Source organism: Leptodactylus fuscus, chromosome 3 (genome assembly GCF_031893055.1).
Source record: "Leptodactylus fuscus isolate aLepFus1 chromosome 3, aLepFus1.hap2, whole genome shotgun sequence".
Taxonomy (NCBI): domain Eukaryota; kingdom Metazoa; phylum Chordata; class Amphibia; order Anura; family Leptodactylidae; genus Leptodactylus; species Leptodactylus fuscus.
The window spans coordinates 7042364-7186542 of NC_134267.1; the positions used below are offsets into that span (position 1 = coordinate 7042364).

A 144179-nucleotide genomic window follows, 5' to 3' on the forward strand; every position below is an offset into this window, starting at 1 on the left:
GCTCCTAGGAACCTATCTATAATACATAGTGTATTACACTGTCAGGACTCCTAGGAACCTATCTATAAAACATAGTGTATGATACTGTCAGGGCTCCTAGGAACCTATCTTTAATATATAGTGTATGACACTGTCAGGGCTCCTAGGAACCTATCTATAATACATAGTGTATAACACTGTGAGGACTCCTAGGAACCTATCTATAAAACATAGTGTATAACACTGTCAGGATTCCTAGGAACCTATCTATAATACATAGTGTATAACACTGTCAGGACTCCTAGGAACCTATCTATAAAACATAGTGTATAACACTGTCAGGGGTCCTAGGAACCTATCTATAAAACATATTAAATAACACTGTCGGGGCTCCTAGGAACCTATCTATAAAACATAGTGTATGACACTACTCAGGGCTCCTAGGAACCTATCTATAATACATAGTGTATGACACTGTCAGGGCTCCTAGGAACCTATCTATAAAACATAGTGTATAATACTGTCAGGGCTCCTAGGAACCTATCTATAAAACATAGTGTATAACACTGTCAGGGCTCCTAGGATCCTATCTATAAAACATAGTGTATGACACTGTCAGGGCTGCTAGGAACCTATATATAAAACATAGTGTATGACACTACTCAGGGCTCCTAGGAACCTATCTATAAAACATAGTGTATGACACTGTCAGGGCTCCTAGGAACCTATCTATAAAACATAGTGTATAATACTGTCAGGGCTCCTAGGAACCTATCTATAAAACATAGTGTATAACACTGTCAGGGCTCCTAGGATCCTATCTATAAAACATAGTGTATGACACTGTCAGGGCTCTAGGAACCTATCTATAATACATAGTGTATTACACTGTCAGGACTCCTAGGAACCTATCTATAAAACATAGTGTATGATACTGTCAGGGCTCCTAGGAACCTATCTATAATACATAGCGTATGACACTGTCAGGGCTCCTAGGAACCTATCTATAAAACATAGTGTATGACACTGTCAGGGCTCCTAGGAACCTATCTATAAAACATAGTGTATGACACTGTCAGGGCTCCTAGGAACCTACCTATAAAACATAGTGTATGATACTGTCAGGGCTCCTAGGAACCTATCTATAATACATAGCGTATGACACTGTCAGGGCTCCTAGGATCCTATCTATAAAACATAGCGTATGACACTGTCAGGGCTCCTAGGAACCTATCTATAAAACATAGTGTATGACACTGTCAGGGCTCCTAGGAACCTATCTATAAAACGTAGTGTATAACACTGTCAGGGCTCCGAGGAACCTATCTATAAAACAGTGTATGACACTGTCAGGGCTCCTAGGAACCTATCTATAAAACATAGTGTATAACACTGTCAGGGCTCCTAGGAACCTATCTATAAAACATAGTGTAGAACACTGTCAGGGCTCCTAGGAACTTATCTATAATACATAGTGTATAACACTGTCAGGGCTCCTAGGAACCTATCTATAAAACATAGTGTATGACACTGTCAGGGCTTCTAGGAACCTATCTATAAAACAGTGTATGATACTGTCAGGGCTCCTAGGAACCTATCTATAATACATAGTGTATAACACTGTCAGGGCTCCTAGGAACCTATTTATAAAACATAGTGTAGAACACTGTCAGGGCTCCTAGGAACTTATCTGTAAAACATAGTGTATGACATTGTCAGGGCTCCTAGGAACCTATCTATAATACATAGTGTAGAACATTGTCAGGACTCCTAGGAACCTATCTATAAAACATAGTGTATAACACTGTCAGGACTCCTAGAAACCTATCTATAAAACATAGTGTATGACACTGTCAGGGCTCCTAGGAAACTATCTATAAAATATAGTGTATGACACTGTCAGGGCTCCTAGGAACCTATCTATAATACATAGTGTATGACACTGTCAGGGCTCCTAGGAACCTATCTATAATACATAGTGTATGACACTGTCAGGGCTCCTAGGAACCTATATATAAAACATAGTGTATAACACTGTCAGGGGTCCTAGGAACCTATCTATAAAACATATTAAATAACACTGTCGGGGCTCCTAGGAACCTATCTATAAAACATAGTGTATATTACTGTCAGGGCTCCTAGGAACCTATCTATAAAACATAGTGTATAACACTGTCAGGGCTCCTAGGATCCTATCTATAAAACATAGTGTATGACACTGTCAGGGCTCTAGGAACCTATCTATAATACATAGTGTATTACACTACTCAGGGCTCCTAGGAACCTATCTATAAAACATAGTGTATGACACTGTCAGGGCTCCTAGGAACCTATCTATAAAACATAGTGTATAATACTGTCAGGGCTCCTAGGAACCTATCTATAAAACATAGTGTATAACACTGTCAGGGCTCCTAGGATCCTATCTATAAAACATAGTGTATGACACTGTCAGGGCTCTAGGAACCTATCTATAATACATAGTGTATTACACTGTCAGGACTCCTAGGAACCTATCTATAAAACATAGTGTATGATACTGTCAGGGCTCCTAGGAACCTATCTATAATACATAGCGTATGACACTGTCAGGGCTCCTAGGAACCTATCTATAAAACATAGTGTATGACACTGTCAGGGCTCCTAGGAACCTATCTATAAAACATAGTGTATGACACTGTCAGGGCTCCTAGGAACCTACCTATAAAACATAGTGTATGATACTGTCAGGGCTCCTAGGAACCTATCTATAATACATAGCGTATGACACTGTCAGGGCTCCTAGGATCCTATCTATAAAACATAGCGTATGACACTGTCAGGGCTCCTAGGAACCTATCTATAAAACATAGTGTATGACACTGTCAGGGCTCCTAGGAACCTATCTATAAAACGTAGTGTATAACACTGTCAGGGCTCCTAGGGACCTATCTATAAAACATAGTGTATAACACTGTCAGGGCTCCTAGGAACCTATCTATAAAACATAGTGTATAACACTGTCAGGGCTCCTAGGAACCTATCTATAAAACATAGTGTATAACACTGTCAGGGCTCCTAGGAACCTATCTATAAAACATAGTGTATAACACTGTCAGGGCTCCTAGGAACCTATCTATAAAACATAGTGTATAACACTGTCAGGGCTCCTAGGAACCTATCTATAAAACGTAGTGTATAACACTGTCAGGGCTCCTAGGAACCTATCTATAAAACATAGTGTAGAACACTGTCAGGGCTCCTAGGAACTTATCTATAATACATAGTGTATAACACTGTCAGGGCTCCTAGGAACCTATCTATAAAACATAGTGTATGACACTGTCAGGGCTTCTAGGAACCTATCTATAAAACAGTGTATGATACTGTCAGGGCTCCTAGGAACCTATCTATAATACATAGTGTATAACACTGTCAGGGCTCCTAGGAACCTATTTATAAAACATAGTGTAGAACACTGTCAGGGCTCCTAGGAACTTATCTGTAAAACATAGTGTATGACATTGTCAGGGCTCCTAGGAACCTATCTATAATACATAGTGTAGAACATTGTCAGGACTCCTAGGAACCTATCTATAAAACATAGTGTATAACACTGTCAGGACTCCTAGAAACCTATCTATAAAACATAGTGTATGACACTGTCAGGGCTCCTAGGAAACTATCTATAAAACATAGTGTATGACACTGTCAGGGCTCCTAGGAACCTATCTATAATACATAGTGTATGACACTGTCAGGGCTCCTAGGAACCTATCTATAATACATAGTGTATGACACTGTCAGGGCTCCTAGGAACCTATATATAAAACATAGTGTATAACACTGTCAGGGGTCCTAGGAACCTATCTATAAAACATATTAAATAACACTGTCAGGGCTCCTAGGAACCTATCTATAAAACATAGTGTATATTACTGTCAGGGCTCCTAGGAACCTATCTATAATACATAGTGTATGACACTGTCAGGGCTCCTAGGAACCTATCTATAAAACATAGTGTATGACACTACTCAGGGCTCCTAGGAACCTATCTATAATACATAGTGTATGACACTGTCAGGGCTCCTAGGAACCTATATATAAAACGTAGTGTATAATACTGTCAGGGCTCCTAGGAACCTATCTATAAAACATAGTGTATAACATTGTCAGGGCTCCTAGGATCCTATCTATAAAACATAGTGTATGACACTGTCAGGGCTGCTAGGAACCTATCTATAATACATAGTGTATGACACTGTCAGGGCTCCTAGGATCCTATCTATAAAACATAGTGTATGACACTGTCAGGGCTGCTAGGAACCTATCTATAAAACTTAGTGTATGAGACTGTCAGGGCTCCTAGGATCCTATCTATAAAACATAGTGTATGACACTGTCAGGGCTCCTAGGAACCTATCTATAATACATAGTGTATGACACTGTCAGGGCTCACAGGAACCTATCTATAATACATAGTGTATGACACTGTCAGGGCTCCTAGGAACCTATCTATAATACATAGTGTATGACACTGTCAGGGCTCCTAGGAACCTATCTATAATACATAGTGTATGACACGGTCAGGGCTCCTAGGAACCTATCTATAATACATAGTGTATGACACTGTCAGGGCTCCTAGGAACTTATCTATAAAACATAGTGTATGACACTGTCAGGGCTCCTAGGAACCTATCTATAATACATAGTGTAGAACATTGTCAGGACTCCTAGGAACCTATCTATAAAACATAGTGTATAACGCTGTCAGGACTCCTAGAAACCTATCTATAATACATAGTGTATAACACTGTCAGGGCTCCTAGGAACCTATCTATAAAACATAGTGTATAACACTGTCAGGACTCCTAGGAACCTATCTATAATACATAGTGTATAACACTGTCAGGACTCCTAGAAACCTATCTATAAAACATAGTGTATAACACTGTCAGGAGTCCTTGGAACCTATCTATAATACATAGTGTAGAACACTGTCAGGGCTCCTAGGAACCTATCTATAAAACATAGTGTAGAACACTGTCAGGGCTCCTAGGAACCTATCTATAAAACATAGTGTATGACACTGTCAGGGCTCCTAGGAATCTATCTATAATACATAGTGTATGACACTGTCAGGGCTCCTAGGAACCTATCTATAATACATAGTGTATGACACTGTCAGGGCTCCTAGGAACCTATCTATAATACATAGTGTATGACACTGTCAGGGCTCCTAGGAACCTATCTATAATACATAGTGTATGACACTGTCAGGGCTCCTAGGAACCTATCTGTAATACATAGTGTATGACACTGTCAGGGCTCCTAGGAACCTATCCCATTTCTAGCTCTCTAAGGCAAACCCAGCTGAATTTATGTGAACGTGTATAGGTGAGCGCTGGTGTGCGCCTTCTGCCTGTCTGTAGGGAAACCGTTTTTTTTTTTAGTCAGTGTCCTTTTATGTGCAGAGTGCCTGGGCATACAGATATAGACTCCAATAAAGGCATCGTGTCCTTATTCACATGAAGATCAGAAACAGCCTCTTTTATAACACAGGACATTTTTAGGACTGTATGTTTTATTAGACATACCCTATTGTTGTCCGTTTTCATGGACTGAAATCTTTGGTTGACCCTTGGAAACGGATGTAAAAAGGCTGTGAAAAAAAATTGATCATTTGTAAATAGAACCGCCTATACTGTTGCCAGACAGATTAAACTATCGAGGCCCCACGTTGCAGCTATTTTTGTTGCAGATTTTGCTGCATTTTTTTGAGCCAAATCCGGGAGCACAACCTAGAGTCTCCTATATATTTCACATTCGTTTTGTAGCCATTCTTGGCTCAAAAAAACCCAAATGGGCGACCAGATTTGCGCCACATGTGGCTTCAGCCTTTAAGATGGAAATCTATTTGTCAGTTTTACAAAGACTCCTTCATTTCACCAGAAACTTCTAGACCTATTTTCCCTTGAATTTCCCATTAAATAGTTCTATTTATGCCACAGATTACAGCAGCCTGAAAGACGAAGAAAAAAAAAAAAAAAAAAAAAGAAGCGAAATATTTGTAGCGAATAGCCAGTGTCGGGGAACAGAAATGTGTATAGGCGGTATTTTTTTTTCTTTATTATTATTTTTTTTATCATGAATATTTGTCAGCAGGAAACATCCGCTTCAGTGATGCCGCTGATTGACGGGCACAGCAGCAGTTCAGCTACTGGCTCTAGTTTAATATTCATGTTAATGGCAAGTTGTCATTGAGAATGCATATTCTAATTGATAAATGGGGCTGCTATAGTATTATTGTCATAATGGATAATTCACTGCCTCATTTTGTGGAGTTATTCTAATGGCTCGGGATAATATCTACATATCAAGAAAAACAAGTCAATTGTGCATTTTAATTCAATGACATATACTCAGAATCTAGTTAAAGCCGGCCGTGAACAGTCAACTGGAAAAAAAAATTTCTCCCGGGGAGGGGGGGGGGGCGGGTTGGAGAGCGGACCACGGGGGTGGTTGGAAACATAACTTTAATTATTAAAAATCAATACTCAATTTACAGCGCACCTTGTCGTAACGTTGCATTGACAGTGGATAATGTTACCATCTCAGGAAAGATGACAAGGATTCGTTGTTACTTACAGGGCGCTCATAGTGACGGCGAGAATTGCTGTAGGGCGGTGGTAGAATCGTGTCGTAAGAACGCGCTGTACGTGGACTGTATAGGATAGTATCATTGATACTTATAGAACGTCATGTATATTTCTTAAAGGGATATTCCCATGAACACAAGGAGGTGTAAGTTTGTAGACAATCAAAGGGAGTCTATCATTGGAAAAATGTCTGTAGACTAAGTCTATTCTTCTCCTATAGAGATGAGCGCGTAGTATTCGATTGAATGCCTCCCCTGCATAGTTATTGGTGTAAAAAAGTGCCACGGAAGGTGGGAGGGGCATCGAATTTTTACCGCGTGGTATTTGACCGATTACACCAATAGCTATGCAGGGGAGGTATTGGATTGAATACTACTCGCTCATCTCTATTCTCCTACCTTTATTTTCTCGGTCCGCGTTGCCTTTTTTGAGATTTTTCTTCTGTATTCAAATTAATTTTCACAAAGCTTAGGGCTCGCCTCTCTCCTCTTGTACTGACGCCTCTCCACATCTTCTTCAGGATCCAAATCCCGCACATGCTCAGTCAGCTCTGCCATTTTACATAGCACGTCCTGTCGACCATTATTTGGTAACAGAAAACTTACACTTGTCAGTAATAAACTTGGTGCACTGTAGGACCAAAAATATGTCCTCTACGTCAAAGAAGTTAGTAAATGAGAGACAATATTTACGATTTAAAGCGAATGTCTGATGTATTTTATTCTACTTTCATTACAGCTCACCTCCAATCATAAAAAAAACTTTATCATAAATGAACAGTACAGGTGACTATAAGAAACTTTGTAATATATCTTGCTAAAGAAAAAATTTTCCTTCCCTGCTTATCAGGATGAGCTACTTTTACATAGAAGTCTATAGAGAGGGGAGAGAGGAGGAGAAGGCTGCTGGAAAAGACACATAAATGGCTGCTGTTCTCTGCTGTTCTGGGAGTCAGGGAGATATTGTGACAATGGTGAATCTTCAAGATATAACTTTACCACTGCAGCAGCTTCCTCCTCACCCCTCCCTTCTCCATAGACTTCTGTATGTGAGGGTATTAAAAATTCAAATCACTCCCCTTTCCCTAGAACACATATAAAAGTAAGATAAGATAAGATAATCCTTTACTAGCCCCACCATGGGAATATTCAGTGTGTTACAGCAGCATGGATGGATACATGGATAAAGTTAAACACATACACATTAGGTATCTCCGTGTCAAAAAAACAAAGGGTCTACAAATTTTTAAAAACATTTTTCCCATAGGGTGAACGCCATAGCGGGAACAAAAAATGAAATAATCCGAAAGCTATTTTTTTTTACTGTTCCACCTTTCATAAAAATTTGCTCAAAACGTCAAGCAGTCCCCCAAAAATTACAGGTGTCAGAATATGGCGGCTCCAAGAAATTTTTTATTTTTTGCAAAGTTTTGGATTTCGTTTAAGGTGTTAATTAGGGTTGAACCGATCTTGAGATTTCAGGATAGCTTTTAAAATCCGATTTTCGATCATTTTACAGCCGATCCCGATCATGAAATTTGCTCGATCAACAATCGGGATCTGATCTTTTCCGATCACGATCACTCAACCCTATTGGCCAGCAGCCAAGCATTGTGGGAACTAACATGAGACCTCAATCCCACTGAAACAGATCGGGATCGGAATTCCAATCGCGATCGTGAAATTTACTTGATCGCCTATTGGAATCCGATCTTTTCCGATCCTGATCGCTCAACCCTAGTGTTAATACATAAAGTTGGTATCCCTGCAATTGTACCGACCCACGGAATACAGGTGACATGTTATTTTGGCTGTACATCGAACACCATAAAAATGAAGCCCATAACAAAGTTACACGAATGCAGTTTTTCTCCAATTGCACTCCATTCTGAATTTCTTTCCAGCTTCCCAGTACAAGGTATGGAATATTACACAGAACCGTTACGAAGTACAAAGTGTCCCACAAAAACTAAGCACTCATACATCTCTATGAACTGAAAAATAAAAATAAGTTATGAATTTTGGAAGCAGAGGGGAGTAAAAACCAGAAATCATTACATACATAACAACTAGAGATGAGCGAACAGTGTTCTATCGAACTCATGTTCGATCGGATATTAGGCTGTTCGGCATGTTCGAATCGAATCGAACACCGCGTGGTAAAGTGCGCCATTACTCGATTCCCCTCCCACCTTCCCTGGCGCCTTTTTTGCTCCAATAACAGCGCAGGGTAGGTGGGACAGGAACTACGACACCGGTGACGTTGAAAAAAGTAGGCAAAACCCATTGGCTGCCGAAAACATGTGACCTCTAATTTAAAAGAACAGCGACGCCCAGGTTCGCGTCATTCTGAGCTTGCAATTCACCGAGGACGGAGGTTTCCGTCCAGCTAGCTAGGGCTTAGATTCTGGGTAGGCAGGGACAGGCTAGGATAGGAAGGAGAAGACAACCACAACAGCTCTTGTAAGAGCTAAATTCCAGGGAGAAGCTTGTCAGTGTAACGTGGCACTGACGGGCTCAATCGCCGCAACCCAGCTTTCCCAGGATCCTGAATGAAATACACTGTCAGTGTATTCCCGTATACCCGATATATACCCCCGATACCCGTTCCAACGGTGTGCCCCCCCACCTTCACCCCAGAAATACCCTGCAAGTCCCCTAGCAATAGGATTGGGGCTATATACACCCACTATTTTTGCTACTGCCATATAGTGCCATTGTCTCACTGGGAATTCAAAGAATATATTGGGCTTACATATAACTTCAATTCCAGGGAGAAGCTTGTCAGTGTAACGTGGCACTGACGGGCTCAATCGCCGCAACCCAGCTTTCCCAGGATCCTGAATGGAACACACTGACAGTGTATTCCCGTATACCCCATATATACACCCCAAATCCCCGTTCCAACGGTGTGCCCCCCCACCTTCACCTCAGAAATACCCTGCAAGTCCCCTAGCAATAGAATTGGGGCTATATACACCCACAATTTTTACTACTGGTATATAGTGCCATTGTCTGACTGGGAATTCAAAGAATATATGGGGGTTATGTGCACCCACAATTTTTAATACTGGTATACAGTGCCATTGTCTGACTGGGAATTCAAAGAATATATTGGGGTTATGTGCACCCACAATTTTTACTACTGGTATACAGTGCCATTGTCTGACTGGGAATTCAAAGAATATATGGGGGTTATGTGCACCCACAATTTTTACTACTGGTATACAGTGCCATTGTCTCACTGGGAATTCAAAGAATATATGGGGGTTATGTGCACCCACAATTTTTACTACTGGTATATAGTGCCATTGTCTGACTGGGAATTCAAAGAATATATGGGGGTTACGTGCACCCACAATTTTTGCTACTGCTATACAGTGCCATTGTCTCACTGGGAATTCAAAGAATATATTGGGGTTACGTGCATCCACAATTTTTACTACTGGTATATAGTGCCATTGTCTGACTGGGAATTCAAAGAATATATGGGGGTTATGTGCACCCACAATTTTTGCTACTGCTATACAGTTCCATTGTCTCACTGGGAATTCAAAGAATATATGGGGGTTATGTGCACCCACAATTTTTACTACTGGTATATAGTGCCATTGTCTGACTGGGAATTCAAAGAATATATGGGGGTTATGTGCACCCACAATTTTTACTACTGGTATACAGTGCCATTGTCTGACTGGGAATTCAAAGAATATATGGGGGTTATGTGCACCCACAATTTTTAATACTGGTATACAGTGCCATTGTCTCACTGGGAATTCCACAAATAATTTGGGGATTCATTCACCCTACATCTCAGGCTCTTGCCATATTCACCCAGGTTGTCAGTGCTGCACCAGCTCGTTCCCAGACAGCTCGGCCCGAAAAACACGTTACCTATATAGAGGATTTGGACAATGAAGACAACATGTTCTAAATCTAATGTCTGCACCTTCTCCAGAATTAAAATAAAGGCAGCGTTTAACTTTCAAATAGCACTGCACAAAGGAAGAGCTTATCAGCTTGTCTCATGACATGCTACTGAAAAGTTTCATTTGTGTATCTTAATGTAAATATAGTTGTATAAGCTTTTTGGGTTTTAGGCACTGCCAAGTTATTTATTACCACCCACTCCCTTATAATGATGATGACGCCAAAGTCACTGTGGGTGTTCAGAGCTCACAGCTTTGGGTGACATTTGTCTTGCTCTCTGTCGATACCAGCTGTCTTTTTGGATACCGTAAAGTTATGTTGACTTTATTAACAGCTATAGAAGCTTTAGCCAGGTTGTGACGGTGTGTAACCCTAACAACACTAAGTGGGATACACATTAATAGTCAGTCTATGTACGCTAAACGTATCACTGAAGTAATTTTTTTTCCCTCTCCCCTAATATAAGAAAGGAACAGACATTAGACCTAGACCGGGGTTCGAGGCTTGAAAAAATCCAGTATTATTTGTTCTTCATGATGTGAAATATGTGTTGAAAAGCAACCCAAGATGAAGTCAGCCATGTGTGCCAGTGTGTTACTTGGCATGCCTTTGCTGGCCCCAACTGTAAGGGTCACTCTCCATTTCCTCCATTTTCCACTCCCCTTCACACCATTTGTGGTGAAGCAATGGGATGCACTGAAGTGCACCCTCTAGCCTCGTGTGGGACAGGGACATCAGATGCCACTCCAACCCCCTCGTCTTCCTCCGCCAGCCAACGGTGCGAAGATGAGAGGAGTGTGCTCTGAATGTTTTCTGCCTAGCAGAGGCTAGTTCTCACTTACGAAAATGGCCCCACTTTGACCTGTATATCAGGCACAATGGTGTAGGTTTCAAAGAAACATGGCACCAACAAGTTGGAAAACGTGGGCCATGCGTGGACCGTGTTTGAGTCTGGCAAGCTCCAGATCTGCTACCAGGTTCCAGCCATTATCACAGGCGCAAAAATGCCAGGCCCCAGGTGTAGCAGGGAAAAAAAAATGCCATCTCAGCCAGGATGGCATCCCTGACCTCGGAGGCACTGTGCTGTCTGTCCCCCAAGCTGATCAGTTTCAGCACGGCCTGCTGACATCTCCCCATGCCAGTGTTACAGTGTTTTCCGCTAGTAGCTGGGGTGGAGGTTGCAGCTTCGTAGGGTTTCAGTCTACTCCTGCCATGAATTTTGGCCTGGGAGAGGAGATAGGCCACCCCAGTTTGCACCCGGGGAACAGACTCCACCACATTCACCCTGCCTGTCATTAAAGATAAGCACTGCAGCATCCCTGACCACAGGCGCTTGTCCATGTGTCGGTGGTCAAGTGGACCTTGCAGCAAAGCGCAGAGCTCTGGGCCCGACTGATGTTATGGGACACATGCAGGCGCAAGGCAGAGACAGCACACCAAGAGAAGTAGTAACGGCTAGGCCCAGCATAGGGAGGTGCCCCAGCTGCCATCTGCTGACGGAAGGCCTGGGTCTCCAGAAGCATAAACAAACACCAACATCTCCAGGGCCAGCAGTTTATCGATGAGGCTGTTACAGGCTTGGGCATGGGGGTGGGTTGTATTGTACTTCTGCCTGCAATGAAAAGCTTGGGAAATGTGGAGTGGCTGGGAAGAGGCGCATGATGGTGCAGGCCAAAAGGGCGCATGAGGGTGAACTCCCCAATGTGTCAGAGATAGGTGTGTAGGTGTCCTTCCATCATATACTTGCACCATATTTGGCTTTGGAAGTTAATTTTGTGCCAAAAAGTGGTTAAGACAGCGATCCCTCAGCTACTCCCGTTACACTGTCTATTGAAGTTACCATCTGTGGAAGTGGACCACCATTTCTAAGATCCCAAAGGAAGCAGGCAAGAGATGTGCAGTTCAGAAACAAAGATGAGAAAATAAGTTTAGGCTGTAGAGCACAGAGGGATCGGAGAGGACAGAGCTGGTGTCGGCCAGGTATTCCCACAACATGCGCCTATACTTGTCCCTCCTGGTGACACTAGGCCCCTGAGTGGCAGTAATTTGTCCAGGGGGGCCATTAACGTGTTCCAGACCTAGGAATAAGTCTTCCAACAGGGTAGAGTTTTGCATGCCTTTGCTTCTACCCACTGTTTTTGCTGCTTAGCTTCCCTCCACATCTACTCTGCTTTCACCCCTAAACATCACCCCAGTTTATGCCTTTGCTTCTACCCAGGTTTTTTGTTGATTTAGCTTCCCTCTACATCTACACTGCTTTAGCCCCTAGACATCACCCCTGTCCATGTGGGGTCGGTGGCCTCGTCATCCACCAACTCCTCTTCCAATTGCGCACTGGCCCCTTACTGCAAACCGCACATGACCACAGCTTGCCTTGATGGCAACTGTGTCTCATGATCCCCACTTAGGTCCAGACAAGTCGGTGGCGGGTCCAAAACCCCAAAATTGGAAGGAAATGGCAGATGCTGCAGTATTTCTAACACCTGTTCCTGGTGCTCGGGCCTGGTCTGTGTTGTACCCTGCACCCTGCTTAACGCATCTGCCATATCCGAAGTTGTGCTGAGCGCATGCTAATGTTTCGTGTCCAGTGCAATGGATGGGATGGGATTTCACATAAGTCTGCCACCCATGGCCACTCATGGTTGAGCAACTGAGGGAGTTGACTTTGACGAACCCGAGGGTTTTGGAGTTGGAACTACATCAAAGGTCTGTGCTGCTCACACACTCTGCTCAACACATGATATGTTTAGTGCCAGCAGTGTGGAGACGTCGCACAACAGCCGTTGTTCCAGCAGGTACAGGCGTTGTAGGAGTGCATAGAGGCTAGCAGCGGCAACTATACACTTTAAAAACTATCCGCACAAGCGCCGCACTTTCACCAGTAGCTCAGGAACATTGGGGTACCTTTTTCAAAAGATTAGCAGCAATGAGTTAAAAACGTGGCCCAGGCATGGAATATGTTGCAGGCTGCCAAGCTACAGAGCCAATCCCAGGTTACGGCCATTATCACACATGACAACATGCCTGGGCCCAGGTGCAGTGGCAAAAACCACATTGCCGTCTCATCGAGGATGGCATGACTCACTTTGTAGGCAGTGTGCTGTCTGGCCTCCAAGCTGATGAGCTTCAGCACGGCCCGCTGACGTCTCCCCACACCAGTGTTGCAGCGTTTCCAGCTCGTAGCTGGGGTCAATTTAACAGCGGAGGAGGGTGGTGTTTCAGCCCTCCTCCCAGGAATGTTGTGTGGGGAGACAAGTCAGGCCACCACATTTTGCGACCCGGTCCACGCCTCAACTACATTCAACCACTGTGCCCAAATTGAAAGGTAGCGTCCCTGTCCGCATGCACTTGTCCATTCGTAACTGGTCACATGGAACTTTAGGGCTAAGCGCTGAATTTAGGGACCGCCTCATGTTTGGGGGAAAGTGCTGGTGTGGACGGCACAGTGCGGTGGCGCAGTAGACACTCTGCCCAAAAAGGGCAGAGTGTCCCCCAGCCGGGATTCCAACATCTCCTGGGCCAGATTTCTTGAGATGAGGCCATTGAAGCCTTGGGCATGTGGGTGGGTTGCGCTGTACTTTAGCATGAAATGAAAGGCTTGGGAGATGGGGAGTTGCTGGGAAGAGGCGCATGATGGCGCGGGCAAAAGGAGAAATGGCAGGAAAAGGTGAGGATAAGGGTGAACTCCCCAAAGTGTCAGAGGCAGATGTGGAGGTGTCCTGGCTCCTGGTCTGGACTGCAGCGCCAGCCCTGTCAACAGTGGAAGAGGCAGTGGCCGCCAGGCCAAACGACGATTATCCTGCGCTTGCTCTCACCCACTGATCCCAGGGCTTGCCTTCCAAATGATGGCACCCGCAAGAGGTGGTGAGATTCCTCTCCGCAGATCTCCAAACCATCTTGGACTTGCAAATTGCACTAAATTTGTCATGTAACTGACATGTATATGATGAGTCTATCCATTGTCTGTTCATTTTGGTGAAAGTCAGCCTGTCAGCTGACAGACAGCTGTGCTTGTCAGTGATGATGTCACCGGCTGCTTGTACCCCCAGTTTTTGCTGCTTAGCTTGCCTCCACATCCACACTGCTTTTGCCCCTACACATCACCCCTATCCATGCCTGTGCCTCTAGCCATAAGTCTGCCACCCATGGAAACTCATGGTGCAGAAAGTGAGGGAGCTGACTCTGAGGAACCCTTGGGTTTTGTAGCTGGTACTCCATCAAAGGTCTCTGCTGCTCACACACCCTGCTGAACATACGGTATCTAGGGTTAGAGCGTGTGGTGACCTCGCACAACAGTAGGTGCTTCAGGCAGATGTAGGCCTTGCTGGAGTGTATTGCGGCTAGCTCCAGGTACTGTAGACTTGGGAAAGTGGGTGTCCAAGTGCCGCACTTTCACCCTTAGCTCAGCTAATTTGGGGTATGTTTTTAAAAATCATTGCACCACTACATTGAACATGTGGGCCAGGCATGGAACGTGTTGGAGGCTGGCAAGCTCCAGAGCCCTCCAACAAGCTAAAAAACCTGGCCCCAGGGGCAGCGGGGATAAACAAATTGCCATCTCATCCAGGATGGCATCCCTGACCTCAGAGGCAGTGTGCTGTCCGTCTCCCAAGCTGATGAGCTTCAGCCCAGCCTGCTGACGTCTCCCCACACCAGTGTTGCAGCGTTTTCAGCTCGTAGCTGGGGTCAATCTAACAGCGGAGGAGGAGGAGGGTGGTGTTTCAGCCCTCCTCCCAGGAATGTTTTGTGGGGAAACAAGTCAGGAAAATTCTTGAAACGGGAGAGTTTTGCATCTTTGCCCTTGCTGCCTATGGACATCCCTTTGCCTCTAGCCACCATTTTCCCTGCTTTGCTTGCCTCCACATCCACACTGCTTTTGCCCCTAGACATCACCCCAGTCCATGCCTTAGCTTGTACCCCCAGTTTTTCCTGCTTAGCTTGCCTCCACATCCACACTGCTTTTGCCCCTAGACATCACCCCAGTCCATGCCTTAGCTTGTACCCCCAGTTTTTCCTGCTTAGCTTGCCTCCACATCCACACTGCTTTTGCCCCTAGACATCATCCCTATCCATGCCTCTTCCCCTAGCCATAACTCTGCCACCCCTGGAAACTCATGGTGCAGAAACTTTGGTTGCTGACTTTGAGGAACCCTTGGGTTTTGTAGATGGAACTCCATCAAAGGTCTGTGCAGCTCACACACCCTGCTCAAGATATGGTATTGTAGGGTTTCAGCGTGTGTGAATGACGGACAACAGCCTGTGTTTGGACAGATGTAGGCCTTGCTAGAGTGTTTTTAGGCTAGCAGCGACTCCTGTGCACTTGCAAAAGTGGGCGCACAAGCGCCGCATTTTCAACAGTAGCTTCGGTACATTTGGGTATGTTTTTAAAAAACTTTGCACCACTAGGTTAGACGTGGGCCAAACATGGAACGTGTTGGAGGCTGGCAAGCTCCAGAGCCGCTACCAGGTTCCAGCCATTATCACAGGCGTAAAAATGCCAGGCCCCAGGTGTAGCAGGGAAAAAAAAATGCCATCTCAGCCAGGATGGCATCCCTGACCTCGGAGGCACTGTGCTGTCTGTCCCCCAAGCTGATGAGCTTCAGCACCGCCTGCTGACGTCTCCCCACACCAGTGTTTTAGCGTTTGCCGCTAGTAGCTGTGGTGGAGGTTGCAGCGTCGTAGGGTTTCAGTCTACTCCTGCCATGAATTTTGGCCTGGGAGAGGAGATAGGCCACCCCAGTTTGCACCCGGGGAACAGACTCCACCACATTCACCCTGCCTGTCATTAAAGATAAGCACTGCAGCATCCCTGACCACAGGCGCTTGTCCAAGTGTCGGTGGTCAAGTGGACCTTGCAGCAAAGCGCGGAACTAAGGGCCCACCTGATGTTGAGTGACACGTGCTGGTGCAAGGCGGGGACGCCACACCGGGAGAAGTTGAGACGGCTAGGGACGGCATAGTGAGGTGCCACAGTTGCCATCAGGTCCGGGAAGGCGGGAGTTTCAACAAGCCGGAACGCCAACCTCTCCTGGGCCAGCAGTTTAGCGATGTTGGCGTTCTAGGCTTGCGTGGGTGGTTAGCGGTGTATTTCTGCCGGCGCTCCAATGTCTGAGAGATGGTGGGTTGTTGTAAAGAAGCGCCTGATGGTGCCTTTGATGGTGCAGGAGAAGGAGATAAGACAGAAACAGGGGAGGATGAGGGAGAAGTCAACAAAGTGGCGGAGGCAGATGAAGTGATGTCCTGGCTCGTCCTCTGGAGTGCATCGCCAGCACTGTGAGCAGAGGCAGTGGCATGAACGGCGGGCGACGTTTGTCCTGCCGTTGCTGCCTGCCACTGATTCCATTGCTTGGATTCCAAATGACGGTGCATTGAAGTGGTGGACAGGTTGCTCTTCTCAGGGCCCCTACTCGATTTCGAGAGGCAAATTGTGTAGACGACACTATATCTGTCCTCGGCGCATTCCTTGAAAAAACTCTACACCTTCAAGAAACGTGCCCTCGATGGGGGAGTTTTTCTGGGCTGGGTACAAAAGGGAACATCTTCGGACATTCCGGGTCTGGCCTGGCTTCGGCAAAGCAGCTGACCTCTGCCTCTGGACATGTCTCTGCCTCTAGCTACCCTTTTTGGTGCTGCACCTGCCTCAACATCCACACTACTTTCCCAGCTTGACATCTGCCTTGTCCAGGTGGGGTCGGTGTCCTCGTCGTCCACCACCTCCTCTTCCAACTCCTGTCTCGCCTCCTCCTCCTGCACAATGCGCATGTCAACTGGCTGCCCTGACAGCAACTGCGTCTCATCGTCGTCGATGAGGGTGGGTTGCTGGTCATCCGCCACCAAATCGACCGGAGATGGAATGGAGGAGACTCTAGTGTTTGAGCATCTGGACACAGATACTCGTCTGTTAGGTCCGTGGAATCGCGAAATGGAGGGGCAGGTTGCGGTACAGTCAAAGGAAGGGAGAACAGCTCTGGGGAGCAGGGACAGTTGGGGTTATTGTTCTGGGAAGATTGGGAATTTTGGGTGGAAGGAGGACAAGACTGTTGGGTAAGAGGAGGTAGAGGCTGACTGGCTGGTGGACAATGTGCTTTAAGCGTTATCCGACAGCCATTGCAAGACCTGTTCCTGGTTCTCGGGCCTACTAATCTTTGTACCATTCAGCCTAGTTAATGTGGAACTTTTGTGCAAAGCGCAGAACTTAGGGCCCGCCTGATGTTAAGGGACACACGCTGGTACAAGGCTCAACTCACCCTAAGTGCCAAAAACACTGCTGGTGCAAGGCTCTACTCATGCCAAGGGCCTCAATCTCTGCTGGTAGCTCAGCTTAAGGTCATGTAACTTTGTTTGGAAGGGCTCATGTTAAGGGCTAGAAAAGTGAATTTTGGAAGGTCTTACCACATCTCACACACACACACACACACACACACTCAAAATGACAGTTAAGGGTGAGGGCTTTTGGAATTCCCATTGCCTATTCCATTTGTGGTTGTCATGGGGAACGTGATTTAAAGGGGTGGTTGTTACTGTTTGTTGAGCTTAAATTGGGGTTTGTGTCCATCCATTTGGGGAGTAAAGAAGGTTTCCAGGTATTTTCCCACTTTGATAGAGGTTTTTTTGAATGTGGAAAGTGTGTAGTTGTTAGGCAGTGATGTTGGGGTAATAGAGGGTCTTTGGTGTGTTAGATGCCCCCAGACATGCGCCCCCTGCTGTCCCAGTGTCATTCCAGAGGTGTTGGCATCATTTCCTGGGGTGTCATAGTGGACTTGGTGACCCTCCAGACACGGATTTGGGTTTCCCCCTTAACGAGTATCTGTTCCCCATAGACTATAATGGGGTTCGAAACCCGTTCGAACACACGAACATTGAGCGGCTGTTCGAATCGAATTTCGAACCTCGAACATTTTAGTGTTCGCTCATCTCTAATAACAACATGACTTCAGTTTCACATCACCAATTCCTGGAAATAATCCTTAAATTTAGTTAAAAAATTGATCACTTTATTTTGTCTCCCATTTTAGTGCAGAATGAAATGATCACAAAAAAGTAATATTAGAAATAAAATGAGAAGTGTAACATCATACGTTTCATGAGCATAAACATAAAAGCCGGACATTGATAAGACCAGAGGGGAAATAATAAAAGCTGTGTATGAGCCGCGGCGTGGTAACATAGATCTGCAGATTCCCTTTGAGGTATCTGGCTGGCATGTAAAAAGGAATCCACAGTCCAGATCCCAGGGGGCACAATATACATATATATTACATAATGGCAGGAATCTGCAAAAATCTTATTTGTTGGAGTCAGTCTTTGTAACAGAACAGAATGTCTGAAAATCTGCTGCAAGTGACATGTTGTAAAGTGCAGAAACACCGCGGCTTTATGTAAGAGGAACACCATGTAAATGAGCAGGTCCAGAGAAGAAAGAAGGTGCCCAAGACTTGATGTTACTCTGTAGGATAGATTGGGTTGGGATAGGAAGAGGAAATAAGTAATACTGGCCCATGACTATCGTTTCAGCCGTATACCCCATGCACACAACAGAGTTTGCATCCAATGTGGGGCCAAGTTTGCAGCGGAATGTATTCAGATGATACTCGGAGCGACATACCAGTGTATTCCATAATGTAGTCATGTCCATGGGGGCTTCTGATGCATTCTGTTCCATTAACATGAAGCAGGTTAGGACTTTCTCTATAATCATCCATGTCATCAGAACAGAATGAATGCAAAGCTCCCCCTGAATGCATCATGGAATGAACTTGGAATGAACATGGAATGAACTTGGATGCCACTCCAATGCCATCGAGGAGTATTCTGCTACAAGCTTGGACCCACATCATATGCACACTCAGTCATGTGCACGGGGCTTTAGGATGGTGCAGTCCAAGCATCGACGATAACTTTCGCATCTTATGAGCCATCCCTTCCCTATTGTATATCCAATATCTTTTCATATTATTATTTATTTTTAGAGCACTCTTACTTCCATGTTGTTGTATATACATCATGCAAAAACAAGTGCAATAAACTAACTTAGTAGCCAACTGGTATAACAGCAGAGAGGTCCCTTCCGGGCTTACGATTTACAAGGGAAGGAGACAGAAGGTGAAGGTACAAGCTGTGGAGATGATGTAAAATCAAAGACGTAAAACATATACAATTGATTTATCCCTAGAATATGATGGAACATATGTGACTACGAGTCTTTACCTCCTATATAATCTCTCTGCAGACATGGAGGTGTCCGGGGATCCGCTGCCGCTTTGTGATGATGACTAGAGATGAGCAAACAGTGAAATATTTGAGATTCGTTTCGAGTAGAGCCTCAATATTCGACTACTCAATCGAATATCGAATCCCATTATAGTCTATGGGAAAAAATGCTCGTTTCAGGGGAAACCACTATTTGACTATAGGAGAGTCACCAAGTCCTTGAGTATCAGGAGGAGAGTGTTTAGGAGGAGCGCTGTGCAGTTAAAGCGCACGGACCCCATTATAGTCTATGGGGTCCGTGTGCTTTAACTGCACAGTGCTTACAGTTGCGCTGATAAAAAGTAAACTCCCTCGTAACCGCAAGCTGCCAGCTCTCCTGACTAGCAAGGATGAGCCTGCTGCAAATCAATGCTGGTTCTGCAGCAGGCTCGTCCTTACTAGTCGGGAGAGCTGGTAGTTTGCTGTGATGAGGGAGCTTACCTTTTCTCATAGGAATGCACTGACCAGCATTGATTGGCCAGTGTACAGCATTCGGCCAATCAACGCTGTTTCTGCTGAAGGCTCGTCTGTGAGTAGGCGGAGTTTAAGATCACAATGGAGACTGCTGTGGTCTGATCTTAGTCTCCGCCTCCTCACAGACGAGTCTCCGGCAGAACCAGTGTTGATTGGCCGAATGCTGTACACTGGCCAATCAATGCTGGTCAATGCATTCCTATGAGAAAAAGTAAGTTCCCTCCTAACAGCAAGCTGCCAGCTCTCCCGACTAGCAAGGACGAGCCTGCTGCAGAACCAGCGTTGATTTGTCGAATGCTATACACTGTATACTACCTACACTGTATAGCATTTGGCCAATCAATGCTGGCTCTGAATCGAATAGTTACTGCGAATAGCTAGTAGTGTTCAATCGAGTACAAGTATTTCGAATACCGTAGTATCATCTCTAATGATGACTATAGTTATTGTATGATGTAGAGAACAGGGAGAAGTGAAGTCTTCTATTTTTCATATTCTTAACCATGTGGAAAAAATATATATATATACAGTGTGCTGTTTACATTACCATACATTTAGGGCTGAACAGAATCTGTCCACTTTGCAGTTTGCTATAATGGCACTTTGAGCATATAAATCTCCTTTTTTGTAATCTGCTTTAGTAGACAGAAAAAGGTCAGCCTGCGAGTGAGAAAGCGATGGATAAATCCAATCCACCGCCGCTCTCATTGAACGAGCCACTGATTAATACCGCCGTTAAGCGTGCATACACTAGCGTGGACACTTACCACGTATCCCAAACACTTCTCTGATAAATGAATGTCAAATTGATATAAAAGCAGATAGATTTGAAAGTCTAAATAGAGGCTTTAGTACAAATGAATATTTTATTAAATGTGCAGCACCATTTAGCAGCATTTATGGCTTGCGGAATAACAGGAAAGGGCATCGCCATGAATCACATCCCTAGCCATCTTCTAACTATTGTCTGTAATTCCTGAAAATTGCAGATCAAGGAACTCTGTGAGGCCGGAGCCATCAATCCCAGCTAGTAAATGACTGCAGGAGAGCAATGGCGGAATACTATATACTATATACTAGATATTCTGTCTGTTATCCTAAGCTGGGTGACAAACTTCTGCTACTGTATGTTTACCCTGTGAAATAGCATCTATCTATCTATCTATCTATCTATCTATCTATCTATCTATCTATCTCCTATCTATCTATCTATCTATCTATCTCCTATCTATCTATCTATCTATCTATCTATCTATCGATCGATCTATCTATCTATCTATCTATCTATCTATCTATCTATCTATCTATCTATCTATCATTCTATCTATCTCCTATAGTCTATGGGGTCCATGTGCTTTCACTGCTCACCATTTGCCAATGTGTTCGGTAGTCCATTCGGATTACCGAACACAGATGTAAACCAGGTATAATTCTGCTATTGATCATCTAAGGGGTTAATCTGCTGGAATCAGACCTCAAACTCCGACACAGTGTGACAGATCACAACCATTTAATATGGCCTTGTATGTGGCAATGTTGTAGCAGGTTCTAGTTTTGTGCCGACCACATCGCAGCGTCATAGTCTTCTGGCACTGAGTGTTAACTATCCACTCAGCGCAACGGAATAGGACAGTGTTGGGCAGGAAGGGGTTAAGATGCCACTTGACAAGAACAGGCATCAACTAACCCAGTAATTCTTATCTGTCATGGCAGAATACATCGTAACAATAAGCCTGAAAAGAAGATTTATCGAGTTTATCCTATTTTCCAAGAATGTTGATGCAGAGCAAGGCAAAAACTCCCAAGAGATAGGAGAGAACTTTCCTCATCTTAGAGAAGATATTCCTTCCCGACTGCAAATGTGACAATCAGAAGAAATCCCTGGATCAACGATCCATCTCCAGAAATCTTGTAAAGATCACTTCTGTCAGTTTAATGCCAAATGAAATCACTCGATGCCACAATTTTTTTTTTTTCCAGTTACTACCAAAACATATGGAAATTTGCAGACAATTAAGAGTTAAATATTTTTGCAATTGAATGGGGAATCCTACTAATATTATAAATGTGATAGTGTGTGCGTTTGGATGTTTGTTGTTTTGTGTGTTTGGATGTTTGTGGGTTTGGATGTTTGTTCCTCAATCACAGCCAAACCGCTGAACGGATTTCACTGACATTTGACACATAGCTAGAATGTCACCCGGAATTGAACATAGGTGCCTTACTATCCCCGCGTATTACCGGGCTTGGCAACTGCAAGCACCAAAATAACGTTTGGTGTAGGCTGAAGGACCTGAGATGGCGTCATTTCAGGCCGTTCAGCCCTTACCCAACTGGCTCACGCGATGGAGGGGAAGGGGCTATGGACGCTGCAGCCAGGCGCAGAGCAAGGTCAAGAACATGGCGCCGCATGTGCGGGCAGCCGAGTGCCGAACATGCCGCCAGCGTTTTGGCCCGCGCGCGGTGTGGAGTGGTGAGTACGCAGTGTGCACAGGGGTGGGGCGCCGAGGGCGCGATAGTGGTGGTGGGGGGCCGCAGGCTCCGGGGGTGGGGGGGCTGGGGCCACGATGCTGGGCAGGGGGCCGCAAGGAAAGAGGCAGGGTGGGACACTGGGAGCAGCACTTCAGGTGAGTCACGCAGGTAGGGAGGGCCGCGGACAAAGTCACGGGAAATGCTAGTATATAAGAAGTTTTTATATTTCTACCATCTGCTCGTTCCACTCCTAGCTTTGGCTGAAAAAAACCCCTGCAACATGTAAAGTTTCTACAACGTGAGGCTTAAAGGCCCAACAGCAAACCCTGGCTCCTGTGGAGAGACCATAAATGTCTTTCATGGGAAACCTCTTTAAGCGGCGACATTATATTATTATACCTTATTTTGCTTATGTAGGGATGCAAGAATAGAAAATAGGATTGCACATTGAATTTTCTCTCTTTAGTGCCATCTTATCTTCGGCGCTTCTTTTACCTCTTGGATCCATAGGGTGTGGATAATGAGAATCCTAAGAGGAGTCGCTGTTGATGGAGTTTGTTATTCATCTATTACAAGTCACTTGCTGCGGCTGGATTTCAGAACTGTGCCATAAAAGAGAAGAGCAACAGGTAGGTAAGACTGTGCACATGGGCCATACAGTGACCGCGAATGCTTTATGGAGACCCTTCTACTCCGGACCCTCCTACACTGGCTAAGCACTGGTCATGACCTTATTACTAGAGGAAAAGGAGGAGGTAGACGTCAGCCCCGGCGCGGTCCATGCACAAGTTCTCCTATTCCCAGCACTGGGCCCGGCCACAGAGCTCCAACCATAAGAGGTTTACAACATGGGCCAGCAGCCTGGAAAGCATTACATATACTTAGTAAGGGCTTGGACCTTGCTGACACCGGGAGAGGTGAGTAAGCCATCAGCCCACCTGGGTAATAAGCCCCTTCTTCACCCTATTCCACCAGGAAATAATATTTATATATCTTAAACGACTGGATATATAATTACCAATTTGGAAGTTGATCAACTATGTAAGGTTTAAAGAGGAGCTTTTACCACTTTAGCATCTTTCAATAGTTGCCACTCCACTGATTCCAGCATTGTTGGATTTTTTTCTCTAGCCCCCACCATTCCTGAGCAACAAGTACAACAATGCAGATGTACCATTTATCTGTGTAATGTGAGAAGGGCGGTGTCAGGCAGGGGTGCGTCATTCAGAGATCCAATCAGAGGCAGCCAGTGTCAGAATCACACCCCCTTGTCTGCTCCTGCCTGACACCACCCACCTGAGACTAAATAGTTTATCAGGCACCAAAACTAACAGCACTGACTGCTCAGGAATGGCGGGAGCTAGAGAAAAAAATCCAACTGTGCTGGAATCAGTGGAGCAGCAACTATTAACAGATGCTAATGGAATTGGCGTAAGTGGTGAAAGGTTTTCTTTAATACCTTTGGAGACTTTGAGGCAGGATTTTGTTAGCCCTTTTTGAGGCTGACATTGCCCAAACTTGCCTTGTGTTGTCAACAATGAACTGTCCCGGTAAATTCAGGGTAGCTATGCAGATATTCCATTTTAATCCTAGATCACTAAGTATTACGATATAAACTGCTCTTGTACTGCAGACCACCAGACCTAGTGCTATTAACCATTTCACTCCCTTAGGAAACTTTTAAAGGGGTTTTCCATGATAATATTGATCACCTGTCCTTAGAATAGGTAATTAATGTCAAACCGGAGGGGGTCTGACCCCAGAACCCAACAGATCAGCTGATTAAAGTGGCTAGATCATTTGGACAAGTGCTGCGGCCTTTTCACTGGTTACTGAGCACAGCGCTGCACCTTGCATAGTGGCTGTACTTGGTATTACAGCTCAGCCCCATAATGTCATTGGCATGAAAAAAGGAATTGGACATCTCCTAAAATACTGGCCTAAGAAGAGGAAGTGGAGCTTTACAAAACACCGCAAGCTCTTCAATGGCTGATCGGCAGCGGTCCCAAGGTGTTGAATTTTACTGAAATTTACTGACATAATATCAATGCTATAAAGCTAAATCATCATCTCTGTTGTGTATTATATTTTATAGTCCATAAAATCTTTCCCTCAAGCCTCGGATAATCCTGAATCTCTCCTAATCTGGCCCTTTGGCTGGATTTTTGGAATTTCACTTCTCTTTCTTGCTTTCTTTCTCTTCTATATCTGATTTTCATTTCTATTTCCAGGCCTGAAGCTTTTCTAAATAAACTACTTTCTGATCATTTATGCGTTTAGGGTTATATCAGGATTTGCCAGATGAAATCTATAGCTTTTTATTGTTTTCTCATTATAGCTGGGAGAATTCCGGTCACACTAATCATGAAAAATTGTCTTTGCGGGTCGCCTGGATGGGCCGGCTTACACTCCATGTTGATTTCTATTATATCACGTTTGGTGCATAGGTCTGAAAATAATTCCTAGAGCTGAGATCTCCGCTTGTCAAGAGGCAGAAATAATACTGCTGCGCCTTGTAACACAGAGGCATTGTGGCAGTGCTAATGCTGCGGAACCTCGCCGTTATTATCTTTACTTTCAGCTGCAGTCTACTCTTTTATGCTTCGGGATTGTGGGAAATTGCCCAGAACTGAATTTGTTTATGTGCATTTATTATAAGGAATGGATCAGCCATGTTTCTATAGTTAGACTTTTTTGTCTCTTTTTTAGCTATCTTGTAATTAAAAATAACACATTGTAGCAGCATCTAATAACCTTCTAGGGTCCCCCGGGGAAAGATTGCAAATTTTTAGCATTGATGTTTGCCAACATGTATTGCAGAACCTGTGGCTTAAAGTTAGTCCCAACCGTGTCGTTATTTCCAGACTTCTAGACAAAGATTTTTATTTAAAAAAAAAAACATTGTAACGGGCAACACGGTGGCTCAGTGGTTAGCACTGCAGCCTTGCAGTGCTGGAGTCCTGGGTTCAAATCCTGCCAAGGACAACATCTGCAAGGAGTTTGTATGTTCTCCCCATGTTTGCATGGGTTTCCTCTGGGTACTCCGGTTTCCTCCCACACTCCAAAGACATCCTGATAGGGACTGTAGATTGTGAGCCCTATATGGGACAGTGACTGTCAATGTCTGTGAAGCGCTGCGGAATATGATGGCGCTATACAAGAAAGCATAACAAATAAATAATACATTATGACTACTGTAGTTTAGTATTATGGACACTGTGGTTTAGTATTATGGGGCACTGTGGTTTTGTATTATGGGGCACTGTGGTTTAGTATTATGGGCACTGTGGTTTAGTATTATGGGCACTGTGGTTTAGTATTATGGGGCACTGTGGTTTAGTATTATGGACACTGTGGTTTAGTATTATGGACACTGTGGTTTAGTATTATGGACACTGTGGTTTAGTATTATGGACACTGTGGTTTAGTATTATGGGGCACTGTGGTTTAGTATTATGGACACTGTGGTTTAGTATTATGGGGCACTGTGGTTTAGTATTATGGGACACTGTGGTTTAGTATTATGGGGCACTGTGGTTTAGTATTATGGACACTGTGGTTTAGTATTATGGGGCACTGTGGTTTAGTATTATGGGACACTGTGGTTTAGTATTATGGACACTGTGGTTTAGTATTATGGACACTGTGGTTTAGTATTATGGGGCACTGTGGTTTAGTATTATGGGGTAGTGTGGTTTAGTATTATGGGCACTGTGGTTTAGTATTATGGGGCACTGTGGTTTAGTATTATGGACACTGTGGTTTAGTATTATGGACACTGTGGTTTAGTATTATGGGGCACTGTGGTTTAGTATTATGGGCACTGTGGTTTAGTATTATGGGGCACTGTGGTTTTGTATTATGGGGCACTGTGGTTTAGTATTATGGGCACTGTGGTTTAGTATTATGGACACTGTGGTTTAGTATTATGGACACTGTGGTTTAGTATTATGGACACTGTGGTTTAGTATTATGGGGCACTGTGGTTTAGTATTATGGGCACTGTGGTTTAGTATTATGGGGCACTGTGGTTTTGTATTATGGGGCACTGTGGTTTAGTGTTATGGGCACTGTGGTTTAGTATTATGGGCACTGTGGTTTAGTATTATGGGACACTGTGGTTTAGTATTATGGACACTGTGGTTTAGTATTATGGGGCACTGTGGTTTAGTATTATGGACACTGTGGTTTAGTATTATGGGGTAGTGTGGTTTAGTATTATGGGCACTGTGGTTTAGTATTATGGGGCACTGTGGTTTAGTATTATGGACACTGTGGTTTAGTATTATGGGGCACTGTGGTTTAGTATTATGGGGCACTGTGGTTTAGTATTATGGACACTGTGGTTTAGTATTATGGGGTAGTGTGGTTTAGTATTATGGGCACTGTGGTTTAGTATTATGGGGCACTGTGGTTTTGTATATTGGGGCACTGTGGTTTAGTATTATGGGGCACTGTGGTTTTGTATTATGGGCACTGTGGTTTAGTATTATGGGGCACTGTGGTTTAGTATTATGGACACTGTGGTTTAGTATTATGGACACTGTGGTTTAGTATTATGGACACTGTGGTTTAGTATTATGGGCACTGTGGTTTAGTATTATGGGCACTGTGGTTTAGTATTATGGGGCACTGTGGTTTAGTATTATGGGCACTGTGGTTTAGTATTATGGGCACTATGGTTTAGTATTATGGGGCACTGTGGTTTAGTATTATGGGACACTGTGGTTTAGTATTATGGACACTGTGGTTTAGTATTATGGACACTGTGGTTTAGTATTATGGGGCACTGTGGTTTAGTATTATGGGCACTGTGGTTTAGTATTATGGGCACTATGGTTTAGTATTATGGGGCACTGTGATTTAGTATTATGGGCACTGTGGTTTAGTATTATGGGCACTGTGGTTTAGTATTATGGGGCACTGTGGTTTAGTATTATAGACACTGTGGTTTAGTATTATGGACACTGTGGTTTAGTATTATGGGCACTGTGGTTTAGTATTATGGGCACTGTGGTTTAGTATTATGGGGCACTGTGGTTTAGTATTATGGGCACTGTGGTTTAGTATTATGGGCACTATGGTTTAGTATTATGGGGCACTGTGGTTTAGTATTATGGGACACTGTGGTTTAGTATTATGGACACTGTGGTTTAGTATTATGGGCACTATGGTTTAGTATTATGGGGCACTGTGGTTTAGTATTATGGGGCACTGTGGTTTAGTATTATGGGGCACTGTGGTTTAGTATTATGGGTAACTGTGGTTTAGTATTATGGGGCACTGTGGTTTAGTATTATGGGGCACTGTGGTTTAGTATTATGGGGCACTGTGGTTTAGTATTATGGGCACTGTGGTTTAGTATTATGGACACTGTGGTTTAGTATTATGGGGCACTGTGGTTTAGTATTATGGGGCACTGTGGTTTAGTATTATGGGACACTGTGGTTTAGTATTATGGGCACTATGGTTTAGTATTATGGGGCACTGTGGTTTAGTATTATGGGACACTGTGGTTTAGTATTATGGGACACTGTGGTTTAGTATTATGGGCACTATGGTTTAGTATTATGGGGCACTGTGGTTTAGTATTATGGGGCACTGTGGTTTAGTATTATGGGGCACTGTGGTTTAGTATTATGGGTAACTGTGGTTTAGTATTATGGGGCACTGTGGTTTAGTATTATGGGGCACTGTGGTTTAGTATTATGGGGCACTGTGGTTTAGTATTATGGGCACTGTGGTTTAGTATTATGGACACTGTGGTTTAGTATTATGGGGCACTGTGGTTTAGTATTATGGGGCACTGTGGTTTAGTATTATGGGACACTGTGGTTTAGTATTATGGGCACTATGGTTTAGTATTATGGGGCACTGTGGTTTAGTATTATGGGACACTGTGGTTTAGTATTATGGGACACTGTGGTTTAGTATTATGGGCACTATGGTTTAGTATTATGGGGCACTGTGGTTTAGTATTATGGGGCACTGTGGTTTAGTATTATGGGGCACTGTGGTTTAGTATTATGGGTAACTGTGGTTTAGTATTATGGGGCACTGTGGTTTAGTATTATGGGGCACTGTGGTTTAGTATTATGGGGCACTGTGGTTTAGTATTATGGGCACTGTGGTTTAGTATTATGGACACTGTGGTTTAGTATTATGGGGCACTGTGGTTTAGTATTATGGGGCACTGTGGTTTAGTATTATGGGGCACTGTGGTTTAGTATTATGGGGCACTGTGGTTTAGTATTATGGGGCACTGTGGTTTAGTATTATGGGGCACTGTGGTTTAGTATTATGGACACTGTGGTTTAGTATTATGGGGCACTGTGGTTTAGTATTATGGGCACTGTGGTTTAGTATTATGGGACACTGTGGTTTAGTATTATGGGCACTGTGGTTTAGTATTATGGGGCACTGTGGTTTAGTATTATGGGCACTGTGGTTTAGTATTATGGACACTGTGGTTTAGTATTATGGGCACTGTGGTTTAGTATTATGGGACACTGTGGTTTAGTATTATGGGGCACTGTGGTTTAGTATTATGGGGCACTGTGGTTTAGTATTATGGGGCACTGTGGTTTAGTATTATGGGCACTGTGGTTTAGTATTATGGACACTGTGGTTTAGTATTATGGGCACTGTGGTTTAGTATTATGGGGCACTGTGGTTTAGTATTATGGGCACTGTGGTTTAGTATTATGGACACTGTGGTTTAGTATTATGGGCACTGTGGTTTAGTATTATGGACACTGTGGTTTAGTATTATGGGGCACTGTGGTTTAGTATTATGGGCACTGTGGTTTAGTATTATGGACACTGTGGTTTAGTATTATGGGGCACTGTGGTTTAGTATTATGGGGCACTGTGGTTTAGTATTATGGGGCACTGTGGTTTAGTATTATGGGCACTGTGGTTTAGTATTATGGACACTGTGGTTTAGTATTATGGACACTGTGGTTTAGTATTATGGACACTGTGGTTTAGTATTATGGGGCACTGTGGTTTAGTATTATGGGGCACTGTGGTTTAGTATTATGGGGCACTGTGGTTTAGTATTATGGGGCACTGTGGTTTAGTATTATGGGGCACTGTGGTTTAGTATTATGGGATACTTTGGTTATTGGGCTCTGGTCTAACCTCTGTTGAAAAAAAATAAGAAAATCAGACCCCATAAATCCGTCTCTCATCTCCAAACCTTGTCAGACTTTGAAGACTGTAAAAGACGCGCGTCCTCCAGCACTAGATCGCCATCACTTCCCCGGAAACACTCGAGACTTCCATCTCCTATCACAGGCCATTCAACCTGCTATAATTTCTTGTTTTACACGATTTCCCATTTATCCTGTGAGGAAATTGAACGCTGGTTAACACCCCTATCTCCTGCTAATGAGGGAAATAATATGCGGCTTATGAAAGTCTCTCCCGCCCACTCACTTATCCGAGCGCCGGGCTAATTTCGATGTAACAAAGCCTGGTTATTACCGCATTGTTCATGCCAATCACTTATTGTTTGCTTGATAAAGTGCCTGTTCTTACTTTGATAGCTTTTTTTTTCACTAACCATCTAACATACACTTGATAAGGCGAGAGTGTGAATACTAAATACGTCGAGAGCGTTCCCCAGGCACATCGGTCTCCAAGCAAAATTAAGCTGACAAGAAAGTATGTACTTCAGATTCCAATTTCCCTCGATCAGTTTGTCAGGCGCCTCTTACTGTAGCCGCGCGAACGGTGAAGAAAGAAAATCTCGCTCGTCTTGTAGAACTTGCAGCAGAAAAATACAGATGCTTTGTGCGTATGTCTAAATATTGGAAAACACAATATGGGCCATATGTGAGATAGGCGGAAGGCTTTACAGGCGATAATCTGACACTGACTGCAAACACGGGGGACACAGCGTTGCGGTAGAGTCATATGTCAGGGGAATATTAACCCCTTAAGGGCGCAGGCTAGTTTGCACGTTCATACTAGGCCGAAGACTCTTTTCAAATTTTCCTTCCCCGTCTTCCAAGAGTCATAACTTTTTTATTTTTCTGCTATGGGAGGGCTTATTCTTTGCATGATGAGTTATACTTTATTTTGCCACCGTTTTGGGGAACACATAATGTTTTGATTAGCTTTTATTTACGTTTTTTCAGGGTTCAAGTGAAATAACGCACAATTGTATCAATTTTTTGCATTTTTTTTTATGGAATTCACTTTGCATTATAAACGACATGGTAGCTTTGTCCAATGTGTCGCTGCGATTACGGCGATACCAGATTTATTGTTTTTTTATTACATTTTACCGCTTTTACACTTTTTGAAAATGAGCGATTTATCTGGGGTCACCGTCAGGGGTGAATCTACCTTTTTTGTGCCCCCCCCCCTTCCCCCAGGAGGAGGGGGTGGAGCAGAGTAGAGGGGGCGGAGCGAAGGGGGTGGGTGGAGCGAAGGGGGCGGGGTGGAGCGAAGGGGGGCGTGGCGGAGCGGCATTAGCAGGCAGAGAGCAGGCAGGGAGAGGACCTGCTCTCTGCCTGAGCGTGAGAGGAGGCCGCTGGAGCAGCGCTGCATCCACAGGGCCTCCCTAATCCACCACTCGCTTCCCATGCCGGGCTGCTGAGACATCGACGCTAAGCCAGTCCAGGACAGCTTGTCCTGGACTGGCTTAGGTAAGCAAACATGGCACCCCCCCACCCCTGGAGCCCTGGCATAGCGCCGCCTGAAGCAGTCGCTTCAGGTCGCCTCATGAGAGGTGCGGCACTGGTCACCGTATCCTGACGCCTATAACTTTTCTACCGTACTGTTGATGGAGATATGTCAGGGCTTTTTATTCGTGGGACAAGTTGTACTTTCTATTTCGGAGGTGGAAGGGGGTCCTTGTTACTTAGACAGTATGGGGCATACCTTTATTGAGGGGGCACAGTCAGGACATTAACAAGGGTATTCTTAAATTGGGGGCTATGTTTCTTTGTACAGTAGTTGATTTTGATACTTTATTATTAGGAGGTTGGTTTTGGCATGGGTATGATATGACCCTGCCCATGTTTCTTATGACCTCTAAGGGGCGTAAGCAGCAGATTCTGCACAGGGTTTCACACGTTTTTAGGCCATCCCTAACAATATGTCTTTATAACCACTAGCATAGCCCGGCAGTATAATAGCTGTTATGAGGTCAATGAGCTCCTGGGGCCCACTCCCCCAGTAAAAGGAACCTTGGAGTTGACGACAAATTTCTGAACTGGGTTAAGGAAATAGGCCTTGAAAAGTAGAGTGGTTAGAAGCCAAAGAAGAGCAGAAAGTTCATAACGGACCATAGAAAGATCCCAATAATCATAACCTTTCCATTTTTTTGGACCCACTACTGATGCTGGACATGATAGCCTGTGCCCATTACATTTCTGAAGATGCCCATTTGGAGGCACCTATGGCTGTTTGCCTTGTGTCACTTCAGAAAGAAGCTAGTAGTCTGGCCCCATGGTCGGGGTATTTGAGGATGACTTTTTGCACTCTTGCCACCTCTACCCAGATGTGATTTTTTTTTAAAAATAAGCAAGTCTATGGTTCAGCCAAATTTTGCAAAAATCCACAAAAAGTATTATCTCTTCCCAAACTGAAGAACGGGTTGGCACCAGTATATGACGAATAGGCTCTTTTTCCTGAGGCCACAGAAACAGACTGTCTGCGGCTGTGAACAGACACAAAGGATTTATTTCCTAGTTCCCTAGAGCAAATTACTCCTGGTCTTTAATGAAGGTGTCTGGAGCCGGCACAGAACAATATTTCCAAATTGACAGATTTTAACCGACTTTCTTCTTCCGAACCTGTGCATTTGCTAAAACAAAGATCCTCGTAAAAATTATTTAAATGTCTCCTACCGAAAATATATGAGGGCTGAGGAAAGTCTAATGATTCTGCTAAATGAGTTCCAATTGTAGAATATGAGCGGATATCCTCTTAGCTAAACAGCTGCTAATATAGGACACGATAGAGTCATCACATGGGGTGACTTTTTCTTCCCGTTCCCATGTGTAATTCCCCATTATTCCCTAGAGGAGGATAGTGGTGGGAACACAAATGGCAGACTCGTGGTGGGTTAACCGCTGTGAAATTGGTGGTGGATAACCTGCCGCAATGTAAAATAGCAGGGCCAATGGATGAGCGATCACATCCACATACTGCAGAATAAAAAATGAAAGTCTTACAAATCCGGATGTGAACACATAATGTGTCGATTATTGCTACGTGTTTGGCCATAGGTCAAAAAGTTAGGACCAGCCGTCAAGGAACCACGGCTAAAAGCTGCAGTGAAAATCAGATCATTTCAACTGGTTTTTGTCGTTGGTGGCCTGCTGCATGACCAGTGCCTAAAGCGGAAACCACATTCTGTGTAAAAGTTGTATTATTTGTTACAGATTTTGCTGCAATTTTTTCGAGCCAAAGTCAAGAGTAGAGATGGACCAACCTTTCAGGATTCATTTTGTTTCAGGTTATGGTGGCTTAGATCCCAGATTCTTTTTGGGTCAATTTTGGTAAGAAACACACTTCAAATTGGCTTAAACCATAGTGTATGACACTGTCAGGGCTCCATGAACCTATCTATAATACATAGTGTATGACACTGTCAGGGCTCCTAGGAACCTATCTATAAAATATAGCATATAACACTGTCAGGGCTCCTAGGAACCTATCTATAATACATAGTGTATGACACTGTCAGGGCTCCTAGGAACCTATCTATAATACATAGTGTATGACACTGTCAGGGCTCCTAGGAACCTATCTATAATACATAGTGTATAACACTGTCAGGTCTCCTAGGAACCTATCTATAATACATAGTGTATGACACTGTCAGGGCTCCTAGGAACCTATCTATAATGCATAGTGTATAACACTGTCAGGTCTCCTAGGAACCTCTCTATAAAACATAGTGTAGAACACTGTCAGGGCTCCTAGGAACCTATCTATAATACATAGCATATAACACTGTCAGGGCTCCTAGGAACCTATCTATAATACATAGTGTATGACACTGTCAGGTCTCCTAGGAACCTATCTATAATACATAGTGTATGACACTGTCAGGGCTCCTAGGAACCTATCTATAATACATAGTGTATGACACTGTCAGGGCTCCTAGGAACCTATCTATAATACATAGTGTATAACACTGTCAGGTCTCCTAGGAACCTCTCTATAAAACATAGTGTAGAACACTGTCAGGGCTCCTAGGAACCTATCTATAATACATAGTGTATAACACTGTCAGGGCTCCTAGGAACCTATCTATAATACATAGCATATAACACTGTCAGGGCTCCTAGGAACCTATCTATAATACATAGTGTATGACACTGTCAGGTCTCCTAGGAACCTCTCTATAAAACATAGTGTAGAACACTGTAAGGGCTCCTAGGAACCTATCTATAATACATAGTGTATAACACTGTCAGGACTCCTAGGACCTTATCTATAAAACATAGTGTAGAACACTGTCAGGGCTCCTAGGAACCTATCTATAAAACATAGTGTATGACACTGTCAGGACTCCTAGGAACCTATCTATAATACATAGTGTATAACACTGTCAGGACTCCTAGGACCTTATCTATAATACATAGTGTATGACACTGTCAGGGCTCCTAGGAACCTATCTATAATACATAGTGTATGACACTGTCAGGGCTCCTAGGATCCTATCTATAATACATAGTGTATGACACTGTCAGGGCTCCTAGGAACCTATCTATAATACATAGTGTATGACACTGTCAGGGCTCCTAGGAACCTATCTATAATACATAGTGTATGACACTGTCAGGTCTCCTAGGAACCTCTCTATAAAACATAGTGTAGAACACTGTCAGGGCTCCTAGGAACCTATCTATAATACATAGTGTATAACACTGTCAGGACTCCTAGGAACCTATCTATAATACATAGTGTATGACACTGTCAGGGCTCCTAGGAACCTATCTATAATACATAGTGTATGACACTGTCAGGGCTCCTAGGATCCTATCTATAATACATAGTGTATGACACTGTCAGGGCTCCTAGGAACCTATCTATAATACATAGTGTATGACACTGTCAGGGCTCCTAGGAACCTATCTATAATACATAGTGTATGACACTGTCAGGGCTCCTAGGAACCTATCTATAATACATAGTGTATGACACTGTCAGGGCTCCTAGGAACCTATCTATAATACATAGTGTATGACACTGTCAGGTCTCCTAGGAACCTCTCTATAAAACATAGTGTAGAACACTGTCAGGGCTCCTAGGAACCTATCTATAATACATAGTGTATAACACTGTCAGGACTCCTAGGAACCTATCTATAATACATAGTGTATGACACTGTCAGGGCTCCTAGGAACCTATCTATAATACATAGTGTATGACACTGTCAGGGCTCCTAGGAACCTATCTATAATACATAGTGTATGACACTGTCAGGGCTCCTAGGAACCTATCTATAATACATAGTATATGACACTGTCAGGGCTCCTAGGAACCTATCTATAATACATAGTGTATGACACTGTCAGGGCTCCTAGGATCCTATCTATAAAACATAGCATATAACACTGTCAGGGCTCCTAGGAACCTATCTATAATACATAGTGTATGACACTGTCAGGGCTCCTAGGAACCTATCTATAATACATAGTGTATAACACTGTCAGGACTCCTAGGACCTTATCTATAATACATAGTGTATGACACTGTCAGGGCTCCTAGGAACCTATCTATAATACATAGTGTATGACACTGTCAGGGCTCCTAGGATCCTATCTATAAAACATAGCATATAACACTGTCAGGGCTCCTAGGAACCTATCTATAATACATAGTGTATGACACTGTCAGGTCTCCTAGGAACCTCTCTATAAAACATAGTGTATAACACTGTCAGGGCTCCTAGGAACCTATCTATAATACATAGTGTATGACACTGTCAGGGCTCCTAGGAACCTATCTATAATACATAGTGTATGACACCCCAAGTAGCGTAGCAGGTCTTCACAGTTTTGGAAATCACAGCATGTCATTTATACCTATGGAAATGTTGGTGGTTTCGCTATAGGTATAATGGAAGCAGAAAGTGAAAAGCGCTGCAGGAAAGTTGGAATTGCAGCGTTTCCGCTATGTGTATTTTTCTGCAATGTGTGGACAGGGTTCGCTAGAAGTAGGGACGTCACCGGTAACATATATGAGTTACTTCTGCCGGGAGCAAGCCCCTGGACACCACTGGACCGGACAGCAGCCTGCAACTCCAACGCAGAGCGCCGGGAACATGTGAGTATGTGTTTTCTGTCTTTTTTCTCCACCTTCCCGGGTTTCCAGCCAGAGATGTGTAATTCCTGAACAACCCCTTTAAGAAACCTTGTACAAAAGTATAGTATATTGTGGCAGCTAAATATGCTAAAGTGAGGAAGATGTTCCTCATCTCACATTTACATATGGGGCACTGAGCACTTCAACTTTGATCTTTTTTTTTTAATAATTGGCGCGCCATACAAAAAAGTTTGCCAACCCCTACCTTGGAGTTTTTTGCATCTTTGTCCCAGGCCTGACTCATCCCCTGGTAGTTTTAATCTGCAATAAAATAATATATGACATCTTCCTTCCAATCATGAAGCTGTACAAGGTATTTATCCGCTCGCAGTCACCGCCGCCTGTACGGGGAACGACATATTGTTACAGTAAATGACAGTAAATTAAAATAGACTTCACCCTCCGGGAAGGAAGATCTGCACATGATGCGATTTCCTCCGTGAGAGTGGGCACAATTTTTTATTTCTGCTAATTTGTCACAGCGGACTGTATGTGAAATTTTGATGGTCTTATTTGTTGCATTTGACTTAAGCCCAGAGGTTATAAGCACCTGCGAGGCGCAGAAGCCGCGCGCTTGACGATTTTATCTACCTGTCACAATACCGCTCTTCCCCGCTAATGAGTCACACCTGCTGCTACTAATTGCCGCAAGAACAGGAAAGGACATTTTTAGAATTCCAGTAAAATTAGCGGAAGGCGTCGATTCTACGCGCCTGCACTTAAAAATGCACAAACACATACACAATACAGGGAGTCACAAATAACACATTGCTTATAAGGAAAGGTAACGATGAGATAGTGATATGGGAAGAAACATGAGGTGAGAGAATCTTATCAGCATAAGTATGGGGTACTCGGCTTATTCAGATAATTTGTGGCATTCCAGTGATATTGGGTGCGACATTTGTATTATCATATGGATACATTCTGTATAATGTGCCTTCAGCTAAGCTGGGCTAAGAATAGGGCTCTTGCTACAACCCATGACGTAGGAACGTCTAGTGAGGGAGGGGGACGAGACAGACTCTACCTCCGAGTATTAGAAGGAGGTAGTGGAGAGGAGGCCCACGGTCCTTAGGGCCCATTCACACGAAGTAATGTATTTTAGGATGCCTAATGTGTACGTTTCACAGCAATTGTTTCGTTTTATATACATTTTACGGAAAGGGGTGATTTAAACTTTTAGTTATTTTTTATTTCTTTCAACTTTTTTTTTTCTTACTATTTGATTAGCCTCCCAGGGTGGCTTTAAGCTGCAATTGTTTGATTGCAAGTCCCATAGACTGCAATACAACTGAATTGCAGTCCATTGATTTTCATTATGTTTGTTATTATTGTAAAGTAATATCCCTATTGCAAACCTGAAAGCCTTCATAAGTCTTGTGGCTGCCATGAGAACACGTCGGCTCCTGTGACCTCACCATGTGGAAGCCGGCCTGCAACGAGAAAGGTATTGGGGCCAGCAGGAACAGAACTTTGGGAGAATCCTGACCTGCAATGCCCTTGATCAGAGTGGTGGCTATGGCGGCCGCCATCTTTAAAGACTTGGCATCCTCCATACTATTATGGCAGATGTTGGCAAGGGGAGAAGCTGTGTTCAGGTTCTTTCATGCAGTTTTTGAAACCAAAACCTATAATGGGAGAAAACCTATAAAGCGCAGCTGCTGCGCCTCCTCTTTTCCAATAGATGCCACAAACATAACTAGAAAATACAAGTTTTTTATTCACATGACCATTCCATTCTTGGCCTTATTCATACGACCACTTTAAAACACGAGAACGTCCATGAATGAACTCACAAGTCTATCAAAACAGACAAAGCTAGCGCCCGTCCATGTGAACAGACCCATTCACTCGTCTGGTTTTCAGAATGGCCGTCATACAGTCAGTTTTTCACTGTCATGTGAATAAGGTCTAACTGGAACCCAGATACTTGCAAGAAAGAGAGAAGAACCAGAGGCAAATTCTAAATTATTTTTTTATTATTTTTTTTTTTTTGTTTTAATTCTTTGTTCTTAGTTTTATTGATAAAGAGGTTAAACCAACGAATCACCGAAAACAACGAGCTGCGGCATATTTGTGTAGTTAAACGTAAATCGTAAGAACATTCTACTTCGGGTATGTTAGAATGAAAGTCAATGGAAATATTCAGTTACAAAGAATAAAATACATCTCTGATTCTTTACATCTGTACATGTAAGACAATCGTGAATATCTGCTGTATAACCTCCATAGGCTGAGCATGCTGGGAGTTGTAGTTCAATGTATAGAGGACCTCAGCTTGTCACTTTCTGTTATTTGGGTTTCCATCTTTTTTCATTGTGTTCTGCAGCCTCTGGTCTTGTCCATGTCTTCTCCGTCGGTGGGGATACGCTTCCTATCAATCTCCACCTGTATGAACAAGTAACACAATGAATAAGTGCAGGGCCGTCTCTGTAGGGTGCGGTCACTTTAGGATATGGCCCAACATGAAGATAAATGATCACCCGGTGACCTCCAATGAAGGAGAAACAGAACAATGCGAAACAAATATCATAGATAATATCATAGACTAATACCACGTGTGTGTCCCCGAGCTCCAGGATTTCTGCTGATATCACAATTCACAAGGAGAGATACTTATAAGTTAGGGCATCTAGAAGTAGTTCAGCGGCTCCAGCAGGTCCAGGAACATGGTTGTCAGCAGCTCACTGTCACCTCCAACTAACACAGGAACATTTCCATGCGGACAGAAAAGGTGCAAAACCTGCCCTCACATACTGACCACTGACAGGATAGAGATACCAAACTCTAACAGGGAATATCAAATACCAGGTACGTTCACCTGTAACACACCCAATGTAGTGTATGTAATAATATGCACCAAATGTCCCACTGAAAATCTGTATGTTGGAGAGACCGGACAGCAGCTTAGAATGCGGATGAATTCACTTCACCATACAATTAGAGAACGAAGACTGGACCTTCCTGTATCAAAACATTTCTGCAATGAGGATCATAATATCACCGATCACATGAAAATTTAAGTATAAACTTATGACCCTGCTTCAAACACTGGAGAAGGGGTTAAATCTGTCACATGGGTTTATGGCATCTTACAGAAATCACTGACCTGAGACCCTGAGAACTGATAAGAACCTGGAATTGTTTACATTGTTTCTACCAATGACTAATAACCCCCCTCCCCCCTTCCTCCTAGAATTCTATCCCTATGTGTCCTTTTGTACATAAATCTGCTCCTTCAGAAATGGTTTTTAAATTTACTTTAGAAAGGAGCCGAGAGTTCCAAAACGTTGTAATCTGTCATCTTTATTAGTCAGCCATTAATAAGGTATCAACCACTGAAGACTAGCAAGTTTTTTGTTTTTTTTTTATATATTTCCTACCCACTGGCTAACACGGTACGAGAACAAACATTTTCCTTTCCTTCCTTCCGTCTTCTTTCCCTTCCTTCCTTCCTTCCTTCCTTCCTTTCCTTCCTTCCGTTCCTTCCTTCTTCTTCCCTTCCTTCCTTCTTCTTCCCTTCCTTCCTTCCTTCCTTCTTCTTCCCTTCCTTCCTTCCTTCCGTTCCTTCCTTCCTTCCGTTCCTTCCTTCCTTTCCTTCCTTCCATTCCTTCCTTCTTCTTCCCTTCCTTCCTTCTTCTTCCCTTCCTTCCTTCCTTCCTTCCTTCTTCTTCCCTTCCTTCCTTCCTTCCGTTCCTTCCTTCCTTCCGTTCCTTCCTTCCTTCTTCTTTCCCTTCCTTCCTATTTCTCTATCACATCGTCTATCTCTCAGTCTCATACTTACCTGTATATTATAAATATTAGATTTTTTTTCATCTTTCATCTCTCGTCAATATCTTGTATAGTAAAATACCGCCCCATCCTGCTCCACTGTAGATAGCGGAGATAAAACTTTCTTTTTGGTAAGAGACCAAAGGGTTAAGTATTAACATTTCATCCCATTTTAGGTCACCATTAAGAAGCGTGGTCTGAATACTCCCAACGCCAGCAGTTTTGCCGAATGATATCATCTTTCAAAAGTGATGATTCAAGCGATTTCTGGCGACTGTTTCATTAGGTGAGCCGCGTTTCCGTCCTCTCCCACTGTTACATTGTGTCTGGCTGCGCATTCTCTCCTACCAGTCACAAGAGCTTCTATTAATACAATGTCTTAACCTCACCTTACATGACTTTTGTTACCTTATCCAGGGAATGGTCTAAACTATACGATATCTGTATCAATAGCAACAAGCGCAGGGACAACAGAGGAGACGTAGCAGTGGTAGGAGGCGGCAATTCGACAGAGAGCAAAAACACTGAAACTTGTGGCAATGTGTCGCCAGTGTGGGCATGTTAGGCGCTCTCTCTATTTTTGCCAACTTATGGTTTCCGTGCAAGTCTCGCAGCGTGTACTACAGTGCTTTAACCCTTGTAGGACTGCGTTTCTCAACCCTTTCAAGCCCGGTACCCTCTTATGGAAAAATGTCCAACAAATGGACATTGTGGTGCCTTGTCCTGTGACAGATCCTGCTCCTGATCTCATGCGACAAATAAAAACAGGCACACATAGTGAGCCACACAAATCCTCTTGCTTGTGGGTTACCTATGGCAGACACGCTAAAAATTCGGAAGGGTATTTTAGCTTCCAACCAGCTTTTTATGCATCAGATCATAGATTGGAAGCTATTTGTCTATGCAGCACAGACAACCCCCCGCTGTAGGGCAGACCCAACCCCATAACCCTGAGCAAACTTCTTCGGATTCCTGCCTGTGCTTGGCGGCCACTGTGGGGGGTTTGGGTAGCACTAACACCCCAGGAGCCCAGAACTTGAGTACTCCCTAAATATTCCACTTCCACAGCACTGGTTCTCAGCTATGATGTGTGCCCACTGAAACTATGCCATGTACCCCCACATTACTTTTCTCTATTTCAACATATTGTTTCCATATTACTTCTATATATCTTTTCTATGCAGTTTACATATTACTTTTATAAACTTCTGCATTTGGTTAAACTGCTGCAGCGAGATATCTTATGACAGAAGACAACAAATAACTAGAGATGAGCGAGTACTATTCGAAACTCACGTTACGAATAGCACGCACCCATAGGAATGAATGGACGCAGCCAGCACGCAGGGGGTTAAGTGGCCGTCAAAGTCTGCGTGCCAGCCGCTTCCATTCATTCCTATGGGTGTGTGCTATTCGAAACGGCCGTTTCGAATAGTACTCGCTCATCTCTACAAATAACCAATGAAAAAGTCATTGAAAAATGTTTTTATAATGACTGTTCATTTGTTGCCTTCTGTGATAGAAGGTTAAGGCGTCATGCACACAATGCTGTGTTTTTGACAACTAGCACACTGACCCAATCATTTCTGAGGGCCTTGGGCTAAACTCAGGACATGTCCTATTCCTCTCCGTATTGTGGCCCGTGTTCGCTGACTTCAGTGAATGGGGCCCTGAAAGCAGAGGTTGCATAAAGAGGTCATCCGTGTGCCATCTGTGCCCAGCTGCATGTACACATTTACACATGTACATTTGAATGATTGGCACACGGATAGTTTGTAACCTCGATTATCACATCGGCTACTTTTTGTCCTGGTAAATGACATGGCTTCACGACTGTTATAAATTTATCTATATTAAACTGTTCTTACCTGCAAGACAATCTCAGCTAATTGCACTAAAGCCCTGTCTGTTATCTCTCTATGTAAACACAGAGATACCACTGAGTCCATTCTGTACAAGCATCTGCATATTATCTGGTCTGCATAAGTGTTCTGTGTCCTGTTCAGCCAGAAGAGGTAGGAAAACAAATACACTCTAGGCCAGACCAGGGCAAAGCACGGCCCACGGGCCATATCCGGCCCTCTGACTGATTCAGTCCAGCCCGCACAGCTTGACTAGGGGGCGTGTCTAGGGAGGCGTGTCTTAGTGCCGGCAGGACAGTGCAAGAAGATGGAGACATGTGGTGTGTGTCCTAAGGTACTGAGAGGGGAATGTGAGATGTAGGGTGGAGAGTGTGTTTGTGTGTCTGTGTGTGTCTATGTGTTTCTGTCTGTGTCTGTCTGTGTGTGTCTCAGTAACCTAGGGGAAGAGATGGAAGGGGACTGTTATACTAGGGCAGAGATGGCAGACAGAGGGGGGGCATGAAACTGGGGCAGATGAAGGGGGATATGAAACTGAGGGAGAAATGGAGTGGGGACATGAAACTGGGGGTAGATGAAGGGGGCACTTAAACTGGGGGGACATTAAACTGGGGACAACTGGAGGGGACATTAAACCATGGAGGTAGATGGAGAGGGAGCTGTCTGCCTCTAGTTACCCCCAGTTTAATGTCACCCTCCAGCTACCCCTACTGTTTAATGTCTGCTTCCAGCTGCCCGATTTTAATGTCCCCCTCTAGTTGCCCCCAATTTCATGTCCCACTCCAGCTGTCATTCATTTATTGCCCCCCCTCCAACTACCCCCACTGTTTAATGTCCCCCTCCAGCTGCTCCAGTTTCATGTCCCCTCTAGTTTCCACCAGTTTATACTGGGGCACCAGGAGAGGGACCTAATACTGTGGGACAGTTGGAAATGCGGGGGCATATAATGTACGGGTGACCGTAGGAGGATTATACTTTGTGGGGTCACATGGAAAGATGATTGGGAATGGGCGGAGTCAACGTAGAAGTGGGTGGAGCTAAATTTGCTGCGGCACGGCCCTCTAGCATAGTTTATTTATTATGCGGCCCCATGGGAAAATTAATTGCCCACCCCTGCTCTAGGCAGTGTGCTGACATACTGAGATGGGAAAACCCCTTTAATCCAAATTGTCAATTTCCCAATTTTACACATGTTGGGAAAAAGAAAATCTAATATTTCGCAAAATTCTCAAAAAACGAGAGCTATGAAGGAATCCAGAAGTCAACACATTTCTCAAGCGGAGCTGAGGAGGATTGAGCAAGCTAGGAGTCAAGCGGCCTTTAGAGCAGCCGGAACGCCAGACCAAGTGGATCATTGGCGCCAACAACACGACCATTATATGACTTCCCAGCGAGCTGCTGAGATGCTGGAACAATCACAGGCACAGCGTGAGGAACAAGTTCAGCGGCAGGACAGCTTAAGAGCTGCCGAAATGCCGTGGCAGACGAATCATCGACAACAGCAATTTGCTGAATATAGGCGGATTATCGACGCCAACGCGAGCAGAAGCTAGTTATATATATTTCTTACATTATTCACATATCACTTTTATATATTTTTGACATGTTGTTTTTTTACACATTTATTGAACCGTTTAAGCGACAAGAACCCTGTGATAAAACGCCGGCCATACGTTGGTAAGATTGACCGTCCCAGTTGATGCTACGCAATGTTTTTATGTCTCGGTAACGTCTTGAGATCGCCGGTTGGCGCTTTCCTGCATACATTAGGTTGATGAGCACATTACAGATGACAGCCTTGTGAGGTTTCCGCGCATTTGCTGAACTATATGTCACTGAATCCCAGATTGATCTGAAAACCCCACAAGCAATAAAGTCCTGGCTGTCCGAATCTAATCAGAATGTCTAATGTTCCATCAGGTCTTCTTATGTCCTCCAATAACAATTTATACGTAATGTAAACCATTCAAACCGAATGTGGAAATCAATAATACCTGGATGTTGTAGCAAGTCTTCTGGGTGACGTGTTTATGGGGCTGGAGATCATTCTCGACGCCCATTGATTTCACCTCTGCACCAGATACACATGTAAACGGCATCATAAACTGCACATTTGCCATCGGATTCCAGTTGCGAGGTATCTCCTGGTCAGAGCCCAGCTCGAGCTTACAGGATAAACTGTGCGGCTGGTCAGGACCTTAAAAAAGAGCAATGGAGAAGGCGTTAAAAGAGATGTGATAGTGGTTGGGAATCTGAGATGTGTCTTTGGTTCATGGGTGTATAAAAATAAGGTTGTACATAATGGGGCATGCTCACTAAAACCTGCAGTGTTGGGTAGGAAATAATGGGGGGGATTCCAGCGTAGGATGCACTTAATCCATAATAAGGCTGTGCCCCATGATGAATTAGGCGATCCTCCTGGAGCAAATCTACAACAACCCCAAGTTGCGGCCTTGCAATAGTTATTGGCCCACATACAATATTTGTCAAATTGGAAAAATAACAATATAAATTGGGTAAGGCCCGATATCTTGAGCAGATCTTGAGATTTCAGGATCGTTCTTAAATTCCGATTTTCGATCATTTTTCAGCCGATCCCGATCATGAAATTTGCTCGATCACCGATTGGAATCCGATCTTTTCCGATCCCAATCGCTCAACCTTAGTTAGAAACTGTGCTGAAGTCTTAAGACAACACGTGGATATAATACAATATGTAGCATATGGGTACCCAATGGGACCATGTCAACTATGAGATGAGTCAGAGGTAATAGGGGTCATATACATGTCTCGTTTCAATCACTGTACAGCTCTCTGACAATGTACCTTTTGTGAAATGCAGCTTTAATAGTGGAACCTCAATAGTACTGGGGCAAACAATGGCAAATGCACCTCCAACAAGATGCAATGTTATCATAAAGAGACAAAAGGCAATTGGTTCAGTCCCAATGACCAGTGAATGAGGCCACGATTCCCCTGCTATAGATTGACATGCTAAAGGGGTCCTTGACCATGGACTGGTTCAGCCCACACGACATGATCTGGCCATACAAGAGTACATCTAATACTATTGTGTACTAAATAGAGTTGAGCCATCGGGAAAGATCGGATCCCAATCGGCGATCGAGTAAATTTCACAATCGGGATCGGCTGGAAAATCATCAGAAATCGGACTCTGAAATCTCAAGATCGGCTCAACCCCAAAAGTGACTCTTCCCATAGAGAAGCCTTGACTAGGGTTGAGCGATCGGGATCGGGAAAGATTGGATCCCGATCGGCGATTGAGTAAATTTCACGATCGGGATCGGCTGCAAAATGATCGGAAATCGGATTTTGAAATCGATCCTGAAATCTCAAAATCAGCTCAACCCTAGTACTAAACTATCACTATGCTCCTAAAGACACGTATAGGGCATATTGCAGGATGACTAGATAGTCTATGGGAAGAATATGCAAATCTGTCTCCCAAGATGTAAACAGGGAGACGTTATCCCCACAATCTAGATAGTCTCTGTAATATTCTTACGGTGGTTGTTCATAAATAAAGCCCAATGATAACCGTGACGTTACACGTGGTCCATTTTGGTTTCCAGTAGAAGAAGAGCACAAGAACCCTTCAATGCACTAAACACTGCACATTCAACAATGTAAAAATAGATATTTACTAGAATTTTTATCGGGAAGCCGGTCAATCTTCCACACCACAGCTTTGTATGCATTCTCGTATTTTGCAGTCCCGGTGGTTACTTGTATTACTGGTTCAGATTCGATCTCATACCCTGTACTAAGACAAGCCCTTCTATTCATCTTCGTCTTCAGAGACCTCTGCCGCTGTAGACTAACAGTCCAAAGTGCTTTCACCCATTCTGCAGGAACTGGGAAGTAGATACTAATATTCTCACAGTATTTCACCTGTGAAGGACCCGTCATACTACTGGACATGTTTAAGAAAACTTGGAGCTCCACGTAGGCTCCTTGTACCACGGCCAAGCTTCTTAGTGAAAACGGAAGCTCTTGTACATCACAAGGAACCTTAAAGCGCATGAGCTCAAACCGGCAGGCGTCCATCGGCGTGAACTTCACTAGCCGGGTCTTTTCAAACTCAGGTTGCTTAACACATTTGTGGAAATGATGTTCCGAAATTTCGATCAACTTCTTCTCCGTCTTCTTATCGAAGTAGTTCAGCTTTTGTAGTTCAACGTCATTCAAGGTTAAGAAACACTCCATGCCGCTGTTAATAAAACTAAGACAATACAACTGGCAGACCAGCACTTTGTCTCGTAGCTTCCCTTCCTTCGAGACTCGGCCCCAAAAATTGTCCACGATCTCCACCAGCATGTCAGGCTCTTCGTAAGTTCTCTTCTGTTTCGACACCGGCGAGAGCAACAAGAGGACCTCCTCCACGGTGGTGATAAAATCTGTCAAATCAGAATACTCTGTGGTTCCCAATTTTAACATTTGCTCAATTTCTGCCTCGTGAACCACTTCGGGTTTCGGATGATATTTCCTTTTTTCCACATAAGTTACATTTTCTATCTTAACAGTGTGTATTTTATCTGAAACTCCTAAGTTTTCGAGTTTTGGTTCTGAAAGTCTGCAGTATTGATGAAGCTGAAATTCTTTGAACGGTTTTTCAAGGCCCTTTTCATAATACATTTGCAGAATTCCACCAGATACAACTTTCAGGTAAATAGGTCCCCATTGCCTGGAAGACATCATGTTCTTTTTTTCTGGTATCCTTAACATGAAAGGCCACCCATCTTTCCTCTGACTTCTAAAGAGACTTTGTGGAATAAATGATGGGCTTTCACTTTCAGCGCAGACAGGCTGATGCTTCAAGTTGTCAGGCGGGTCAATCTTTAAGTGCTGGAGCCGTTCGCAGACATAACTGAAGGAACACTGGTTAAGACTTTTCTGGTTATTAGATGTTTCTTTTTCGGATATGTTAGATTCCTGTTTTGCAGGCGTTTTTTCTCTCGCTGTAGTGCATAAATCCTTTGTAGGACTGGTGGCATCGGTGTTCCAAAATGGGCTCGAGAAGGCGCAATCGTTTTGGAAGTGATCTAAATGGAAAACTGAAAAATGTCCCAAACTGTTATTACTTTTGTACGGAGAAGGATTCTGATGGGTGTCATTTGTGTCTAGGGGCGATGAAGTCGTTGGCGTCAGATTGGTGGATCCTTCAAACGATGAGCAATGGTGGTTGTGAGGCCTCTCAGTGATAGGGTACAAGTTAAAGGAGCCTTGTTTCGGAGTGCACGGCGTAGATGGGTTGTCCTTAATCGGAGTGCAAAGAGGGGAATTGCTTGGAGGACCGGGACTCATGAAGAAGTCAATAATTGGAGATGTGTGAGGGGTGGTGGAGTTGGAGGAAGAAACGCTAGTCGTCCGCTCATGAGACAGGCTTAGTCTAAGTTCGCTTGGTTTAGGGCTGTGTGCATTGTCATGAGGAAATAGCTGGGATTTCGGTGGAGACTGGAATGGATTTTCATCTTCAAAAGTTACCCAGTTATCAGGATTCGCTGAACACATTCTCCTCTAATTTTGTTGGCCTGCAAAACACAAAAAAAAAATATATACTGTTATTGTTTCACTCTATCACCGATACTCACAACTTGACTTAAAGGGGTTGTCTGGGATTTAGGGAAAAATCAGGGGTGGCCTGAGTGGATTTTAAAGGGGACCTTTCAACCCCTCCACCAATTCTAGTTCTTAGTATCTGTTAATAGTCTTCACTCATTCCAGCACAATTGGAATTTTCTGAGCCTTCACCATTCCCGAATTAGTTTTGGTGCCTGATATACTATTTGAGCTCTGTAATGTCAGGTGGGCGGTGTTAGGCAGGGGGCGTGATTCAGAGCTCCAATCAGAGGCGGCCAGTGTCAGAGCTCAGAATCATACCCCTCGTCCGCTCCTACCTGACACTGCCCACCTAACTGTACAAAGACTAAATAGTATACCAGGCACCAAAACTAACTGCATTGATTGCTCAGGAATGGCGGAGGCTAGAGGAAAAATTCCAACTGTGCCAGAATCAGTGGAGCTGATCCTATTAACAGATGCTAAGAACTAGTTATGGTGGAGGTGATGAAAGGTCTCACCTATTCCTACGTCTAGTCTAGGTCCCCGTTCCCTCCAGTGCCAGGACTCGTCACACTGGAAACAGAGAGGCTCCCATGTCTCCGTGACCAATCACTGGTCTCAGCAGTCACTGCAGAAGGGCTATGATGTCAGCTACATAACACTTGTTTCTTACCAATGACCACTATGGTCACTGATTGGTTTCAGGGGTCATTTGAGCTTCTCTGCAGCATGTCACCAAATGGGAGGGAAAGGGGACTCGAATTTGACAACGGAGCACCGGGGATAGTTACCTATGACTTTGTTGTTGTTTTTTTACAGCCACCCCTGATTTTATTCTAAATCCTGGACAACCCCTTAAAAAATCTGTTACTCTGCACATGTTCTAATTAAAGGGGAAGCCCATTAAGCGGGGCGCATTACGTTTTGGTCTTAATAATGTGAGCCCTGGCGGCTGATGTGTTGAAATTTTTAAGAGTTTCTGGTCGGGGACTGGCATAGACTTCAGGGATAACTCTCAGCAGTCTTCTCTGTGATCCCCACCCCCGGCCATGATGGCAGCCATCTTGGTTATCACCCAGCTTTTCAAGAAACCTATAGAGTATGGAACTGGTCCGGGACTGAAGAACATTTCTACCAGCTCAGCAGAAGGTGACAGCTCAGACTGATGTTTACTGGTGATGTATTCATTTTCCGAGCAATGCTCTTTAACGCTGCATTTTTCTAATCTTGTATTACTTGCAGCCCTGAATTCCAGCGCCTCGGGCCGTTTCCTCGGTCTGTCTTATTACAGTCTTGCTGCTCAGGCAGAATGACTATAGCTGCTAATTTCATGCCATACAATTTAGGGCAAAGTATTTCTTTGAGCTTTATTGTTAATGAACAATACATTTTTCCGGGAAGCCAGCACAAATTCTACGTATCGAGTAAACCGTATAGAGAAAGTTTCCTTCTGTATTCAGTTCTAAGCCCACATATAATTCTCATGTAATTATATGCCATGCCTATAGCATTTAAAGGGATATTATATTTTCTCACTGAGATTGCTACATAGAAATCCCAATCTATTTCAGATACTGAATTTCAAGGGAATCATTTCTAACCCTGCTGGAGAGCGTGTTTATATGTAAACAGGAACGGGAGGGGGAAGGGGAAAAAATCCATTTATAAAAACCTGTTTATCAGTTCTTTATAATGGAAAAGGAACAGACACGATAATGAAATGCCCCGGACACCCCGACATCAGAAACAGCCATATGCATAAATATTAACGCAGCTAATGTGGCGCCATTAATGGCCTGAAAGCTGATTTTCGTGAGCTATAATATATAAGACCAAAGGGTGTCATTACTTTCACGTACATAAAGTTGTGATGCATGAGCAGAGAAGCCAGACTCCATGATGGAATTTTTTTTTTTCGCTGTTGCAAAGTACAGCTTTCTGCTTAGGATTCCTGCTTTTACTTTATATATGAAAATTCTCCCCCGTCAATAATTTAGAGGCGAGTCTCTTGTAAATGAAACAGTGACAGAATGAGCGAAGAGACGGCGCCGGATCCTGCCGCACAGGAAAACCTCACTGCTCTAAAAATTTGGGATTTTTTTTTTCCTCTAAGCCTTATACACATGACATTGAAAAGCAGCACACAATGAAAGTGAATGGGCCTATTCACAGGTCAGTTTTTTTCAATATTAGAAACTTGTTTTGGAATATTTTACTATTGCTCGTGCAAATTTATTTGTAACTAAATAAGGCATTGCAAGCAGGACTTTCCCTATGCCATTCTGCAACTTTGTAGGTAATGTAAAATGCAACTTTTCTGGAGTGCAGGGCCCCGGTCTTAGGGTGTTGTTGTAACGGAGTCATGTAAAGATTTCCTTGTTGTACTGAAGTACTGAGATATCAACATACCTCCCAACTTTTGAAGAACTGAAAGAGGGACAAAATGTGTGGCGCGTGTAGCCCCTCCATCTCTGCCCCCAGATTCATGTCCCTCCATCTCTGCCCCCAGATTCATATCCCCTCCATCTCCGCCCCCAGATTCATATCCCCTCCATCTCCGCCTCCAGATTCATGTCCTCTCCATCTCCACCCCCAGTTTCATGTCCCCCATCTCTGCCCCCAGATTCATGTCCCCCCTCCATCTATCTCCCCAGTTTCATGTCCCCCATCTCTGCCCCCAGATTCATATCACCTCCATCTCCGCCTCCAGATTCATGTCCCCACATCTCCGCCCCCAGATTCATGTCCTCTCCATCTCCACCCCCAGTTTCATGTCCCCCATCTCTGTCCCCAGATTCATGTCCCCTCCATCTCTGCCCCCAGATTCATGTCCCCTCCATCTCTGCCCCCAGATTCATGTCCCCTCCATCTCTGCCCCCAGATTCATGTCTCCACATCATATATCTTATTTCTCCATGAACCCCCACAAGAGCACACCATGAGGACAGTATACAGCTGCATCCATCAGGATATAGATAAAGATGCGGTGTATCATTCAACTCTGATGTCATCAGCGTGAGGACAGAGGCCAAGGTGCAGGTGGTGGATGACAATGGCGTGAGTGAATAATGCCGCACTATGCTGTACGCCGCTATTACAGGTCCAGGGGAATAGTCACGTCATCTGAATTTAATTCATAGTATAGAAGCCTCAAAGGAAACAAAAGGCTACCGTGACAACAACCACACGAAATACAGATAACAAAACCTCCCCGTAATAATAGAGAGGGTTACTCAGGCTGCCATCAAGTATGGTAATGGAGGAAAGACACGGAATAGAGAAAATTATATAGATTTCATGGTATCAATGGTTTGTCTGTGCGTCAGAATAGATGTATACACACTATACATCCTACACTGAAGCAAGGCCAGCAACATTTCATTTCTGGGGCACAGGACACATCAAAGGCAGGACTGAATCACTCACTACCAGGCCTCCATATATGAACATGGCCGTCGCCTGGTCCCAAACAGAACCTGGATTAGTCACTAAAGACGATACAGTTCCAGATCATTGCAGTCCAGATTTTCTCTGCAGTAAGCCTGCACTTAGACACAGCAAAGTTATATACGCATACCTCCCAACTGTCCCGATTTCCGCGGGACATTCACGATTTCGGTGATGTGTCCCGCGGTCCCGGTTGGAGGGAGGACGCAGATCTGAGTTGAATACATACGCGACTAAAGCAAGGAGCTGTCACAGCTCAGCTCCTTGCTTTGCCGCTGCACTCCGGCTAGTGGCTGTGTAGGCGCGATGTGATGATGTCATGTCGCACCTACAACTGTGTTAGCGAGACTGCGGAGAGAGCGGCGGGGGAGCGAGGAAAAGGTGAGTTTAAGTGGTTTTTGTGTGTAGACATTGAGGTGGAACATGAAACAGGGGGCAGATGAAGGAGAGGACGGCATGACACTGGGGGCAGAGATGGGGAACATGAATCTGGGGGCAGAGATGGGGGAAGATTAATCTGGGGAAGAGATGTGGGGAGATGAATCTGGGGGAAGAGATGGGGGACATGAATCTGGGGGCAGAGATGGAGAGGACATGAATCTGGGGGCAGAGATGGGGGAACATTAATCTGGGGGGAAGAAATGGGGGGACATTAATCTGGGGGAAGAGATGGGGGGACATGAATCTGGGGGCAGAGATGGGGGAACATTAATCTGGGGGGAAGAAATGGGGGGACATTAATCTGGGGGCAGAGATGGAGGAGACATGAATCTGGGGGCAGAGATGGAGGGGACATGAATCTGGGGCAGAGATGGAGGGGACATGAATCTGGGGGCAGAGATGGGGGACATGAATCTGGGGGCAGAGATGGAGGGGACATGAATCTGGGGCAGAGATGGAGGGGACATGAATCTGGGGGCAGAGATGGAGGGGACATGAATCTGGGGGCAGAGATGGAGGAACATGAATCTGGGGGCAGAGATGGAGGGGACATGAATCTGGGGGCAGAGATGGAGGGGACATGAAACTGGGGGAGAGATAGAGTTGGGACATATCATTTACGGGTGACTGTAGGAGGATTATACTGTGTGGGGGCACATGAAAAATTAATGAGAATGGGTGGAGTCAACATAAAAGCGTGCGCCGCCCATTTTCTCCCTCTTTCGGTTCTTCAAAAGTTGGGAGGTATGTATTCTCCATATTACTGACCCCCCAGCACAGAATATATGCGGTGTAGCAGAGATTTTGCTGGTTAGACGACTTCATTCCGTCAGTATATATTTGATATTCTTTTCGTACACAGCGATTTGTTTTCCGCCGCTGAAATGCCCTTCGCAGAGTTGCCCTTTTTGTCCGCCGCGCGTTATTTTCCATTCCGTAAGATGTTCTGAAAGAATGAACTCCGATATAACAAATAACACCGCTTTTCTCCAAATTGGCATTAGTATGCACGATCCGCCGTGGTTTAATTGTAAGCCATCAGTGCAGTATAAGAATAAAGTAATAATAAGAAGAATAATTAAATCTAAATATAAAGCCCTAAAATGCACAGCAGATGTTATGACTTTGAAAACTTTGCATACAGCAACTAAAATTACAGCTCAGTGATCTTAAAGACACAACGCGCAGATGGGCCTGTACTGTAAGGCAGGTCTCTAGAAGACAGAAGGAGCAAGGCGCAGGATTATAGACTGAACTAGGAATGTATGTATGGAAAATACAACAGGCTCTAGAAAACTCCTCCTATTGTGCCACTTATTTATTTTGCTAACTTGTATGGCGCCATCATATTCCGCAGCGCATTACAAATATTGTCACTTATAGGGCTCAAAATCTACATTTCCTATCAGTAGGTCTTGGGAGTGTAGAGGGAAACCGGAGAGCCTGAAGGAAACCCACCCAAATACATGGAGAAGATACCAACTCCTTGCAGATACTCGGCTGGATACAAAACTAGGACTTCAGCGCTGTATTGACCACTGAGCCACTTGGTTGCCACAGCCTAGTCCCCTTGGTGCGCCATTACTGTCCCCTTGTATGTCACCTGTCCCTGTATGCAGTGGCACCAACTTGCGAGACCACTTTAGGCCAAGGACTCACGTTGCAAACGTCACAATAAAAAATGCTGCGTACACATCTGCAAAGTAGATGAGATTCTGGCTAATTCCATCCACACAGTGCAGAAAAAAAACCTGCAGTGGTTAGGGACGGGTTCACACCAGCGCCCAATCTCCATTTTGCAGGTTTCCGTTTTCTGTCGGCAGAAGATGGAAACCCGGCATTCAGTGTCCGCCGGTGAGCGCCCGTGAGCGTCTTCTGCTCTCTGTGGTGAAACCAGTTTTTTTAACTGGACACAAAGTCCTGCCTTTCCAACTATAAAAAAAACTAAAAAACGGATTCGCTGCGGAGAGCAGAAGACGCTCACGGGCGGACACTTGAAATGAATGGGTTTGAAAACCGCCTGCCGGTTTCTGTCTCCTGTCCAGTTTCTCGGGCAAGAAACGGAAACCTGCAAAACGGAGACTGGGCGCAGGTGTGAACCCGCCCTTATCCTGTGATTTCAGAAAACGTTTATGTTTTTGTAAAAAATAACGTGAAAAAAAAACGTGATGCGTTTCTGCATTTTTTGGCTACGGCCTACTACGTGGGGCCTTAGCCTTAGGCTCTATTCACACGGAGTAACGCCAGGCGTTTTTTTGTGTGTATTTTGTGTGTATTTTTACAGCTGTAAAAAGCAGCCTCCATTGAGTTCTATAGTAAAATACGCCTGTATTTTTACGTCCGTAATTTTACGGACGTAAAATTACGGATGTAAAATTACGGACGTAAAAAAACGCCAGCATTTTACTATAGAACTCAATGGAGACTGCTTTTTACAGCTGTAAAAATACACACAAAATACACACAAAAAACGCCTGGCGTTACTCCGTGTGAATGGAGCCTTAGAGGATACATCCAGCAGCAGCACAGTCCTAGATTTTGGAGTCAACCTTTAGCTAATAACCCCCCTCACCTATCCTAGACTATGAAGAAAGGAGGCCGCAGACCACCATTGTTAACCCCTTCACTTCACTACCCTTTAGTTTTTTAGTTATTAATATTATATTATAAATATTCTTTTCCTATTCTTCTTAAAGCTCGGTGTATTCTATAGTCTGAAAAATATGGCGTCAACTAGGCCTCAGTTATCAAAACCACCATCGCCCACAGCAACCAATCAGAGCTTGGCTATTATTTCTTAACCTCCTCTGGTAAAATGAAAGCTGTGCTGTGATTGGTTGCTATAGGCAGCACACAGTCTCTCTCTCAGTACAGTTAGGACTCCATTCACATCCCGTTTTTACATCCATTTGATTGATGTCTATGTAAACCAATGGCCGCTCACTTGTGTCTGGTTATAGATCCCAGTTTTTTTGCATGTATTAAACGGATGTGAAGAACGTGATGTCAATGGACACTAGGTTCACGTTAGCATTCGGCTTTCCGTTCTTCGGGTCCACTTGGGGACATGACACAAATATAACAGGAAATCCAAAGTCTGAAAGTTTTGTTCCACTTTTAGGGTGCATGCACACTGAGTAACGCCGGGCGTGTATGAGAGCCGTACACGCCGGCATTACAGCAGACTGCCGAACACTTCCCATTCACTTCAATGGGAGCGCTCGTAACAGCGGTGTTTACGAGCGCTCCCATTGAAGTGAATAGGAAGTGTTCGGCAGCCCTGCTGTAACGCCGGCGTGTACGGCTCTCATACACGCCCGGCGTTACGTAGTGTGCATGCACCCTAAGGGTGAGTTCACACTGAGTATACCCCAGCTTATTCTGAACGTAAAACACGTTCAGAATAAGCGGCGTATAAAGCAGTTCCATTCATTTCTATGGGAGCCGGCATACGAGCACTGCCCATAGAAATGAATGGGCTGCTTCTTTCACTACGAGCGCTCCCATTGAAGTGAATGGAAAGTGCTCGCGTGTATGGCTTGGCATGAGCAGAGCTAGCCGTATTTGTTTCAATGGGTTTTTAAAGCAAACCTCCAGTGTCCATATGTAGCCTCTCTGCCATGAAACCGTTTTTTGTTTGGTTTTTTCGCATGAACACAAAGTCGACCATGCAGGACTTTGTGCTTGTGCATAAAAACTGGTTTCAAGGCGGAGAGGCTGCAAATGGACACCGGAGGTTTGCTTTAAAAACCCATAGAAATAAATGAATTTAAGAACATCCTCAATGCATTACTTACAGTAGCAAAGGTGATACAAAAAGAAAATCACCATATAAGTTCACTGCAGTTACCTAAAGAAGTGGGGTGTTTCCCATGACACAAAATGGCATATACTGTAGAGGAAAGGCGTGCACGGGTGTCGTCCATGAAGGAAGACTCTCCTAAAGCCAATGCACAAGAAAGCCTACCTACAATTTGCCAGGACTCATGCTGAAAAAGATGAAGTCTACTGGAACTCTATAATCTAAAGCGATGAGACCAAGAGAAATGTTTTAGAACTGATGGCTTCCCAAAGGTGAGACGTACAAAGAATAATGCCTAATGGTGGTGGCTGTGTCCTTATGTGGGGCTACATGAACGCCGCTGGTGTCAGGGAGCTGAGTGTTACTGAAGGTATTGTGAATTCACAGATGCCACCATCACTCCATGCCATTGGTTTTCCAGCATGACAATGATCCAAAATCCAAATCTGAGTCCACTATTGAATTTCTAAAAAAGAACAGGGTGCAAGTGACTTAGTGGCCAAGTATGTCTCCTGATCTGAACCCAATCGAACACCTCGGAGCAATTCTGAAGAGACAAGATGAGCATCACTCTCCATCCAGTATCTAGACTCTAAACGAGGTCGTTCTTGAAGAATAGGAAAACTTAGATGTTGCAACGTGTTCATTCCATGCCTAGAAGACTAACTGCTCTCCACAAAAATCATGGCGGTCATACTAAATACTAGTTGTCAACGAATTTGAGTAAAATATGTTCTATGAAACCCAGTCTTGTCCAAATTTTGGAAATAATTCTTGTGTTCGGTGACACATTGTATATTGTTTCTGGAATTATTTTGTGCAAAACCACACATTGCACAAGAAAATTGAAATGTCTAAAAATCTGCACCGCTTTTGCATTTTCCCATAAAATTGAGCTCACTAGATTTACTATCTGATGTAAATGATTGGGTAAATGCACGCCAGCTCCAGCCTGTTATGTCAGTCCAGGTAGCTGCAACGGGGCTAAGGGATTGCAGTAGGGAATCTCGCCCTGCACTACTCCCACTAGCTATCCCGGTCCCTGCCTCACGGGTGTAGGTCGGCTGTTCTCAGGCTAAACCTGACCCCGACAGCTCCTCTCTCACTGACACCGTAGGCCTAGAGGGAAGTGGGAGAAGGAATGCCCTATAAGATCTCTAGGGACTGGAGACTAAAGGGGGTCACCCCTAACGAACAAGTGAAGCTGCTACTGACAGGGACTGACAAGGGTGTGCGCTGACTAACAACACAAGCAGCACACAGGAAACATGTAGGAAAGGAATTCCCCAAACCAATATGGGAAGGAACCGTACACTAGGAAACAAACACAGGGAAACTGAGTAGAAATCAAAGGATAAGGCAATTCACTCACACAGTCAATTATACACGGAGGGAGGATTGGTGAACACAGAAGGGAAAACACACAAACCAACTTGTTCACCCAAAACCTCCCAAAAACCAACCACGGAACTTCCTCTATCCAAGATAACCACCTACTCCTCCTGCTAAGGCCTAGCTCTGTAAAAGCGACACTCAGCACAGAACCATGGGAGGCATGGGTTTATATACAGAGTAGAGACCACTCCTCCCAGGTGCAAATGGGAGGACAGACTAATGAACCAGGAAATCAAGCTGCCTACCAACAGTGCGCACGTGCAAGTCAGAAGGTGTGCACCAATACCCACGACACAAAATACTCCTAACAGGATCCTCCCCTCAAGGAGAAGACTCCGGATTCTCTAGGAGCATCCTTCTTCGGGAACTCCTTGTGGAATTTCTCCACGAGTCTGGGGGCTGACATATCCGACTCCAGAACCCAAGAATTATCTTCAGGACCGTATCCCTTCCATGCCACCAGATACCGTAGCTTCCCCCGAACATATTTGCTATCCAGAACTCGGGATATCTCATACTCCCCGGACTCAGAAACTGGTGGAACTTTAACTGGAGACGTTCCCTTCTTGGCCTTCTTTAACAAGGAGACATGAAACACCCGGTTTATCTTCCACCTTTTAGGTAGTTGCAGCTGCGCCGCCACTTCATTTACCATCTTGATGATCTTAAAAGGACCCACAAACCTGGGACCCAGCTTCTTGCTAGGAACCTTCAACCTGATATTCTTGGTGGACAACCAAACCATCTCACCAGGGAAGAACTGCAACTCTCCTCTCTTCCTATCCGCCTGGACCTTAGCCTGGTGCGACGCCCGCACCAGATTCTCTCGGATACGGGACCATACCCCTTGCAGCTTTTTAGAAAATAGCTCCTCCTCCAGAACTGGGGACGAAATGGAAGAAAATACTCCGAAAACAGGATGTCTACCACCGGAGCAAAAAAAAGGTGTGGTACTTGTGGCGTTGGAATCATGGTTGTTTAAGGAAAATTCTGCCAGGGGAAGAAAGTCAGCCCAATTATTCTGATTCTCTCGAACAAAACACCTCAAAAACTGTTCCACATCCTGATTCTTCCTCTCTGTTTGCCCGTTAGACTCCGGGTGAAACCCGGAGGAAAACGACAGTGTAACTCCCAACCTGCTGCAAAAAGCCCGCCAGAATTTAGCCACAAATTGCGGACCCCTGTCCGAAACGATCTCCTCAGGAAGACCATGCAACCTTACAATTTCTTTAATAAATGACCCTGATAGTGTCTTGGCACATGGCAGCCTGGAAAACGGGATCAAATGGCACATTTTCGTGAAGCGGTCAACGACTACCCAAATGACCGTGAAACCCTTAGACACTGGAAGGCCCGTGATGAAATCCATAGACAGATGAGTCCAAGGTGCCTTAGGAGGTTCTAACGGATGTAGAAGACCGTGGGGACGGGTATGCGACGCCTTGGCTCTTGCGCAGACCGAACAATTTTGAACAAACTGCAAGACATCCTTACTCCACCCTGGCCACCAAAAATTCCTAGACACCAATCTCATGGTCTCTGAAACCCCCGGGTGACCAGCAAGAACCGACTCGTGACACTCCCTCAGTAGACTTTGTCGGAGAGTAGTTGGGACAAACAGCTTGTTTCTAGGTATCTTGGAAGGTGCAGCGTGTTGCGCTTCGATCAAGGCTTTCTCCAATTTCGTGCCCAATACTGCTACCACCACTCCATCCCCAAGAATAGTGGCCGGCGCCTCTCGTTCCTCCTCAGTCGACATATACCGGGATAAAGCATCAGCCTTAACATTCTTTGAACCCGGCACATAAGTCACGGTAAAATGGAACCGCGCAAAAAATAGAGCCCATCTGGCCTGCCGTGCATTTAATCTCTTCGCCGACCCAAGATAAACCAAATTCTTGTGATCGGTAAATACCTGGACTGGCCTTCTGGCCCCCTCCAGGAAATGACGCCAATGTTCGAACGCTAGTTTTATTGCCAGTAGTTCTCTATCTCCGATGTCATAATTCCGTTCAGAGGCAGAGAATTTCTTAGAAAAGAAGGCACAGGGATGCTTACCCTCCTCGAACTCCTGAGAAAGTACTGCACCCACCCCCACCGAGGAGGCATCCACCTCCACTCGGAAGGCCAACCTCTCATCCGGCTGTCTCAAAATGGGAGCGGAGGAGAATCGCTTCTTCAATTCTTCAAACGCGGCTAGCGCCTCTGGCGACCACTTAGCACAGTCAGCCCCCTTCTTAGTCAAGTCCGAGATGGGTTTCACAACCTCAGAAAATCCCTTAATAAACTGGCGATAATAGTTGGAGAACCCCAAGAACCGTTGGACCGCCTTTAGGTTCTCGGGTCGCGGCCACTCCAAGACTGCCCTGACCTTCTCAGGGTCCATCTCGAACCCCTTGTCCGATAGGATATAGCCAAGGAAACATAATTTATTGACCGCGAACACACATTTCTCCAGCTTAGCACTTAATTGGTTAACCCTCAGGAGATTTAAAACCTCTCTCACTCTCTCCCAATGAGTCTCCAAATCCGGGGTGTAAATGAGTATATCGTCCAGATAGACCACAACCCCCCTCCCTATGACGGCACTTAGTACATCATTAATAAAATTCTGAAAAAATGCGGGCGCATTGGTTAGACCAAAAGGCATCACCAGATTCTCAAAGTGTCCTAGGGGTGTGTTAAACGCTGTTTTCCACTCATCCCCCTTCTTGATTCTCAGCAAGTTATACGCCCCACGTAAATCTATTTTACTAAACCAGCGAGCTCCTGTAATCTGGCTGAAAAGATCCGAGATCAACGGGATGGGATAGGGATTCCGCACCGTGATTTTATTAATCTCCCTAAAATCCAAACAAGGGCGCAACCCTCCATCTTTCTTCTTTACAAAGAAAAACCCCACTGCTACTGGGGACTTAGATGGGCGAATATGCCCCACCTCTAGACTCCCCTCAATATACTCTTTGAGCGCCTCCCTCTCCGGAATAGTGAGATTGTACAACCTTGTCTTGGGTAACACTGCATTAGGTATAAATTTAATTGAGCAATCATAGGTGCGATGTGGTGGTAATGTCTTGGCTGCCCTTTCCTCAAAGACCTCCCTGAACTCACATATCTCTTGAGGCAAATTGTCTATAGACAAAGACATCACGGATATGGGCAGACATCGACCATTACACCCCTGCCCCCAAGAAACTACTGTCTCGGTCTCCCAGTTGATAATAGGGTTATGCTGCTTCAGCCAGGGCCACCCCAACACTACTTGTGCTGGTAATTTAGACAACAAGAACAAGTCAATCTCTTCCCTGTGGCCACCCACAATAAACTCCAGACCCTCCACCTGTTTGGAGATGACAGATTGCTGTAGAGGGGTCTTATCAATAGCCCACACCGGTATCTGAGACTTCAAGACCAAAGGACTCACCCTTAGTTGCTCGCAAAACTCTGAGTCAATAAGGTTGACTGCCGAACCACAATCAACCAAAATCCGGCACTTCTGCCCATTTACCCATCCATCAAGGGTCAACCCGGCAGTCTGAGTACAGGAAATATGCACACCTCCCTCCTTAGTAGGTTTTCTCCCCTTACTCTCAATAGACCTGGGGTTATTACCCTCCTTGGCGAACCATTCTCTGGAGGGGCATACCCTTGCTAAATGTCCCATTCCTCCACACACAAAACAGCGTACTGTGCGGGACCCTTCACTCTTGGGTCTAGCACTTCGCACAGTGGCCCCAATCTGCATGGGTTGGTCCCCCGGGTCCTCTCCAAAAACAGAGAATTGAGGAGGGCTAACCCCCCCAGGACTCTTGTCTCCACGCTCCCGGAGGCGCCGTCCAACTCTAATTGCCAGCTGCATGGCCTCATCTAGATCTCCAGGAACAGGGTGAGAAACTAGATGATCTTTAACCTGGTCTGAGAGCCCTGTCTCAAACTGACTAAGTAGAGCGGGGTCATTCCAGTGTACTTCTGCTGCCCACCTACGAAACTCTGTGCAATATTTCTCTATAGCGTGATCCCCTTGCACCACACGTCGTAGGTTATACTCAGCCGTGCGTACCCTGTTTGGGTCGTCATACAGTAACCCCATTGTGGAGAAAAACGCCTCTACAGTTAGTAAGCAAGCTGAGTCGGCTGGTAACGAATGTGCCCAGATGAGGGGATCATCTCTCAATAAAGTAATAATAATCCCAACTCTCTGTACCTCAGAACCGGAGGAAAACGGCCGTAGCCGGAAATACAAAAGACAGTCCTTTTGAAATCGGAAAAAATCTGACCTCTTACCTCGGAAGGGTTCAGGTAAGCTGACTTTTGGCTCCAGAGGCCGACCCACAGGGGCGCTACTCACCTGCCTCTGTATGCCCTCCACCTGAGAGGCTGTGTGTTGAGCCAACTGCTGTACTTGAGATACGCCAGAAGCTTGGATGGCATCCATTCGTAGCTTGATCCCCTCCATCTCAGTGGAGATCTGCTGCACCGCCTGGTACAACTGTTTCAGGTCCGTCATAATGCAAACGAACCCTTTTTTTTTTTTTTTTTTTTTTTTTTTTTTTTTTACCGGCTGAGTGTACTGTTATGTCAGTCCAGGTAGCTGCAACGGGGCTAAGGAATAGCAGTAGGGAATCTCGCCCTGCACTACTCCCACTAGCTAACCCGGTCCCTGCCTCACGGGTGTAGGTCGGCTGTTCTCAGGCTAAACCTGACCCCGACAGCTCCTCTCTCACTGACACCGTAGGCCTAGAGGGAAGTGGGAGAAGGAATGCCCTATAAGACCTCTAGGGACTGGAGACTAAAGGGGGTCACCCCTAACGAACAAGTGAAGCTGCTACTGACAGGGACTGACAAGGGTGTGCGCTGACTAACACCACAAGCAGCACACAGGAAACATGTAGGAAAGGAATTCCCCAAACCAATATGGGAAGGAACCTTACACTAGGAAACAAACACAGGGAAACTGAGTAGAAATCAAAGGATAAGGCAATTCACTCACACAGTCAATTATACACGGAGGGAGGATTGGTGAACACAGAAGGGAAAACACACAAACCAACTTGTTCACCCAAAACCTCCCAAAAACCAACCACGGAACTTCCTCTATCCAAGATAACCACCTACTCCTCCTGCTAAGGCCTAGCTCTGTAAAAGCGACACTCAGCACAGAACCATGGGAGGCATGGGTTTATATACAGAGTAGAGACCACTCCTCCCAGGTGCAAATGGGAGGACAGACTAATGAACCAGGAAATCAAGCTGCCTACCAACAGTGCGTGCGAGCAAGTCAGAAGGTGTGCACCAATACCCACGACACAAAATACTCCTAACACAGCCTAGTGGAGGGTGCACTTCATTTATGGGGAGGCGCCTTGTCATACATGAGGCACAGCCTGTGTCCGCTCTGGGGCCATACTCACTAGCGATGCGTATTCTCCTGCAATGTTTTTTTTGCTGTAGCCGCTACGTGGGGCGTTACCCTAACCGTGACCCTTTGTACATACGGACCATAATACTGAATTTGAATAGAGGCCCAGCAACTTTCCATTAGGTCTCTGCTACTGACATTAAATGACATTATCGATATCGGGGGCACCATGCACCCCTTACCACGTGCTATTATACTGGTGTCTGCATTTATTTCCTACATGGTCATGACATTCCTATAACATTTACAATCCCAGCCATGTTAGTAACCTTAAAAAATAGCCAGAAATTTGTATCATCTACATCAACAAGTTACCACATCCTTAAATCTCATCCTAAATTCAGAGTACAGTATCTTCAGTATGCAGTCATGGATTCACTTCATCTCATTCTGCTTCTTTTATTCTGGTTCTGTTTTTTTAGAGATGTTTTTTTCCCAGTGAATTTAATGTAGCACTCTACTGCCAGCTAGTGGCCAGAAGATGAACGACAATGGTGATTATGACCGTTGTTATATAGAAGTGATGGTGAAGATGAGGTTGCACTGTCTGTCACTCGGCTTTGCATGTGGGTGGTGTGGGGAATCGCTCAGGTAGATGCTTGTAGCAGTGCAGGAAACAGGGACCGTACACTGAATTGCACACAAGTTCAGGCTTTATTCACATGTAACGCATACACTGCTTTTGCAAAGCCACAGACTAAACAAAACCCTTCTCGGCTGAGAAACTAACTTAAACGGAAGGAAACTTTTCCCTGACTATACAGAAGACTGGCTACCAGTCTCCCACCTTGGCAACAACAACGGGTGGCACAGTACCTGCTTTGGAGGTCCAGTCTGGACAGGTCAGCTCTGTCTGTGCGGTGCCACCCTGCTAGTCTTCACACTCAGACTGTTATTAGGGCCTGACCTCCCTGGTGTGGGTCTCTTCACACACCCCTTAGGTACCTGGCTGGAATATACTTGTCTTCCCAGACTACACCCTTCACTCTCTCACAGTCTGTAGAACTATAAGTCAAAGCAAACGTAGAATATCCTGAATATTGCAGTTCGGTACATAGGGGTCATTGAAAGCTGTGACCTCAGTTTACCAAGGTTTCACAAGCATTATAACTAGAATTCATCACCCCCCAGACAGTACTAAGACTAGATTCACATCTGCGCCTGACACTGCTCTGCCGCTTTCCGTTTTATGATGATGGACACTCGACAGACCCTGTTATAGTCAATGGGGTCCGTCAGATTTAGTGTTTCAACAATTCTCATATAATCTCATATAATCCCTTGCACTACTCAACCGAAGACAAAGGGTAGCAGACGAACTGCCATGAGCTCCAGTTGTATTGTTAAAGGGGTTCTCCAAGAACCACAACATATTACCTATTTATAGGTCAGGTGATCGCTGACAGATCCCATCACTGGATCCTCCACCAAGCAAGAAAAGCAGGACCCAGTGTCCCCCATGCTAATGAAGTGGAGGTACATGGGGGAAGCTTTATCATGCCTTGTATGACACTTGTCTGGTGTGAAAGGCATGAAAATTCCCAATATTTTGCACAAGTTGAATTTCTGCGCAAAATATTCTGACTTAAAAGGGGGCATAGTGAGGATGAGGCATGGAAAGCGCCATTGGCCCCATCAGATTTATTATCATATATTCCAGAAAACGGGTGCAAAGGGTGCATTTAATTTATGAGGAGGAGCGCCCCTTAATATAGCTGTAGCTATAGGGGGTATAGAAGTAGCAATTGTTATCGGGCTGTGGAACCTGAGGGCCCCAAGACCCCCTTATAACATAAGACGACACCAATATTAGAGATCGCACATGGTAAGCAGAGATTTTACACTGGGGCCCCCACAACTTCAGTTTATGCCTTGGTATAAGGCCTTGAAAACTCAGAGTGAATATATCTAGGACTACTGCTGCATCTGAATGGGGAACAGAGAAACCCTATTTCTGGGGCTCCAAGCAATAACTTGAGGGTGCAGTTACACCTGGGCCCAGGAGCCTTGGGGGCCCATACTATGTCTCTTCCCATTGATGTGGAACCAAAATAATATTGTTCCTCCTTGTGGTGGGCACCATGGAGGCGTTGGTGGCCCTAGGGCCATAGATTATCTTTTTCCTGTTAGTATTTGTATAGCTTTTCAGAAAATTCCCAGAAGAGCTTGTGTGGTCATAACCATATTGAAATGTGTAGGCAATACAAGGTTAAAACTTTTTGCAAATATAAATAAATAAAAATTTTGCACAATTTTAAAGATTTCCTGGTGACAGTCTGTTGTCTGAATTGGTTATCAACGCATACGACCATAAATGCAAGAACTTTGTATGCTCCTTGTTGGGGTTGGGTTATCTTCTGGTTGGGGTTGAGCTGATCTTGAGATTTCAGGTTCATTTTCCAGCTGATCCCGATCATGAAATTTGCTCAATCGCCGATCGGGATCCGATCTTTCCCGATCCTGATCCCTCAACCCTAGTCCTTGCTTCTCTATGGGAAAAGTCACTTTTAGGGTTGAGCCGATCTTGATATTTCAGGTTCATTTTCCAGCCGATCCCAATCGTGAAATTTGCTCGATCGCTGATTCCGATCCCGATCGCTCAACCTTATTTCTGGTACATGTAGTGGCCCTGCCTGGATGAGTTTCTGACCAGTCCCAGACCATAGAAAGTTCCTGTATTCCTGGTCTTATCCATTGGCAATCCATAGTTAATCAATGTCCATTAAGTATGGATGGTGGACATCCCCTTTAAGAATACAAAATACAAAAGTAAGGCAACTAACACAACACCAAATGGTTCCTAATCACATGTGATCCACCATAAGCATGCAGGAACCTGTGCATGTAAACACGTCCTCATTTCATCCATATTGGAACGGTTTATAAAAAATTTTTTTTTATTATTTCACTTTTTTAATAGACGGAATATAGTTTGCAAAATGATAGCGTAGGATTTGGTTGTGCCCTTGTTCGGTGGCCATGTTTTATGGAAGCCGAGGTAGTGAGAAGGATTTCAATTAAGACTTTCTCTACAGATTGGTAAACTTAATGTGACCCATTGCCGCGACATCATTCTTATTATACATATTCATTAGTCTTTATAATTAATTCCCTCTGTTTGCTCGGCTTCTTCGCTTTCAGATCACTTTAATAATTGAAATGTTTCGGAATCGTCTTTATTTCCAGGTAATTGCGTAAAAAAAAAAAAGAAAGGCAAAGAAAAAAAAAACCCGCCTGACGTACCGTCCATTACACTTCCATTTCTGGGAGATTTACATCTGGGGTCTGGTCTTTAGGCCGAAATCTTCTCTGTGTTCCTGTTTAACCATCTAATCGCAAACATGTGTGGTATTTGGTTGAGAAATGCGACAGGAAATACCATTTATACTGCGCGAAAAAAAAATCTGAAGACAAAATCTGCACTTGGAAGGAACGATTTCCCAGAATAATCCCAGATCCTATTTATAGGAATAGAAACATCAGGAAGACGGAGATTTCACAGGATTACCAGTCTCTCAATTTGTACAACTAGAATATTCAGATATTTATACAGTGTCTGTAAAAAGAGTCTGTCACCAGACCCAGCATATCACTCCAGCCCTGCAGATAGATAGGTTACTGCCACCAGACCCAGCATATCACCCCAGTCCTGCAGATAGATAGGTTACTGCCACCAGACCCAGCATATCACCCCAGCCCTGCAGATAGATAGGTTACTGCCACCAGACCCAGCATATCACCCCAGCCCTGCAGATAGATAGGTTACTGCCACCAGAACCAGCATATCACCCCAGCCCTGCAGATAGATAGGTTACTGCCACCAGACCCAGCATATCACCCCAGTCCTGCAGATAGATAGGTTACTGCCACCAGACCCAGCATATCACCCCAGCCCTGCAGATAGATAGGTTACTGTCACCAGAACCAGCATATCACCCCAGCCCTGCAGATAGATAGGTTAGTGTCACCAGACCCAGCATATCACCCCAGCCCTGCAGATAGATAGGTTACTGTCACCAGACCCAGCATATCACCCCAGTCCTGCAGATAGATAGGTTACTGCCACCAGACCCAGCATATCACCCCAGTCCTGCAGATAGATAGGTTACTGCCACCAGACCCAGCATATCACCCCAGTCCTGCAGATAGATAGGTTACTGCCACCAGACCCAGCATATCACCCCAGCCCTGCAGATAGATAGGTTAGTGTCACCAGACCCAGCATATCACCCCAGCCCTGCAGATAGATAGGTTACTGTCACCAGACCCAGCATATCACCCCAGCCCTGCAGATAGATAGGTTACTGTCACCAGACCCAGCATATCACCCCAGTCCTGCAGATAGATAGGTTACTGCCACCAGACCCAGCATATCACCCCAGTCCTGCAGATAGATAGGTTACTGCCACCAGACCCAGCATATCACCCCAGCCCTGCAGATAGATAGGTTACTGTCACCAGAACCAGCATATCACCCCAGCCCTGCAGATAGATAGGTTAGTGTCACCAGACCCAGCATATCACCCCAGCCCTGCAGATAGATAGGTTACTGTCACCAGACCCAGCATATCACCCCAGCCCTGCAGATAGATAGGTTACTGTCACCAGAACCAGCATATCACCCCAGCCCTGCAGATAGATAGGTTACTGTCACCAGACCCAGCATATCACCCCAGCCCTGCAGATAGATAGGTTACTGTCACCAGAACCAGTATATCACCCCAGCCCTGCAGATAGATAGGTTACTGTCACCAGAACCAGCATATCACCCCAGCCCTGCAGATAGATAGGTTACTGTCACCAGACCCAGCATATCACCCCAGCCCTGCAGATAGATAGGTTACTGTCACCAGACCCAGCATATCACCCCAGCCCTGCAGATAGATAGGTTACTGTCACCAGACCCAGCATATCATCCCAGCCCTGCAGATAGATAGGTTACTGTCACCAGAACCAGCATATCACCCCAGCCCTGCAGATAGATAGGTTATTGTCACCAGACCCAGTATATCACTCCAGCCCTGCAGATAGATAGGTTACTGTCACCAGACCCAGCATATCACCCCAGTCCTGCAGATAGATAGGTTACTGTCACCAGAACCAGCATATCACCCCAGCCCTGCAGATAGATAGGTTACTGTCACCAGAACCAGCATATCACCCCAGTCCTGCAGATAGATAGGTTACTGTCACCAGACCCAGCATATCACCCCAGCCCTGCAGATAGATAGGTTACTGTCACCAGAACCAGTATATCACCCCAGCCCTGCAGATAGATAGGTTACTGTCACCAGAACCAGTATATCACCCCAGCCCTGCAGATAGATAGGTTACTGTCACCAGACCCAGCATATCACCCCAGCCCTGCAGATAGGTTACTGCCACCAGACCCAGCATATCACCCCAGTCCTGCAGATAGGTTACTGTCACCAGACCAGCATATCACCCCAGCCCTGCAGATAGGTTAGTGTCACCAGAACCAGCATATCCAGTAATTGTCCCCCTCCCCACTGCATACAGTTCTACAAATCTTTTTCAGACCAGAGGTCTAATGATCCTCACTTAGAGATCCCTATAAGGCAATCGGAGCTGTTATAATATGGAGTATGGACATATTATAGCCATGTGAATCCAGCTTAAGTGTTCAAGTTCCCTGCAGCGCCACCCCAGGGGAATAAAGCATTCCACATTACAGGATCTATTCATATGAAAGTATTGTCAGGACAGGTCCTTCAGGATCCAGACATTCTTTGTAACAGATCTCCACTTCGGGGAACATATGTGGATCCTGTACAACTCAGAATTCCTTACTTGGGTATATCATTGGTTTTCTAAACTAGACTATCCCTTTAAGTTCCATCCTGTTCTATAGAGATTCTCTTGTTTTGGCTTTTGAGCAATTATTTTTCTATAGATAAATGAAGCGGTAGTTTACTCCATGGTTGTGTTTACACAGACAGGCGGGGGTATTACAGATTTAGTCTTTCTGTTATATTTAGCCCGGTGACATATGAACTAAATTACATGCAGTTTCCAAAGTTAAAGACAGCAAAGATGCCAAATACAACATCGTAGACCGGGAAGTGAATCATCTGTCCCCAGCCTAGAAAACTACCACAAGTGATTCATACAGTCAGTCCTGCAGAATCAAGGCAAGTATGTCAAATAGTCAAGTGAAAGGGATGAGCTGCACTACTAGACCCTGCCGCTCCTCATGTGCCCTAGTGCAAGATCTGTAATAGCCCCCCTCCTTACCTTATGCAATTTAGGATAACCCATTAGTGACTGCATCTGCTGTACCCCCTATAGCTATGTCCCTGCTGCCAATTATATAAGTGAACCATAAAGAGGATGCAGAGCTTGTGTTTGCTCCATCGCGTCTACATTGTGCTGGTTGGGGTTGTTAATGCAATAGAGAGAAATGCAGATTAAGTCCGATGCTGGAACTACATTGGAGCTTTCTATCACAACCAAAGCACTTACTCAAATCAGTATATGTCAGTATTTCTTTATATATGTCCTGCATGGTCCGCAGAGGATTCTTATGAGTAACAGAGAGAAAGTTAAATAAAGCAGATTCTCCTCCACCCCAGCCCTGCAGATAGATAGGTTACTGTCACCAGACCCAGTATATCACCCCAGCACTGCAGATAGATAGGTTACTGTCACCAGAACCAGCATATCACCCCAGTCCTGCAGATAGATAGGTTACTGTCACCAGACCCAGTATATCACCCCAGCACTGCAGATAGATAGGTTACTGTCACCACAACCAGCATATCACCCCAGTCCTGCAGATAGATAGATTACTGTCACCAGAACCAGCATATCACCCCAGCTCTGCAGATAGATAGGTTACTGACACCAGAACCAGCATATCACCCCAGCCCTGCAGATAGATACGTTACTGTCACCAGAACCAGCATATCACCCCAGCCCTGCAGATAGATAGGTTACTGTCACCAGAACCAACATATCACCCAGCCCTGCAGATAGATACGTTACTGTCACCAGAACCAACATATCACCCAGCCCTGCAGATAGATAGGTTACTGTCACCAGAACCAACATATCACCCAGCCCTGCAGATAGATAGGTTACTGTCTCCAGACCCAGTATATCACCCCAGCCCTGCAGATAGATAGGTTACTGTCACCAGAACCAGCATATCACCCCAGTCCTGCAGATAGATAGGTTACTGTCACCAGAACCAGCATATCACCCCAGCCCTGCAGATAGATAGGTTACTGTCACCAGAACCAGCATATCACCCCAGTCCTGCAGATAGATAGGTTACTGTCACCAGAACCAGCATATCACCCCAGCCCTGCAGATAGATAGGTTACTGTCACCAGAACCAGCATATCACCCCAGCCCTGCAGATAGATAGGTTACTGTCACCAGAACCAGCATATCACCCCAGCCCTGCAGATAGATAGGTTACTGTCACCAGAACCAGCATATCACCCCAGCCCTGCAGATAGATAGGTTACTGTCTCCAGACCCAGTATATCACCCCAGCCCTGCAGATAGATAGGTTACTGTCACCAGAACCAGCATATCACCCCAGCCCTGCAGATAGATAGGTTACTGTCACCAGAACCAGCATATCACCCCAGCCCTGCAGATAGATAGGTTACTGTCACCAGAACCACAGCATATCACCCCAGCCCTGCAGATAGATAGGTTACTGTCACCAGAACCACAGCATATCACCCCAGCCCTGCAGATAGATAGGTTACTGTCACCACAACCAGCATATCACCCCAGTCCTGCAGATAGATAGGTTACTGACACCAGAACCAGCATATCACCCCAGCCCTGCAGATAGATAGGTTACTGTCACCAGAACCAGCATATCACCCAGCCCTGCAGATAGATACGTTACTGTCACCAGAACCAACATATCACCCAGCTCTGCAGATAGATAGGTTACTGTCACCAGAACCAACATATCACCCAGCCCTGCAGATAGATAGGTTACTGTCTCCAGACCCAGTATATCACCCCAGCCCTGCAGATAGATAGGTTACTGTCACCAGAACCAGCATATCACCCCAGTCCTGCAGATAGATAGGTTACTGTCACCAGAACCAGCATATCACCCCAGCCCTGCAGATAGATAGGTTACTGTCACCAGAACCAGCATATCACCCCAGCCCTGCAGATAGATAGGTTACTGTCTCCAGACCCAGTATATCACCCCAGCCCTGCAGATAGATAGGTTACTGTCACCAGAACCAGCATATCACCCCAGCCCTGCAGATAGATAGGTTAGTGTCATCAGACCCAGCATATCACCCCAGCCCTGCAGATAGATAGGTTACTGTCACCAGAACCAGCGTAACACCCCAGTCCTGCAGATAGATAGGTTACTGTCACCACAACCAGCATATCACCCCAGCCCTGCAGATAGATAGGTTACTGACACCAGAACCAGCATATCACCCCAGCCCTGCAGATAGATAGGTTACTGTCACCAGAACCAGCATATCACCCCAGCCCTGCAGATAGATACGTTACTGTCACCAGAACCAGCATATCACCCCAGCCCTGCAGATAGATAGGTTACTGTCACCAGAACCAACATATCACCCAGCCCTGCAGAAAGATACGTTACTGTCACCAGAACCAACATATCACCCAGCTCTGCAGATAGATAGGTTGCTGTCACCAGAACCAACATATCACCCAGCCCTGCAGATAGATAGGTTACTGTCACCAGAGCCGGCATATCACCCCAGCCCTGCAGATAGATAGGTTAGTGTCATCAGACCCAGCATATCACCCCAGCCCTGCAGATAGATAGGTTACTGTCACCAGAACCAGCGTAACACCCCAGTCCTGCAGATAGATAGGTTACTGTCACCACAACCAGCATATCACCCCAGCCCTGCAGATAGATAGGTTACTGACACCAGAACCAGCATATCACCCCAGCCCTGCAGATAGATAGGTTACTGTCACCAGAACCAGCATATCACCCCAGCCCTGCAGATAGATACGTTACTGTCACCAGAACCAGCATATCACCCCAGCCCTGCAGATAGATAGGTTACTGTCACCAGAACCAACATATCACCCAGCCCTGCAGATAGATACGTTACTGTCACCAGAACCAACATATCACCCAGCTCTGCAGATAGATAGGTTACTGTCACCAGAACCAACATATCACCCAGCCCTGCAGATAGATAGGTTACTGTCACCAGAACCAGCATATCACCCCAGTCCTGCAGATAGATAGGTTACTGTCACCAGAACCAGCATATCACCCCAGCCCTGCAGATAGATAGGTTACTGTCACCAGAACCAGCATATCACCCCAGCCCTGCAGATAGATAGGTTACTGTCTCCAGACCCAGTATATCACCCCAGCCTTGCAGATAGATAGGTTACTGTCACCAGAACCAGCATATCACCTCAGCCCTGCAGATAGATAGGTTACTGTCACCAGAACCAGCATATCACCCCAGCCCTGCAGATAGATAGGTTACTGTCACCAGAACCCAACATATCCCCCCAGCCCTGCAGATAGATAGGTTAGTGTCACCAGAACCAGCATATCACCCCAGTCCTGCAGATAGATAGGTTAGTGTCACCAGAACCAACATATCACCCCAGCACTGCAGATAGATAGGTTACTGTCACCAGAGCCGGCATATCACCCCAGCCCTGCAGATAGATAGGTTAGTGTCATCAGACCCAGCATATCACCCCAGCCCTGCAGATAGATAGGTTACTGTAACCAGAACCAACATATCACCCAGTCCTGCAGATAGATAGGTTACTGTCACCAGAACCAGCATATCACCCCAGACCTGCAGATAGATAGGTTACTGTCACCAGAACCAGCATATCACCCCAGCCCTGCAGATAGATAGGTTAGTGTCACCAGAACCAGCATATAACCCCAGCCCTGCAGATAGATAGGTTACTGTCACCAGAACCAGCATATCACCCCAGCCCTGCAGATAGATAGGTTACTGTCACCAGAACCAGTATATCACCCCAGCCCTGCGGATAGATAGGTTACTGTCACCAGAACCAGCATATCATCCCAGTCCTGCAGATAGATAGGTTACTGTCACCAGAACCAGCATATCATCCCAGTCCTGCAGATAGATAGGTTACTGTCACCAGAACCAGCATATAACCCCAGCCCTGCAGATAGATAGGTTACTGTCACCAGAACCAGCATATCACCCCAGCCCTGCAGATAGATAGGTTACTGTCACCAGAACCAGTATATCACCCCAGCCCTGCGGATAGATAGGTTACTGTCACCAGAACCAGCATATCACCCCAGACCTGCAGATAGATAGGTTACTGTCACCAGAAACAGCATATCACCCCAGCCCTGCAGATAGATAGGTTAGTGTCACCAGAACCAGCATATAACCCCAGCCCTGCAGATAGATAGGTTACTGTCACCAGAACCAGCATATCACCCCAGCCCTGCAGATAGATAGGTTACTGTCACCAGAACCAGCATATCACCCCAGCCCTGCAGATAGGTTAGGGTCATCTTATTCAAACAATGATTCCCCTTCTGAATCGCTATCTCATTTACTAAGATTATGTCTTTTTTTATGCAAATAACCTGTTTGGAGCAATGAGATCTATGTATAAGACTGGGATGTGCGGGGCATCACTTTTCCTCTTTATGGATTTCCCTTATTGTATTATTATAGTGTTATTTTCCCATGTTACATTACACATACAGTATAAGAAGGAGTCTGGTCCTATAACATCATTACAGTAAGAATATAACCTAGTAATAATATAATAATAGTAATACAGATACTAGCAGCTAAAATTAGTGTAAAGTCGATGCAATACGTTGGGGCCACATAGTGCTAGATAATGTGAAAAGAACCATAGAAGGATAAATATCAGCCGCTTTACTAATCCATTTAGAGTCCATTTATTTCCCTAGAACAAAGTCCAATTATTTTACCATTGTACTCGCTGCATTTCTCAAAATGGTGCCATGTTAATTGGCTATAAAATGACTTAAGCTCGGCTAGGACATTTTGTGGAATCAGTAGGAGTGAAACAAGGAAAGTTTCCATGGTGTTTTGCAGGGTAATTAATGTATGACTGCCTTTGTTTCCCTAGACACAAGTACCAGCAAAGCCGAACATTCATTCAGATCCCACACAGTGCAAACATTTCTAAATCCACTTCTGTATACAAGCCATGTCGCCAATTAGCTGTGTCAGCTCAAGTGCTAAACTTCACTGTACATACAATATAATGAATACAATTAGGGGATAAACTCCGTGGCCAAAAATATGTGGAGACCCCTCGTAACCCACCATAGTAATTGCTATTAGGGGCATGAAATCAGCCATCCAACCATATCATCTCCATAGGCAAACGTTAGGATTAGAATTGGTCATAGTGAGGAGCAGCCAATTTCATCAACAGCTATGATGCCAAACTAGGAACTCTAGGGTGTGAAGAACATATGCCGAAGTTCTGTCTATAGTCGTAGCACTTACTACCAAGTTGTAGATTTATGGAGGGCTGTTGAGGTCTGTGATGGACCACAGTGGTCAGATGGGTAGTCGGTAGAGATGAGCGAGTACTGTTGGGATCAGCCGATCCGAACAGCACGCTCGCATGGAAATGAATGGACATAGCCGGCACACGGGGGGTTAAGCGGCCGGCAGCCGTCAAAGCGGAAGTACCAGGTGCATCCATTCATTTCTATGGAGCGTGCTGTTCGGATCGGCTGATCCAAACAGTACTCGCTCATCTCTAGTAGTCGGGAAGTCAATTTTTTTTAACATTTTATACCATTCCTTCCATTGGGCACAATTTTTTGTGACTCAGGAATACAACAAAATCTGCTTTTCCACAACGTGGGGCCTTAGCCTTAAAGGGGCTATCCAGGATTAAGGTTTGTATGGCCTAGCCTTAGGATAGGCCATGAATACCTGATGGGACCAACAATGAAAGTGGCTTCAATGAGTGCTGAGCTGCAGTTATGGCACCCATCTGCTATACAAGTGGTGAAGCATATGGCTGATCAGTCCAGGGGCCAACTATTGCCGCCCCAATGATCAGGTTTTTCTGGCTAATCCTAATGTAAGGCCTTAAAAAGCTTAATCCTGGACAGCACCTTTAAGGAAGACCCCTTTCACTATTAACATTACCATACGCCATTCAGTAATTTTGGCTTGCGAAGAAGGCCCTGACCTCAACACCATTCCACCATTTTAGGTTGAATTGTTACCCAATATTCATGTCCAACCTAGTTAGAAAAGGTTGGTTACCTTCACTATACAGTAATATGATGTAACAAGAACGAGCTTTTCCATTACCTTTTTGGAACCCAGCTATGGTTTTGAGGTTCTGAGGGCCCCTTCACACGGCGTAAGCGCTCGGCTCATTCCGAGCCATACATGTGAGCGCTTCTAAACACTTCCCATTCACTTCAATGGGAGTGCTCGTAAAGCCGGCTTTACACGCGCTCCCATTGAAGTGAATGGGAAGTGTTTAGAAGCGCTCACATGTACGGCTCAGAATGAGCCGAGCGCTTACGCCGTGTGAAGGGGCCCTCACTGTCAATTAACATGTTTGATTGTTTCCAATGATCATTAAGTCCCATGTACATGGGGGAATCCAGGCCTAAAAAATGTGGTCTGTACATTGGCTGGATGTCCCAGCCCAAGCCCATGCCAATGCTGAGAGCCCCTGCCTCCTTGTATATACATACAGTAACATATATAGTAGATGAGGTTGGATGAAGACATCAGTCCATCAAGTCCAACCTATAACCCTACAATCCCCTACAGTGTTGATCCAGGGGAAGGCAAAAACCCCCATGAGGCTCATGCCAATTACCCCATTTCAGGGCAAAAAATTCCTTCCCGACTCCAATCTGGTGGTCAGTATAAAAACCTGGATCAACAGTGAAGCCATGCATCATAGATCATAGGTTGAGATATCCGGTCCATGTATGGACCTGATTTTTGTCCCCGAATTCCCTGTGTACATAGGCATGTACATAGGCATCAGACGTATAATAAAGGGTGTACACGAAGACCAGTGCACAATAACACAGACAACGTGGCTGCTGCAACAGATGTAGCCCACATTCCCATGCTGTCGCCAATGGATGCACATTTTTGAAGGTGGTAGCTTAGTCTTCCCCACAATATCATGGAGTCATTGGCTTACACTGGTGTACAGGGTTTTCACTATATATAGTCGAAAGCAGTGGCATATAGGAGAGCAGATCTTCCGGATCTGGTATAACACCAGCCTTACCTAACATGTTATGTAGATTATATACTAATCTAATGTGAACTCTACCAATAGATTTAACATAAAACACTCTCGTTTATGTATCTATCTAAGCCTGAACAGCAATACATTGTTAATGGTTTCCACAAGTACATAACATTTCAGGCTATATCGCCATTCCTTGTATTGATTATTCCTCTGCTTTTCTCCATTTATTTCCCTATTGAATTAACCTTGGCTGAATTAAGAAATTGAGTCAGAAAACACATTTAAAATCAATTATTTCTTTCAATCCAGGTGACTTCAGCTGGGTAACAAGTGCGGAGAGCCGAGCAGCGGAGGACTTCAGGTCAACACAGTTATATGGGCAAACATACAAGAACACGTGTGACTGCTCAGACCGTGAGGGCTCGGTAACAATCCATACACATATCACATATACAAACATTATGGGAACCACTTAATGAATGAGCAGGAAGTGTTAATGACTCCCTTAAAGGGAAACATCACCAGGGTGAAGCTTATTAACCCACCACCATAGTTAGATCAGGCTCACATGAATTTTACGCCTTAATCCCCATGAAAAGTTGTTACTCCATTGCTGAGATATTCATATATTTCACAATATGCACATGAGAAAACTGGAGCAACAAGGCTCCAAACTGCTACACCCCACACTGTTCTATTATACCGTCCAACACCCCTCCCTTCTTTGAAATATGCCGAAATCTCTCCTGGCCTGTGTTTTTTTGCATTTGCATTGGTGTAGCAGAACAGTGTGGAACATAGCAATTGGGTGCAATGGAGCCGCCCTCGGTGCTCCACACTGCTTATTTGCATATTGTGAAATAAATGAATATTTCAGCAACAGAGGCAGGAACTTTCATGGGAATAGAAGCATTACATTCATGTGAGTCTGACTTATATACCTGTGTTACTCTATGAAGTTTATAATCATGTAATGTATGAAAAACATTGTTATCCTTAAAAGCTGAATGCTAGATATAGCTGCTTATGCTTGAAACTGGTATAATGTTATATCATAAGATGGCGCCTGCATCCAGGATGGGTGCAAGAAAAACAAATGCTTGGCTTGCTGCCAGAAGAAGCTCCCCAAGGTTACCACGCAGGACCGGGAGTAGCTGGCTATATATGGCACTGCTTAAACTTCTTCTGTTGTTTGAGATGGATCATACCAATCAGCAATAAATATGAAAACTTACGTTGTTGTTGTATCACTTACTTTCTCTGCTACTATTTAACCCCTGTGCTTTTATTAAAGAATGTGTCAGCATACATTTCTTTGCTGAGAGAGGAATGAATACCAATACATAGAGTGGTGTGACTTCTTTACCGCCTGGCACTCGGCCTAATTAATAAGGACGACGACAGTTACCCGGGATTATAGGTCAATTAGTCATAAACACGGGTTTGACCTTATCAACTCTAGTAATATACTGGGTTACTTCCAGTAGTTGCATTATGCTGCCAACAACAGCACACGATAATGGCTGTATGGGCAGTTTTAGAAATAGGCACCTCCATGTGTAAATTAAAGTTTTTAATCTAGAAGTGATCTACTTCAATAGAGCAGGAAGAGTCTTAAATTACTGCAACCCATTACTCTCTCTCTCTGCTGAAACAGTGACCATGACCGGGCTGCAGGTGGACTGCCGCCATAACATGATAATAATGGATCTTGTTAGTGAATAAGGAAGTAGGAGAGATGAGCGGAGCTTTGAAGGTGGAGACATCACATGATACTTTAGCTAAGGATCTAAGTGCAGAGGGAAGGATATTTTATTTTTCAGTGGGGGTATGCTTTAATTTTGTAGATTTTGGTACAAACATAGGAATATCTGAGACCACGGTTGGGCTAAGTTCACATCCGCGCCAGAGTCTCCATTGGAGACTGTGCTGCAGAAACCACCAAACATTGGCAAAGAGAAAAGACCTGCACGGAGGATTTATTTTCTCCACCATTATCAGTATGAAAACAGCGGACATCCAGCAGACCCCTTTATAGTCAAAGGGGCTGCTGGTGTTCGCAGGTAACCACTGTTTTAGTGGCCCAGCTCTCCATCATTAGGGACCCGAACAATGGAGAACCCGATGCAGATGTAAACCTAGCCTTATATCTTAATTGTTCCCTATAGGATATTGCAAACAATAATCCAGTGTAAAGTTTCCGTGCAATCCCCGCACCAAAGAGCATCACATGAAAGTCCCAAAGATTTTTATCATCAACCTGCACTGTTCTCTATGTGTGGTCCACGCCAATTCTTCACTGGAGCCCTCAGTTGCCTATGGAAGTGAGCCTATAGTTATACACATTCTTAGCCTGATTCAAGGATGTTAAGCCAGACTTACACATATGTGACACTTATAGGTTTATTATAAGTAGAAAGCAGGTCAGCTTCTCCTACAAGCCCTGTAATAACAATCCATACCGATCATCACGCATTGTCTGTTTTTGTAAATTCAGACTCTATGCAAAGGGATGGACGTTCATTTTTATCCATTTTTGCATCCGTTAAACGGATCTGCTACAAACATGATGTGAATTGTCCCGATATAAAATTGCAAGAGACATTCTGTATTTGTAGGTGATTTTGTTCTCTTTAAGGGCACCGTATTAATAGCTTATTTTGCTCACATCTGCATATAAATGGTTTTCATTTAGAAACTCTTAATGCAACGTTGATCGTGAACCCGGTTATTAGGCAACCACAACAAACAAGCTGTCAGTCAGCACATTCCTCATTGTCTGGAAGAGAGCTGGAAACGTGCTATTGTGGGAATGTTCCAACCATCGCTTGTTTAATAGATCGCCAGCCAACTTGTATAAGCTATGGAAATCAGATCCTGACCTTATTAATCATCCCCTATCTCGCATTAACATAACATTTGCATTGAAATATAAATGTGCGACAAATGACACGACACAGTATGTATATACAGGACCGGCTCCAGCACTGCACTCATAGGATTTATATCCATGAACGGACACACAATGATGAGAAACGGTAGATGAAATTCCTACAGTTCTACATAAATGTCACTGGTTACACAGAAGGGAACAGGGCACTTTCTCCTGCTACATCAGCACACTCTTATTCTGCAGCTATCATCATTCACATACTGATTTATTATAGATGGTTCTGTAATTTGTACCTGTGCACTTTGATCTTCCTATCATGTACAGCCCTGTCCTAACAAGATGTGAACAGGTCACTTTCTGATACCAGATCAACACACTCTTATCCTGCTGCCTTCATCATTCACATATTGACTTGTTACAGATTGTTCTTTACCTGCCCACTTTGACCTTCCTCTCACATACAGCCCTGTTATCGGCAAGATATTTAGAAACAAGGACAGGTCACTTTCTCATATTGGATCAACACATTCATATCCTGCTGCCTTCATCATTCACATATTGACTTGTTACAGATTGTTCTTTACCTGACCTCTTTGACATCCTTGTCACATACAGCCCTGTTAATTGGCAAGATATTTAGAAACAAGGACAGGTCACTTTCTCATATTGGATCAACACATTCTTATCCTGCTGCCTTCATCATTCATATATTGACTTGTTACAGATTGTTCTTTACCTGCCCACTTTGACCTTCTTGTCATATACAGCCCTGTTATTGGCAAGATATTTAGAAACAAGGACAGGTCACTTTCTCATACTGGATCAACACACTCCTATCCTGCTGCCTTCAACATTAACATATTGACTTGTTACAGATTGTTCTTTACCTGCCCACTTTGACATCCTTGTCACATACAGCCTTGTTATTGCCAATATATTTAGAAACAAGAACAGGTCACTTTCTCACACAAGATCAACACACTTACATCCCGCTGTCATTGAAATATTCTGACTTTTTATAGCTTCACTATTCCCTTCCTAGATTATTCCCAGCATTCTCTTTACAGATATGGTCACGTAACTGGACAGTCACTGCCTCCCACAAAATCAACACAGTCCTCTGCTGCTGTTATATTAGATTTATAGACAAGTAGATATTATATTTCTTTTTATAACCAAGGAATTCCTTAAATGATAAAAGATAAGAACACCACACTGACCTTTCTGTCACCCCATCTTGAAATCTTAATTAAATCGGCTGCAGCTTAACCCTATGTGTGTTGTTTTACCATATGTTTGCCCTGGACCTTATAGCACCCCATCATTTATGAGAACTCCAGCAGGTGTGTTTCAGACCTCAGAAATAATAATACTAATTAACCAATATTAATTAATAGTCACTAGGTCACTCATTCTAAAGGTCGTTAATTCCATTACAGCTACGAGGTGTCAATAATTAACAGAGAATCGAACAACTGCTAAGGCCAACATGTCGTAACCCATCGCTGGGCAGGACATCATCTCTTTTCTAATTACAAGAGTTTTAATTGCTCTGTGCGTATCATAAAGAAAGCGGATAATATCTACTAAAAATAAATTGCTTTTATCTTTAAAGGGATCCTATCAATTAAACTCAATTTTTTGTCCCTAACATGTAGGAATAGCCTTAAGAAAGTCTATTCTTCTCCTACCTTTAGATGTCTTCTCCGCGCCCCCGGTTTTCGTTGGTATGCAAATCAGTTCTCTTGCAGCACTGGGGGCGGACCCCAGCACTCAAACAGCACTGGGGGTGTCCCCAATGCTACGAGAGAACTCTCCAGCGCCGCCTCCATCTTCTTCAGGAAAAGGCTCTCCTTGCGTCTTCTTCCAGTGGTGGCTCCAAACTTTTAGGCCTTGGGCAGCCGACTGCGCATGCCCACTGGCCACAAGTAAATGACCACTTACAATACTGTGTAAGCAGCCATTTTCTTGTGGCCGGTGGGCATGCGCAGTGGGCTTTGCCCTAGCCCTGAGGCCTAGAAGTTTGATGCCACCACCAAAAGAAGACCCGTTCCTGAAGAAGATGGAGGCGGCGCTGGAGAGTTCTCTCGCAGCATTGGGGACGCCCCCAGTGCTGCGAGAGAACTGATTTGCATACCAACGAAAACCGGGATTTCTACCGTACGGCGACGCGGAGAAGAAATCTAATAGTAGGAGAAGAACAGCCTTTCTTAAGGCTATTCCTACGTGTTAAGGACAAAAAATTGAGTTTTAATGATAGGATCCCTTTAAGACACCTCTTCTTATCTATAAAGGAACATGTCTAAAGTAACCATGCGCTGTCTCTCTTTGTAAATGTGGTGGATTCCTAGGGAGTATATACATGACCTTATTACCAACATTGCACCCCTATATGGTTTCGGCCCCAAACTGTACCACTGGGTGCCTCCTACTTTATGCAGTATTTTTGCATTCTTTCATGGATTCCTCCAGAATGTGGGAGGACAAAAAAAATCATGAAAAAAAATCATCCGAGAACCAGTTGTCATGTGTAGTAGACCAGAAGAAAAAGATTTTTCCACCACCAAGAAAGCAGCTGCGACAACATGAAAGCGCCTCCGTCACGTAATCTCTGTATATTTGGATTTACACTCCTGTGCTACCAAATTGGAGAAAAAAATACCTTTTTTTAGCCAAAATCCAACAACAAAAGACTTTTCTAACCACCAGTAAAACCGTCAGGGCCAATTTCCTAAACAAACTGTAATTCCTAAGTGGATTTCAAAGCCATCTGTTTAGCGAACCGGCTAAAAAAAAAGTGTTTTTCCAAATAATTTATACTACAGTCTCCGATAACATCGTCCCTTTAACTTCTTCCAGGTATATTATTATAGTCTACTCATAACAGATGTAACCTTGAGTCGGAGGCAGATGTAGCAGAGCTGAATTTGTTGCGTAGCTATAATAATAAACTATGTACAAAGCATATACAGACACGTGAGGGCTCCTGTACATACACAAGGTGCGGGTCCCGTCCACCGCACCTTGATATTGACATCTTCTCCTACATAAAGGGAATCGGAAAAGTTGAAAAGCTGAAATATTTGCAGGGTCTTGCTGGGCAATCTGTTTTCTGCCTGTATGTCTATCAGTTTTTCTGCTGCTAATAGCTCCATTTAAAAGAATTGACCCCATAATAGACAATGGGGTCCACCAGGCGCCTCTGATGGACCAGAACAACAGACATAAAACAGCAGATGTGAACATAAAGTAAGTTGTCTGACAAGTTAGTGACCATTTCATATTATTTGAGGCTAGATTGGCCTGGACTGCTAAAACGGTTATCTGCGGACACAGAGGTGAGGCGGTGCCTCAGGCGGCACTATGGAGGGGGCGGAAGCCGCTTCAACTTGATTTTTTTTTATTTATTTGTTTTAAACTAGCGCAGGACAGGGCCGCCTTGAAAAAAAAACCGAGCGGCCCTCTACTCAGCTGGTTTAGACCTCTTATTGTCGGGTGAAAGGAGGAGCGGCGGCAGCAGGAGCAGCGGCAAGCTAGGTAAGTAACATACTTAATAGGCTGCTACCTGCTGGAGTATCCACAGCAGATAGCGGCCTATTTACCTTCCTCCTCTTTTCAGTCCACCGAGTATAATAATTGGAGACCCAGGGGAGGTGAGAGAACATAATAAACAGTGTTACTCACCTCTCTGGGGTCTGATGTTAATCCTAGCAGGCTTCAGGCCTGTATGGTAATGTCCCAGACATCACGTACGGACATTACCATACAGGCCCAAACCTGTGCTAGCAGTACCATGCAGGCCCAAAGCCTGTGCTAGCAGTACCATACAGGCCCGAAGCCTGTGCTAGCAGTAACAAGTTGTTACTGCTATCACAAGCTTCGGGCCTGTATGGTACTGCTAGCACAGGCTTTGGGCTTGTATGGTAATGTCCCAGACCACGTGACATCTAGGACATTACCATACAGGCCCACAGCCTGCTAGGATTAACATCGGATCCCAGAGAGGTGAGTAACACTGTTTATTATGTTCCATCACCTCCCCTGGGTCTCCAATTATTATACTCGGGGTCTGAAAAGACACCCGAGAATAATAATAGTTCATGGGTGGCCCACTATGGGGCACAAGAGTTGGGTGGGCAACTGTAGGGCATAATAAAGGTTGCAGGGTTCAATGTGGCCCCTGCAACCTCTCTTATGCCACAGAGTGGCCCCCTGCAACCTCTATTATGCCCCACAGTCTATTGTGCCACTGTGGGGCATAATATAGGCTTCAGGGCCACTGTGGAACATAAGATAGATAGATAGATAGATAGATAGATAGATAGATAGATAGATAGAGGTTGGGTGCTGGAGAAGTGAGGAGTCAAAGATGTCTGTGATGCAAACTTTACAGAGTCAAGTCATATTTGGAAGAAGTGGTCATGGCGGACCAAAGGGAAGAGACGGGAAATGTGGGAAGACGTCTCCTGTAAGTATTACTGCACAAAATATTACTGCATTGTAGTCACTGTGATGTCACCACTAGCACCCTCTCTGCTGCCTGAGGCGGACGATCAAAAGATGAACACCGCACCCTTCCTTTTGATTGTCCGCCTTAGGCAACAGAGAGGCTAGGCTCACCACTGTGTGGACCCCTGCAGACCCCATAGACTATTACGGGATATGCCGGTGGCCATCGGGTTTCCGACACTTTTATACTGAAACTGGCAGAGAGAAAAGTCTTCTGTGCAGGACTTTTCTCTCTGATGATTTTTGGCGTTTTTTGCTGCGGAGTTTCTGGCATAGATATGAACTTAGCCTTATCTGCAAAACAGATGGATAAAGAGAGCAACCCTGGTAATCAAGGGGTTTACAGTCCATCTGTTTTGGTCTATGGAGGTGAAGGGGTTAATAAGAGAATCCCTATTAGGCAGCCTCACAGTCTGTCGTGTGAATCTAACCTAAGTCTCTCCCTGGCTAGAACAACCGTATTAGCTTGACTTTTGGATATGGGACGTCCCTCCTTCCTAAAACCACCCAAACTACGGTAAACATTGACTTTGGAATAAATGCACAAAAAAACTTTAGGCCCCATGTTGCAAAAATGCAGCTTTTTTGTTGCAGATTTTTGCTGCGTTTTTTTTTTTTTTTTTTTTTTTTGAGGCAAGATCAAGAATGGCTACTTCTGACTATGGCTCAAAAAAAATGCAGCAAAATCTGCAACGAAAAAATGCTGCGTTTCTGCAACATGAGGCTTTAGCCTAAAATGACCTCTGTGCACGATGACAATCTCAACTCTGCTGCACAACACAAACTCAGCCCTGCTATGCCTGGAATTATACAGTACGCTGATCGGGTTTAGGCCTGAAAAACAGGAATAGATGAGAAAATCCTTAACTTCGAAGCATTTAACAAATCCAAACAAATCTGAACATCTGTTATAAACAAGAGCGGGTAAGAAAGAAAAAAAGGGAGGGGGGAATAAAGGGAAAAAACTAAAAAAAAACGAGTGCCTTCGAACTTACACAAGCATTTAATTTGCATGCACTCTTTTCCAGTAAAAATGTTCAGCCCCGTGGATACGAGAGTTCGCCAGCTGTGACCATGAATCACATAAACAGCGCGGCTTCATAAAATGGCAAAAGGAACAGGAGTTTTATCAGCGAGCTAAATCAGGCAGAAAGGCCGCACCAGTGGGAAGGTCAGCGCGGGCCCCGGGGCTATAAAGCACTGCCAGGCTTTGTGGCGAGCGTCACATTACCCACTATGCATGGATTAATACATCCCTCTCGTTTGCAAGCCACGGACGCTCCCAGTAGATACACACTTCATTAAATCCCTCACTTCTCCAATCCTTCATATTTATAGTGTTTTCAATACTCACAATCTGATACCCACAAAAATTACAGAACTCCGGAGGTTCTTTCAGGTTCTTCTCCACGGCCTCAATTCATTCAATGCTTTTTTTTTTTTTGCAGCCTGACGACGCTTTCTGTCTAAGGCCGTTTTAGGAATTAAATTTTTATTGACTTTAAATGGAATTGTAAACCCCCCCCCCTAAACTTTACAACAATACATCAGGTTTACCGCCATGGCATTTTAAATGGACATGTCGGGTTTGCAGCTAATGGTGATGCATATTAATGTCCTTGTGGGATGTATAAATAAGCATTGCATTATAGTTAAAGGGATGGACCGATGCCGCACGAGTTCCTAGGTGGACTGTGGTATTGCAGGTCAGTGGAGGTGGATTAGGAGACACAATCCATGCATAGGGTTGTAGGTGGATTTCTAATGCTAAGCAATCTCATTCAGGCTGGGGCGAAAATGCAACGGCAAAAAAATGTTGCATTTTACATTACCTGCAAAGTGGATAGGATTGCAGCTAATCCCATATACGCCTTGCAATATCAGCGCGCCTAAGGCTGCATGCACTCGGAGTTACGCCGGGCTTGTAAAAATACTCATTCACAGCCGTACACGCGAGCGCTGTGGACGGCTCCCGAACACTTCCCATTCACTTCAATGGGAGCGCTCATAATGCTGCTGGAGTTTTGGGGACCTAAATCTGTTGACCTCAAGTCCTGTACGTACTTATTAATTCAATTGGAGATCAGTGGGGGTTGCGACACCTGGGGACTATGACATTCATTGGTCACTGGTCTGTTCTCTTCAAGTGAATGGGCTGAGCTGCAACACCAAGCATAGTCGCTGTGCAAATGGGCAGTGTTGCAAAAAGATACCCAAACGTTGCAAATTCTTCAAACAGTTGATGGGCAGGATGCCGATTCTCCACTGATCTGAGTTTGATCACCTATCCTAGGGTTACGTATCAATTATTAAAAGGGGTAGAGCAGGACTTCAAAAATATGGCTTCTTCTCAGGAAGTGACATCATGTCGTTGGTTGGTCACATGGCCAGGCTACAGCACAGTCCAATTCATTTTAATGGAGCAGAGATGTGGCACTGCCATGTGACCAATGAATGGGAAGTCAATTCCAGAGAAGAAAGCAGCCGTGTTTTTGAAGTCCTGCACAACTCCTTTAAGGGTTCACCTCTTCTAGGCTATGAAGCCATCCTGCACTTGTGCGGGGAGTCGCTGAAGAATAGTTCAAGATTTATTTCCAGCAGATTAACATTAAAAAATCTCAGAAATCACAAGACAGACAGACCGAGGTCAACAGATTGGAGACCCCAAACCTCAGTACAAGCAGCCGGTTAAAGGGCCCCGAGCCGAGCCTAGTGATAGGAGCCTTGTACAGTAGACACAGTGGCTTCGGGATGGATGACGAGCACGAGTCAGATCTGTAAACTCCACACAATAAGGAAAGAAGAAAAACAAAACTTATGAAAAAAAAATAACGTTGTGGTCAATATTAAGCAGTTATTGGGGCGCATTTATGGTTCATTTTACAGCAGATATCTGGCATAATAAAAAAGTTGCAAACGTTGTGACTTTTATACTGTCCCCAAACAGCAGCTCTGCGGGGTCTGGACTATCAGGACTCTCGCAGATGTAATATTGACAATCTATCAATAGTTCATAGGTCACTCAATAACCTCTACAATAGTCTCCTTGCTGGTTTCCACATCTTCAGCCCAGCGTGCTCCTGCACATGACATCCTGACATTGTCTGGACATAACATGCAGCAGCAACTGAAAGTAGAGCCAGGGCTGATGGGAGAGGCCATTGTGGGGACCACGAGGAGCGCAGTATATTGTGTGTGGAGGGAGTAAGGGGAGCATTATACTGTGTTACACTAAGGGGATATTATACTATATGTATGGGCACTAATAGGACAGTATACTGTGCGGAGGCAGCAAGGGAGGTATTATACTGTGTCTAGGGGTATCAAGAGGACAGTATACTGTGTGCAGAGGGAGTAAGTAGAGTATTATACTCTGTGTAGGGGCAACAAGAGGACAGTATACTGTGTGCAGAGGCAGTAAGGGAGGTATTATACTCTGTCTAGGGGTAGTAGTATACTGTGTTACACAAGTGATATTATACTATATGTAGGGGCACTAAGGGGACAGTATACTGTGTGTGGAGGCAGTAAGGGGAGCATTATACTGTGTTGCACTAAGGAGGTATTATACTGTGTTTATGGCACCAAAAGGACAGTATTCTATGGAAGTAAGGGAGTATTATACTGTGTGTATGGATACCAAGGGGACAGTATACTGTGTGCAGAAGCAGTAAGGGTGCTATTGTACTGTGTGTAGGGACACTAAGGGGACAATATACTATGTGGGGGGGGGGCACTAAGGAGGTAGTACTAGGGGGGCCCCAGACTAAGTTTTGCTAGACGCCCCATAAATGGCAGTTCCACCCTTACAAACACAGTGCATATAGAGTGTCAATGGGAAATTTTACAGAACATCTTGAATAGATACCATTATACACATATACCGTATGAGAGCATTAGAAACAAGATAACACTTCTGCAGTTATATAACTTTGTAAGGGGCAAAACAAATGATAAAAAGTAAGCGTCTAATTTACCAAATCAATAAAGTCGCGGAGAGCAATAAAAAATGACAGTATAAAGAAAAAATGCAGCGCGTAAAAGACGAATAAAAGACAGCAACAACCGAGCGAGGCCCAACGCTGCCAAAAAAAGCAAAAATAATCCAAAAAATATTCTTCAGCTACAAAAATAATAGGAAACTTAAGTATGAAAGTGAGAACTAATCTGGGTGTAACGGCGGAGAAGGAGGCAGAAAAGTTCAATGTATTGTAGGGCTCCGTCTTTACTGTACTTAGAGGGAATCCAGTGACAGATGACACGACGAGGGATCACCGAAACTCTCAGTTAATTGTCGCCTGCTCAACCCGGTAAGAAGTGCAGAAAACACTAAAAATAGACAAGTCAGGAGTCCAGATGGTATATCTGCCGTCTGACAGCCTCCCTCCATGTCGTAAAGGAATTAAGTATAGGCAGATCTTTATTTGTAATATTTAAAGGGACCCCGTAACCAGGTTTCTGAGCTCTCTCTGAGGGGTGCACGCAGGGTGTCCCTCTCTAAGATTGGCGTACATGTCCCTTACTTATCAATATGACTTATTCATAAAATCACAGTCTAATCAGGTGTAGCACTAGGTATACGTTGTATGAGCCAAGAGTCCGTGTATTCTACCCTGGGGTGCATGTATTACTGTGTATAGGGAAAAGTCTGTCAATCAGTGATGAGTGGGAGGAGGGAGGGAGCTGCTCCTGAATACAGAGGACTCCAAAACATTAGCAACATCATTGAATGGACTCCACTGCAATTGTATATTGCCCAGTATGTGACACAGCACTATCTTCAGGGCATCTGCTAGTATTTAGGATGCACTGGGATAGGACAGCAGATACCTGGTAATTGATTGACTTATGGGTTCTATAATGACAGGTTATGTTCCATAAAATCTATCCAAATTGAAGTAGAAAAAGGGACTATTAGTCGGTAGAAAGCATACTGGAAATGCAGGAAAATAGGTGGGTCAGGACGGGCATCATGTCACTTTATGGAGGCCACATCAATGGGCTCTTACCCAGCTAAACCAGTGCCCTGCTCTGCACTGATGAGGGGCGAGAACCCTGAAATAGCTGTCTATTTTTCAGAAGTGATTTTCTGGTTTACACCCCAAGTCAATTCAAAAGACTTCTTGAAAGCTATGCATGAATTTATAGGGAAGAACTTTCCAAAAAGTGGCGCTAGAGACCCAGTTTTCTTCTTTCCATCCATGAAATCTTATTTTATATCCAAGTTACACTTGCAGGAAGTATTTGGCAGAACAGGGCAGGGAGGTTGTTCCTGCCGCCATCTTGGAGAACTAAGCCCAGATCTTCCGTGGGTGTAGGCTTCTCCAATCCTTCTGTCTCTCCATGTCATCCCTAAAAATTTTGCATCTTATTGGCCTGTGACCATGACGAGAGGGCATCTTATTAATCTACTTATCTGCAGGAAGGAAGGTTTCCCATTGTCCTAGACAGGATTATTTATATAGTTACATAGTTACATAGTAGATGAGGTTGGATAAAGACATCAGTCCATCAAGTCCAACCTATAACCCTACAATCCCTACAGTGTTGATCCAGGGGAAGGCAAAAAACCCCATGAGGCTCATGGCAATTGCACAGGATCCCAAAAGAGAAATCCATCTCTGCAACAGCTGTATTCATAGCATGCAATATGGAACCTATAGAATTGTTTGCATAAAAAAGTGCAATCCTGTTCATTTTGCATAATGTAATCTGTTTCTGCATCTTGCTATGCATTGTTACGCCTTCCAATATTATATATATTATCCACATGATGTCCATTATGCCGATCCCCGCTTGACTGACAGCTACTCAGCAACATTTAGTCATGCTAATTGGTTCACTTGTCTGTGAAACATGTGCAGCCATGCAAAAAATAGGCCTATTCCATCATTAAATAAGAGGAATTGGCTTCTACACCGCTGGTTTGCATATTTCCACATTCATAACTAATCCCCATTGTCTCCTAAAAGTGTCTGGGTCCTAAATTCACCTGCAGACTCTACAAGCTGCTGCTGTTCCATCACCGCTGGTAGATTTGGCTTCGTACGGTGAGCTGACATTGTCATCTGCCAAGTGTGTGCCGCTATGTATTGCCGCCAGGTAGAAAAGCTCACGGGACCGAACCACCGTGGACATTATATATTCCAGTTGGGTAAGATAGTGTGTCAGTCCTTATACTTGTGAAATGTCCCTTATAGGATTGTACAGGGGTCCCATTCTTCTATGTATTAACAGTGTGAGAGTTCATAGGAACCGATATCCTATAGGAAATATTACTTGGCTCCATTCACAAAGTCCTAAAACAGCCACAACTTTTTTGCCTTGCCCCCTGGCTCAGTGCTGGAGGCCATATCAGTATTCGGCTGACTGGCTCTTGCCTTGCACTAGATTCCTCCAAACGTGGTTGCCTGAAGACACGATTTTAGGCGGAATGTGGCGGAGTCTCCGATAGAGAAAGTAACCTTAGACTGGAGGAGAGTTCGGTGTTTATGGTGGTGTCCTGACTCTTCCTCGGCCATTGACGTCAAGACAAGCAAGGATCAGGCTACTGAGTTTCAACATGACCAATCCTTTGGTTCTCAAAAAGGAGAAGCAGAGACGGAACGTGAAGCTCCTGCGCCAAAACATAATCTGTTCCAGAATCCCCAACCATAATGTCTTGGTCTCATCATAAGGAGAAGACACATCTTATGGGGCCACCTAAGACTCCAGGGTCAAGGTGCAACACTATCCTCCGCACCCCATCAAACTACACCTCCAAAGATAAGCCACCACCAGAGGTATCTGGCAGCCATGACAGTCACTTACTCCCCTCTCCCCATTCACAATACATCGGTAGCCTCAGCCAAATCTAGCCTGCACGTGTATGGAGGTTTTTGGGAAATAATTGTTGGCTGTATGAGATCATGGTAGAGAAGGCCACATCATAAGCTCTGCTACTTTATATCTTGATTACTTTGTGTTTGAGGACTCTAATCTTGGTTTCGGCAGGATCAGTAGACTACAGATGACGGCGGGAGGCGCTAGTTATTTACATTCCTTCATCCGCCAACACAGCTTATGATCTGGGCGTCCATGTCTACGGCGAGTCTATTAGTCATTTAGCATAGCATTTACTTAAAGCATCCGTACAAATATCCGAAGAGCAAATGTTAATGAAAGGGAAATAACCCCGTGTTTTCCGCATCCAATGCCGATATGGTGTCATCCACATCGGGAGGGACTCTAATTTGCCGTTTCCCGACACATCGCCCGGATAAGTAAACCTTAGTCCCTGATGTCAGAGTGACAGCCATTCCCGGCCTGCAGAGCTCTGCACAGCTTGCCGGTAACAGGAGGGATCTGTCTGATAGATGGCGAGACCTCATTTCCTACATCTAAAATATAATTCTGCGGAGAAAAAATGTTCCAAGATAATAATGAAGATGATGAGACATTACTGTCCCAATTGTTGTGCCGTCTATCGTGTCTCTCTAAGATAGCGGGTAGCGCCTGCCAAAACCATAATGGTGCGTTTCCTCATTATTACCCATTTTCCATTACACTGTGCATGTAAATCTCATCATTTCCACTGACATCAGAGCAGTTTACAATACATTGGTGTGGAATATATTGTATAGATGGCTAATAGTACTAAGAATGCAAGGAACAGAGTAAATAAGAGTTCTCAAAGTGGTGGAGAGGTCACAAAGGGCATCAAACTCTGCATGAACCTACATTGCATGTGCAAGAAATCCTGGTATTATATGAATTCTAGCCTACAGTTCTCCCTGTGCAGATGCTATCTCTAGTGTTCAGTTCTCCCTGAGCACACGCATTGCACACAAGAAGAAGAAGAGGAGAATCTGTTACCCAACTTTTCTTCAATCACTCAAAACTAGAGATGAGCGAGTACTATTCGAAACTCCCATATTGAATAGCACGCACCCATAGGAATGAATGGATGCAGCCGGCATGCAGGGGGTTAAGCGGCCGGCTGCCGGCAAAGTCTGCGTGCTGGCCGCTTCCATTCATTCCTATGGGTGTTAGGGAATTGCTTAGATGACAATTCCCCAGGAGCTGCTGGAGAACCCTGGAGGAAGGGCCATAAGAGACAGTGAGACCTAAGCTGAAGCCCCCCACTGTCCCTTCCTCTTGTCAGGCCCTATCCTACGTAATAGGCGGCAACTTGGAGACGATCCCTTCCTGTATATGTGACACACAAAACACAGACGAGACAAATAACAACAAAGGGAGGTCAGCTAGTCAAGGGTCAGTAACAGTCGAGCAATGCAGTGCCAAATCGGAGTCCAAAAGAATAGTCAATAGGAAAACCCAGAGGTCAAGGATAAGAATACAGGTAACAAAACAGCAAGAGAAAGCCAGCACGCACGAGGCAATAACAGGCACCAGTGTGAATGTGAGCCAAGACTAAATAGGGGAGGATGAACCCGCCCTGGACCTGACAGGAAGGCAGGCTGTCAATCACAGGGAATGACCAAATTTAATTACTTGATGGACAGAGACAGACAAGGGTAGAAGACGGGTGTGGTGCAAATACAATCACAGAACTACCAAAAACTCAGTGCAACCAAAAACTCTAAGCAAGGAACTAAACTACACATCTATAAGTAGTATCTATAAGTAGTATCTATAAGTAGTATCTATACAGCAGTATCTATACAGTAGTATCTATACAGTAGTATCTATAAGTAGTATCTATACAGCAGTATCTATAAGTAGTATCTATACAGCAGTATCTATACAGTAGTGTCTATACAGTAGTATCTATAAGTAATATCTATACAGTAGAATCTATACAGTAGTATCCATAAGTAGTATCTATAAGTAATATCTATACAGTAGTATCTATACAGCAGTATCTATAAGTAGTATCTATACAGTAGTATCTATACAGCAGTATCTATAAGTAGTATCTATACAGTAGTATCTATAAGTAGTATCTATACAGCAGTATCTATAAGTAGTATCTATACAGCAGTATCTATAAGTAGTATCTATACAGCAGTATCTATAAGTAATATCTATAAGTAGTATCTATATAGTAGTATCTATAAGTAGTATCTATACAGCAGTATCTATAAGTAATATCTATACAATAGTATCTATACAGTAGTTCTCCATGTAGTGGGGTTCATCCTAAATGGATGTGCGTTCTTTTGGCACCGCCATAATGACCATGTGTGCCGGAGCCCTCCGAGGCTTTTTTGCTGGCAGCGAGAGGTAAGGACTTTAGAACAGAACATATTTTCCCATGAAGTGAGGTCAGAACAAATCCTCAGCTGTAAGAGCACTGGAAAGATTCCCCTACTGCCAACCAAGAAAGATTTCATGGAGTCATGGAAGGAGAAGTAGTTCTGGAAGATTTACTGGAAATGGTGCGGGCACTAAATGACATTGGAGTGCTAATGCAGGAAGCGAGTGCCATATGTGGATTCGGAGGGGGGGGGGTTGCTCCTTTGAAAATAAGTTGGCAGATGTCTCAATGGGGTTTTTTTTGTCTTGCTCTTCTTGATGTTCACAGACTCTTGTCTTTATGCACTGGGCTATATACATGAATGAGAATGGATATGGTGCGTGACAACCCAAGATACAACGATCTATTGAATGTACAGTATATGGCAATCTGTTGCAATGGAATTCATCTGTTCATCCACTGACTTCCTGGTGAGCATGTGACAAACTTGTGATTATGACCAGCAGCCAATCAGAACAGGCAGAGCTGCAGAGGAGGGAGACTACAGCAGCTTGGACCAATGATGAGACAGGAGGCGTGTCTCAGACTTCCCCAGACTACCATATACACTGTAGCTAAGCAGTAGTCACAGGTCACAACTCTGTTCTAATGGAATGAGCAGAAAAAAAGAAACAAAAACAGAAAAAACAACCAAAGAGCAAGAACTGAGAAAAACAGATAGCCAGTAAACATTATCTCTACAGTAGGCACAGGCTTACAAATCATTTGGACAGTTGTTTTAAGAGACTAATTCCTGGCAAAGTGCGACTGTCATGTGACCTTGAGAGCAAATACAGAACGGTCCGGCTTACGCAGCAGAAGGAATGGTTTGTATCTGTCCAGGGAACTTCTCATGATGGATTTTAATTAACAAGTTCAATTGGAAACTACAAAACAACTGAACATAAAATCACATTTTATGTAGAAAACTTATTAAACTAATTTGTTTTAAAAGGCACAAAGATTTCTTTCGTCCTCTAATGTCTGGGGAGCGCTCAGTTTATTGCTGATCTCATGTACTAATAACCGTGTAGAATAATTCAGCAGACAGCGACCTAATACAAGAGCAGGTCAGGAGATGCCGAAGAGGAGGGAAAGTCATTCAAAGGGATGAACCAAGAAATAAATCTACAGGACATTATACAGGAGAAAGGAGATTTCACTGGATTTCCAGATTACACAACAACATACAGGTGGGTGAGAGATATGGACAGGGCAGATTAGGTTATATGATAGAGGAGAGAAGCTGAGCTGTGTGATATATAGGTTATAGGATAGAGGAGAGAAGCTGAGCTGTGTGATATATAGGTTATAGGATAGAGGAGAGAAGCTGAGCTGTGTGATATATAGGTTATAGGATAGAGGAGAGAAGCTGAGCTGTGTGATATATAGGGGTATAGGATAGAGGAGAGAAGCTGAGCTGTGTGATATATAGGATTATAGGATAGAGGAGAGAAGCTGAGCTGTGTGATATATAGGGGTATATGATAGGAGAGAAGCTGAGCTCTGTGATATATAGGGTTATAGGATAGAGGAGAGAAGCTGAGCTGTGTGATATATAGGGGTATATGATAGAGGAGAGAAGCTGAGCTGTGTGATATATAGGGGTATAGGATAGAGGAGAGAAGCTGAGCTGTGTGATATATAGGGTTATAAAATAGAAGAGAGAAGCTGAGCTGTGTGATATATAGGGTTATATGATAGAGGAGAGAGGCTGAGCTGTGTGATGTATAGGGTTATATGATAGAGGAGAGAAGCTGAGCTCTGTGATATATAGGGTTATATGATAGAGGAGAGAAGCTGAGCTGTGTGATATATAGGGGTATATGATAGAGGAGAGAAGCTGAGCTGTGTGATGTATAGGGTTATATGATAGAGGAGAGAAGCTGAGCTCTGTGATATATAGGGTTATATGATAGAGGAGAGAAGCTGAGCTGTGTGATATATAGGGGTATATGATAGAGGAGAGAAGCTGAGCTGTGTGATATATAGGGGTATAAGATAGAGGAGAGAAGCTGAGCTGTGTGATATATAGGGGTATAGGATAGAGGAGAGAAGCTGAGCTGTGCGATATATAGGGATATATGATAGAGGAGAGAAGCTGAGCTGTGTGATATATAGGGTTATATGATAGAGGAGAGAAGCTGAGCTGTGTGATATATAGGGGTATATGATAGAGGAGAGAAGCTGAGCTGTGTGATATATAGGGTTATATGATAGAGGAGAGAAGCTGAGCTGTGTGATACATAGGGGTATAAGATAGAGGAGAGAAGCTGAGCTGTGTGATATATAGGGTTATAGGATAGAGGAGAGAAGCTGAGCTGTGTGATATATAGGTTATATGATAGAGGAGAGAAGCTGAGCTGTGTGATATATAGGGTTATATGATAGAGGAGAGAAGCTGAGCTGTGTGATATATAGGGTTATAGGATAGAGGAGAGAAGCTGAGCTGTGTGATATATAGGTTATATGATAGAGGAGAGAAGCTGAGCTGTGTGATATATAGGGTTATATGATAGAGGAGAGAAGCTGAGCTCTGTGATATATAGGGTTATGTGATAGAGGAGAGAAGCTGAGCTGTGTGGTATACAGATTTATGTGATAGAGAGGGAGAAGCCGTATCTTTCTGTATCCTTTTCTCTGATCGGGCAGCCTAGGTCACATGGATATGTTTAGGTTCCCATTATACATTGATGGTTTAGCTTATGTTGATATACTGTTTTGATTCATGTTTGATTCTTATATTACACATATCCCTGCATCACATTCACCCAGTATAAGCCCATGGAGCTTCCTTTTGGCCCCCATTGGACTGGTTTGCATTGGTATCACTTTTTAAAACTTTTGCAGCAGACGGACGCTCCTTCCATCGATACAGACTAGACATTCACTTTTCATTCCCATCACACATTGGACACATCATCAATACGGTCTAATATCCTATTGTAATGGGTTATAGATTATATATGAATCATCCCATAAGATACAGACCCTAGTGTTTGGCCCGGAGGCCCCAAAGTCACCTCCACATAGACCTTTGGGTCCCGTCATGGTGTCCCAGCCTGGCCACATATCAGGGCCAACCTCACCACGTGTGCGGCTCCTGCCACTATGACTTATGGGGAATGCAAAATAAAAAATTCCTCCATATAAAGCAAAGTTCACATATTCCGCTCGTATTGCGCTGCAGACAGGAAATGTAAGGAACATTTAGTTGCTGGGATAGAAGACATCTGCCTTCCTGTCACAATGACTTGTCCTGTATTGTAAGTAGGGCTTGTTGAGCGATCGCATCTAGTAAGTGAAGACATCCTGACAACGGCGCAGCGCGCAGCAATAATAGTGGCAATGACTATCAACGCTTTCCCATCAACAAAATTACTTCCCTTTATAAAAAATGCATCATCTATCCCACTGGCAAAAAAAAGAGACAGTTACAGTCGGGTGAGGATCGCGCTGAACCCATAATGTTGCTATTGTGTCCTTCAGAAGTCATTTCTGGATACAGATGAGTAGTGGGAAGAATTTCGGCTAAAGCAATAACATCAGTAGAAGAGAAAACCCGCTGTAATATTGCACCGTAACTTGTAGGGCGAGTAACAAGGCGCAAGTGAATATGGGAGTGGGATCGATAAATTAGGAAGGTCTCGTTCACTGCTAGAAACTGGTTCCTGAAATTTTCAGAAATTTGCATACGAACACAAAATGTCTAAAAGTCTGAAATAAAAAAAAAAAAGATGACAAGTATCAACAGTTACAGGGGTTCTCCATCCCGAATATATTCATGATACTGAATAGGTGATCCGTTTCTGATCCTTGGGTGTGTGACACCCAGACCCTGCACAGATCTGCTGATCCAAGTGTCGAAAGCTGCAGTTTCACTGCACCAGCAATATACATTGGTTCAATGCAGGGTCCAAGTGTCCGACCCCACAGATCAGATACTGATGACTTACCTGGTGGATAGTATCAGTATCTTAAATACATTTGCATACCTCCCAACCGTCCCGGAGAATGGGCGGAGTCAACATAAAGTGGGCGGAGCTAATTTTGTCCTGTTCTTCAAAAGTTGGGAGGTATGTAATTGGGACCAGAAAACCCCTTTAAATCCTCCCTCATCTTCAGCACCACCACTCTGGTGGTCTTTCCAGATCCTGCAGCAATGATATCACGTGCATCATTCACGGGACTGCTGGGGCCAATCACTGGCCTCAATGGCGACCCTTCAATATACAGTGGCTGTTACGTAAAGTAGGGAATATGGAGAAGGATGAGAAACTAAATAAATGACCTTAGAGCAGAGAAAGGAAGTCTTGTCAATCTGCGCCCCTTAGGGATCGGGGCTTCAGTCTTGTTGCACCATTCAAACATTAAGGTAACATGGTGGCTACGTGGTTGACCCCGGTGTCTTGTAACACGTGGGTCTTTAGCATTGGCTATAGAGCATTGGCCACTCCATATGTGATACTACTCAGCCCTCTAGTACTGCTCACAGTTGGCTCAGCGCTCACCCTATATATTATCCATGCCTTAGGACTTCCATTGAAGGCAATGAAAAATGGAAGGTGGAAATTGCCCAATTAGTTTTAGGATGTCAGTTAAAATGATGGGTATGTAGGTGCCACAAAACCTTATGTATTGCTCCTCCAGCCCCGGCCTTACAACGCTGCAATAGGAGGTGTCAATACTTTTGAAACAAGCCAGTCTTCCCAATGACTGTACTGCAAGTATATTATATTTTTGCTATTATTCATTACCTTTGTGTAACTATACAGCTTCATGTACAGGTTGGATTCCAGGGAAAGTTGAAGGACCCGACTGACCATTACTTTGTCCCAACCCCTAGTAAATTTGGACTTGGCACCTGTGGCTGAACATTATGTTTTTACGACCATTATTAGTATATTTTAATCTACCAACCACTATTTTCCTGCACATTACTGTTTCATCTACCACTCACTGGTTCCTGCCTCCAGGCAATGAATTGATTAATCTACCACCCACCAGTCGCTGTACATCCCCTCCTCGCTTACGGCAGGTTTATCTACCACCCACGAGTTGTCGATAATTTTACTGGTCTGGATAATCAACCTCACGCTCCTTCCTGCCCGTCACACAGCGCCCTATGTACCCTGTCCCTTTCAGTGATGACGTCATCGAAAGCTCAAGTAGAGTATCGAGATATAGACACCACTCAGCGCTAACATAACAATCACCTGCCCAAAATGATGTAGGTCCTCCTCATGTTGCCAAGACGGACCTGTCACAGCTTGGTCTTCACAAGACCTGGGGTAGCACATCAAGACAACAGCAGATCTTTCAAGCAAAGTTGTATCAGGAAATTCCAGGGCTCTAATGCATAATCTTTAACAGGCCCTCAACTATTCTGTCATTACGACTGGCCTCCTCCAACTGAGAAGGGACATCTTATTGGCCCCTAAGGCTCCTGGGTCTGTATGCACCCTCTTGTATGTTCTGTAAGATGCAAGCTGTGACCTCCATGGATTAGACCTCCGACACCTCCAACACATTCCATACTTGTACGTTTGGATTGAGACCTGATAAATTTGGAGGACAAGTCAACACCTTGAGCTTTTTGTCATGTCCTTCATCCTTACTGAACACATATTGTACTGTCGCCATGAAGGGGTGCACGTGATCTGTACAATGGTTGGGTAGATAGTAAAAATGCTGCAACTAAAGACTTTCCGTACAACATTGTCCAGAACCTCAGACTACTTCCGCTGCTTCTTACTATAATGCTTTGGCTCCAGGCATCACATCTGTGTCTAAGTCTGTCTAAGACAGTGAACAAAAAAGTCCTGCAAGTACGACAAGTACGACATATTCATCCAGTGACGTGATGTAGAAAACACCGGATACCCAATGGACTCCACAAAAGTCAATCGGGAACCTCCAGATGGGTTGTTGTCCCTCACCAGACTGGTCTGCCTTAATGTTTAGTCCGGTCTTTTGCTGCTATGACGGAACAGAAGAAGGGACTAAGACAATACAGATGTGAACGCAGCCTTACTGATGTATACATCCGGCCATCCAAACATGGTGAAGATCATGTGTTAGATCAGGTCACCTTCCTCCATTATGCCATGGTCTAGGTCTGATGGGCACAGTGACTGGTCGGAGGCTACCTAGTCCCATCCACTGTGGGTCCAGACAAGTAGATTGTCTTGCCAGGCTTGTCCCCACTCCCCAGGGCCTCAGTGAGACTTGTGGCCCATGACCAGTGGGATCACTTTTACTAGGCACTAAAACTAGGGGCCCATGACCATTTGGATCACTTTTGGTACACACTGGTAACAACTCACAGGACTGTCCATTTTGGTGATCTGACCCTTGCACTTAATCATTTTCCCTGCTTGCAACATAAAATATATTGCCCCCCCCACCCCCCTTGCCAGTAGCCATCGTCACACAATAACCCATGTTATTCACTACATGATTGAATTAAAGGGGCTCCACGTTGTCTACCATTGCCCCAAATTCATTGTCCCCTAGCATTCCCAAGTTTCCTTGCTGCTGTCTCCACACTCTGGGAAGGTTTGCTGATGTGAGTCCTGCACTGGTGGCCACAATGGCAGTCATGGGTAGTCCTCTTATATTTGATGGGTGACACTCAGTCCCTCATCGTCGCTTGTAGAAAAAGTTTGCTTATTTGTTTGCACGCCTCGCACACTCGTCCAGACAGCTTGTCTGTATAGATACAATGCACACATAAAAAGGAACCATCGCAGCATGTCCATACAGATAAGCGGTGCACGGGGTGAATGTAAATAATCAGATCCCTGCATACAGTGCTCTGTGAGAGCAGATCGATTGTCAGCACAGAATTCAGTTTTACTCTATTCTATCATTTTGTATTATTATCCAACTTGTAGACGGCGCCCCCCATAGGCGTCGTACTTAGTTTCTGCCACCCAGGTTTTACTAGAACAGGGCACTGTTATTGCTATTATAAAGGGGTTCTCTTTATAATAAAGGGACATCCATGAATACACTGACAACTGGGAGTTACCAACTGGGGGGGTCCCTGCACGTTCTGACCCTGCCCGATCAGTACTGACACTATCAGACTGTGTAAGGAAACATCACATTTAAAGGAGAAATGGAAGCACCTAGTTGTCAATTTATTCTGACAATTATAGGAGGAATTAGGCCGGGGCCGCACGTGGCGTAAACAGAACAAACGCTGCGTTCTAGCAAATCCCATTCACACATTGCAAAAACATAAGCGCAGCGGGCATGCTGCGATTTCCAAAAACATTGCGATTTTGGAGATCACAGCATGCCAATTATACCTATGGAAATGCCACCAGTTTCCCTATAGGTATAATGGAAGCAGAAGGTCCACGGGTGAAGCCTTTGTGGGCTTTCTGTGAAAAGCTTGTTTGCTGCGGCCCATAACGTGGGGGCCTAACCTAAAATAGGAACGGCAAAGTGAAGGATCCCCCAGAATGATTAGTTTATGGGGAATACAAGTATTTACTAACAGAGACATGTCAGGAAAGGTGACGGATCCCCTTTAACTAATATAACTGAATGTGACAGTACAAAAGCAGCAAATTGTGACGGCCCGGGGCATCGGTGTATTATACAAGGGGTGCAATGCTGAAGAAGATAAAGGGAATTCTGTTCACGGCTCTGCTTTGTGAGTTTCAGGAATGTCTAAAGTATCCTGGACCAGACAAGTAGCCAAGCAAAAGCTAAAGGGTATCTGATCCAGATCTATTGGGATCCCGCGCCTACAGGTGGAGCGCTCTGGTTACAACATTATATATTGTCAGGTTTGCAGCACTTTTTTTCGTCCGGGATTTGGACTCCAACACAGAGGTGAACGTATCTTAACTTTGCATTAGTGACTGTCTTACTTTGCGTCCGACTTTTGCACCAGTTTTGCAGCATGTTAATCCCTACCCCCCTCCTAATAAGTCACTGCCAAGGAACAAAAAGTATCTAAAACACAGACAAAAATGTGTTAGTATAAGTATGTACGCTGGCATTGTGGGTGCAAATCAAGCCAGAATTCTGACACGTTTAGCTTAGTGAATCTCCCACATGACAATTTCAGCTCTGCTGCGTTTGTTGTTCAGCACTACACCATTGGACTGCATTGTCAGACCATTACAACCGTGCTCAAGTTTCCGGCAGTCCCATGTAAATCACAGAATAATGTAGTCAATATTACAGACAATGTAGTAGGGCCGAGTTTGTCACTTAGAAGTGTTTGTCACTTTGTGAGTCATAATAAAACTTTACGTTTACCTGCAGTCCTATGTAAAGCTACAGATGAGACATCCTGATGCCGAGACGGATTACATGGGGTAGAGGGAATTCTTGGACTCACTTGTTCTTAGTCGCTGGCTCTTGATGGGCAGGCGACAGGCCGGGGCTGTGCGATCCAGATGTGGGATGACTTAGTTCATCAGTAGCTGTTGGGTGTTGTGCGGTCGCCCTCAGGGACAGGGTGATGCTGCTGCTGCTGCTGCTGCTGCCCGTGATGTGGAGGGGGAGGCTGCATCTGACAGAGGAAGTTCTGCTCTGCAACAACAAGAGAAAGGGAAAAAAAAAAACTTTGCAGCCTGGAGAACTGTGTGCAGGAAGCAGAGACTTTCCAGGAGCGGCGGCGTGATGTCAGCCCCTGTGTGTCTGCACCAGGCCCAGGCTCATGTTCCCTCCAAGCTGGGGGCTCTGGAAAGGAAAGAGTTAAAAAGGGACCTGGTAATGAGAAGGACCCCTCCCCAAATAGACGCTTCCCAGTCTGCTGGATTATTAATTATTAACACTATCGTTTCCAGACAGTGCAATTTACAAAGATCAGGCGGCAAATAGAGGGAGATAGATAGATAGATAGATAGATAGATAGACAGACAGACAGACAGACAGACAGACAGACAGACAGACAGACAGACAGACAGATAGATAGATAGATAGATAGATAGATAGATAGATAGATAGATAGATAGGAGATAGATAGATAGATAGATAGATAGGAGATAGATAGATAGATAGATAGATAGATAGATAGATAGATAGATAGATAGGAGATAGATAGATAGATAGATAGATAGGAGATAGATAGATAGATAGGAGCTAGATAGATAGATAGATAGATAGATAGATAGATAGATAGATAGATAGATAGGAGCTAGATAGATAGATAGATAGATAGATAGATAGGAGATAGATAGATAGATAGATAGATAGATAGGAGATAGATAGATAGATAGATAGATAGATAGATAGATAGATAGGAGATCGATAGATAGATAGATAGATAGATAGGAGATAGATAGATAGATAGATAGATAGGAGATAGATAGATAGATAGATAGATAGATAGGAGATAGATAGATAGATAGATAGATAGATAGATAGGAGATAGATAGATAGATAGATAGATAGATAGATAGAAGATAGATAGATAGATAGATAGATAGATAGATAGATAGATAAATAGATAGATAAATAGATAGGAGATAGATAGATGATAGATAGATAGATAGATAGATAGATAGATAGATAGATAGGAGATAGATAGATAGATAGATAGATAGATAGATAGATAGATAGGAGATAGATAGATAGATAGATAGATAGATAGATAGATAGATAAATAGATAGGAGATAGATAGATAGATTATAGATAGATAGATAGATAGATAGATAGATAGATAGGAGATAGATAGATAGATAGATAGATAGATAGATGATAGATAGATAGATAGATAGATAGATAGATAGGAGATAGATAGATAGATAGATAGATAGATAGATAGATAGATGATAGATAGATAGATAGATAGATAGATAGATAGATGATAGATAGATAGATAGATAGATAGGAGATAGATAGATAGATAAATAGATAGGAGATAGATAGATAGATAGATAGATGGATAGATAGATAGATAGGAGATAGATAGATAGATAGATAGATAGATAGATAGATAGATAGATAGATAGATTAGACGTATTAGCTAGATATATAGACAAACATGAGATAGATACATTGATAAATTAGATAGACATATAGATACATAGATAAACTACCTGTATATACTCGAGTATAAGCTGAGGCCCCTAATTTTACCACAAAAAAACTGGGAAAACTTATTGACTCGAGTATAAGCCGAGGGGGGGGGGGGGGATGCAGCAGCTACTGGAAAATTTTAAAAATGGTCGGAGTTTTTGGGTGCAGTAGTTGCTGGGGAAGGGGAGGGGGTGTTTTGGTTGTCTCTGTCCCTTCCCTGAGTTTGAGGACTGTTTTTTTTGCCCCCACTTGGAATTCTGCCTGGCTGACTATAGGGGATCTGCAGTGCTCCTATTAACCCCTTCCCGATGGAACAGGAGCACTGCAGATCCCCTATATTCAGTAGACACAGGGAGACTTAATGTGCTTGTGTGTCACAGTCATTTTCTACTTTTATATGTATTGTTTTATTATATTTTTTAAAGTTTCTTTTTTTTTCACTATTTTATTTCTATTCTATACATTACTATTGCGGCTGGTCATAAACAACCCCCTTCCCCCCAAATAAGAAAAATAATTTTTTTTTTTCTTTTTTTGCTTGACTCGAGTATGAGCCAAGGGGGGCTCTTTCAGCACAAAAACTGTGCTGAAAAACTTGGCTTATACTCGATGATACGGTATGTCTATATAGAGATAGATATGGATAAAGAAAAGATAGACTCATGCAGTAGGTTTAGGCCGACATTAAACAAATGCTGAAAAGTAAGAATGATTTCAGCACTAGAAGGGTTAATAGTTTATTTCTGTCAAATACCAAAATGAAGGGAATGAAGAAAACAGAAACCTAAATCCCATCAATATTCGGTGTGACCTTTGCCCTTTGGAGGAGGAGTCCTGGAAGGGATGATCCCGCCCCCACAGCCCTGATCTCATCATCCTCCAGTCTGTCTGGGGTGACATGAACAGACAGACAGATTGGAGCAAGCAACATCCACAGAAGATTTGGGCTTAGTTCTCCAAGACGGCGGCGAGAACAACCTCCCTGCCCAGTGCTGCCAAAAACTGTCTGCAAGTGCAAAGGGCAAAGGTCACACCGAATATTGCCTAAAACTTTTGGGCAGCATCTATCATCCCGTATTACCTAACGGCCCACCATGTAGTCACTATATAATAATGTCATTTCTGGTTCTATCTAAACAAGTTCAGCCCAAGAAGAATCTTTGGACTGGACGACCTGAACCCGAAACAAATCTGAGGTTGGCCCGAGTAGTGGACGAGAGAAAGGGGTGTTGCTATTGGGAACGAGTGACCCTACACGGTAGGAGATTATATCCTCAGGACTGTTCCCTTGACTGCGCCATATTCCTTGGGTAGATTCGTTGGCTATACTAAGGTGCGGCCTATATCGCTGCCGTGCTCACCGCGGAGTTCCCTGGACAAGGCGCAGTTCATTGGATATAATGGATGCTGTTCTTATCCATGTGTGGCCCTTATTCGCGGCGGGGTTATCAATCATCATCCTTTGTGACTACATTATACAGGGAAATACATCTTCAAGGTAACTCGCAGCAGCGATATAAATGACATTTACCTCACAATTTATCAAAACACAACATTACGTGCTGCCCTTATCCTCATGCAGCGTGAACCGGTTTCCCTTCAGTTTCTTCAATTTTGTGTGTTGTCAGTAAGATGGAGCACGTCGCCAGAAATGCTTTTATGTGTTAGCCCAAATCAACATTTAGAAGAGTCATAGAATTTCGTAAAGGAGCGTTCACACCTGCGACAAAAAGCAACTTAAGGCGGAATTTGCATTCTGCGTGTGAATATTTTGCACAGCTAGCCCTGACGGGATGTCGGTGCAGTGATCCAGGATCCCATCCACTCCGGATTACACCCAAATGAATGGGCCTAATTGGGAAGGAGTCTCACGCCGCGGACAATGCAGCTGAGTCAGCTGTGGAATCCACGGCAAGAAGGGTCATCTCGCTTTTTTTTCCGCTTGGGAGCCATTTTTCGCAGCGGATTTTGACGTGGATTCTGTATCAAAATCCACTGCCAAAAAACTCATTGTGAACAGATCCTTAAGGGGTTGTCCAGAAAGTGGCCGAGGAAGGTGTAATCAGGGGTGAACCTGGGCTTTCTGCCGCCTGAAGCGGCGTCAGAAAGCCCCCCCCTGGAGGAGGGGCGGAGCTGTGTGTGTGTGTGTGGGGGGGGTGTCAATAGAAAGGGGCGGGGCCGTTTTGAAGGGGTGGGGTTGAGCGGAAAGGGGGCGTGGTCGAGCGGAGCGAGCGGCGTTCGCAGGCAGAGAGCAGGCAGGGAGAGGACCTGCTCTCTGCCTGAGTGTGAGGGGTGGCCGCTGGAGCAGCGCTGCGTGCAGCAGGGCCGCCCCAATACACCGCTCGCTTCCCGTGTCGGGCTGAAGACACGGTGATGCTAAGCCAGTCCAGGACAGCTTGTCCTGGACTGGCTTAGGTCAGCAAAAATGCCGTCCTCCCGAGGTCCTGGCATAGCGCCCCCTGAAGCGGTCGCTTCAGGTCGCCTCGTGGGAGGTGCGGCGCTGGGTGTAATATACAATATATAAGTCCTACTCAGGCTGGATTTACAGCAGCACTTGGTCTACATTCGGGGATTTCGGTCCCCCGAAACCACTTGAAAAATGCAGAGGAAAATCCTGCAAGCACGACTTTCTCTCTGCATTTTTCGAGTGGAATCCCGCGCACCCCATTATAGTCTATAGGGTCCGCGGGTTTCTGCGGGTAACCACTTTTTAAGCAGATTGGGTTTCCATTTTTCGAGTCCCAAGCGAACCTGAAGAACAGAAACCAGGCGCAGATGTGAACCTAGAGTCATCTGTCCCCAGCCCAGCAGTGTCCCCCACCACCAGTTGTTTGTGGTACGAGGGGTGCAGACCTTGCATTAGCCCCCAAAAGCCCTGTGGTCACAAACAGTGATGTATGGTTGCAAACAGCGCCGCACCTCCCATGAGGCGACCTGAAGTGACCGCTTCAGGCGGCGCTATGCCAGGGCCCCGGGGAGGGCAGCATTTTTGCTTACCTAAGCCAGTCCAGGACAAGCTGCCCTGGACTGGCTTAGCGTCACCGTCACCGAGCGGTGGATTGGGGAGGCCGCTGGAGCAGCACTACTCCAGCGGCCTCCCCTCACGCTCAGGCAGAGAGCAGGTCCTCTCCATGCCTGCTCTCTGCCTGCTAACGCCGCTCCACCACGCCCACTTCGCTCCACTCCGCCCCCCTTCGCTCCACCTGCCTCCTCCGCTCTGCCCCCTCCTCCCGGGGGTGGGGCGGCTTTATGTCGTCCACCTCGGGCGGCGAAAAAGGCAGGTTCACCCCTGGTTGCAAAGGCACGGAAGTTGTCCGAACATGCAGTGGTGGTGGACACCAGAGCACCAGGGGCAGGTGAGTATGCGGCTCTGCAAACTTATTGCATCATTGTGTTGTGAAGGGATCGATGTGTCGTACGTGTCCGTATGTATTTGTGTGGGCGTCTTATCATTTATACAGCACATAGATATTTTATGTCTTGGCCTCTTCTCTGGACCTCATTTTTCCCGGAAACAGTTTCTCAGGACTTTTCCATTGTCACTGGCAGGTTTTCTCACACAGTTCAATGATCTGGACGGGAAGCGGGCCCAAGGCCGAGCGAACTGTAATCTGATCGCCTGACATGACGGCCACAGGAAAAAACAGACTGGAGACCGGACTAGTCTAAAATATTAGAAAAAAAGAGAAAAATTGTTAAAATGTAACAAGTGAAAGATGTATTGTGAATGTGAGGACTAGCAGTATATAGTATTGTATATAGGTGGCCGTGCCCTGACTACGAGGGTCAGGAGTGGGAGGAAAAACTTGTATGAGGAAGGAGGATGTACAATATAAACATCTACAACCTTCTAATGTTCCTTGTGTCTCCATCCTCCTCAAGATTCCAGTTTGCTGTCAGTGAAGGAGAACATTCTTGTTACTATTCAGCAGTAGTAATACAGTATATAGCTGCTGCCAGCCAGGGAGAGGATATAGCTGTATACAATCTAGGTAATGCTCTGATGTACAAAGCTGATTTACAGTTTGTTACAATGTATAATTCCGGAGTTCCGGCTGTTTAGCTCACAGAGCATTTCCAAGTCTGATTTCTAGTCTGTATCTTGTTCAGTCTGATGGTGAATAAAGTCATATGTACTATAATACCTTACAGATGGACGTCTGACAACTTAAGCAAACCTCAATCATGTAGGGGATGATTGGTTGTGTATGAGATAACCAACTGTACTGAAACGTCTGCAGCCAAATCATGTCTAGATGTCACGCACCCTAGGTCAGTATTACTCAGGACTCTTCCCATCAGCCATAGCAGGGATCCTACTTTTAGTAAAGCTCCACTAACCTGCGTCTGCCATCGGGTGACAGTCCAAGCTAAACATGTCCAGTATATACAGTCCTATGAAAAAGTTTGGGCACCCCTATTAATCTTAATCATTTTTAGTTCTAAATATTTTGGTGTTTGCAGCAGCCATTTCAGTTTGATATATCTAATAACTGATGGACACAGTAATATTTCAGGATTGTAATGAGGTTTATTGTACAGAAAATGCGCAATATGCATTAAACCAAAATTTGACCGGTGCAAAAATATGGGCACCTCAACAGAAAAGTGACATTAATATTTAGTACATCCTCCTTTTGCAAAGATAACAGCCTCTAGTCGCTTCCTGTAGCTTTTAATCAGTTCCTGGATCCTGGATGAAGGTATTTTGGACCATTTCTTTCTACAAAACAATTCAAGTTCAGTTAAGTTTGATGGTCGCCGAACATGGACAGTCCACTCTCAAATGATCTGAAAACAAAGATTGTTCAACATAGTTGTTCAGGGGAAGGATACAAAACGTTGTCTCAGAGATTTAACCTGTCAGTTTCCACTGTGAGGAACATAATAAGGAAATGGAAGACCACAGGGACAGTTCTTGTTAAGCCCAGAAGTGGCAGGCCAAGAAAAATATCAGAAAGGCAGAGAAGAAGAATGGTGAGAACAGTCAAGGACAATCCACAGACCACCTCCAAAGAGCTGCAGCATCATCTTGCTGCAGATGGTGTCACTGTGCATCGGTCAACTATACAGCGCACTTTGCACAAATAGAAGCTGTATGGGAGAGTGATGAGAAAGAAGCAGTTTCTGCACGTACGCCACAAATAGAGTTGCCTGAGGTATGAAAAAGCACATTTGGACAAGGCAGCTTCATTTTGGAAACAAAAATTGAGTTGTTTGGTTATAAAAAAAGGCGTTATGCATGGCGTCCAAAAAGAAACAGCATTCCAAGAAAAACACATGCTACCCACTGTAAAATTTGGTGGAGGTTCCATCATGCTTTGGGGCTGTGTGGCCAATGCCGGCATCGGGAATCTTGTTAAAGTTGAGAGTCGCATGGATTCCACTCAGTATCAGCAGATTCTTGAGAATAATGTTCAAGAATCAGTGACGAAGTTGAAGTTACGCCGGGGATGGATATTTCAGCAAGACAATGATCCAAAACACCGCTCCAAATCCTCAGGCATTCATGCAGAGGAACAATTACAATGTTCTGGAATGGCCATCCCAGTCCCCAGACCTGAATATCATTGAACATCTGTGGGATGATTTGAAGCGGGCTGTCCATGCTTGGCGACCATCTAACTTAACTGAACTTGAATTGTTTGTCCAAAATACCTTTATCCAGGATCCAGGAACTGATTAAAAGCTACAGGAAGCGACTAGAGGCTGTTATCTTTGCAAAAGGAGGATCTACTAAATATTAATGTCACTTTTCTGTTGAGGTGCCCATACTTTTGCACCGGTCAAATTTTGGTTTAATGCATATTGCACATTTTCTGTTAGTACAATAAACCTCATTTCAATCCTGAAATATTACTGTGTCCATCAGTTATTAGATATATCAAACTGAAATGGCTGTTGCAAATACCAAAATATTTAGAACTAAAAATGATTAAGATTAATAGGGGTGCCCAAACTTTTTCATAGGACTGTATATATGTCCAGATACACCTGTAACCCGTCCAGTCTCTCCCAGGCCCCATCTGTCCCTACCCAGTTTCTTTGATGCCCTGATACAATAATAGTGCCCACGTCTGTATAATATACAATGTGGAAGCCTATCTAACCCGCCATGCAGTGTAATGCTCCCATAGTGCCCCCACATAGTTAAATGCCCCCTCAGTGTCTTCAACGTGGTATAATGTCCCATTGGTGCTCCCACACAGTATAATGCCCAACAGTGCCACCTTAATGGTCTCTATACAGTATAATACCCTACAGTGGCCTCCACATGATATAATGTCCTGTCGCTGCCCATATACAGCTTAGTGCCAGAACACATTGTAATATCCCTTATTGCCCAAAATAATAACCACCTTCAGTGGCGTAACTAGGAATGGCGAGGCCCCGTGGCATGGCCCCCCCTCCCCCGACCGACACAGACGCCGAAGACCTTGACCGACCTCCTCCTACACATTCCTGCGCACTCTATTATACCCCATAGTGGCCCCTCCACACAGTATTATGCCCCATAGTGGCCCCTGCACACAGTATTATGTCCCATAGTGGCCCCTGCACACAGTATTATGCCCCATAGTGGCCCCTGCACACAGTATTATGTCCCATAGTGGCCCCTGCACACAGTATTATGCCCCATAGTGGCCCCTGCACACAGTATTATGCCCCATAGTGGCCCCTGCACACAGTATTATGCCTCATAGTGGCCCCTGCACACAGTATTATCCCCCATAGTGGCCCCTGCACACAGTATTATGCCCCATAGTGGCCCCTGCACACAGTATTATGCCCCATAGTAGCCCCTGCACACAGTATTATCCCCCATAGTGGCCCCTCCACACAGTATTATCCCCCATAGTGGCCCCTGCACACAGTATTATGCCCCATAGTGGCCCCTCCACACAGTATTATCCCCCATAGTGGCCCCTGCACACAGTATTATGTCCCATAGTGTCCCCTGCACTCAGTATTATCCCCCATAGTGGTCTGTGCACACAGTAGTATGTCCCATAGTGTCCCCTGCACACAGTAGTATGTCCCATAGTGGCCCCTGCACACAGTATTATCCCCCATAGTGGCCCCTGCACACAGTATTATGCCCCATAGTGGCCCCTGCACACAGTATTATGTCCCATAGTGGTCCCTCCACACAGTATTATCCCCCATAGTGGCCCCTGCACACAGTATTATCCCCCATAGTGGCCCCTGCACACAGTATTATGCCCCATAGTGGTCCCTGCCCACAGTATTATCCCCCATAGTGGCTCCTGCACACAGTATTATGCCCCATAGTGGCCCCTCCACACAGTATTATCCCCCATAGTGGCCCCTCCACACAGTATTATCCCCCATAGTGGCCCCTGCACACAGTATTATGCCCCATAGTGGCCCCTCCACACAGTATTATCCCCCATAGTGTCCCCTGCACACAGTATTATGTCCCATAGTGTCCCCTGCACTCAGTATTATCCCCCATAGTGTCCCCTGCACACAGTAGTATGTCCCATAGTGGCCCCTGCACACAGTATTATACCCCATATTGGCTCCTACACACAGTATTATGTCCCATAGTGGCCCCTGCACACAGTATTATGTCCCATAGTGGCCCCTGCACACAGTATTATGTCCCATAGTGGCCCCTGCACACAGTATTATCCCCCATAGTGGCCCCTGCACACAGTATTATGCCCCATAGTGGTCCCTGCCCACAGTATTATCCCCCATAGTGGCTCCTGCACACAGTATTATGCCCCATAGTGGCCCCTCCACACAGTATTATCCCCCATAGTGGCCCCTGCACACTGTATTATACCCCATAGTGGCCTCTGCACACAGTATTATCCCCCATAGTGGTCCCTGCACACTGTATTATACCCCATAGTGGCCCCTCCACACAGTATTATCCCCCATAGTGGCCCCTGCACACTGTATTATACCCCATAGTGGCCTCTGCACACAGTATTATCCCCCATAGTGGTCCCTGCACACTGTATTATACCCCATAGTGGCCCCTGCACACAGTATTATCCCCATAGTGGCCCCTGCACACAGTATTATCCCCCATAGTGGCCCCTCCACACAGTATTATCCCCCATAGTGGCCCCTGCACACAGTATTATGCCCCATAGTGGCCCCTCCACACAGTATTATGTCCCATAGTGGCCCCTGCACACAGTATTATGTCCCATAGTGGCCCCTGCACACAGTATTATGTCCCATAGTGGCCCCTGCACACAGTATTATCCCCCATAGTGGCCCCTGCACACAGTATTATGCCCCATAGTGGTCCCTGCCCACAGTATTATCCCCCATAGTGGCTCCTGCACACAGTATTATGCCCCATAGTGGCCCCTCCACACAGTATTATCCCCCATAGTGGCCCCTCCACACAGTATTATCCCCCATAGTGGCCCCTGCACACAGTATTATGCCCCATAGTGGCCCCTCCACACAGTATTATCCCCCATAGTGGCCCCTGCACACAGTATTATGTCCCATAGTGTCCCCTGCACTCAGTATTATCCCCCATAGTGTCCCCTGCACACAGTAGTATGTCCCATAGTGGCCCCTGCACACAGTATTATACCCCATATTGGCCCCTACACACAGTATTATGTCCCATAGTGGCTCCTGCACACAGTATTATACCACATAGTGGCCCCTGCACACAGTATTATGTCCCATAGTGGCTCCTGCACACAGTATTATGTCCCATAGTGGCCCCTGCACACAGTATTATGTCCCATAGTGGCCCCTGCACACAGTATTATGTCCCATAGTGGCCCCTGCACACAGTATTATGTCCCATAGTGGCCCCTGCACACAGTATTATGCCCCATAGTGGCCCCTGCACACAGTATTATGTCCCATAGTGGCCCCTGCACACAGTATTATGTCCCATAGTGGCCCCTGCACACAGTATTATCCCCCATAGTGGCCCCTGCACACAGTATTATCCCCCATAGTGACCCCTGCACACAGTATTATACCCCATAGTGGCCCCTGCACACAGTATTATGTCCCATAGTGGCCCCTGCACACAGTATTATGTCCCATAGTGGCCCCTGCACACAGTATTATGTCCCATAGTGGCCCCTGCACACAGTATTATGCCCCATAGTGGCCCCTGCACACAGTATTATCCCCCATAGTGGCCCCTGCACAGTATTATTCCCCATAGTGGCCCCTGCACAGTATTATTCCCCATAGTGGCCCCTGCCACATTTGCCCCCATACAGTTTACTATTGCAGAAGATCTGCACAAATCTGTATTCTCTCCCCAATGAAAACACATGCACACTCAGCAGGATGATACTTGTATAGGCAAGAATAGTTTTTGGCCAAACACTCTACTAAAGAGCAATGGGCGCAGCTATTAAAGTTGTATGAACACCTTATAACAGTATAAAGAATCCATAAAGATTGCTCTCAGTGGACGCCATAAAGATTACCCATGTGGAATGGGACGTACGTTGATGATAAAACCATATATATATGGAGCTTATTATCATGCACGGCTCTGAGATGTGTTGACACAGATGGAAGGACTGTGCAATGTTTGCTACATAAAATGCGTTGACTAATGCGATCATTAATATCGTTAGAATGGATTTCCAAATGTATTTCTCCATGTTGTATATTACCAGCAGACTAATGGGTGACTCCAGGGTGATTACATGCAAATATTGCGGATAGATGAGACGGGTCTCACGCCTAGGAAAATGTACTTGCTTTAGCAATATGTAACTCAGAATATACATGCACCGCAGGTTCATGCGGCAGCACAAGGGTGAAGTCGTAATGGAAGACAAATTGAGCTGCTCGCAGGGATGTTATTCAGTAGGATCTACATTTTCTTCAGGCATTTATGATACTTTCCACACCAAATATGTAAAACACACGGCCCGTGGGCAAAATCCAGAGGAAGGACGTAGTGCAGGCCCACGACATCTCTCACTTACTATTGCTGGAGGAAGGATGCAGTGCTTGGCAAGGAGGCGGCATCAGCACAGAGAGCGAGGAGCAAGGGCGTCATCTTGGTGCTTGGCAAGGAGGTGACACCAGCACAGGGAGCGAGGAGTGAGGGTGTCATCTTGGTGCTTGGCAAGGAGGTGGCACCAGCACATGGAGCGAGGAGTGAGGGCGTCAACTTGGTGCTTGGCAAGGAGGTGGCACCAGCACATGGAGCGAGGAGTGAGGGCATCATCTTGGTGCTTGGCAAGGAGGCGGCACCAGCACATGGAGCGAGGAGTGAGGGCGTCATCTTGGTGCTTGGCAAGGAGGTGGCACCAGCACAGGGAGCGAGGAGTGAGGGTGTCATCTTGGTGCTTGGCAAGGAGGTGGCACCAGCACATGGAGCGAGGAGTGAGGGCGTCAACTTGGTGCTTGGCAAGGAGGTGGCACCAGCACATGGAGCGAGGAGTGAGGGCGTCATCTTGGTGCTTGGCAAGGAGGTGGCACCAGCACAGGGAGCGAGGAGTGAGGGTGTCATCTTGGTGCTTGGCAAGGAGGTGGCACCAGCACATGGAGCGAGGAGTAAGGGCGTCATCTTGGTGCTTGGCAAGGAGGTGGCACCAGCACATGGAGCGAGGAGTAAGGGCGTCATCTTGGTGCTTGGCAAGGAGGGGGCACCAGCACATGAAGCGAGGAGTGAGGGCATTATCTTGGTGCTTGTCAAGGAGGTGGCCCCAGTGCAGGGAGCGAGGAGTGAGGGCGTCATCTTGGTTCTTGACAATGAGGGGGCACTAATATGGGGAGTGGGGAGCAAGGGCGCTATCTTGGTGGTTTGCAAGGAGGCAACACCGGCACAGGGAGCGAGAAGCAAGGGTGTTATCTTGGTGCTTGACAAGGAGGCAAAACCAGCACAGGGAGTGGGGTGCGAGGGCATCATCTTGGGGATTGGCAAAGAGGTAGCATTAGTACAGGGAGTAGGGAGTGAGGGTGCCATCTTGGTGCACAGAAATTTGAGCTGACATCAGCCCATGAGGTATCTTGCTTATCAGAGGGAACGGAGTCATCTTTGTGTTTGCAGTAGTTACAGATCCGACCGCCATCCTGCAAGGGGAAAGTAATTTAGTGAAAAATGAGATGTTTGTGCTTCAAGGGGAAAAAAATGGCATGTCTTTAGTGTTTTGAGTCAGTTTTGGTGGAAAAGGATCTGTGAAAGGTAACTCGGTAGCAGCAATGATGCAGATCCAACCAGCCAGAGACATGAACACAATATTTGGTGCAAACAGGTTTATTTGAAAAAAAAATAGCAAAATAAAATAAACCTTCACTTCAGGTACAAAAACAACAAACAAAAACCTGCTTGTCCGAGCACTAATTAAACAGAACATAGCTAACTATACACGTGGCTTACTACCAGGCAGATAACGCAGTCTCACAGTATTGTAGGACAGACCCAGGCGCCTCCTCTCACTCCCAGGATCTGCCTTTTATGGCCCAATAAGGAGCCCAGGACCCAAATCTGGGACTGAGGCCTACTCAAGACCCGCACTGGACCACACATAAGTTAGAACTCTGAGCAAGATATACCGGGACTTCTTACAAGGAGTACAACATACACTCACCGGCCACTTTATTAGGTACACCATGCTAGTAACGGGTTGGACCCCCTTTTGCCTTCAGAACTGCCTCAATTCTTCGTGGCATAGATTCAACAAGGTGCTGGAAGCATTCCTCAGAGATTTTGGTCCATATTGACATGATGGCATCACACAGTTGCCGCAGATTTGTCGGCTGCACATCCATGATGCGAATCTCCCGTTCCACCACATCCCAAAGATGCTCCTCTATTGGATTGAGATCTGGTGACTGTGGAGGCCATTGGAGTACAGTGAACTCATTGTCATGTTCAAGAAACCAGTCTGAGATGATTCCAGCTTTATGACATGGCATTGCATTATCCTGCTGAAAGTAGCCATCAGATGTTGGGTACATTGTGGTCATAAAGGGATGGACATGGTCAGCAACAATACTCAGGTAGGCTTTGGCGTTGCAACGATGCTCAATTGGTACCAAGGGGCCCAAAGAGTGCCAAGAAAATATTGCCCACACCATGACACCACCACCACCAGCCTGAACCGTTACCGATACAAGGCAGGATGGATCCATGCTTTCATGTTGTTGACGCCAAATTCTGACCCTACCATCCGAATGTCGCAGCAGAAATCGAGACTCATCAGACCAGGCAACGTTTTTCCAATCTTCAATTGTCCAATTTCGATGAGCTTGTGCAAATTGTAGCCTCAGTTTCCTGTTCTTAGCTGAAAGGAGTGGCCCCCGGTGTGGTCTTCTGCTGCTGTAGCCCATCTGTAGCCTCAAAGTTGGACGTACTGTGCGGCGTTCAGAGATGCTCTTCTGGCTACCTTGGTTGTAACGGGTGGCTATTTGAGTCACTGTTGCCTTTCTATCAGCTCGAACCAGTCTGGCCATTCTCCTCTGACCTCTGGCATCAACAACGCATTTCCGCCCCCCACAGAACTGCCGCTCACTGGATGTTTTTTCTTTTTCGGACCATTCTCTGTAAACCCTAGAGATGGTTGTGCGTGAAAATCCCAGTAGATCAGCAGTTTCTGAAATACTCAGACCAGCCCTTCTGGCACCAACAACCATGCCACGTTCAAAGGCACTCAAATCACCTTTCTTCCCCATACTGATGCTCGGTTTGAACTGCAGGAGATTGTCTTGACCATGTCTACATGCCTAAATGCACTGAGTTGCCGCCATGTGATTGGCTGATTAGAAATTAAGTGTTAACGAGCAGTTGGACAGGTGTACCTAATAAAGTGGCCGGTGAGTGTATATCAGCAATTTGATACCAAAACTGAAGACAACCATAATCCTGTGTGGCCTTCAGTGAAAATCAGTGATACCTTACTATGTACAGTATCCAGAAACTTCGAGTGCAGGGATTTCAAGGGCCAAGCAAAAGAATATAGAATATACAGATATGATCTTGTGAAGATCATAAGACACACAGGAAGGATCGAAGTGAGTTAGCCGCCACCAACTCATCAGCAGCTGAGACCGGGATCACACTGCCTTTTAAGTCCGCTCTTCTGATCTGTCATAGGATCAGAGCAATGGACTGAAATGCCAACAGAATGCTGATGCAGACAGAGCATCCGTTTTCATAGATTCATTAATAGTTGACAGATTTCACTTGAAAGCAAAAAAGCCGAGAAAAAAGCAAGCCTATCATCTGTTTTTCAATGCATTTTTTTTCCATGGCCATGTAAATATAGCCTAAGGCTTTACTCTCCATTGAGAATACATGATCACTTACACCACGCAACAATGATTTTGCTATTGAGAGAAAAACATGTGATTTACACTAAAATGAGCGCCCCGATTCCAAAAATGAACTTGGAATTTGCCTGACACGTCTAGATTTTAAGTTATACAAGCAAAGCTTATTCAGTTATAATATTAATGTATTATATATTGCAAATACTCCAATGGATATACCCAGACCTGACACTAACCTATCTATCTGCAGGGCTGGGGTGAAATGCTGGTTCTGGTGACAGTAACCTATCTGCAGGGCTGGGGTGATATGCTGGCTCTGGTGACAGTAACCTATCTATCTGCAGGGCTGGGGTGAAATGCTGGTTCTGGTGACAGTAACCTATCTATCTGCAGGGCTGGGGTGATATGCTGGGTCTGGTGACAGTAACCTATCTATCTGCAGGGCTGGGGTGATATACTGGTTCTGGTGACAGTAACCTATCTATCTGCAGGGCTGGGGTGAAATGCTGGTTCTGGTGACAGTAACCTATCTATCTGCAGGACTGGGGTGATATGCTGGTTCTGGTGACAGTAACCTATCTATCTGCAGGGCTGGGGTGATATGCTGGTTCTGGTGACAGTAACCTATCTATCTGCAGGGCTGGGGTGATATGCTGGTTCTGGTGACACTAACCTATCTATCTGCAGGGCTGGGGTGATATGCTGGTTCTAGTGACACTAACCTATCTATCTGCAGGGCTGGGGTGATATGCTGGCTCTGGTGACAGTAACCTATCTATCTGCAGGACTGGGGTGATATGCTGGTTCTGGTGACAGTAACCTATCTATCTGCAGGGCTGAGGTGATATGCTGGTTATGGTGACAGTAACCTATCTATCTGCAGGGCTGGGGTGATATGCTGGCTCTGGTGACAGTAACCTATCTGTCTGCAGGGCTGGGGTGATATGCTGGTCCTGGTGACAGTAACCTATCTATCTGCAGGGCTGGGGTGATATGCTGGTTCAGGTGACAGTAACCTATCTATCTGCAGGGCTGGAGTGATATGCTGGTGCTGGTGACAGTAACCTATCTATCTGCAGGGTTGGGGGTGATATGCTGGTTCTGGTGACAGTAACCTATCTATCTGCAGGGCTGGGGTGATATGCTGGTTCTGGTGACAGTAACCTCTCTATCTGCAGGACTGGGGTGATATGCTGGTTCTGGTGACAGTAACCTATCTATCTGCAGGGCAGGGGTGATATGCTGGTTCTGGTGACAGTAACCTATCTATCTGCAGGACTGGGGTGATATGCTGGTTCTGGTGACAGTAACCTATCTATCTGCAGGGCTGGGGTGATATGCTGGGGTCTGGTGACAGTAACCTATCTATCTGCAGGGCTGGGGTGATATGCTGGTTCTGGTGACAGTAACCTATCTATCTGCAGGGCTGGGGTGATATGCTGGTTCTGGTGACAGTAACCTATCTATCTGCAGGGCTGGGGTGATATGCTGGTTCTGGTGACAGTAACCTATCTATCTGCAGGACTGGGGTGATATGCTGGTTCTGGTGACAGTAACCTATCTATCTGCAGGACTGGGGTGATATGCTGGGTCTGGTGACAGTAACCTCTCTATCTGCAGGACTGGGGTGATATGCTGGGTCTGGTGACAGTAACCTATCTATCTGCAGGGCTGGGGTGATATGCTGGTTCTGGTGACAGTAACCTATCTATCTGCAGGGCTGGGGTGATATGCTGGCTCTGGTGACAGTAACCTATCTATCTGCAGGGCTGGAGTGATATGCTGGTGCTGGTGACAGTAACCTATCTATCTGCAGGGTTGGGGGTGATATGCTGGTTCTGGTGACAGTAACCTATCTATCTGCAGGGCTGGGGTGATATGCTGGTTCTGGTGACAGTAACCTCTCTATCTGCAGGGCTGGGGTGATATGCTGGTTCTGGTGACAGTAACCTATCTATCTGCAGGGCTGGGATGATATGCTGGTTCTGGTGACAGTAACCTCTCTATCTGCAGGACTGGGGTGATATGCTGGTTCAGGTGACAGTAACCTATCTATCTGCAGGGCTGGAGTGATATGCTGGTGCTGGTGACAGTAACCTATCTATCTGCAGGGTTGGGGGTGATATGCTGGTTCTGGTGACAGTAACCTATCTATCTGCAGGGCTGGGGTGATATGCTGGTACTGGTGACAGTAACCTCTCTATCTGCAGGGCTGGGGTGATATGCTGGTTCTGGTGACAGTAACCTATCTATCTGCAGGGCTGGGGTGATATGCTGGGTCTGGTGACAGTAACCTCTCTATCTGCAGGACTGGGGTGATATGCTGGGTCTGGTGACAGTAACCTATCTATCTGCAGGGCTGGGGTGATATGCTGGGTCTGGTGACAGTAACCTATCTATCTGCAGGGCTGGGGTGATATGCTGGGTCTGGTGACAGTAACCTATCTATCTGCAGGACTGGGGTGATATGCTGGGTCTGGTGACAGTAACCTATCTATCTGCAGGGCTGGGGTGATATGCTGGTTCTGGTGACAGTAACCTATCTATCTGCAGGGCTGGGGTGATATGCTGGTTCTGGTGACAGTAACCTATCTATCTGCACGGCTGGGGTGATATGCTGGGTTTGGTGACAGTAACCTATCTATCTACAGGGCTGGGGTGATATGCTGGTTCTGGTGACAGTAACCTATCTATCTGCAGGACTGGGGTGATATGCTGGTTCTGGTGACAGTAACCTATCTATCTGCAGGGCTGGGGTGATATGCTGGGTTTGGTGACAGTAACCTATCTATCTGCAGGGCTGGGGTGATATGCTGGTTCTGGTGACAGTAACCTATCTATCTGCAGGGCTGGGGTGATATGCTGGTTCTGGTGACAGTAACCTATCTATCTGCAGGGCTGGGGTGATATACTGCTTCTGGTGACAGTAACCTATCTATCTGCAGGGCTGGGGTGATATGCTGGTTCTGGTGACAGTAACCTATCTATCTGCAGGGCTGGGGTGATATGCTGGTTCTGGTGACAGTAACCTATCTATCTGCAGGACTGGGGTGATATACTGGTTCTGGTGACAGTAACCTATCTATCTGCAGGGCTGGGGTTATATGCTGGTTCTGGTGACACTCCCTTCTAAGTCAAGGACTAGTGAATTGAGGGTCTCTGATCTTACACGGGCTGAGGACACGTATGTTATATATATAAGAGTTAGTGCACTCCTAGTAAACCTGGCATCAGTAATGGATGAAATATATTTTATGGAGAGATAACCGTATATTTCTTCTTATACTTCTAGACCAGTCTCGGGAGGTTTCTTATAGGTCAATCATGTCAGGCCAAGCTGATCAAGTTCTAATCATAAAAATGGATTTGCCGTCATGTCTGTATACTCTGCAATGGCATTTCATGCACTTCACATATAAGATTAATACATGAGATGAATGCGCGAGGTCTGGAGGCAAATGTATGTCAGATTAAAAATGGATGAGCTCCGGGAATCGTAGGATTAATGTTATCAGTGGAAGGGTCGAGGAATCGGCCTGGTCAGTAATCTCTTATTTCCACATTCTTCTTGCATTTGTCCCATCATCTTGCGGCTACCGCTCTGATGTGACGTCTTCAGCGTACTATACCGTTATGGACAGCCAGCCAATGTAGGAAACGTGACGGATAAGCGTGGAGTTAACCACTTCATGGTAAAAACAAGAGACTGGACAACATAAGTGAGTATGGTCAAAAATAATATCTGGAGACAGTATTGCACTCTCCGGGCACTCTCCGGGCACTCTCTGGGCACTCTCCGGGCACTCTCTGGGCACTCTATGGGCACTCTCTGGGCACTCTCCGGGCACTCTCTGGGCACTCTCTGGGCACTCTCTGGGCACTCTCTTGGCACTCCCTAGGCACTCTCTGGGCACTCTATGGGCACTCTCTGGGCAGTCTCTGGGCATTCCCTGGGCACTCTCCGGGCACTCTCTGGGCACTCTATGGGCACTCTCCGGGCACTCTCTGGGCACTCTCCGGGCACTCCCTAGGCACTCTCTGGGCACTCTATGGGCACTCTCTGGGCAGTCTCTGGGCACTCCCTGGGCACTCTCCGGGCACTCTCTGGGCACTCTATGGGCACTCTCCGGGCACTCTATGGGCACTCTCCGGGCACTCCCTAGAAACTCTCTGGGCACTCTATGGGCACTCTCTGGGCAGTCTCTGGGCACTCCCTGGGCACTCTCCGGGCACTCTCTGGGCACTCTCCGGGCACTCTCTGGGCACTCTCTGGGCAGTCTCTGGGCACTCCCTGGGCACTCTCCGGGCACTCTCTGGGCACTCTTCGGGCACTCTCTGGGCACTCTCCGGGCACTCAATGGGCACTCAATGGGCACTCAATGGGCACTCTCTGGGCACTCTCTGGGCACTCTCTGAGCACTCTATGGGCACTCTCTGGGCACTCTCCGGGCACTCTATGGGCACTCTCCAGGCACTCTCTGGGCACTCTCCGGGCACTCTCTGGGCACTCTATGGGCACTCTCCGGGCACTCTCCGGGCACTCTATGGGCACTCTCCAGGCACTCTATGGGCACTCTCCAGGCACTCTCTGGGCACTCTATGGGCACTCTCCAGGCACTCTATGGGCACTCTCCAGGCACTCTCTGGGCACTCTCCAGGCACTCTCTGGGCACTCTCCGGGCACTCTATGGGCACTCTCCAGGCACTCTATGGGCACTCTCTGGGCACTCTATGGGCACTCTCCGGGCACTCTCCGGGCACTCTATGGGCACTCTCCAGGCACTCTATGGGCACTCTCCAGGCACTCTCTGGGCACTCTATGGGCACTCTCCGGGCACTCTATGGGCACTCTCCGGGCACTCCCTAGGCACTCTCTGGGCACTCTCCGGGCACTCTATGGGCACTCTCCAGGCACTCTATGGGCACTCTCCAGGCACTCTCTGGGCACTCTATGGGCACTCTCCAGGCACTCTCTGGGCACTCTATGGGCACTCTCCAGGCACTCTCTGGGCACTCTATGGGCACTCTCCAGGCACTCTCTGGGCACTCTATGGGCACTCTCCAGGCACTCTCTGGGCACTCTATGGGCACTCTCCAGGCACTCTCTAGGCACTCTCCGGGCACTCTCTGGGCACTCTATGGGCACTCTCCGGGCACTCTCCGGGCACTCTATGGGCACTCTCCAGGCACTCTATGGGCACTCTCCAGGCACTCTCTGGGCACTCTATGGGCACTCTCCAGGCACTCTCTGGGCACTCTATGGGCACTCTCCAGGCACTCTCTGGGCACTCTATGGGCACTCTCCAGGCACTCTCTGGGCACTCTATGGGCACTCTCCAGGCACTCTCTGGGCACTCTCCAGGCACTCTCTGGGCACTCTCCGGGCACTCTGGGCACTCTCTGGGCACTCTATGGGCACTCTCCGGGCACTCTCCGGGCACTCTATGGGCACTCTCCAGGCACTCTATGGGCACTCTCCAGGCACTCTCTGGGCACTCTATGGGCACTCTCCAGGCACTCTCTGGGCACTCTATGGGCACTCTCCAGGCACTCTCTGGGCACTCTATGGGCACTCTCCAGGCACTCTCTGGGCACTCTATGGGCACTCTCCAGGCACTCTCCGGGCACTCTATGGGCACTCTCCAGGCACTCTCTGGGCACTCTCCGGGCACTCTCTGGGCACCCTCTGGGCACTCTATGGGCACTCTCCGGGCACTCTATGGGCACTCTCCAGGCACTCTATGGGCACTCTCCAGGCACTCTCCGGGCACTCTCTGGGCACTCAATGGGCACTCTCTGGGCACTCTCTGAGCACTCTATGGGCACTCTCTGGGCACTCTCCGGGCACTCTCCGGGCACTCTATGGGCACTCTCCAGGCACTCTCTGGGCACTCTCTAGGCACTCTCTTGGCACTCTATGGGCACTCTCCGGGCACTCTCCGGGCACTCTATGGGCACTCTCCAGGCACTCTATGGGCACTCTCCAGGCACTCTCTGGGCACTCTATGGGCACTCTCCAGGCACTCTCTGGGCACTCTCTGGGCACTCTATGGGCACTCTCCAGGCACTCTCTGGGCACTCTCTGGGCACTCTATGGGCACTCTCCAGGCACTCTCTGGGCACTCTATGGGCACTCTCCGGGCACTATGGCCGCTCAGTATAGCACTATTTAGCTGCTGTATGGCTTTATGTTGGTTGGAGTGGTTGTATTGTTAAAGACACGTATCCTTGATCTACAGGACAGGGGATAGGCGTCTGATCACTGGTGGTCCAACCACGGGGTCCCTTAGCGATCAGGAGATGGGGAGGGGGTGAAAGTCTCCCTAAGGCCAGTGCGCTTGTATGATCGGCGCTCCGTTCACTGCTATGGGGCTGTAATTCCAGTAGTCCCCGCAGACCCAGAGCAGTGAATGAAGTGACGGTCACACCAGTGCTCGGGCTCTCCGTTCACATGGAGGCCTTAGTGGGATTTCCAGTCCCCCGTTCCCCTGTTTGCTGGAGGAACCAGAAGTTGGACCCCCAGCAACTAGACACTTGTCCTTAACTGCACAGCCCCTTTAAGTATGGCATTGCCTAGTTTTATACTAGGAGGACATAGCGCGGCACCATATACACACTATAAGGCGCAGTTTTATACTAGGAGGACATAGCGCGGCAGTATATAGACACTATGAGGCGGAGTTATATACTAGGAGGACATAGCGCGGCAGTATATAGACACTATGAGGCGGAGTTTTATACTAGGAGGACATAGCGCGGCAGTATATAGACACTATGAGGCGGAGTTATATACTAGGAGGACATAGCGCGGCAGTATATAGACACTATGAGGCGGAGTTATATACTAGGAGGACATAGCGTGGCAGTATATAGACACTATGAGGCGGAGTTATATACTAGGAGGACATAGCGTGGCAGTATATAGACACTATGAGGCGGAGTTTTATACTAGGAGGACATAGCGCGGCAGTATATAGACACTATGAGGCGGAGTTATATACTAGGAGGACATAGCGCGGCAGTATATACACACTATGAGGCGGAGTTATATACTAGGAGGACATAGCGTGGCAGTATATAGACACTATGAGGCGGAGTTTTATACTAGGAGGACATAGCGCGGCAGTATATAGACACTATGAGGCGGAGTTATATACTAGGAGGACATAGCGCGGCAGTATATAGACACTATGAGGCGGAGTTATATACTAGGAGGACATAGCGTGGCAGTATATAGACACTATGAGGCGGAGTTATATACTAGGAGGACATAGCGCGGCAGTATATAGACACTATGAGGCGGAGTTATATACTAGGAGGACATAGCGCGGCAGTATATAGACACTATGAGGCGGAGTTATATACTAGGAGGACATAGCGTGGCAGTATATAGACACTATGAGGTGGAGTTATATACTAGGAGGACATAGCGTGGCAGTATATAGACACTATGAGGCGGAGTTATATACTAGGAGGACATAGCGTGGCAGTATATAGACACTATGAGGCGGAGTTATATACTAGGAGGACATAGCGTGGCAGTATATAGACACTATGAGGCGGAGTTATATACTAGGAGGACATAGCGCGGCAGTATATAGACACTATGAGGCGGAGTTATATACTAGGAGGACATAGCGCGGCAGTATATAGACACTATGAGGCGGAGTTATATACTAGGAGGACATAGCGTGGCAGTATATAGACACTATGAGGTGGAGTTATATACTAGGAGGACATAGCGTGGCAGTATATAGACACTATGAGGCGGAGTTATATACTAGGAGGACATAGCGTGGCAGTATATAGACACTATGAGGCGGAGTTATATACTAGGAGGACATAGCGTGGCAGTATATAGACACTATGAGGCGGAGTTATATACTAGGAGGACATAGCGTGGCAGTATATAGACACTATGAGGCGGAGTTATATACTAGGAGGACATAGCGCGGCAGTATATAGAAACTATGAGGCGGAGTTATATACTAGGAGGACATAGCGCGGCAGTATATAGACACTATGAGGCGGAGTTATATACTAGAAGGACATAGCGCGGCAGTATATAGACACTATGAGGCGGAGTTATATACTAGAAGGACATAGCGCGGCAGTATATAGACACTATGAGGCGGAGTTATCAAAATGGCCTAATAGCAAAGTTGTCTAAGTTGCCCATAGCAACTAAGGTAGTTTTACTTTTAGAAGGTTTTAATAAATCTGCCTCATTAAGACTACAAGTGTGCAAAGCTCGGCCCTCTCCTGACTGTACGTAGTAATCAGTGGAGTAACTAGGAATGGCTGGGCCCCAAGGCGAATATTTGACATGCCCCCTCTCCCCCCTCAACCCTGTCCAAAAAAAAAACACATTCTTTCACACACTATTATCCCCCATAGTGGCCCCTGCACACACTATTATCCCCCATAGTGGCCCCTGTACACAGTATTATCCCCCATAGTGGCCCCTGCACACAGTATTATGTCCCATAGTGGCCCCTGCACACAGTATTATGTCCCATAGTGGCCCCTGTACACACTATTATCCCCCATAGTGGCCCCTGCACACCGTATTATCCCCCATAGTGGCCCCTGTACACAGTATTATCCCCCATAGTGGCCCCTGCACACAGTGTTATGTCCCATAGTGGCCCCTGCACACAGTATTATGTCCCATAGTGGCCCCTGTACACAGTATTATCCCCCATAGTGGCCCCTGCACACAGTATTATGTCCCATAGTGGCCCCTGCACACAGTATTATGTCCCATAGTGGCCCCTGCACACAGTATTATGTCCCATAGTGGCCCCTGCACACAGTATTATGTCCCATAGTGGCCCCTGTACACAGTATTATGTCCCATAGTGGCCCCTGCACACAGTATTATGTCCCATAGTGGCCCCTGTACACAGTATTATCCCCCATAGTGGCCCCTGCACACAGTATTATGTCCCATAGTGGCCTCTGCACACAGTATTATCCCCCATAGTGACCCCTGCACACAGTATTATGCCCCATAGTGGCCCCTGCACACAGTATTATGTCCCATAGTGGCCCCTGCACACAGTATTATGTCCCATAGTGTCCCCTGCACACAGTATTATGTCCCATAGTGGCCTCTGCACACAGTATTATCCCCCATAGTGACCCCTGCACACAGTATTATGCCCCATAGTGGCCCCTGCACACAGTATTATGTCCCATAGTGGCCCCTGCACACAGTATTATGTCCCATAGTGTCCCCTGCACACAGTATTATGTCCCATAGTGGCCCCTGCACACAGTATTATGTCCCATAGTGGCTCCTGCACACAGTACTATGCCTCATAGTGGCCCCTGCACACAGTATTATCCCCCATAGTGGTCCCTGCACACAGTATTATGCCCCATAGTAGCCCCTGCACACAGTATTATACCCCATAGTGGCCCCTGTACACAGTATTATGTCCCATAGTGGCCCCTGCACACAGTATTATCCCCCATAGTGGCCCCTGCACACAGTATTATCCCCCATAGTGGCCCCTGCACACAGTATTATGTCCCATAGTGGCCCCTGCACACAGTATTATCCACCATAGTGGCCCCTGCACACAGCATTATGTCCCATAGTGACCCCTGCACACAGTATTATGCCCCATAGTGGCCCCTGTACACAGTATTATCCACCATAGTGGCCCCTGCACACAGTATTATGTCCCATAGTGGCCCCTGTACACAGTATTATCCACCATAGTGGCCCCTGCACACAGTATTATGTCCCATAGTGGCCCCAGCACACAGTATTATGTCCCATAGTGGCCCCTGCACACAGTATTATGCCCCATAGTGGCCCCTGCACACAGTATTATGCCCCATAGTGGCCCCTGCACACAGTATTATGTCCCATAGTGGCCCCTGCACACAGTATTATCCCCCATAGTGGCCTCTGAACACAGTATTATGTCCCATAGTGGCCCCTGCACACAGTATTATCCCCCATAGTGGCCCCTGAACACAGTATTATGTCCCATAGTGTCCCCTGCACACAGTATTATGTCCCATAGTGTCCCCTGCACACAGTATTATGTCCCATAGTGACCCCTGCACACAGTATTATGCCCCATAGTGACCCCTGCACACAGTATTATGTCCCATAGTGGCCCCTGCACACAGTATTATCCCCCATAGTGGCCTCTGAACACAGTATTATGTCCCATAGTGGCCCCTGCACACAGTATTATCCCCCATAGTGGCCCCTGAACACAGTATTATGTCCCATAGTGTCCCCTGCACACAGTATTATGTCCCATAGTGTCCCCTGCACACAGTATTATGTCCCATAGTGACCCCTGCACACAGTATTATGCCCCATAGTGGCCCCTGCACACAGTATTATGTCCCATAGTGGCCCCTGCACACAGTATTATGTCCTATAGTGTCCCCTGCACACAGTATTATGTCCCATAGTGTCCCCTGCACACAGTATTATGTCCCATAGTGGCCCCTGCACACAGTATTATGTCCCATAGTGGCCCCTGCACACAGTATTATCCCCCATAGTGGCCCCTGAACACAGTGTTATACCCCATAATGGACCATGACCAATTATTATACTCTGGGGTCTCATGAGACCCCAGAGTATAATGATCGGAGACCCAGGGGAGGATACAAACAAAAACCAATATAACTTACCTCTCCTGGGCTGTGGCGCACTCCCCACTGATTTTGATCATCTTCAATGTTGGCACAGACGTCACGTGAGTCAGGCCTGTGACACGATTCATAATGATGGAGGCCCAGCACACATGAGATCTGGGACATCACCAAATAGGCCCGAAGCCTGCCATAACGCAGGAGAGGTAAGTTACACAGTTTTTATGTTCCCTCACCTCCCCGGGGCTTCTGATTGTTATACTCTGGGGTCTTTTCAGACAGTATAATGATATTTGTGTTTGTGGGGTTGATTCGTTTCAGGTTCAACAAGCTCAGAAAGAACCGGAAGTGACATTTTTATACTATGCGGTCTCTTCAAACCCCTGAGTAAATTAGGTGCAGGTCCAGGGAAGGTGACAAAAATATAAAAACACCTTTATACTCGCCTTCCATCACCACTTTTGGGGCTCCTCGCAGCATTCAGCACTCTCTGTCATGGCCTCCTTGGTGACGTCATGATGTTCAATCACAGGCCTCATTGGCCCAGGTGAAGACATCACCAGGAGTGTGCCGGATGTCGCAAGGAGACCCAAAAAGGTGAGGGAAGGGGAGTATCATTTTTCTTTTTTTTTTTACACCTCCTCTTGGCCTCCATGTTATATCAGTGTTTTGACACAATGCGTGTCGCGACAGCCATTTTAGTTTGTCCGAGATGAATCCCTAATTGTCCAATTACATTAAAAAAAATCCTACAGTTTGGAATATTCGGGTTGAACCCAGCTCGGAACGAGTCAGTTTGGCCATTTTTAGTTGTACGCTGTTGGTTGAGGTCCCCCGCGTCCTGACAAATCCTGCGTACGCCCTTGCTCACGGGAATACTAAAGTCATAGCTTAAGGAGAATGAGCGGAAGATAAGGAGACTTCAGCCAGTATTCCCAACAGAGCCGACTACTCCCAGAACGATGAAGACGTCGTCCTCAGTATTTCACCCGTCAGAGCGCATTACATTACATTACGGCGGAGAACAGAAACGCCATTGTAGACTATTTCTGTGAGACTGGCGGTTCATGAAGGGTTAACAAAGGAAGTCTGAAATTTTTTGGTAAAATTAGGAGAAAGAGCCGGCGTGAGAATTCATTCACATAAACTCGAAGACGCGTAAAAATAGGAAAAACAAGCAAAATTTGTGGTAAAAAGGGGAACATGACATGAGGAAGCGTGCTGACTGAGCAAGCGAGAATACGTGTATCCTCTATGTGCTGGGAGCCACAGAGTAACACAGGGTTATAATGGGTGACATGAGTACGGGGAAAAGTCAACAGATTTTTGGAAAAAAGTTCATGCAAAAAAAAAAAAGAGAATTTTAACCTGAGCTGAAACTTTAATGTGTACATACGTTATATTCATGGGGAACCCCTTTAAATTTTGATCCATCTGCTTATTGAAGACCCTCTATGGGGTCCATATCTTACATTTTCCCTAGAGCTGCCGGGGTTACTAGAGAAGCCTTTTAAGAAAGTACATGAAAGGTCTCGGAGGTAAAAGGAACGGCACCAAGCGAAGAAGTGTAAGACAAAGGAGGGCAAAGCCATTAAACGCTCCTCAGCACAAATCATCGTCCCTGCTCTCCATCAAGCACATTACTGCCATGACCTATGTAGAGACAATGACAAGCGGGAGCTTAGTAGGGATATGTGAATCCTAATCATCATTTTGTCATCTCTTGTGACATCGATCATAAACGCGGCGCACGGTTGGGTTGCAGAGTCTCTCGAGTCTTATCAAGGAGAGTCAGAGTCATCAATGATCAGAAAGTGAATTATGTCTTATTTATCAGATGACTGTGAAATGAGAGACGTGGAAGAAAAAAAAATCCTACTTGATATGGAGATGGGAGGATATGGAACTGGAGGATATGGGGATGGGAAGATATGGGGACAGGAGGATATGGGAACAGGAGGATATGGGGATGGTAAGATATGGAACAGGAGGATATGGAACAGGAGGATATGGGGACGGGAAGATATGGGGACAGGAGGATATGGGGATGGTAAGATATGGAACAGGAGGATATGGGGACGGGAAGATATGGAAACAGGAGAATATGAAGATATGGGGACAAGAGGATATGGGAACCAGAGGATATGGGAACAGGAGGATATGGGGATGGTAAGATATGGAACAAGAGGATATGGAACAGGAGGATATAGGGACGGGAAGATATGGGGACAGGAGGATATGGGGACAGGAAGATATGGAAACAAGAGAATATGAAGATAGGAAGATATGGGGACAAGAGGATATGGGGATGGGAAGATATGGAGACAGAAGGATATGGGGACAGGAGGATATGGGAACAGGAGGATATGGAACAGGAGGATATGAGAACAGGAGGATACGGGGACAAGAGGATATGGGAACAGGAAGATTTGGAACAGGAGGATATGGGGACGGGAAGATATGGGAACAGGAGAATATGGGGATGGAAAGATATGGAGACAGGAGGATATGGGGATGGGAAGATATGGGAACAGGAGGATATGGGAACAGGAGGATATGGAACAAGAGGATATGGGAACAAGAGGATATGGAGATAAGAAGATATGGGAACAGGAGGATATGGAAACATGAGGATATGGGAACAGGAGGATATGGAGATAGGAAGATATGGGGACAAGAGGATATGGGGACAGGAAGATCACCAGTAGGGCGCCACAAGGTCCATTACATGGAAGTCCAAGTGAGTACCCAAATCTTTGAAGTATTCTTTGAAGACTCAAAAATAGCCATAAGGACTCATATATTCGGTCTTCTTACAGTTCCATACATATCGTAAGGCATAAAAGTCTATGGAACCCTACTGTTGCTCTCCATGCGTCTATTTATGGATGGAGGGAAATTAACATTTTTCTGTCAGATTTTTACATGATCTGACATAAACACTGTGACTTGCTTCATCGGATGTTATAACGAAGAGGTATTGTAAGGGAGAGTATCTTCATAATACAGTCACACCATATGGCGGTACATACTGTGCTTGCATTACTGTAGTATGGAGCTATAATCTCCCAAAAAATTGTTAAATTCTTTTCAGACTCAAAAATAGTCATAAGAATTCATCTATTCTACAGCTCCATCTCCATACACACCGTAATCAGATTGTCATAGAAGTCTATGGAGCACTACTGTTACTCTGTATGGTGCTGATTTTATAAGGAGGTTTATTAAGATTTTTCTGATATGTATCATCTGTCCTAAAAAATTGTGACCTGCTCTATCAGATCCTATATTACAGGTATATTCTAGGGGACGGTATCTCTATAATCCGGTGGCGCCATATCGCGGCACACAGTGTGCGTATATTTCTGTACTATAGAGCCGTCATACAATCTGGTACCGAAAAATCTTTTTCCTCCATAATTTTGCTCCTCTTGACACAGTCTGTGCTGTAATGTATCCGTAGCTTACTTGAACAAAAAACCGTCTTGACCTTTTCTCCGGCGAACATCTGCATCCCTGCAAGTCCAATCGTCTTTGCCAGCAAATTGATACATTTCATCCCTGCAATGCTTTGCCAAATCTGGGTCTGTGACATTGTACAAGAGGGTTCTATCTGCATTGTTACACTTTCTGATATCCTAAATGACCTCAAGTGCAGAAAGTTTCCCTGGATTGTCTTTATTGCACAAGTCGAGGTGCAGACACAACATGGCGGGATATCAGGACTCCTTCTACTCATGGCCCATAAAGAATGTTCTCCCTAAATGTGCAACATCTGGACGTTACAAGGAACCTCTCATATCTCGGATAATCTGAGAACCGCATCTCTGTTCCTTCTGTTTTCTACGACCTTTAAAACAAATAAACTACAATCTGTTATTTTACAATCGGTAGATTTCCTGCCCAAGTTCACAAATTCCTGAAACAAGCTGTATGTTAGCCGTATGCTGTTGTCTGACATGTATTAGGTTATGTAACGTGTGCCGTACTTTATTATAGAGATCCTCCAGTCTTATGTGAATAGGCAAATGAGCTATTGAGCAATGAGGATGTTGCTGTTGCTCCAAAGAGGCGGTGCCAGGGCTCTTGTTGCTCCATGAGCTAATTTGCATATTAACAAAAACAGCGATAGATGGAGGCAGCGACTCACAAGAAGAATACACCATTAGTTTCAGGTGACCCTAACCTAAGAATCTGCAGGGCTGGGGTGATATGCTGGTTCTGGTGACAGTAACCTATCTATCTGCAGGGCTGGGGTGATATGCTGGTTCTGGTGACAGTAACCTATCTATCTGCAGGGCTGGGGTGATATGCTGGTTCTGGTGACAGTAACCTATCTATCTGCAGGGCTGGGGTGATATGCTGGTTCTGGTGACAGTAACCTATCTATCTGCAGGGCTGGGGTGATATGCTGGTTCTGGTGACAGTAACCTATCTATCTGCAGGGCTGGGGTGATATGCTGGTTCTGGTGACAGTAACCTATCTATCTGCAGGGCTGGGGTGATATGCTGGTTCTGGTGACAGTAACCTATCTATCTGCAGGGCTGGGGTGATATGCTGGTTCTGGTGACAGTAACCTATCTATTTGCAGGGCTGGGGTGATATGCTGGTTCTGGTGACAGTAACCTATCTATCTGCAGGGCTGGGGTGATATGCTGGTACTGGTGACAGTAACCTATCTATCTGCAGGGCTGGGGTGATATGCTGGTTCTGGTGACAGTAACCTATCTATCTGCAGGGCTGGGGTGATATGCTGGTTCTGGTGACAGTAACCTATCTATCTGCAGGGCTGGGGTGATATGCTGGTTCTGGTGACAGTAACCTATCTATCTGCAGGGCTGGGGTGATATGCTGGTTCTGGTGACACTAACCCATCTACCTGCAGGGCTGGGGTGATATGCTGGTTCTGGTGACAGTAACTTATCTATCTGCAGGACTGGGGTGATATGCTGGTTCTGGTGACAGTAACTTATCTATCTGCAGGGCTGGGGTGATATGCTGGTTCTGGTGACAGTAACCTATCTATCTGCAGGGCTGGGGTGATATGCTGGTTCTGGTGACAGTAACCTATCTATCTGCAGGGCTGGGGTGATATGCTGGTTCTGGTGACAGTAACCTATCTATCTGCAGGGCTGGGGTGATATGCTGGTTCTGGTGACAGTAACCTATCTATCTGCAGGGCTGGGGTGATATGCTGGTTCTGGTGACAGTAACCTATCTATCTGCAGGGCTGGGGTGATATGCTGGTTCTGGTGACAGTAACCTATCTATCTGCAGGGCTGGGGTGATATGCTGGTACTGGTGACAGTAACCTATCTATCTGCAGGGCTGGGGTGATATGCTGGTTCTGGTGACAGTAACCTATCTATCTGCAGGGCTGGGGTGATATGCTGGTTCTGGTGACAGTAACCTATCTATCTGCAGGGCTGGGGTGATATGCTGGTTCTGGTGACAGTAACCTATCTATCTGCAGGGCTGGGGTGATATGCTGGTTCTGGTGACAGTAACCTATCTATCTGCAGGGCTGGGGTGATATGCTGGTTCTGGTGACAGTAACCTATCTATCTGCAGGGCTGGGGTGATATGCTGGTTCTGGTGACAGTAACCTATCTATCTGCAGGGCTGGGGTGATATGCTGGTTCTGGTGACAGTAACCTATCTATCTGCAGGGCTGGGGTGATATGCTGGTACTGGTGACAGTAACCTATCTATCTGCAGGGCTGGGGTGATATGCTGGTTCTGGTGACAGTAACCTATCTATCTGCAGGGCTGGGGTGATATGCTGGTTCTGGTGACAGTAACCTATCTATCTGCAGGGCTGGGGTGATATGCTGGTTCTGGTGACAGTAACCTATCTATCTGCAGGGCTGGGGTGATATGCTGGTTCTGGTGACACTAACCCATCTACCTGCAGGGCTGGGGTGATATGCTGGTTCTGGTGACAGTAACTTATCTATCTGCAGGGCTGGGGTGATATGCTGGTTCTGGTGACAGTAACTTATCTATCTGCAGGGCTGGGGTGATATGCTGGTTCTGGTGACAGTAACCTATCTATCTGCAGGGCTGGGGTGATATGCTGGTTCTGGTGACAGTAACCTATCTATCTGCAGGGCTGGGGTGATATGCTGGTTCTGGTGACAGTAACCTATCTATCTGCAGGGCTGGGGTGATATGCTGGTTCTGGTGACAGTAACCTATCTATCTGCAGGGCTGGGGTGATATGCTGGTTCTGGTGACAGTAACCTATCTATCTGCAGGGCTGGGGTGATATGCTGGTTCTGGTGACAATAACCTATCTATCTGCAGGGCTGGGGTGATATGCTGGTACTGGTGACAGTAACCCATCTATCTGCAGGGCTGGGGTGATATGCTGGTTCTGGTGACAGTAACCTATCTATCTGCAGGGCTGGGGTGATATGCTGGTTCTGGTGACAGTAACCTATCTATCTGCAGGGCTGGGGTGATATGCTGGTTCTGGTGACAGTAACCTATCTATCTGCAGGGCTGGGGTGATATGCTGGTTCTGGTGACACTAACCCATCTACCTGCAGGGCTGGGGTGATATGCTGGTTCTGGTGACAGTAACTTATCTATCTGCAGGACTGGGGTGATATGCTGGTTCTGGTGACAGTAACTTATCTATCTGCAGGACTGGGGTGTTACGCTGGTTCTGGTGACAGTAACCTATCTATCTGCAGGGCTGGGCTGATATGCTGGTTCTGGTGACAGTAACCTATCTATCTGCAGGGCTGGGGTGATATGCTGGTTCTGGTGACAGTAACCTATCTATCTGCAGGGCTGGGGTGATATGCTGGTTCTGGTGACAGTAACCTATCTATCTGCAGGGCTGGGGTGATATGCTGGTTCTGGTGACACTAACCCATCTACCTGCAGGGCTGGGGTGATATGCTGGTTCTGGTGACAGTAACTTATCTATCTGCAGGGCTGGGGTGATATGCTGGTTCTGGTGACAGTAACTTATCTATCTGCAGGGCTGGGGTGATATGCTGGTTCTGGTGACAGTAACCTATCTATCTGCAGGGCTGGGGTGATATGCTGGTTCTGGTGACAGTAACCTATCTATCTGCAGGGCTGGGGTGATATGCTGGTTCTGGTGACAGTAACCTATCTATCTGCAGGGCTGGGGTGATATGCTGGTTCTGGTGACAGTAACCTATCTATCTGCAGGGCTGGGGTGATATGCTGGTTCTGGTGACAGTAACCTATCTATCTGCAGGGCTGGGGTGATATGCTGGTTCTGGTGACAATAACCTATCTATCTGCAGGGCTGGGGTGATATGCTGGTACTGGTGACAGTAACCCATCTATCTGCAGGGCTGGGGTGATATGCTGGTTCTGGTGACAGTAACCTATCTATCTGCAGGGCTGGGGTGATATGCTGGTTCTGGTGACAGTAACCTATCTATCTGCAGGGCTGGGGTGATATGCTGGTTCTGGTGACAGTAACCTATCTATCTGCAGGGCTGGGGTGATATGCTGGTTCTGGTGACACTAACCCATCTACCTGCAGGGCTGGGGTGATATGCTGGTTCTGGTGACAGTAACTTATCTATCTGCAGGACTGGGGTGATATGCTGGTTCTGGTGACAGTAACTTATCTATCTGCAGGACTGGGGTGTTACGCTGGTTCTGGTGACAGTAACCTATCTATCTGCAGGGCTGGGCTGATATGCTGGTTCTGGTGACAGTAACCTATCTATCTGCAGGGCTGGGGTGATATGCTGGTTCTGGTGACAGTAACCTATCTATCTGCAGGGCTGGGGTGATATGCTGGTTCTGGTGACACTAACCCATCTACCTGCAGGGCTGGGGTGATATGCTGGTTCTGGTGACAGTAACTTATCTATCTGCAGGACTGGGGTGTTACGCTGGTTCTGGTGACAGTAACCTATCTATCTGCAGGGCTGGGGTGATATGCTGGTTCTGGTGACAGTAACCTATCTATCTGCAGGGCTGGGGTGATATGCTGGTTCTGGTGACAGTAACCTATCTATCTGCAGGGCTGGGGTGATATGCTGGTTCTGGTGACAATAACCTATCTATCTGCAGGGCTGGGGTGATATGCTGGTACTGGTGACAGTAACCTATCTATCTGCAGGGCTGGGGTGATATGCTGGTTCTGGTGACAGTAACCTATCTATCTGCAGGGCTGGGGTGATATGCTGGTTCTGGTGACACTAACCCATCTACCTGCAGGGCTGGGGTGATATGCTGGTTCTGGTGACAGTAACTTATCTATCTGCAGAACTGGGGTGATATGCTGGTTCTGGTGACAGTAACTTATCTATCTGCAGGACTGGGGTGTTACGCTGGTTCTGGTGACAGTAACCTATCTATCTGCAGGACTGGGGTGATATGCTGGTTCTGGTGACAGTAACCTATCTATCTGCAGGGCTGGGGTGATATGTTGGTTCTGGTGACACTAACCTATCTATCTGCAGGGCTGGGGTGATATGCTGGTTCTGGTGACAGTAACCTATCTATCTGCAGGGCTGGGGTGATATGCTGGTTCTGGTGACACTATCCTATCTATCTGCAGGGCTGGGGTGATATACTGGTTCTGGTGACAGTAACCTATCTATCTGCAGGGCTGGGGTGATATGCTGGTTCTGGTGACAGTAACCTATCTATCTGCAGGGCTGGGGTGATATGCTGGTTCTGGTGACAGTAACCTATCTATCTGCAGGACTGGGGTGTTACGCTGGTTCTGGTGACAGTAACCTATCTATCTGCAGGGCTGGAGTGATATGCCGGGTCTGGTGACAGTAACCTATCTATCTGCAGGGCTGGGGTGATATGCTGGTTCTGGTGACAGTAACCTATCTATCTGCAGGGCTGGGGTGATATGCTGGTTCTGGTGACAGTAACCTATCTATCTGCAGGGCTGGGGTGATATGCTGGTTCTGGTGACACTAACCTATCTATCTGCAGAGCTGCGGTGATATGCTGGGTCTAGTGACAGTAACCTATCTATCTGCAGGGCTGGGGTGATATGCTGGTTCTGGTGACAGTAACTTATCTATCTGCAGGACTGGGGTGATATGCTGGTTCTGGTGACAGTAACCTATCTATCTGCAGGGCTGGGGTGATATGCTGGTTCTGGTGACACTAACCCATCTATCTGCAGGGCTGGGGTGATATGCTGGTTCTGGTGACAGTAACCTATCTATCTGCAGGACTGGGGTGATATGCTGGTTCTGGTGACAGTAACCTATCTATCTGCAGGACTGGGGTGTTACGCTGGTTCTGGTGACAGTAACCTATCTATCTGCAGGACTGGGGTGATATGCTGGTTCTGGTGACAGTAACCTATCTATCTGCAGGGCTGGAGTGATATGCCGGGTCTGGTGACAGTAACCTATCTATCTGCAGGGCTGGGGTGATATGCTGGTTCTGGTGACAGTAACCTATCTATCTGCAGGACTGGGGTGATATGCTGGTTCTGGTGACAGTAACCTATCTATCTGCAGGACTGGGGTGTTACGCTGGTTCTGGTGACAGTAACCTATCTATCTGCAGGACTGGGGTGATATGCTGGTTCTGGTGACAGTAACCTATCTATCTGCAGGGCTGGAGTGATATGCCGGGTCTGGTGACAGTAACCTATCTATCTGCAGGGCTGGGGTGATATGCTGGTTCTGGTGACAGTAACCTATCTATCTGCAGGGCTGGGGTGATATGCTGTTTCTGGTGACAGTAACCTATCTATCTGCAGGACTGGGGTGATATGCTGGTTCTGGTGACAGTAACCTATCTATCTGCAGGGCTGGAGTGATATGCCGGGTCTGGTGACAGTAACCTATCTATCTGCAGGGCTGGGGTGATATGCTGGTTCTGGTGACAGTAACCTATCTATCTGCAGGGCTGGGGTGATATGCTGTTTCTGGTGACAGTAACCTATCTATCTGCAGGGCTGGGGTGATATGCTGGTTCTGGTGACACTAACCCATCTATCTGCAGGGCTGGGGTGATATGCTGGTTCTGGTGACAGTAACCTATCTATCTGCAGGACTGGGGTGATATGCTGGTTCTGGTGACAGTAACCTATCTATCTGCAGGACTGGGGTGTTACGCTGGTTCTGGTGACAGTAACCTATCTATCTGCAGGGCTGGAGTGATATGCCGGGTCTGTTGACAGTAACTTATCTATCTGCAGGACTGGGGTGATATGCTGGCTCTGGTGACAGTAACCTATCTATCTGCAGGGCTGGGGTGATATGCTGGTTCTGGTGACAGTAACCTATCTATCTGCAGGGCTGGGGTGATATGCTGGTTCTGGTGACAGTAACCTATCTATCTGCAGGGCTGGGGTGATATGCTGGTTCTGGTGACAGTAACCTATCTATCTGCAGGGCTGGGGTGATATGCTGGCTCTGGTGACAGTAACCTATCTATCTGCAGGGCTGGGGTGATATACTGGGTCTGGTGACAGTAACCTATCTATCTGCAGGGCAGGGGTGATATACTGGGTCTGGTGACAGTAACCTATCTATCTGCAGGGCTGGGGTGATATGCTGGTTCTGGTGACAGTAACCTATCTATCTGCAGGGCTGGGTGATATGCTGGTTCTGGTGACAGTAACCTATCTATATGCAGGACTGGGGTGATATGCTGGTTCTGGTGACAGTAACCTATCTATCTGCAGGGCTGGGGTGATATGCTGGTTCTGGTGACAGTAACCTATCTATCTGCAGGGCTGGGGTGATATGCTGGTTCTGGTGACAGTAACCTATCTATCTGCAGGGCAGGGGTGATATACTGGGTCTGGTGACAGTAACCTATCTATCTGCAGGGCTGGGGTTATATGCTGGTACTGGTGACAGTAACCTATCTATCTGCAGGGCTGGGGTGATATGCTGGTTCTGGTGACAGTAACCTATCTATCTGCAGGACTGGGGTGATATGCTGGACTGGTGACAGTAACCTATCTATCTGCAGGGCTGGGGTGATATGCTGGTTCTGGTGACAGTAACCTATCTATCTGCAGGGCTGGGGTGATATGCTGGTTCTGGTGACAGTAACCTATCTATCTGCAGGGCTGGGGTGATATACTGGGTCTGGTGACAGTAACCTATCTATCTGCAGGACTGGGGTGATATGCTGGACTGGTGACAGTAACCTATCTATCTGCAGGACTGGGCTGATATGCTGGACTGGTGACAGTAACCTATCTATCTGCAGGGCTGGGGTGATATCCTGGTTCTGGTGACAGTAACCTATCTATTTGCAGGCTGGGGTGATATGCTGGTTCTGGTGACAGTAACCTATCTATCTGCAGGGCTGGGGTGATATGCTGGGTCTGGTGACAGTAACCTATCTATCTGCAGGACTAGGGTGATATGCTGGTTCTGGTGACACTAACCTATCTATCTGCAGTGCTGGGGTGATATGCTGGTTCTGGTGACAGTAACCTATCTATCTGCAGGGCTGGGGTGATATGCTGGTTCTGGTGACAGTAACCTATCTATCTGCAGGGCTGGGGTGATATGCTGGTTCTGGTGACAGTAACCTATCTATCTGCAGGACTGGGGTGTTACGCTGGTTCTGGTGACAGTAACCTATCTATCTGCAGGGCTGGGGTGATATGCTGGTTCTGGTGACAGTAACCTATCTATCTGCAGGGCTGGGGTGATATGCTGGTTCTGGTGACAGTAACCTATTTATCTGCAGGGCTGGGGTGATATGCTGGTTCTGGTGACAATAACCTATCTATCTGCAGGGCTGGGGTGATATGCTGGTACTGGTGACAGTAACCTATCTATCTGCAGGGCTGGGGTGATATGCTGGTTCTGGTGACAGTAACCTATCTGCAGGGCTGGGGTGATATGCTGGTTCTGGTGACAGTAACCTATCTATCTGCAGGGCTGGGGTGATATGCTGGTTCTGGTGACAGTAACCTATCTATCTGCAGGGCTGGGGTGATATGCTGGTTCTGGTGACACTAACCCATCTACCTGCAGGGCTGGGGTGATATGCTGGTTCTGGTGACAGTAACTTATCTATCTGCAGAACTGGGGTGATATGCTGGTTCTGGTGACAGTAACTTATCTATCTGCAGGACTGGGGTGTTACGCTGGTTCTGGTGACAGTAACCTATCTATCTGCAGGACTGGGGTGATATGCTGGTTCTGGTGACAGTAACCTATCTATCTGCAGGGCTGGGGTGATATGTTGGTTCTGGTGACACTAACCTATCTATCTGCAGGGCTGGGGTGATATGCTGGTTCTGGTGACAGTAACCTATCTATCTGCAGGGCTGGGGTGATATGCTGGTTCTGGTGACACTATCCTATCTATCTGCAGGGCTGGGGTGATATACTGGTTCTGGTGACAGTAACCTATCTATCTGCAGGGCTGGGGTGATATGCTGGTTCTGGTGACAGTAACCTATCTATCTGCAGGACTGGGGTGTTACGCTGGTTCTGGTGACAGTAACCTATCTATCTGCAGGGCTGGAGTGATATGCCGGGTCTGGTGACAGTAACCTATCTATCTGCAGGGCTGGGGTGATATGCTGGTTCTGGTGACAGTAACTTATCTATCTGCAGGGCTGGGGTGATATGCTGGTTCTGGTGACAGTAACCTATCTATCTGCAGGGCTGGGGTGATATGCTGGTTCTGGTGACACTAACCTATCTATCTGCAGAGCTGCGGTGATATGCTGGGTCTAGTGACAGTAACCTATCTATCTGCAGGGCTGGGGTGATATGCTGGTTCTGGTGACAGTAACTTATCTATCTGCAGGACTGGGGTGATATGCTGGTTCTGGTGACAGTAACCTATCTATCTGCAGGGCTGGGGTGATATGCTGGTTCTGGTGACACTAACCCATCTATCTGCAGGGCTGGGGTGATATGCTGGTTCTGGTGACAGTAACCTATCTATCTGCAGGACTGGGGTGATATGCTGGTTCTGGTGACAGTAACCTATCTATCTGCAGGACTGGGGTGTTACGCTGGTTCTGGTGACAGTAACCTATCTATCTGCAGGACTGGGGTGATATGCTGGTTCTGGTGACAGTAACCTATTTATCTGCAGGGCTGGAGTGATATGCCGGGTCTGGTGACAGTAACCTATCTATCTGCAGGGCTGGGGTGATATGCTGGTTCTGGTGACAGTAACCTATCTATCTGCAGGACTGGGGTGATATGCTGGTTCTGGTGACAGTAACCTATCTATCTGCAGGACTGGGGTGTTACGCTGGTTCTGGTGACAGTAACCTATCTATCTGCAGGACTGGGGTGATATGCTGGTTCTGGTGACAGTAACCTATCTATCTGCAGGGCTGGAGTGATATGCCGGGTCTGGTGACAGTAACCTATCTATCTGCAGGGCTGGGGTGATATGCTGGTTCTGGTGACAGTAACCTATCTATCTGCAGGGCTGGGGTGATATGCTGTTTCTGGTGACAGTAACCTATCTATCTGCAGGACTGGGGTGATATGCTGGTTCTGGTGACAGTAACCTATCTATCTGCAGGGCTGGAGTGATATGCCGGGTCTGGTGACAGTAACCTATCTATCTGCAGGGCTGGGGTGATATGCTGGTTCTGGTGACAGTAACCTATCTATCTGCAGGGCTGGGGTGATATGCTGTTTCTGGTGACAGTAACCTATCTATCTGCAGGGCTGGGGTGATATGCTGGTTCTGGTGACACTAACCCATCTATCTGCAGGGCTGGGGTGATATGCTGGTTCTGGTGACAGTAACCTATCTATCTGCAGGACTGGGGTGATATGCTGGTTCTGGTGACAGTAACCTATCTATCTGCAGGACTGGGGTGTTACGCTGGTTCTGGTGACAGTAACCTATCTATCTGCAGGGCTGGAGTGATATGCCGGGTCTGTTGACAGTAACCTATCTATCTGCAGGACTGGGGTGATATGCTGGCTCTGGTGACAGTAACCTATCTATCTGCAGGGCTGGGGTGATATGCTGGTTCTGGTGACAGTAACCTATCTATCTGCAGGGCTGGGGTGATATGCTGGTTCTGGTGACAGTAACCTATCTATCTGCAGGGCTGGGGTGATATGCTGGTTCTGGTGACAGTAACCTATCTATCTGCAGGGCTGGGGTGATATGCTGGTTCTGGTGACAGTAACCTATCTATCTGCAGGGCTGGGGTGATATACTGGGTCTGGTGACAGTAACCTATCTATCTGCAGGGCAGGGGTGATATACTGGGTCTGGTGACAGTAACCTATCTATCTGCAGGGCTGGGGTGATATGCTGGTTCTGGTGACAGTAACCTATCTATCTGCAGGGCTGGGTGATATGCTGGTTCTGGTGACAGTAACCTATCTATCTGCAGGACTGGGGTGATATGCTGGTTCTGGTGACAGTAACCTATCTATCTGCAGGGCTGGGGTGATATCCTGGTTCTGGTGACAGTAACCTATCTATCTGCAGGCTGGGGTGATATGCTGGTTCTGGTGACACTAACCTATCTATCTGCAGGGCTGGGGGGATATGCTGGTTCTGGTGACAGTAACCTATCTATCTGCAGGGCTGGGGTGATATGCTGGTTCTGGTGACAGTAACCTATCTATCTGCAGGGCTGGGGTGATATGCTGGGTCTGGTGACAGTAACCTATCTATCTGCAGGACTAGGGTGATATGTTGGTTCTGGTGACACTAACCTATCTATCTGCAGTGCTGGGGTGATATGCTGGTTCTGGTGACAGTAACCTATCTATCTGCAGGGCTGGGGTGATATGCTGGTTCTGGTGACAGTAACCTATCTATCTGCAGGGCTGGGGTGATATGCTGGTTCTGGTGACAGTAACCTATCTATCTGCAGGGCAGGGGTGATATACTGGGTCTGGTGACAGTAACCTATCTATCTGCAGGGCTGGGGTGATATGCTGGTTCTGGTGACAGTAACCTATCTATCTGCAGGGCTGGGGTGATATGCTGGTTCTGGTGACAGTAACCTATCTATCTGCAGGGCTGGGGTGATATCCTGGTTCTGGTGACAGTAACCTATCTGTCTGCAGGCTGGGGTGATATGCTGGTTCTGGTGACAGTAACCTATCTATCTGCAGGGCTGGGGTGATATGCTGGTTCTGGTGACAGTAACCTATCTATCTGCAGGGCTGGGGTGATATGCTGGGTCTGGTGACAGTAACCTATCTATCTGCAGAGCTGGGATGATGTGCTGGTTCTGGTGACAGTAACCTATCTATCTGCAGAGCTGGGGTGATATGCTGGTTCTGGTGACAGTAACCTATCTATCTGCAGGGCTGGGGTGATATGCTGGGTCTAGTGACAGTAACCTATCTATCTGCAGGGCTGGGGTGATATACTGGTTTTGGTGACACTCCCTTTAAGGTTGCTATACTCTTTGATTCACATTTCAATACTCAGTGCCCTATGATATTCATCTGGCGGCCCGCAGAAACCTTCATGCCCTTAGTTGCCCCCTTGCACACAGTATAATACCATGTTAGGAAATATTTTTTCTTAATTTTTCTTGGATATACCTGGGGGCATCTTATAGTCAGACGCCTCTGTAAATACTGGCCGTGTTCCGCTGCTGCTCAGCTCGGACCTTTACTTAGTGGGTAATAGACCGTTACTACCAGTAGTTGCCTGCCCTGCGCTGCACTATCACGGTACATCATAGACATCTATAAGACAGACAGGACCTTGTACTGGAGGCGACTGTCACATTCTCTCCTGGTATATACTGCATTGCTCCCAGCCTCTGTATATAGCCGTATCCTCCACACTCTCCATTCTTCGCTCTACCGGAGACTCTTCACACCCATTCTTACACCATGGGAATAGTTCATTGTTTTTTCAGCTGGCCTGAGCTGACTTTGAACTCCCCTACTTGGCCCCTGTAGCAAAATACTCTTTATCCTTACTATGTGCCTAGAATTTCTTGTCTGCTGCTAAGGAACTGGTAGCGGCCGCGGTCATGGAGGGAATAGACAAATCCACTGTCTTATCGAGCGTAAACAACTCAAGATGTTCTGCACATCAAGTCACCACAGCAAATGAATGGACTGTGTTTATGACGACGAGTAAATAAAAGGACGACATGAAGAATCTTCTGTAGAAGCGCGGGAATAAAATTGGAGGAAAAATGAATTTTTTAAAAAATATTTTCTGCCAAAATAACATTCGATAAGAATGCGTAACCTTATGAAGGAAGGTCAGCCCAAGAAGCTGCTGAAATGTCGGAGACGGTTCATTCCTCTGGTTCTTGTAGGTTTCATTGGTGTGGTCTAGTTTTATGTTACAGTCACACGTTGCAGAAGAGGCAACACAACTGCTGCAAAATCTGCGTGGAGACGACTCTTCCATTTGGAAATAATCCTATGAGTGCTGAGATTTTAGTAGATAAATTCTGGCATCATTATTGTGAGGTTATGTGCTCTCCTCCTAAGCCCTGACCGTCTCTCTACTCCTGTTGCACACAGTGTTACCTGAATGTACAGGACGTCAAACTTGCAATGCAAGTCTATGAGAGTAGGTAAGTGCTGCAGAAAGGAGCAAATAACTTCATAATACAGATGTCAGTAAATTCACAATGCTGGTCTATTAGAGCCTTGATCTCACTCCCATAGACTTGTATATATAGGAAATACTGTGTGCATCAGAGGAGCAGGGAGGAGATCAGTGCTCTGGAGGAGAGCACATAACGTCACAATACAACTGATAGAAGGTTTTTCAATTGCATTACACTACATCCAGGTCTGTTTTCAAATGGAAAGGATTTTTTTACTAGAAAAAACATAATGTAATACATCCTAATAATCAGTGACATAAGTAGGAATGGCGGGGCCCCATGAGCGATGCCAAAGACCCTGACCGACCCCCCCCCATTCCTGTGTGTACTATTATGCCCCATAGTGGCCCCTGCACACAGTATTATGTCCCATAGTGGCCCTTCACACAGTATTATCCCCCATAGTGGCCCCTGCACACAGTATTATCCCCCATAGTGGCCCCTGCACACAGTATTATGCCCCATAGTGGCCCCTGCACACAGTATTATGTCCCATAGTGGCCCCTGCACACAGTATTATGTCCTATAGTGGTCCCTGCACACAGTATTATGTCCTATAGTGGCCCCTGCACACAGTATTATGCCCCATAGTGTCCCCTGCACACAGTATTATGCTCCATAGTGTCCCCTGCACACAGTATTATGTCCCATAGTGGCCCCTGTACACAGTATTATGTCCTATAGTGGCCCCTGCACACAGTATTATCTCCCATAGTGGCCCCTGCACACAGTATTATGCCCCATAGTGGCCCCTGCACACAGTATTATACCCCATAGTGGCCCCTGCACACAGTATTATACCCCATAGTGGCCCCTGCACACAGTATTATGTCCCATAGTGGCCCCTGCACACAGTATTATCTCCCATAGTGGCCCCTGCACACAGTATTATGCCCCATAGTGGCCCCTGCACACAGTATTATACCCCATAGTGGCCCCTGCACACAGTATTATACCCCATAGTGGCCCCTGCACACAGTATTATGCCCCATAGTGGCCCCTGCACACAGTATTATGTCCCATAGTGACCCCTGCACACAGTATTATGTCCCATAGTGGCCCCTGCACACAGTATTATCCCCCATAGTGGCCCCTGCACACAGTATTATGCCCCATAGTGGCCCCTGCACACAGTATTATGCCCCATAGTGACCCCTGCACACAGTATTATGTCCCATAGTGGCCCCTGCACACAGTATTATGCCCCATAGTGACCCCTGCACACAGTATTATGTCCCATAGTGACCCCTGCACACAGTATTATGTCCCATAGTGGCCCCTGCACACAGTATTATCCCCCATAGTGGCCCCTGAACACAGTATTATGTCCCATAGTGGCCCCTGCACACAGTATTATGTCCCATAGTGGCTCCTGCACACAGTATTATGTCCCATAGTGGCCCCTGCACACAGTATTATCCCCCATAGTGGCCCCTGCACACAGTATTATGTCCCATAGTGGCCCCTGCACACAGTATTATCCCCCATAGTGGCCCCTGCACACAGTATTATGCCCCATAGTGGCCCCTGCACACAGTATTATGCCCCATAGTGACCCCTGCACACAGTATTATGTCCCATAGTGGCCCCTGCACACAGTATTATGCCCCATAGTGACCCCTGCACACAGTATTATGTCCCATAGTGACCCCTGCACACAGTATTATGTCCCATAGTGGCCCCTGCACACAGTATTATCCCCCATAGTGGCCCCTGCACACAGTATTATGCCCCATAGTGGCCCCTGCACACAGTATTATGCCCCATAGTGACCCCTGCACACAGTATTATGTCCCATAGTGGCCCCTGCACACAGTATTATGCCCCATAGTGACCCCTGCACACAGTATTATGTCCCATAGTGACCCCTGCACACAGTATTATGTCCCATAGTGGCCCCTGCACACAGTATTATCCCCCATAGTGGCCCCTGCACACAGTATTATGCCCCATAGTGGCCCCTGCACACAGTATTATGCCCCATAGTGGCCCCTGCACACAGTATTATCCCCCATAGTGGCCCCTGTAC

At 45.8% G+C, this 144179-nt stretch overlaps 1 protein-coding gene across 3 annotated transcripts; it reads right to left on the reverse strand.

Annotated features, from left to right (window-relative positions):
* Positions 1-38169: 38169 nt before the first annotated feature.
* Positions 38170-100263, reverse strand: STON1 (stonin 1). Of its 3 annotated transcripts, none has more exons than XM_075267026.1 (4): positions 100044-100263; positions 45375-47261; positions 43704-43906; positions 38170-38467 (listed from the first exon to the last, which is right to left on the reverse strand). In XM_075267026.1, the coding sequence occupies exons 2-4, from the start codon at positions 47239-47241 to the stop codon at positions 38393-38395; spliced, it is 2145 nt and encodes a 714-aa protein (XP_075123127.1). In that variant the 5' UTR covers positions 47242-47261; positions 100044-100263; the 3' UTR covers positions 38170-38392. The 3 variants fall into 3 exon arrangements, with proteins under 3 accessions (XP_075123127.1, XP_075123126.1, XP_075123129.1); XM_075267025.1 differs by having other exon boundaries at positions 99962-100263; XM_075267028.1 differs by lacking the exon at positions 100044-100263 and adding an exon at positions 83439-83766.
* Positions 100264-144179: the final 43916 nt, after the last annotated feature.

Coding starts and splice junctions, on each gene's coding strand:
- STON1 (XM_075267026.1), bottom strand. CDS start 47,241: ATGTGTTCAGCGAATCCTGATAACTGGGTAACTTTTGAAGATGAAAAT. Junction 43,907..45,374: donor GCTTCCCGATAAAAATTCTA/GTAAATATCTAT, acceptor CTCTTTTTTAAG/GTCCTGACCAGCCGCACAGT. Junction 38,468..43,703: donor AGACTTGCTACAACATCCAG/GTATTATTGATT, acceptor TTGTTCATACAG/GTGGAGATTGATAGGAAGCG.